General features: G+C 43.4%; 2 protein-coding genes across 2 annotated transcripts; both read right to left on the reverse strand.

Moving 5' to 3' along the window:
* Nucleotides 1–45,124: 45,124 nt before the first annotated feature.
* Nucleotides 45,125–88,738, reverse strand: Efnb2 (ephrin B2). Its single transcript, XM_034520460.2, has 5 exons — nucleotides 87,970–88,738; nucleotides 66,156–66,439; nucleotides 50,286–50,378; nucleotides 49,461–49,574; nucleotides 45,125–48,186 (listed from the first exon to the last, which is right to left on the reverse strand). Exons 1-5 carry the CDS (start codon nucleotides 88,098–88,100, stop codon nucleotides 47,798–47,800), a joined length of 1,011 nt encoding a protein of 336 aa, XP_034376351.1. The 5' UTR covers nucleotides 88,101–88,738; the 3' UTR covers nucleotides 45,125–47,797.
* A 5,568-nt stretch (nucleotides 88,739–94,306) lies between these two features.
* On the reverse strand, nucleotides 94,307–117,442 carry Arglu1 (arginine and glutamate rich 1). The gene is made up of 4 exons (XM_034520225.2): nucleotides 116,893–117,442; nucleotides 110,784–111,009; nucleotides 108,419–108,502; nucleotides 94,307–95,136 (listed from the first exon to the last, which is right to left on the reverse strand). The coding sequence occupies exons 1-4, from the start codon at nucleotides 117,231–117,233 to the stop codon at nucleotides 94,972–94,974; spliced, it is 816 nt and encodes a 271-aa protein (XP_034376116.1). The 5' UTR covers nucleotides 117,234–117,442; the 3' UTR covers nucleotides 94,307–94,971.
* Between the last annotated feature and the right edge of the window lie 21,805 nt (nucleotides 117,443–139,247).

Genomic DNA, 139,247 nt, shown 5'->3' on the forward strand with positions numbered 1-139,247 from the left:
ATTAATCAAATTTTAAAAGAAATAAAGGATATGGGAGATCACACAGTTTGGAGAACAGTAAAATGCTTGCCTAGCAAGCATAAGGACCTGAGCTACAGCAATGAAAGAAGACACTATCTCCAAACATTTAGAGTTGTCCTCTGGCCTGTGTGCGCGCGGGTACACACACATGTGTCTATGCTTGTGCATATGTGTATATGTGTGTGTGTCAATGATATGCAATGTGTGTGCATGCGTTTGTGTATGTGTGATGCCTGCTGTCTTCTTCCTTTGGCTCCAGTTAGGCACTGAGCTACATTACAAACAAGCATTCATGGCCTATTAAGGACTTAACATTCACATTTTAAATACATGTGTTTTTTTTTAATTCACCAGTAAAATTAATATTTATCAAAATCATAAAATCGTGTTTTATATTGTTGTCTTTGATCATTTGCAAATTTTTAAGTTTGGGGACAAGTTAAAATTAACAAGACCTTTGGACGCAAAAGTGAAGCTCTCCAGAAAATTCTGTCGCCTGGCCAGAGTCACAGAGTTTTGCTCCACCCAAAGTTGTGTTCAGAGTCATGGGACTATAACAGAGAGAAAGAGCTGTAAGGCTGTTCGGAAGTAGACAGCGTGTCTACCGTCCAGTGACAGAACACTGTGTGTCCTGATAAATACTAAAGATGGGGGGTTTTACGTCTTTTAGAAGGGACAATTGAATAAAAGGGAATTTGGAATTCTGCCCAAGAAATTTTAACTGAAAACATTGGCTTGCTTTTCCATAAAATATTTATTTCCATTAGAAGTTTGTGGACCACCAGAGGTTGTTCCCTGGGAGACTGCTTTTTCTAGCAGCTGATACTTGTACCATTCAAGTATACAATGCCAACTTTTTGTTTATTTGTTGGGTTTTAATTTCTTCAAATTTCTTCTCTGAATTAAAACAACATTAAGTTTGGAAATGGCATGACATAGGATTTTTTTTAATTTTTATTGTGAAGTAGATAATACCTCTCGCTCTCACCTAAAACAATCTCTGCCATTTAATAAGTGTCTTTGACTGGAGCCTAACTTCTTCTCAGAGTTTTCCAGGTATCAGAATACCTGACTGGAAAGGAGAGGTATCACAGTCTCTGTCTTTTCAAACAGGTTTGTTTTCTGGCTGTTGCCAGTTACAGATCCAAAATCCAGCTCATGACAAACCCACAATAAGTCTGCAGGGGGCTTGCTGGTCTCCTGCACTGAGCCATTGGAGGACCTGGACCCAGGCCTGTCAGCTTGGGGACAAAGCCCTCCAGCAGTCCCTAGCTGATTTCAGACCTCTTAGAAGAAAGGTGGGAAGAAAGGAGCCTGGGTGCTATTGTTTGGTGTCTCAAGATTTGATTCCCGGCTGGAGGCTGGGAACTTAGATGGAGTTGGCAGAAAAGACATAATTAAGACTATTCCTTTTGTCTAGGAAAAATACCCTGCCCTGTCATCCCAGACAGTCCTGAGCACTTTGTTATGCTTTGCTTGGAAAGTTTTTTTTTTTTTTTAATGTCATTCAGGAAGTGTCATTTCAGAGGGAAAAAAAAAAGAAATGATAAAAAAAAAAAACTGAGAGATAATTTTAAAAAGAAATTGCGAAATTTTAAAAGGAGTGGTGTTTATTTTAAAGCATCTTAGTACTTGCTCAATCGATCCTAAAACCTTTTACCTGGATTACATCAGATTATCTATTATAAACAAAGAACGTCTCAGAGAATGACTATCTTTTGATATAAGAGTCCGTGAGCTTTCTTCTACATTCGAGTGTTTGAAAGAAGGTTACATCAGATGACAGGCTGAGAGTTTCCTAAGAGGAAGAGAAGGGTCCCCCAATAAAATAATAATGTCTACAATCAAAATCAGTGTAAACAAACACTGGGTATTTGGTAAGTGTGTTGATGTCTCAGATAAAATAGTTGATGCATTCTCTGATTTGGGGCTTAATGACTCAAACGTCAATACAATTTCTTATTCTAAAGGCCACTTCCTTCTGGGTACCAGGGACATTGAAGGGTGAGTGATTGTCAGGGAGTAACCACTCAGAGCCCATACTTCTTGGAGCAAACTTTTAAAATACATACTCCCAGTAACCTATATTGACATCATATATTTATAGCAAATACTTGAAAAATGAAAGGCAAGTCTAAAAAAGCAATGGTGTGGGAATAAGCTCTGTGTGTAGCTTTTTTTTTTTTTTTTTTAAGTATGATTCCTTTATATTCTCCAAAATCAGATAAACACAAGGCAAAAGCTACCTTGATAATTCCAAGCAATGAGTTTCATTGGTTAATGAGCAGAATGTCTCTGTGTGTCTTCCTTGAGCCCCGTTGAACAGGGAAAGGGCTGTGAAGCAGGGGCCAGCACAGGAAAGACAATGTTTCTATAATGAACTTGGCATTGGCTTTCCAAAGCTCATCTGCCCTCTCTACTCTTGACAAAATATCGATTCAAGTTCAAAAATCAGATTAATAACAGTATAACTCACTCACAGAGTTTTTAATTATAAATAGACACCAAAGTGAATCAAACATCTTGCCTAGAGTTCCTTTGTACTCTACAGAAAGAATAAAATTTCTTTTCTCAGCGAAAGCAATGTTCTGTCATATAATCAATGTATTTAATAACTGAGTGAATTGGGATTATTTCCTTTCCTAGCTAACACTAAGGGATGTGTCACCACATTTGATCTCCTCAACCATTAGAACCAAAACGGGCAATCAAGAAAAGCCAGTTTTTGTTTCTTTACAAAATAAACAGAGGAAGAATTTGAACACAGCAAATTTAGACTATTGTAACTTTTTGCTATTATAAAATACCTAGATTCTTAGATTTTTTTTAAACAGTCAAAGTGTCAGAATTTACATTTAAATGTGAAAAAGTTTCAAATATGCTTATAATCTCCTGGAGTGTGTATGTGTGTGTGTGATATATCTTTCAACTTTATATTTATTAAAGGTATTTATTAAATATAACGGCTTTCTGAGACAACTTCTTCAGTGTAAAATTCTGAGAAACACTGCATGCCTATGTTTAAAGAGGGGAACAGGTTCCCTCTTCCTTGTGGTGAGGGCCCAATGACAGTGATGTGAAATTCTGGCCTTCATCACAAGGACCAGGTAAAGTCTACAATATGCTGCATCGTTGCTGACTGTGGTAATTTAAAAACAACTCTGAGAGAAAAAAAAGTGTCAAGTAAAGTCTAGCATCTTCTTACCTCAAAGGCGCTCTTAATTTATAATCTGAAGGGTTTGGATATAGCAAAAGCCAATTGTATAATCTACACATTGAAACTAAAACTATTCTTCGGGAAAACCAGTAAACCCATGGCATCAAGAACTGATTTTGAGGAAAGTTACTCACCAGAATGAAAAGTGCTATAAGCTTATCTAAAACTAAATTTTACCAAAAGGCATGGGAGCAGAAGTCCCTCTAGTCTGTGGATCCTTTCAAGGGGAGGGTGTCCAGAACCTGAGCACTACCTCCCAGATTCCCAAGATGTGTGCAGTTACCTCTTAGAGAAGAATCAGAGTTGGAAGGTCTCAAGGGCTTAGATAATGACGTGAAATAAATTGCAACGATTACCATGTGCTTTTCCAAGAGTTAGATTATGTAAATCCGTCTGGGGACTTCAAGAATAAAAGACAGAGGAATGTCCACTTTATGAAATTGCTATTAAAATGTGACCTAGAGATGAGGACAAGGTTAATTATTGGTTTTTAACTGAAGTATCATTCCACTTTAATATCACCGCTCAGGTCTTAAATATTGAAGCAAGTCACATTTTTCAGGGACAATTACCTTTGAATGAAGAATGGCAGGGCTCTGGTCTTTGCTGACCCTTGTAACTCCTGCAGGGTAATCCATGGCAACTCTGTTACCACGGCAACCAAGGACCACGCGAAAGAATAGGCTAAGACCGTGAAATCTGATGTCATACTCTCATAAGATATAAATTGCAAATGATATTCTAAAGTAGATTTGTTCAGTGCGTGATCTAAATTCTAAATTAGTTGGAAGTGAGCACACAGCTCCCAGTGGGACAGACAGTTAAGGATCTCATGCTCACAGATCCAAAAAGCTTCTCGGGTTTACTAAATGTAACACAGGGTGGTGGATGCAGTGCCCATGCCTCTGGAGCCTTCCTCCCCCAACCTCAACACCATCCCTAGAAATCACAGTTCACGATCATTCTTGGAAACAAAAGTTGACATTCTAAAGCATATCTATTGGTTAAATCCATTTTTTTAAAAATCCATAACTTGATCTTATTTGTCATAGAAATCACTCAGACATTTACCAAATTTCCAAGTCCAGTTTCATCATAAAGCTTAACACCCAGGTTTACTTTTCCATCTTAGAAACACGACTTCAGTTTGATGGTGGGGACACTGTGGAACTAAGACACACAACTAATTCTGCTAAAGTTAAGTATTTGCAGTGACTTTCATCTAAGTGCCTTTTGCATTCATTATCATCATCATCATCACATTTGAACAGGGGGATACTACCTATGGTGTTAGTTTATCAGAATTTTGCAGTTAGACTATAGAGGGTCCTTTCATGCATGCATATACACATATGTATGCTCAGGTGTGTGTGGGTGCATGTGCACATACATGTGTACATTTGCAAGGGTGGGAGCCAGAAGTTGACAGCCGTTGCTCTCCTCAATGACTCTCCAGTTTACACTTTGAAATATGGTCTCTCTCTGAACTTGGAGCTCACTGACTGTGTAGACCAGCCAGTCAACAAAGATCCACACATCTTCCCGGCACCACCTTCCCAGTGCTGGGATCACACATGCACATTGCCCAGCTTAGCATTTTGTGTAGGTTCTGAGAATCTGAGCACAAGCCCTTGTGCTTGTATGGCAAGCATTTTATCAGTTGACACTGATATATATATATATATATATATATATATATATATATATATATATATACATATAGCCAGTGCTATATAAAATTCTACCTTCCATGGTAAGCTGAGGACCAAACATGGAGCCCAGAACTGTGTTTGCATTAGGGTTCACTTGGAGGGAGACATGAAAATGTGGCAGTCGTCACATCAATGTGATTTGTACTGAATCTCATCTCAGGTAAAAATCCAATGTGTCTAGGATAAGACTCGCCTCAACCTGGGAGTTGATTGTGGTAGTCATTCCTTAAGTTTTAAAATTCTATGACCAGACCTATCCAGATTCACTGGGAAAGGAGAGGAAGTAAATGACTGTTACTCCATCTTCTTTCCCAGGTTAAAGAAGGCCTACCCTTTGTATTTGCTTGGCCTCTGCATCCACAGTTGCGTTGACTGTGAGAGCTTCCTATCCCCACACTGGAGGCAGATCTCAACAAAGACTCTGCTTGCCTGTTTCCCAACAGGTAAATGAGTATTTTTTTTCTCTTCCTTTAAGATCTATTTATAGTGTAGACACCAGTCTCAAGTCACTTCAGAGAACAAAGCAAAGCATGTTTGCTCTTTGTAAGAGTGTGGAATCAATCAGGAAACACCGCCAACTGGGAGCTGCTGTTGTCCCTTCGCGGAAATGACATGCACAGAACACCCATTGGTCAACTGTGAGTTTATGGAGGGGCTCAGGCTTTAGGAGACCTGGTTCTTGAATGAGCTCACAATTTGTGGAGGGAATCACACACCAGACATGCTTCACAGGTGAGTTAGCAGAACTATGAAGAAAGAATGTACAGCCTGCCACACTAGATCTGTGGGGTGCACAGGTAAGCTCTTTAAAAGGGGAACCCAGATCTTGTTAGAGAACACGGGAGAGTTACACACAAAGCATGAGTTTGGAAAGAAGGTTGTCTAGGAGGTAGCATGGATCACAGCAGCAATGGCTACAGTCCTCAAACTCCTTCAAAATGTGGGATGCCTACTACAGCTCTCTCTCCTTCTCCCTCCCCCTCTCCCTCCCTCCCCCCTTTAAAAATTTTATCCCATGGCATGGACCAGTCTGGTCACAATGAGCTCCAGAGAGCTCCAGCAAAAGAGCCAGAGCAGAGCAGCTGTTGACTGCCGACTGCTGACTTAGCCTCGTTCCTGTCCTAACAGCAAACACCTCTAAGTTCAGTTTCAGTAGGCAGGAATCCGGGCGTGGTTTAACTGCTTCCCTTTAGCCTGAGCTTGAAGTCAGTCTGATGACAGACACTAGAAAGGAATGACCAGTGCTTCCAGGTCATTTCCACAGACAGACCTGATAGGTGGAAAGGGCTCTACCTGGCTAACAACCCAAGACAGAAGATGTCCAAGATAGAAGTCACACATTTTCACAGCCCCACTCAAAAATGGCACCCCAGCTGGGTGCGGTAGCATATCACCTTTGCCCCAGCCCTGAGGAGGCAGAGGCAAATGGATCTCTTTGAGTTCGAGGTCAGCCTGGTCTACACAGTGAATTTCAGGGATAGCCAGAGTAAACCTGTCAAAAACAAACAAACAAAAAGGCATTCCGTAACATTGACCATTTTCTGTTAGTTGACGGCTGGCTGTGCCCTAGACGGTCTAGTGCAAAAAATTGCTAGCATTTCCGATGGCGTCACTGGCTGGTGATGTAATGCCTAAGAGCTGAAGGCAATGGCATACCCCATAGTTACATTAATAATTCTAGGTAACCTTTACCAGGCATTTATTAGACGCAAGGTACAGTAGAGTATTAAATTCATTATTTACTTTAGTTCTCGTACTGGCATGTGAGACGGTGTGAATCCTCTCTCCTACAGTAGAGAAAAGGGTAATTAATGTGGGCAAAAATACCTGACTACCTGTGGACCAGGGACTCAGACCTCTGTGACTCTGCCTGAGCCCCATTCATGTCAGCCCCCTGTTTGCTGCCTTCTTCCAGTATCTATCCGCTCCTGTGACTTTATTTAATCATGGTCCTTGCAGGCACTTCAGAATAAGGTACAGAACTCACAATGCTCTACAGAATGAAACAATAAGACAAAGAAAGACTCTCAGCAGGACCTTACAACCTCAGTCCCACATGCGCAGGACCAGCCCTCAGAACACTAAGTGCTGCTATTGCTCGAGAGTAGAGAAAATTGCCCATTCACAAAGTGAATCGCAGACCTGCAGTCCCGACCCTGAGGTGTGTGATCTTATCCAATGCTGAGTACCGGTCCATCGACCTTCTATGTTCTCAGTGTTGCTGCATTGTGAAGCCTGCCAGACACAGTTGACAAGACTGGTTGGGCACAAAAGCCAGCTCTCTGAGGACAATGCCCGGAATTCTCGCTGAAATTCAACACAAAAATATAAATTTGACACCACACTGAGTAAACACAAAAATATAGAAATGCCTTTCAAACATTGCTAAAACTAAGAACTCAAGAGGTTGGGGAGGAAATACGATGCCGACTCTGACTGTGTGATTCAAAGATGAAGTGTGCTTCCCTCTGTTCTATAATGATAGCTTTGTCTTTGTTTACTTCAGGATCACAAAGGCCTTTGTGCAAGTATTTTATGCCCAAGAGGCACTAGGAGACGGGGAGTATTATTATCCATAGTTTGGATGAGCGAGCAGATACTTTGCTTGCACATCCCTGCCTAGTCTTTCCTTCCCTGAGCAGGTGTATGCAGCAGCCTCTCAGTCCTTGGTGCTGGTCTGGGCCAGTAGGGACACACAGAAGACAAGATACTCATTGTCCATGGGAGAGAAGACTCTTGATGCTTTGAAAGGATAGGACATGTGACAAGATGGAGGCTGGAAAGAGAAAGCGCCTTCTCAGGACTGTGAGAAAAGGTTGACATGGTAGAAATGTAAACCAGACCCTGAAGGATGAGAGGAGAGGGCTCACTAAGGTTAGCTCAGTAGGAAATCTATCTGGTCTGGGCATTTACGACAGAGTGCACACTAAAGGTAGGATCCAACCTCAGCTACTCACTGGCCTCCCTGGCCACATTTCATTTCTCTTTAGTTACACATGACATATACATTTTGTTTCTCACTTGGGCTGCACCTATGCCTAAGGGACATACTAGGTAGCCTCTGGGATTGATTAAATCAAAAGCAAGGGCCAAAAAGAACAGAACAGGAGTACACACACACACACACACACACATACACACACTGCATGCACACTATCTATCTATCTATCTATCTATCTATCTATCTATCTATCATCTATCTAAGACAGGGTTTCTCTGTGTAGCAGAACTCTGGATGTCCTGGGCTCACTTTGTAGACCAGGCTGGCCTCAATCCCACAGAGATATACCTACCTCTGCCTCCTGAGTGCTGAGATTAAAGGCTTGCACCACCATGACTGGCTACACACATGTTTTTAAACAGAGATCCCCCTCTTACTCTTTCTGGCCACAAGGATACTGTGGCATGGTGCCATCTATGAACCAGGAAGCTCTACTAGATCCTCAATCTAGGATTCTCAGCTTCCAGAGCAATGGAGAGTGTGTGGCAGCCGTGACTACAGCACTTAGCCGGTGGTGTTTCCTCTCTGGAAGCCCAAATGGACTAAGACTGTCTCCTTAGTGTTGTTCTCTTTGATTTCACATTTGATCCTATAAATCCGAAGCCTTTTAGAGCCACAGGAGGAGAACAGACATGGCTGCACACAACAGGGAAAGTCATGCCATTCCCTCAAAAGCACGTGCCACGGACAGGACTGGGTTCATCATCATGCTTCCTGATGTGAAGGAAGCTCTGCTGTCTCCCACCATGACTTATGACCCATCTGTGGATGCGTTTTCTTCCTGCTGGGTGGGCACTGCACTGCAACCCTGTCCTGGATGGCTGCTATGGTTAGGATGTGAAATGTCCCTCATAGGCCCAAAGGTTAGAACTTTTGGTCCCCAGATGGTGGTTGTTTTAAGTTGTGGAACCTTTAGGCTGGAAGAAGTATTCCCTGGTCTCTTTCTCTATCTGCTTTATCCTTCACCCAAATGCAAGCAAACTAACTTCTGCTGCCTTGCCTACCATGAGAGACCATATCCCTTCAAATTATGGTAGGACACAGAGAAATATCCAATGCCTGTACCCACTGGAGAAAAGCAAATAAAAACTACATTGAGATTCCATCTCACCCCAGACTGAATGACAGCAAGAAAACAACAATGTAAGCATGTAACAGTGTAAGAATGTGGGCAAAAAAGGAGCCCTTATACACCGTTGGTGTGATCACAAACTAGTCCAGCCACCATAGAAGTCAGTATAGACTGGTCTCAACAAACTAAAGCCAGGCCTACTATGTGACCCAGCTATATCACTCCTGGGTGTTGACCAAAAGGACTTGAGGTCAGCACACCCCAGAGGCTTTCCCGTATGGGGATGTGTTACATCACTGTTCATAATGACTAAGTTGCAGAACCAATCTAGATGTCCAATCAGCAGAGGAACTGATAAAGAAAATGGAGTATATAGCACCATGGCATTTGATTCAGCGATAAAGCTGAAAGAAGTTGGAGCTGGAGGGGTGACAGTAAACTGCTTACTGTGCAAGCATGAGGCCCTGAGTTCAGATCCCCAGCATCCAAGTAAAACCCTAGTTGCATGGCATGACTGTGTAATGCACTAGAGGGGCAGACACAAGAAGATATCTGGGGCTTGCTGCCCAACCAGTCTAGCTATCAGTAAGTCCCAGGTTCAGATCTTTTATCTCATAAAAACTAAAGAGCAATTAAGGGAGCTACCCAACATTAACCTCTGGCTCCACATGAGTGAGCATATATATATCCATATGGAGCACATATATGTCCATATGCCCACACATATACATGCACATATACAAGCAGAGACACACAGAGAAAAAAAGAAAGAAGTTGCATCTTGTATATGAAAATGGTTGCAGCTGGAAGTAATCATATAAAACAAATTAAGTCAGTCTCGGAAAAACAAATGCCACCTTTCTCTTGCTTTGGGCCCTAATCTTTATAGACACATAAAATCAAACACATACAGATGACATGAAAGGAGAATCAAGACTCTCTCGGGGAACAAAGGAGATTAATAGGGTGAGAAAAGATGGGATGGAGGGGCAGGACAGGAATTACTCAAAGTACATTTTATACTTCCATGAAACTGGCCTCATGTAATCCAGTATAATAAAATTAAAAGACCAAAAAAAAAAAAAAAAAAAAAAAAAAAAAAGCAAATCATTGGCTTTGGAGACAAAAGTCCAGAACAGCCTTTTGTCAGCTTTTCTCTACCAAATAGTATTTAAGCCTTCAAGACCTGATAATGCTTGTCTTTCTCAGAACTACAAAAATATAAAGTGCAGGGTGCTTCAGCCCTGAACCGTGAGTTTGTTTTGGGCTTAATCTGTTTTGAGCACACTCGTGTGGTTTCACGTAACACAGCAGGGATCCACTGCTGTGTCTCTTCCCAAGCATGGTTGAGAAGAGGCAGCCCAAGGTCCTGGGCAGAATGTCCTGCTGCTTCATATTCCCTCCCAGGACAGAGGAACAAGCAGTACTCTCTGGAGATGTCTGCCTATTAGCTGCTGCGTCTACAGGGTCCTTTTCTCCAAGTGAGCTTTGACCTATTGAAGATGCAGATCAACTTTCACCTTCTTCTCCTGTGATTTTCCCTGATATTCTCCCCAAATATTAAGGCACTGTCTCCACTTTGTCCCCCCAATAAGCTAGCACAGACCTCTTATGACATTTTTTTTCTAGTTTTTGAGCCAAGGTTTTTGCTCTAAAGATATATTTATTTACAATCTTTCCCAACTAAATAAGCAGTCAGATATACTCTTTCTATTTTTGTCATCTCAACAAAGATATGAGTTATTCCAGCACAATGAATTTGAAGGGCCCCCCAATGTTGTGTTTTATAAAAAGATAAAGAGAGAAGGAATATGTTTGGTGGATGTGCAGTCAGGTGTGGGGGAAAGGATGCCTCTGCAGGCCCAAGATGAGGCATCCATTCCCTCTGAGGGACCAGCCAAATGATGGTAATAGTATAAAATAGTTTATTCAGGGCATGAGGGAGAGGGTGGGAGAGAGAGAGAGAGAGAGAGAGAGAGAGAGAGAGAGAGAGAGAGAGAGAGAGAAGAAGAAGAAGAAGAAGAAGAAGAAGAAGAAGAAGAAGAAGAAGAAGAAGAAGAAGAAGAAGAAGAAGAAGAAGAAGAAGAAGAAGAAGAAGAAGAAGAAGAAGAAGAAGAAGAAGAAGAAGAAGAAGAGGAAGAGGAGGAGGAGGAGGAGGAGGAGGAGGAGGAGGAGGAGGAGGAGGAGGAGGAGGAGGAGGAGGAGGAGGAGAGGACCTGTCAGCATTACATCACTGCTGTATGATGAGGAAGGGGGAGTGGACAGAACAAAGAAAGCAAAAGAGCAAGAGGGGGGACAAGCAGCCTCTTTTACTGAGTCAGACATACCTGGCTGTTGCCAGGTAACTGTGAGGCAGAGCTTAGATAAAATGTTAACACCCAAGACATCTGAGCAGACCATAAGTGTCTCCCCACTAACCTATAAGAATGCAGGGAAGTCTTCCCTCTGGCTTGGAAGAGCAGATCAGGAAAAATCCAGGGGGAATACATACATTTTCCTCATGCTTCTCATTGGAGGGAAAAGCCAAGTTTTCTCTGTCTTTGGGCTTTATGAGATTTCTACAGACAGGACTATCATCTACTGCAAGAACTGGCTTGCTACAGGGACACAGTGCCCAGTGCTGCAGATATGGGAAAGGCCCACTACCCACCCACCCATCTACTCAGTCCACGGGTCTGTGTTAGTGTTTTCTGATCATTATATCACATTTTCCAATTTTGCTTCTGGCGGCTGTTATAGCTATGCATTTCCCTCATTGTGTAGAGAGTTCACAGAGACACAATCCTTCTTTTGAAGCCTCTTACATCTCCAGAGATAGATCCAGGAAATACTCTACCTCAGACTGTTGGTAGAGATCAATTGAGTAAGTTGAAGGAATGTTAGGGAAGTTGGCAACGACGAAGGCATTTTGAGTTAGGGGAGACCATGCTCCAGGTGACGTTTGTATGTCTGCAGACAGAAGTGCTCAGGCATGGGGCTGGTCATGCACTCAGCCTGCAAGCCTTTTTACACCCACCCAGAAAGAACAAGAAATCAAAGGAAGCAAAGATACTTTGTCCTGAAGACTCCAGGGAAGCCTCCTGGCCCACCTGCCTGGGTGTTGACTCAGCCCAGTGAGTCTTTCTCCAAACCACACAAGCCACACTGTCTTAATCTCTCTGGAGTCGCTGTAGCACAATCCCACCGACTGGGAATATTGTTAACAATGAGAAAAGATCTCTCCCAATTCTGTAGTCCCAAATATCTAAGATCAAAACACTAGCAGATGAGCCCAGTGAGACTTTTTGGTGCATCTGGTGCATTCTCATATCAGCCTTCAGTTGGAGAAAGGGACAGATCCCATGATGTAATGCTTTGAGAGCACCCCCAGGTGAAGGGACTCTGACCCAGGATCTCAACACTTGCTAAAAGCCTCTCTTTTTACACCAGCAGTCCAGATGAGAATTTCAGCCTCTGGATTTGTAAAGGGACAAGAACTTTCAGTCTACCACAGCCTCATTCTGTGCTCAACCAGCAGGCTTGAAGAAATACATCTTCCCCCTCACCAGTATTTCAGGGTTTTGTCCGCTGTCTCCCAAAAAAGAAGAGTGAAAGGTACTTCAACTGTTGGGGGGACGCTTTTGTGGAAGTCAGTGTGCACATGGAAGTGCACAGGAAGCTTCTTGTCCAAAGTAGCTGGTGAATCCAAGATGAAGCATGCCTTCTCTCTACTCCCAACAGCTCTGAGATACTCTAGGTTGGGTCCTCCCCTTCAAATAACTCCTGGCTGCAAAGCCTTCTTCTCTGCGTGGAGTGGGAAAGCTCAGGCCCCACATATGGTGGAGTTGGCGGAAGCAGCCTCAGCCTTAGAATCACTCTGGAACTCTTGGTAATGCCCTCCGCTTCCAAGAGAGGAAGAAGGCTATCTCAGACCTGTCACCTTTCTCTGGATGTCAGAGCCTGGTCCTATGAGGTCTCTTCTATAACCCAGGTCATTTCTGAACCAAAACTGTTGAGCACACGGGGAAATTCCTTTGTGCTTGATTTTCTCAACTTTTCTACCAAGTGGAAGTCTCTCTCGCTGCCGCAGGGCTGCCAGGGAAGATAATAGGAGGCTATAAAATTCCTCCTAAGTATAAAAACATGTTGTTGTACATAATAATTTCAATGGCCATTAGTTTTTTTTTTTTTTCAGAGTTGCTTGGGAAGTGGTGGTTTACCCAAATTTCTGAGCTTGGGATAATTAAAGAATAATTAAGCTGTCTTGCCCCAGGCACCTGGGCATCAGTGTTAGACACACACGGAGCAAGGTTAAGCTGAAATGCTGGTTTACTCTGGAAAATGACAGGCTTGTTTTGCAAGGTGTAATAATTTCATTGCTGCAGACTCGTGGAGCTGAGCTCTGCCTGCAGTGATGAAACGCCAGTCCACATCGCTCATCGGCCGCAGAGTTTCTCTTTCATGCAGGACCGCTGTTAAAATCAAAGTCTGTAATGGCCCAGGAATGTTTAATTCTTTACAAAATGGGCATTGTTATCTTTACACTCCTGATTATTTTCTTAATCTACTTTCCAGCCTACTTATTTTATCAGCTGAAAAGCTGGAAAGTATTCTTATGACTGGATGCTTTACTGTTTATTATTTTGCTTATTTTTTTTTAGCCAAACCCTACGATAACATTCTAATTTGATAATGTTCCATTAAACACATTAATAGACGACGGGAAAAATCCAACAATTAAGGACTGTTTTAGTAGTTTTTAGTCGAATGCATTCTCTAGCATAAAAGCACTTTTGTTTAGCTTTTCGGGCAGTTGGTACATCTGTGACAAATGATTTATATTCACAAGCTCCAGGGCTATCAAATGTGCACATTTGGAGAAGCATAAAGTGGAAGAGATGTCACATGAATAATATTCAAAAGCAGCATCATTAAACCAAAACTCATATGGGCCTTGCATGGTGGCACTTGTCACCATCCCAGCACTCGAGAGGATGAGGTAAGACGTGGCCGCACGTTCAAGCCTAGCCTGGACTACAAGTCAAGACCTTGAATTGAAATAAAACAAAATCAAGCAGGTAAAGAAAGCAAACAAACACACAACAACAACAACAAACAACAAAAAGCCTCCAATGTCCTGAGTCCAACACTTGTTACATCCACAAATCCGTCAGTTTGCCTTCATTTCTACCGTAAACTGAGAAATACAAGAAACAACGTCAGTTTGCCACACTGGCTTCAATATGATCAACTGTGCCCAGAGACTTTTGAAAATAAGTCAGAACTTGGGCTCTAAGCACACTTCTTCCGCAATGAAACCAACTTATCTGCCATTTCATGTCTAATTAAATTGGATCTTACTATGTATACACGGGTTTTTTTTTGTTGTTGTTGTTGTTGTTGTTGTTCTTAAATTTTGTTACACTTATTTATTTGTATGCATAGCGAGTATTCTCTCTTGTTCTGTTTCTCTCTGTCTCTGTTTCTCTCTCTGTTTCTCTCTCTCTCTCTCTCTCTCTCTCTCTCTCTCTCACACACACACACACACACACACGAGTGCAAGTTCAGAGAAATGTGTGGGAGATGGTTCTATCCTTTTATCATGGAGGTACCTGGTTGTTAGATTTAGCAGCCAGCCCTTACCCACTGAGCAATCTTGCCAGCCCTTATAAATATACAGAACACAATGTACTTCTGTACTGTTAGGGTTTAAGTTACTACTTTTGTAAGGTCAGCATTGCAATCAGAAGACAGAAAACCTAAATCACTATTTGTCTGCTCAGCTAAGGAGACGTTGCTGTGAAGATAATCCCACTAACCCACCCTGAACAACAAGTCTTATATTTGGTTTGCCTAAACGTTGGTATTTATTTTGTACATTTCTATTTCCCCCACATTCTTTATTTAGTAACAAAACTATTCCAAGATTCAAGTTTTAACTTTTGTTTTTAGGAAATATCTATAGAGGTGGTGAACATCTAGGCCGATTCCTAAAAATTAAAAGTGAGAAACCCCCAAATCAGTAAGACTAAGTAATATTGTTGCTGAATCCCTTCCCCGGGAGACATGTAAGCATTATGTACCCCTCTTCCTAAAGACCCAATGGCAAACTAGGGACTATTTTACCAAAGTTCAAGCAGAGAACTGGTAAATACATCAAGCTTACAGAGTGATGGGCGAGAAGCTTTGATCCTGGGAGCCTGGTAGGTTGAAGCAGAGAGTGTGACAATGTTTCCCATCTGATCATCTCTATATCCTAAGTGAAAACTCATTCTTTCAACATTAAATATTGTGATTATTGTAGAAGTTAAACCTTCTACCTAAAGGCCTGTGTTTGTATTTTTCTACAGGACATGTGTACAAACACCATCTAAGACAGATGGGACTCTGTTTTTCTCAGAAAAGCACATCCAGTAACTTTTCTTCCTTAGAATTAGATACCTTGTGGTACTGTATTTCTGAGCCTGCTAACTTCATCTATATATTGGTGCATTTATCTTATCATTTCCTACATGGAAGGATTGTCCCATGTTCACTTGACATGTGTAGCCTTCTTGTACTTTCCTCTCACTGTTTTCAGGCCATAGATACCTACATTCCTAGAAGAGACTGAAGGGGAGAAAATGCCTACTGATAGCTTAGTGCCCAGTGAGGGCTTGTTGAATGAATGAATGAGAATGAATGAATGAAAAATCATGTGACTTATCATTTGACTTTAGCCTGACCCTCAGCAATTCTTTTACATTGACGAAATGAGTAAAGAAGATGGTGTCTTGTCAAAGCCTCTAATATCATCTTGCTTGTAGATGTGTCCCTCTAGTCACTGCCTCTGTGGTCACATGGCTTTCTCTCTCAATGTGGTCATGTGACTTGGTCCTCTGTGGTCACGTGACTTTATCTGTGGTGCCACGATTTTGTGGTTTTGTCTGTGGTCATGTGGCTGTTTCTCTGTGGTCATGTGACTGTGGTCACGTGGCTTTCTCTGTGTATCTTTATCCTCACTTGGTATTTTGCTCTTTGCAAAAGCAACTCAAATTATATTATATTGGCACTCACCTTAATCACCTTGTCTTGACTCCTTGACCTCCACGAGACTGTGTTTCCAGAGCCAAGGAGTGCCAGGAGCAAGGACATAGGATGTCCTACAGGAGGACACAGTTCAAGCTCCCCAACAGGCTTTTCCTTACCAGAACTGAATGTGCTTCCAATCCTTTCCAAATAACATGGCCAGCAGACCTGACAGCAGCAGTGTGTCAAGCACTGAGTGAAGCCAAAACGACCTCCCAGGCTTAGAGAGGCTTACCTTTGAGAAAGTGCTTGTTTCAAACAAGCTGACCACAAAACTTACCAGAAAACCTTAGGAGAAACAGTCTCTGCGCCTTTAAAAAGTTACAGACCAAACTTAGCAGGATTTTAAAAAGATACGAGAAGATGAAAGACGGAGTGCATGATAATTATCTCTCATGATGTAGTTAGACCTCCATGGCCAGAGGCCCTCGGGCTGGCCTGTTATTATGCCATGCTTGAATTATTGTGTGTGAGGAATGCTGGCCCAGCTTCAGTTTGGATGCTCTGGGGTTGCTGTGGATGTAGCCTGATATCTGTGCAATAGTGGGAGGAGCACAAGGGATACACATACACACACACACACACACACACACACACACACAGAGACCACTGGGGTTTGAGTGGAGGGCAAGTAGAGAGAAAACAATGGCAGACACCTCTGTAGTTCAAGAAAATACTGTTATTAGGAAATGTTAGGCATGTAACATGAGAGAAAAATGGTACTAACCACAAACCCACAGACAGAGCAAGTTAGGAGATAGAAAATGTTTGACGACTTTTATTTTGAAGGGAAAATAAGGAAGTGGGAGATAACTCTTGGAGGCTAAAGGAGAAAAGGAAGAAAGAGCTGGGGGTGGGGGTGTCCTTATGTAGCCACAGATCTGAGGGAACTGTCTGAGACAAGTGGTGTCTCTCAGAGTGAGAGAAGTTATTGGGAATTTCTTGACATGCTAACAACTGCAAGATTTAGCCTCTGCTCCATAAGGATCCTGAGAAAAACCTCATGCTGTGGGCAGATGTGTAGATGTTAATTAAATCACCAAGATGACCAGAAAAGCAAGGTTGAGGAGGCAGCCAGGGTCAGCTTCATGAGTAGTCAAGAAGAGAGGGTACCAGAGTGCACAATGTATTTTAGGAAATACAGTTATCAAGTGTGTGCCTGAAGGTGGGAGTGAGGGGTGGGAGAAAACCACTGCTCTGTGAGACTGACCAGAGTCAGAGGAGAGCTTAGTGCCAAGTATGGCTGTTTTTCTTGGCTGCTTCTTGCTAAGGTAGAAAGCTTCTTAAAGCGAGGTTGGGGGCTCTTGGGGATGAAAGTTATCTGTGGGGTTGTGAGGTGGAAATGTTCTGGGGAGTCTGACACAGACGTTTAAAGTTCTGGGCACTTGGCAGAAGTCATCACCTCAAGCCCCATCTCTGGTGCCACAAAGTGAATGATAGAATCCCCAAGAGCCATGTACGGAGACAGACAGCTGTGGAGACTTCCAGAATCCAGAAACACCACGGGTGTTACTTGATTGTTTCCTGGACTTTTCTAACATGGAAAGTGAACCACCCCATTGGAGGGTGCTCCACACACTTGTAGCCACATCGCTTCCTGTGTGTGATCTCTTTCCCCGACTTTTCAAAGCAGGACCTCATGTTGTTCTTCATGATTCTAGCTGGTTTTTTTCTGGATATCATCAGCACATAGAGCTTGTACAAGATACTAGCAAGGTGGAGTGAATGTTGCTAGTGCAGCCAGGCTTCTTGAGTGTCTTAGGGTTTTACTGCTGTGAACAGACATCATGACCAAGGCAAGTCTTATAAATGGCAACATTTAACTGGGGCTGGCTTACAGGGCCAGAGGTTCAGTCCATTATCCTCAAGGCAGAAACATGGCAGCATCCAGGCAGGCATGGTGCAGGAGGAAACTGAGAGTTCTACATCTTCATCTGAAGGCTGCTAGCAGAAGACTGACTTCCAGGCAGCTAGGATGAGAGTCTCAAGGACCACACCCACAGTGACACACCCACTCCAACAAGGCCACACCCCTAAATAGTGTCATTCCCTGGGCCAAGTGTATTCACACCTTGACATTGGGTTACAGGAATGAGAAAGTTAGGGGAAAATTATTCTGAGTGGGTCAACAACACATGCTTGTAATTCTTTTGCCCACAGCTAGTGATGATGGGAGAAGTAACTTCGTATTTACCTCCCGCCTTTGCCTTCTGCCTGTCTAGATCTCTTACAGTAGTAAGCTACTCCCTGTAACGTGAAAGTAGAAGTATTAAAGCCAAAAGGTTGAGAATCTGACCTGATAGGTTGACTGACAGTCTGCAAAGAGTCATCTATCTAATAGGACAAAGAACGCTCTTCAGGTCACACATGCAATGGGACTCAAAGCAAATACCCAGAGACTGATCGAAGACAGACTGCTATTAACAAACCTCAGGAGAAGTAGGAAATATTGAGTTTTGTTAAAGGAGCAAGTGGTACATGGCCTCCTCCTTCCCTCCAACACTACTTGGACTGCCTAAAAAGCTGTTAAGGAGGCTTTGTTGATCAAAGGTTCTTTTTTTTTACCATGTTTCAGAGTCAACCTGGACCAGGAATGGTTAGGAGGTTGGGACAATGGAAACTGTGGAAGTTTACTGTGTGAGAAAGGAATGAAACACATCTTTACTTGACCCATGTCTGACAGTTCTCAATGTCTGTCACCTTCTGGCCCAAAATGTAGAATTACTTGTATTTGTGGCTGAATGCCTGCCATTTGAGATGACACAGAGGACACACCAGTCAAGGGCATGAGATAGCCATGAGGGTCTGGCAGTGCTGACCGTGGGTATAAGCTAAATTTCAGGCAGTGGAAAGGGAAGCGGGTGACCTTCTCTGTGTAATGAGTGTGAGCCAGTTCACTGATGATACCCAGATGAACAGCTGCGATCGTGAAGAAAAACATGGCTGTCTGTTTTGAAAAAATGTCAAGCAAAAGAGAAACACACAGGTAGGTGTTGTGGCGCACGCCTTTAATCCCAGCTCTTGGGAGGCAGAGGCAGGTGGATCTCTGTGAGTTTGAGGCCAGCCTAGTCTACAAAGTGAGTCCAAGAACAACCATGGCTATACAGAGAAACCCTATCTCAGGAAAACCAAACGGGAGAGCGAAAATCTGCTACAAAATCAGTTTACAAATAGGACATGTTGACTTACATGTTGAAAACATCCAGAAAATAACCAATTACAGGTTTGCAAGGTGACTGCTCAAAATAAATACAGTTTTTGTCATTCTTTTAAATTGTGTGTGTGTGTGTGTGTGTGTGTGTGTGTGTGTGTGGTGTGTACAGGTATACAAGTGCTATAGAGGGTAACTTTGGCAAACAGGTTCTTGTTGAGTCTCTCTCTATTTCTGCTGTTGGGCAGCATAGTCCAGGGTAGCTGGCTCAGGTAACTCCACTGTTCTCCTGTCTCCATGTCCCGTCTCACTATTGGGATTTCTGATGTGCACCACATCCAGCTTTCTGTGACAGGGAATGCACTAGAACATTTACTCACTGGACCACCTCTCCAGACCTTCTTTTGATAACATTTAGAAAAGACATACATACATACATACATACATACATACATAGAATAGAACTTGTTCAGTAATGTGGGAAGGCCCTCTTTTCCGGCCTCCAGTCTCATTGCACCTGTCCAGGAGTGAGCATCGTGAGCCCTTCATTCACGTCTTCACTGATCCTGTAACACCGACGACTGCGCATTAGTCCCTCTGAAGTGCACATAGACAGCGTGCACTTGACCACAGAATTCTGAATCTTGCTCTTTGGGGTCCAACAGTACACTTCTTACATCTTAGGGGCTGACACACAACCTCTGACCTTGGTCATTATGGACTCATTCTGCCTTCGCCGTATGCGAACACACCTAGCTCCCTCATTACTGCTACGACACCCTCATTTTAACTGAGCAGTGTCAATGCTTCGTATTTTCAGTCTACTCATGGTGCTGCCATGAAAACCTCTGCTCACATGTCCTCCTGCATCACTGTGAGTTTGTCTGGGATCGATGCCTAGAACCACACGTCTGGCACGTAACAGTGACTACTGGGCTCTCTAATGTTATTTAGCCAATCTATAATTTCAACAAAATACAAGGCTTCCCCCCCCCCAACAAAAGCAAAATTGGTCATTCAGTTGGCTAAATTGTATGGTTGCCTGGCGATTTAGACAAGCAATTTTACGTGTGATGGGTCTAGATAAGAGAAAACTTCACACAAAGCCTGTGGTACTTGAGGCTGATTGTATTACCACAGGCCAATACTCAGAAAAGCCTCTCAGAGGAAGTTACCATGTCATCACGACCACTAGGGAAATGCCAAGTACCGCTTTTGTTTCCTATGTACTCTTGCTGAGGAATGTGACGTGACACTTTGAAAGACAAAGTTTCACCAGCCAAGATGTGGATCTCCATATCTGTTGCTTACCTTGGCCCACTATAGTGCAGCACTCGGTGCAGCACTCGGTGTGAAGGCCAACAAGGACCAGAGAGGCAGCCAACTCCAGGACGACATAAAGTCAAGCCGAAATGCAGAATGACGTTGTTGGCACACACTCAGAAGGTGTGCTCACTTGCTGCTGCAGCACAACCTTGCTTATCCCAACTCGTACACAACTACAAAGAGGAGAGGATATGTATATCTCCAACTGTGTTATACACATGCTCACACTACATGTATCTCCAACCATGTTACACATGTGCATACTCATACTACATATGTCTCCAACCATGTTATGCATGTGTATACTCACACCACATGTGTCTCCGACCATGTTACACGTGTGTATATTCATACTACATGTATCTCCAACTATGTTACACATGTGCATACTCATACTACATGTGTCTCCAACCATGCTACACACATACTCATGCTACATGTTGCTGCAGAATGAAGCAGGGAAAAACCAACCTTCCTATTCAGGGGAAAAGCAAGAAACAATCTGCGTATTTTGCAAAACCATCCTCCTTAAGACTCTAGAATTAGAACCTGTGGTTCCAGGAGAGGCATGAACTTGTTCTCTCTTCTCTAACTATCACACCATATTTGGTTGTGTCCATTTGTTGTTTTCTATTTTTGTAATTAAAGGTAGAATGGAGTTTTATAATTTAGCAACTGTACTGGCTGGTTTTGTGTGTCAACTGGATGAAAGCTGCAGTTATTACAGAGGAAGGAGCCTCGGTTGAGAAGATGCCTCCATGAGATCCAGCAGTAAGGTATTTTCTCAATTAGTGAACAAGGGAGGAGGACCCAGGCCATGGTGGGTGGTGCCATTCCTGGGCTGGTAGTCCTGGGTTCTATAAGAAAGCAAGCTGAGCAAACTATGGGAATCAAGCCAGTAAGTAACATCCCTCCATGGCCTCTGCATCAGCTTCTGCCTCCAGGTTCCTGCCCTGTGTGAGTTCCTGTCCTGACTTCCTTTGGTGATGGACAGCAATGTGGAAGTGTAAGCTGAATTATCCCTTTCCTCCCCAGCTTGATTCTTGGCCATGATGTTTCATTGCAGCAAGAGAAACCCTGACTAAGACAGCACTTATTCACTATGACTTGGGAAAGAGTTAAAGGTCAGTGAGATGGCTCAGTGGGTAAAAGTACTTGGTACCTCAGCTGATGCTATGTGTCCAGTCCCTGGGACCCATATGGTAAAAGGAAAAAACAATCAATCACCACAAATGGTCCTCTGATCACCACATGTACACTGTACACCGCAGCATAATCGAGCTCATGCATGCACCCATGTGCACACGTGTGCATATGCACACACATAGATAAATATAATTTAAATCTGTTTAAAAGGAGAAGAATTAAGATCCTCGAGGGACTTCTAAGCCATTCTGATCCTCAGCACTAACTCACTCTCTCTAGGAACGAACTTTGGAAACTGAGTTGTAATGAAACGTGGGGCAGCTTAGGCACTCCTGAAGTCTGTGACTACAACTGTATTCTTTAGTTGTGGGTTATTTGAAAAGGAGTGTTCTTTCCCCAAAACTATGTCATTCTCACTTTTCATGTTTAATCTTAAATTATCTCTTATTTATAAAATAGCACAAATAGTAATAGTGAAGTTATTTTTGGCAACTTATTTCAGTACTGTATTTGACAAAATAACAGCTGGAAATGCTTTTTAAAAACAGTAAGTATATAAAAAATGACGAGGATGCATGGCTTGGAGCCATTTAAGAAAACAGCTTAATTAGAACATGAGGAATTGGAAACATGGGGAAATTACATTTGTGCACAAATTAGGTGTCTCAGTATTCTCAAGTGGGAGAAGGTAAAATACAAAGACATGAGAATGGATAGCCCAACACTTAAAATTTTACTCCTATGCCTCCAACGATAAATACTTGTTATGCTTGCCTAATATGGAGTCACCAAATTGTGCAAAGGAGACATTCAAAAAACACAGTGCTTGACTCTCCAGCTTGAAAAGCTGGTGTACAGGCAAACTGTACACCAGGTATGAAAAAGTGCCTCCTGGTCCAGCCAGCTGCAGGAGTTGTGCAGAAAAAGAGGCAGAAAGGAGTGGGGTGGGGGTTTAGGGAGGGTTCCCAGCTGACCACAAACCCTTGTTCAAGACTCAGCAACTAGCAGATGGCTAAAAGCAGTCTAGAATTTGAACTGTGTTAACTCTGCTTTTTACTTCAGAAATTACAAACTTGTAGTCAATGGGCCTGTGCACAGAGCACAGACTTACTTATACTGACTTTGCTCCTCTGTGTGTGTGTGTGTGTGTGTGTGTGTGTGTGTGTGTGTGTGTGTGTGTGTTTCCTATGTGTTTTGCTTTGCTTTGTTTCATGAAGTTCACAAAAACACACTTAGAATGTTTCCTCTCTCATGACTGCCCCCCCCACAAGTTCCTTTCTTCAGGCACCTGCAGGCTGGATTGACTTGATGGAGCCAGGCTCTGTCCACCCATGAAGAACCATGTGGCCACTCCGTCCTGCACCAATTCCTCAGGCAGCTTTGTCTCTGAAAGGTTATGATAAAGACGTTTAACAAATGTTCCCTGCCCGCTTTGGCTCCTCTAAGAAGCTAACCTCTCTCAGACCCAGGAGATAAACAATAGTTCAGATTAAAGAAATGCCATTGGATGCTTACAGTTGTGACACTATATTACCACCTGCCAAGTGTCCCTAATCCTGCACCTGGGTCCTTGCTCCATTTTTGCAGCTTTCGGTGCTACTGAACTCCTATTTTAATCTCTGTTTATGCCTCCCCCTGTCACTCTGGCTTGATGCATTAGGTCACCTCTCTTAGAAGACGACCTCGGCTCCTTGTCTGCCTCTCTGGCTTTCATCGCTCACTCTTCTTTGGCTCTTTCATAAAACAAACACCCTCCCAGCAGCCGTAGCCTGGTCTACTAGCCCCATGACCTCCCCTCCCCTCTGCAGGTTCTCAGAGCGGCCACCTAGTAGGAGCTGCAGCAGCATCAGTCCTGTTGCTAAAGTGCAGTGTCTGTCAGTCTGTCAGCTTACCCCTTATGTTGTGTATTGGCTTAGTTTGTGTTGTCCGTCTGAAGCAGATAATTAGGAGAAATACACAGATGTATAACGTGGTTAAAACAAAGGTGAGACAGAACAAAGACAAAAGTGGGAAAGATTGCATATTTTAAAGAGAAGGCTACTGAGGAACGGAACAGAATATTACCTGTGTTCCCTCATATGCGAATCTCAGATTTAAGAGTCCATCTGAGGGACATTCCAGTGTGGTTTAGGGATGAGAAAAAGATTCAAAAGGGGGGAAAGAGTAGGAAGGAGAGAGGATATGGACGAGGTAAAATGACACATATGACACAAATGTGTGAAAATGTCACAATCTAACCCATTACTCTATATGCTAACTTTAAAAAAAAAAACAGTAACAAAAGAGATTAAACCGTAGTTGTTTCAATGCCCCATCACACTTTCCTGAGCACCCTGACAACCGCAGCAAAAGGGTGACTGCAAGTTAGTTCGTTTATGTCTGAGGCAAAACTGCCTCTGCACCCAGCCAAGTAAAAACACAGGCTAAGGGCGAAGAAGAAAGGTTCACTAGGAAATGTCTTCATGGCTAGGCATCTTTTTTTTTTTTTTTTTTTTTTTTTTTTTGAATATTAAGGATAAACAGATCCTTCTCTCAGGGAAGAATTTTGATTGAATATAAAATGAAATTCACTTTTGAAAGTACAAGAGTCCCGTCCCCTCCCCCCCCCCCATGGTATTATCTTCTTGGCTGGAATGTTCTTTCCCTGGGAGTGAGGCTAATCCTGGGTCTCTGTGCTGTCTCTGACACAATCTCATTTTACTGAATGCTACTACTTGACTTGCTGACTTTAATTACCACTTAGCACCTGGAAATGGATACTTTGAAGACCAGTAAGAACGGCTTTCCACTCTTTTCTCTTGACAGGCCTATTGTGTGAAATAGACTCATCTTTTCATTATCCTTGGACATCGGATTGTTAGGAGCTGTGGCTGTCTCCCCTGCAGCGTGTCCGGGCCTGACAGCTCCAGAGCAGAGTGAGTGACATCGCATTATCTCCGGCCACCCTTCTGACCTGCCCTTTGCCTTGCTGCCATCTCCCCTCTGCAGGGGAGGCCACCTTAAGCCCTTTCGCTCAGGGCCTTTGAGAGATGCTCTTTTAGAAGTCCAACATGAGTGCGAGCCAACAAGTGCTCGCAGAGAACTCTTAATGTTCACTGAATGACCTACCCAGAGTCCTGCCTCGATTGCTTGATGGTTTAACGCACTGTGTGAGAGGTCCCTGTGTTTTCCTTGAAGGGCAGCTAGCCCAGTGGATGGTAAAGGAAAATGCCGAGTTTTCAGAAACTATGGGCACATGCTAGTCTGCTGACTTCAAAGCAAATGCCAGGCCTCCCTTCTAATGATTGGCAATCCTATCTCTCATTTTCCATCCTGCCCTACAGCCTTGGCTGATCCTAATTTTAGAAACACCATCCTTCAACTCTGAAGACAGAGCAAGGCAGTGGGCAATGGGATGCTTTTCAATTAGCACATTGATCTGCCAATCTACCTGGACTTGCTAGTTGGCACAGAGACTGCCATTAGCTGCTTCAGATAAAGTCTGAGCTAACTATGTAAAAAAAAGAGACCTCAGTTAACAAAGCCATGGGACAAAAAGCACATCAGATCAGGGAACTGGGAGACAGGTTGGGTGAGGGCTCTGCTGGACCAGCCATCCCCAAAGCTGCTGCCTCCGGGGACAGGTGGAATGTGGCAGGAACCTCTGAGGAGGAGTTCAGACCTGACCTTCCTGAGAGTGACATCTGTGCCTTCCATGCTGCGCCTGGAGCTCCCTTGTCTGTTTAGACTCAGGTCACTGTGTGCAAACCTTTATAGCTTGGAACCCAAGAAGGGCTACATTTCTGGAAAAAAAAAAAATGGTCGAATTGTTCATGAAATTATCCTAACATCTGTGAAATGGTTCACAGGCCTAAGCATTCCGTGGGGATCTGTTGTGGTATCCGGTTGCAGAAGGAGCAAGGACCGTAGCCACTAGTAAGGACATAGCACTCCTGTAAGTAACTTTGCCCATGCTCCTGTGAGAAAGCCTTACTAAACTCACTGGAATACACACACAGTGTGTGGAGGGAGGGGTGGCAAAGGGTAATTGGAGGACAGGAGATGGCTCAGTACATAAAGGTACTTGCTTTGAGAAAGCCTGACTACCTGAATTTGATGCCCAGGACTCATACAAAAATCTGGACTTGAGGTTGAAGACAAAAGGGCTAAAAGGAGGTTAACAGTAAATGAGAGACTTGCCTCAGAAGGCAGAATATGAAAGAGACTGCCAAAGTCGATTTCTGACCTCCACATGCATGCAACAGCACATGCACATACACACATACACATACATACATACAAACACACTTGTACTTATATACATACACACATGCACACATATATACACATACACATGTACACATATACATACATGTATACACATATATACGTATACACGAACACACACATATATATACACATATACACATGTATGTGTATATGTATATACATATACACATATACACACATCTATACACATATCACATCTATACACATATCACATACACACAAACACACACATATGTACACATATACATACACAAATATACATATACACATACATACACAACACACACATATATACACATACACACATGCACACATACACACATCTATGTACATGCATATACATGTACACATATATACAAACACACATGTATACACATATATACATGCACAGACATACACATATCAAAACACAAATGCACATATCAATACACATGCATGCACTAAATAAAATCTTTTTAAAAGAAAAGAAAAAAGATGGGTGAGAATGAGCATGATAAAAGTACATTATATGTATTAAAATGTCATAATGAACCCTGTTACTGTTTATTAATTAATTAACATATAATTAATATACACTAATTAATTAATATATAGCCTATATGCTTTAAAATATTTTCCTGGGCTGGAGAGATGGCTCAGTGGTTAAGAGCACTGACTGCTCTTCCAGAGGTCCTGAGTTCAATTCCCAGCAATCACATGGTGGCTCACAACCATCCATAACGGAATCTGATACCCTCTTTGGTGTGTCACATACATAAAATAAATCTTAAAAATAAATAAATAAATAAATAAATAAATAAAATATTTTCCTAACATACATGATATAACTCTGCATTCTCCAGCTACAGTCTCTGTGGAAACACTTTGCACACTATTCATGTACTCAGGATGAAGAAACAAAAACCTCCCAGATTCCATCCATAGAAAGAGCGTTTCCCACAAGGGTGCAGGCAGCATTCCCAGGTGTCTCTAGGACTCTAATCCAAGCGCCAGGATTTGTCCTTATTGATGCAAGAATGATGCTGCTCTTCACTGAGCCCCACCCACAAGAAGGAGCTGGACGCCACCCATAGATTCTCACAGCCAGGACATGGGAGAAATCACAATTGCTGATCCACAAAGCAGCGTGGGAGCCTGGCCCAAAGACAGCATCTAGACAGATGTCCTGAAGCTGTCTTGTCAGTTCTCCAAGTACCTGCTCACAGGCAAGGCCAGTGGCAGAGTGGAGGTGACGGGTTAAAACTAAATAAATAGCCAGACCATATTCTGTATGGGTTCTGGTTTCATGTTGTATGTGAATTTTATTTTGCTTCTGAACCAGAAAACTGAAATCCAATGAAAGCAAAGAGCCCGTCTCTTTGCAAGCTCTCCAGCATTTCACAGTGGGGTTTTGAGAGACACAGGGAGACCTTGAAAGGAATATTCTGTTGGATGACAGAGGGTGGGGGAGGAAGTTCTGTCTTCAAGGGTCCTTTTTAAGCCATATGTCCTTATTGTTCGATGGCTTGTTCAGTCCAGATAAAAATCCAATCTAAGGCTGATAACGGTGGCACACACCTCTGATCCCAGTACTTGGAAGGCAGAGGCAGGCAGATCTCTGTGAGTTTGAGAGTAGCCTGGTCTACATAGTAAGTTCCAGGCCAAGCAGGGCTATATTTAAAAAAAAAAAAAAATCCTATCTACCACAAAAACAATGTTTTTAAAAAGTGACAACACATCCTTTGGCTCATGGGCCCCAGTGCGACTCCTGGTTTTGGATCAGTTAACCTGGAAGATATCAGGCAGAAAAGCAGGAAGAATAAGGAGGCCAACTTAATTTATCCCCCCACCCCCACCCCCCCACCCCCCGTGTGCACCCGGCCATTTTTAATTTGAAATACGTTTAAAACACTTGGGGACAAACACCTTTGTTTTGTGAGTCTATCGAGGTAAAGAATAAAAAGGTACCTCGTCACCTTCGCAAGCACCCTTGTCCTATTTCAAAGAAAATATTCTCAGAGAACAGCTTTCCTTTTCTGCTGTGCCCATGTTGATGGCTGAAGTCTCCTCTGTTTGACAGCTTTCTGTGTGGGCCCCAAACAACCAGTCACTTTCCCAGGTTGTGTGCCAAAGTAGCTCCTGGTCCTCTGAAATTTAACAAGGAAACCTCTTGGCCTGTCTCCCCATCTAGCTAAAGCCCTTGCTCCCTGTGTTATCCTGTCCTATCTATGAACACGTTAACTACATCGACATAAGCTTCATAGAGGAGTTGATTATCAATCTTGTGGTTTTTGTTCTGGAAATTGAACATAGGGTTTCACACATGCTAGGCAACCATTCTACCACTGACCTACTTCCCAGATTTCTTTTTACAATGTGCTATAAGACAGGATTTGCTAAGTCACCCATGCTGGCCATACCTTTATTTTTATAACCCAAGGATCCTCTTACCACATCCTCCCATACAGCTGCCATGACAAGTTGGCACCACCAGGCCTAGCCACGCAAACATTTAGAAGAAGCCAGTCACAACCCCTAGGGTTTTGTTCAGTTAGCCCTGTGCACAGTGAATGAAATAGTGAAAACTTTCAGGTGTGAAGCTTGAGGTCCACAACAGGCCACAGCCTTAGAGCATGGCTACCTGTGCTGAAGTGACGGAGATCAGTGAGGGACAAAGCACTTAGCTCTACTGGAAGGAGAGGCAGACAGGGCAAGGGGGCCACAGTGGCCAAAGCTTGTGTTCTACCATTTAACACGTTTCCTCATCCCAGAGGGCAATTTGAAAAGCCAACCTCATAGCCTTGATCCATAAGTCAGAGGCATCAAAGAGTATTTTCTTTCACTGAGTCTCTCTCCCACCCTCCAACTGCATGAGCACAGTGCTATTTCCTGCCTGTGTCATGGGAGGTGTACATTTGTTTATAACATAGATACCGCATGGGCACAACAAGTCCAGATTGTTGGCAAAACTTTGAAATTCCCCTATAGGATGGAGCTGTAGGTCTGTGGTATACCACCTGCTTAGCATCCACAAGGCTCTGGGTTCTGCATCTACCAGCACAATAAAAAAGAAAGCCAGCAAGCATAAAACCAGGCCACTGTGTTCACAGCTACTACACTGAGGTTATCTGGTTACTCAGTGTGTGGGAAAGAGGCAAGTGTCTTACGTTATTGCAAATATAACATTTAATAAACATATTTCAGGCTATTTGGTTTCCTTCAAGAGCAGTTTCAACATAGTTGCCCTTGTAATGTGATGTGCACTTTAGTTTTCGGATTTTAAAATACTATCATCAGGAGAGAGGGGTCTATGACTTACCCAAACTGCTAAAAGTGTCCTTGTCCACCAAATGTATCAACAGTTCTTCTTGGCTTGCCTCACTGTAACACACTTTTCATAGAAGTAGCTAGTGCCACTTCCTGAAGGAGAGTTGCTTCACTGAGCAGACAGGAGTTCTTGAGGCTGAGAGGGTGGGGTCCAGCAGTTCCTGGGGCAGCTTGGGTTCACCAGGCAGGCAGTCCTGCCAAGCTTTGAGTCATCTGGGCCCCAGGAACTGGAAGGAGTAGGTGGGGCAGGCAGACTCCACTTTACAAACTCCAGGCTCCCTTGTCTCTGCTTATCTAGTGCACCCTGTGGGCTCCCGGCCTGTCTCACTCTCTCACCCAGGACTTTCATCCTGGCTCTGACTCAGCTTCCTGGGGTAACCACGCACACCCCAGGCTCTTCTGCAGGAGCCACCTGGTTGACCAAACCCACTTGTCCCCACTAACCAGGACTCTGACTTGACAGAATCATATCCTTCCAGAGTCATGTGGACTCAACTGTGGACTCCTTTGAAGCAGCTGAGGCAACCTTGCTTCTATTCACAATGGCAGCAGGGGGTGAGAAGCTGAGTGAGGGGGTGCAGATGAAGAGGGAGCTTCGGAGTTTGCTTGTGTTTCTTGTCTAAGTTCACAGACCTGAATATGAGTCACAAAGCTATCAGATGCCAGGTCCTTGCTGTGTATAAGAGGGGAGGAACATCTCTTTTCCTTTGCCTGCACACTGCTCCCAGGTGAAATTGGCTCCTATGGTTCCTCCAGGAGCTCTGCCTTCCAGGCTCCCCTAACTTGCAGTCTGGGGCTACATATGGCCAATGGAAGACATGAATGCAGCCCACCTAATTTGGCTCACCTATAAGGTTATTATATTGTTTGCAATTTTAAAAAAGTCAACCATGCAGGGTATGGCTCTTGAGTATGAGCTCTATAAATGACAATTTCCTTCTGCAACGGCAAAGGTTTGTCATAAGATTCCCATGCTGGGTAGATCTTATCCAGTGGGATATTCTCAGGACCACAAGGCTGAGTGTCATTCTCTTCTTCTTGGCCACAGGGCCCTGGGACTCAGGTTGCTATGTCTGTGGACTTAAAGGACCAGCTGGGTCCCCACCTGAGACATCCTTATACCTGTGTCATCACTGCGGCTGTTGCCCAGGTTGGCCTAGGTTGCTGCCAATGTTCTTGGCATTGGCAGATAATATGGGTAATAAATTCGAAGTGTTGTCACCTATGACTTGGTGAACATTAAGCTAAAGGCCATAAGGTCTGATAATGCACTTTTGTGTGTTTTAATCATAACTCTTCATCCTACCATGAAAGGGCAGCTGAGAGGGAGCATCCATCTTTAGATGTGGTTCTTAAACTTAAATAATCATGTTTTAAAGCTCTATGCTTATCCACTCACTAGATCAGCTACATGGAAACTACAACAATGGCCGGCACAGAAACCAACCACAGGCAGCCGTGGACTGTACCACACCCAGCCACTGAGACTCCTTGAGACTGCAATACTGTTACTTACCTTACAGACAAGGACACTGGGACACTGGATCAGAAGCTGGAATGTGCTCTAAGTAGAGAGTTATTACATTTACTTATTATTATTATTATTATTATTATTATTATTATTATTATTACTTAGTTATTACATTTATTTTTGTGTTTTTCAGGGCAGGGAAAGTACTGCAGCACGTTTGGAAGTCAGAGGATAACTTACGGAAGTTTACCCTTTACTTCCTCTACATGGGTGGAATCAACAGCAGGGAATCAGGTTTGGAGACAAATGCCTTTTCCCATTGAAACCACCTGCCTGGCCCATGTGATCTGACTTTAATAAGAAAAAGAGATTTTAAGTTAAAAAAAAAAAAAAAGATTTTTCACAAGAGCAAGGTAAAGTGGCACACATCTGTAATCTCAGCACTTGAGGAACTGAGGCTGGAGGATTTCCACAAGTTAGAAGCCACCCTTGGCTTCACAATGAGTCCTAGGTAAGCTTAAAACATGTTACCAAATGGAGGTTACAGTATGTTTTCTACTGCTATGTGACATTTGATAACCTGGCTCCGGTTGAGACTGGTACAGCTGCTCCGCAGGGTCTCAGAGTGTGGGGTTCAACCCACTAAAAAAAGATCATTATGAAATAAATGCAATGAATTACTTAAAACACAGACACATGGTGAAATGAAAATCTACACAAAGTATCAGATTACACCACTCGTACATATAACAATGTTTCATGGAGCTTTGGTTTCAGTTGGTGTGTGTGTGTATGTGTGTGTGTGTGTGAGTGAGCACAAAAATGCATACTATAACACTATAAGACATAATTGGGCTATAATCATAAGAATTTTGTAAACACCTCCCCACCCCAACTGGGCTGGGTTGCTGCATGGCTTTGGGTTTGAGTTAACTGACCCCACCTGAGAATGAGGAACTGATCTCTTAACCTTATCTAGAATAAATCTTATCACTTGGCTTTTGAGCACAAGACAGCCCTCAGCCAGGCTCCCTCTTGGTTCAGTGTTATCTTCCTGGCCAGACTAAAGCACAGACAAGGAAAAATGGAGCCCGCACCTCACTGTCAACAGGAAGGAGGAAGGCAACAGGCCTCCTTGTCCTCCTGCTCCAAAACCCCTCCCACAAGGATCCACAGGCATCTGGCCTGGGGTGACTTACAGTATTTCAGCCAGGAGGAACAGGCTGCTGAATACAGACCCTTCTTCCTCCTCTCTTGGGTTAGAATTCGAACACCTAGAGGACTGACCACCTCCCAGTCTTTGTATCTTTCATGACCAATTGCAGATCAATAGATGTTTGTGACATTTGAGGGACATTGTTTTGGTGGGTGCAGACATTTTCACATGAATTGTATTTTACATAAATGTATTTGGACTGATACATAAACGCATCGAAACTGTGAATGTTTATGAGGCAAGAGGGACATTTAGACATTTAGATACAAGTATACATTGTATATTGTTAACAGGAAACATACTGGGGATATTTTGAATAAAACATAGTTTGAACAGAAACATAAAAAACAAAATTCTGTAACAGTTTCTTCATAGAAATGTGCCAGAAGTTGGTACATCCATACTTTAAGACCCGGCAAACACAAACTCAGTCCTGGGGGAGAGAGACACCTGCTATTCAAGCTTCCTCTCAGTCTCATGTTGCAATGTGACCCTGATAATTTCTCTGGATCCAGAAACTTCCCAGGCTGTGCTGGACCCAGCAGGTGCTTGACTGATCTCCAACCCCAACCCTCTGTGCAAATAGTTTTATGACTGTGTGGTTTTGTTACCTATTTATCATACAGCTTGGAATCATGAATCATTGGCAAAAAATGTTCAAGGAAACGTCCCAGTATTGTGAAGCTGGGAGATACAAGTTTCACTCCTGGCTACAGTACCACTGACTACTTAGAGTTCTCTCTAAAACCAAATGGCTGATGTGACTCAACTGTTCCTGTGGACAATTATCTTCTCTTTACTGTATCACTCACTCTCACCAAAGCTCTGCTTTCAATCTTGCCTTCACATGAATAACCACTCTCATTTAATCAACCACTGCTGTGTGAGTTGTGGGTGCCCCATGGCATGTCCACAGCACAGTTACTCTTGACTTCTACCTCAGGAGGAAGAAACTACTACCAACCTCACTTTGCACAGAAAATATTTAGGCTCCATAGTTGGAGAGAAAGCCCAAGGTCATGTAGCAGGATAGCAGGTCAAAAATGAAAATCAAAAGCTGTTTAATCTGAGGTCCTTCCCTCGAAGCTATCTGTCTGTGTGAGCTTCAAGATCACCCAGAAGTCCAAAACAAAGACACTGGCTGTTTGCCCCACTTCAAAGCAGATTGTCCCCAGCCCCACACATGGGCTTCTGATGTTTTTACATGGCATGCTAGTTGCTGTTTTATTCTGCCCACAGTGTCATTCTTTAGAATGGTGCTAAAGAATCATTTCCCCAAACAGGACAAATTGTGACTGTTGTGTCAATAAAAAAAAAAAAAAAAAAAAAAAAAAAAAAAACCGAACACGTGCTGTAGATTTTACTTAACTTTATTTAGTTTGTGGTCCTGGAGATCAAACCTAGGGCCTTGTGTGCACCCTAGAAAATGGCTCTAGCTCTGAACTCTACCTCCAGCCCTACCTAACTCTTCAATGAAGGAACTAGTTAAATGCAACAACCAGTTTAAAGGGAGATACAACCAGGTAGATGCCTGTAATTCTTACATTAAGGAGGCTGAAGCAGAAGGATTGCCGTTATTTGAGGTCAGCCTGGGCTTCATTTTCAGACACTGTCAGAAGAAAGGGGGGGAGGAAGGAAGGAAGGAAGGAAGGAAGGGAGGGAGGGAGGGAGGGAGGGAGGGAGGAAGGAAGGAAGGAAGGAAGGAAGGAAGGAAGGAAGGAAGGAAGGAAGAGACGAGACGAGACCTGGCAGATTGTTATACTGGGAATCTGGAAATGAAAGTGTGACCACCCAGCTCTATCCACAGCGGGTGCTAAGCCCACCGAATGCTCAATGCTGTCTTCTGACATTGCTCTCAATGGTTTATAGACTTTAGAGTTCTTAATAAAAAAAAAAAATCATAGAATACATGAGTCATATAACCTGGAAGATATGGGTCTGGGTTTAACAACATGGCTCCCAATTTTCTGTCAGGAAAATGTGGGATCCTGGTACAAACCATTTACTTGTGGCTTTTGTCAGCCTGCCCCATCCCCACCCCACTCTGCCCAGTGACACCAAGGCAGAGTGATCACTAGGGACCGGTGGACCACAAAGCTTGGCCCCCATCCCACCTGGTCCTTGATGAAGATCTCTGTCTTCCCTTTACTAGTGTAAATTTTCTATGGAAGCATAGAATTCTCTTTATACCAGGACAACTGCTTGGGGTTTTGTGTGCTGAGCAAGCAGGTGCCAAGCACAAGAGGGATCCCTTTCAGAACACTTAATGGAGCAAGAGCATGAGCTTGCCATGCTCCCAACTATCAGAGTGGCTTAACAACAGGGACTTACCCTCTCACAGGGCACAGCCTTGGAGGACAAAGGTCCAAGGTCAAGGTGTCTTTGGATGGAGTTGAGGGAGTCTCTTCCTGAGTTATACAAGACCTTTTCTGCCATTTTTTTTTTTTTTTTGTGTTTCGTGTTACTGTCCTTTATTTGTACAGGGTCTCACTCTGCAACTCAAGCTAGCTTGGAACTCACTGAATAGCCCCAGAAAGCCCTCAAATTTGTAACAGCCCTCCTGCCTTGGTCTCAACATATTGCCTGAGACATTCTTTTTCATCTAATATGGTCCAGAGGAGCCGAAAGGTTGGATGCCCTTCTTACAGTGCTAGAATTATAAGCAGGAGCCACCTCTTCCCACTTCCTGTCTGCCTTCTTGTGTCCTGAATCGTTCATGCTGTGTTAGAGTCTACGCTAGGAGCTTCATTTCACCTCCTTTCTTTGTAAATACTCTGAATAACAACACTCTGAAAGCACCCAGGGTCTGGATTTGAACATCTTAATCTGGACTACACAGCCTAGCTAATGCTTTGGATACAGGGGGATTTGCACATTCATCAACACTGCATATGTCTGTGAAGGTGCTCCATTCTCTACTCACCTACAGGTCTCTGCTTTTGTGGCTGTAACCAAAACAGATACATTGACATTCACTAGGACTGGAAGCAAGTGGCTGTTGGTAGACAGCTCAAGCTCTACCCTTAGCCCTTACAAACCTTGCAAAAGGCCTGTTCTCTTGCTGACCTAGCTACTGCATTCCCCAGAGGTACATGCATACAGAGGTGTATGTTTTTACATCGTCATAGATACTGTACCTATTGGTTTACTGTACAAACCAGGAAAAACCAGATCTCAGCTTGGGTGTGAGTCAGAGGCATATTAGTGTAAAGGGTATATTGGCACCAGCAGTCAGATGTATAAAACACTTGCCTTTTCCACCCTGGGAAAGAAAATGAGAACAGCTTCCTTGTCATTTAGCGATATCAGAAGATTCTGTGTGAAAATTATAATGTTATTGGTAATGTCTACATGACCGCTAGAGACTTGCAGCTGTAAGAACCCATTGGCAATAACTGGTGGTCAAGAGGAGGTTCTTTGTAAAGCATGGCCTTGGGGTCTGCCTCTGGTCAGTGGTCCTCATGGGGTATGTACTGTTTCGCAGTCTGCACAAGCTGTTTGTATTGACCCAAATCCCACTAGCTCTTCAAGGAGGGTAGACCTATTTTCCCCCATGAAGAAAGCAAAGCTTTGACAGGTAGAATGGCTTTCATGAGATGTTCTAGCTGATGAGTAGCAGGCCAGAGCTTCTCCCTGAATCACCATCAAGAGGAAACCACCTTGAGAGACTGAGGAGGTGGCTCTGTGGGTAAAGGGATGTTGTATTAGACTGAAGGCTTGAGTTTAGATGCCCAGGACCCATGTAAAAGTCACATGTGGCAGAATGTATCTGTAATCCTAGTACTAGGGAGGCCTAGGCAGGCAGATTCCTGGAGCACATTACCTGCCCAGTCTAGCCAATCGGCGAGCTCCAAGTTTAGTGAGAGCCCCTGTCTCAAAAAATAAAGAAAAATGGAAGACAGACGATATATCACCTGAGGAGGCCTGAGGCTTTCAAACACATGTACAGACACATCTAAAGACGTGTGAACACATACACACGTATGCACCACACTATGCTTGCATGTGTATACACACACGCACACAGCCCCCCGTGCGCAAGTACACACACACAAAGACAAACACAGACACAATCATCTTGTATGTCTGTCATGACAGCTGTCTCAGGGTGGCATTGCATTCTTTAAAGAAGCACTTCCTATGTCAGATGCTTTGCCTCAGAGCCGGCTCTGTGATGGATGCCTGAGAGGGGTGGGGATGTGCAGCCCTTCGGGGGCTGCATACCTCTGGATGCCTAACACAGGGGGAGATGGAGCTGGCCAGCCAAGGCTGCTCTTCCTCACAACAGGATTTCTCCTAATGTGTTTGCACAGCACGCTGAGGGAACCTCCTGCAGCTCACACCACAGAGAACCAGCCCTGTTGAGCTATCTCCCCACTGGTGCAAACTGGCAGGAAAGAAAGAAAGAGAATCTAAGAGCAAACAGATGCATTCTGGTCTCTCCTCCCTTATCCTGAGCTGTTGATGGCCTGTGTTTGTCAAAATAATCAAAAGCTGCACTCACTTTCTCAACTCCTATAAAGGAAAGAGAAAGGGTGGGGGATGTTCAAGGTGTGAAAAAGAACAAACAAAAAGGTTGCTTCTACTTTCTGTCCTTGGGACCCATGGCCAAAGCCAGTCTAACATCTGGACAGATGAGGCACAGCTCAAATGTTAGAGATGTTTTTCAGGCCAAAAGGCGTATTTCTGTATTGACTTGCTATAAGCTAGCTAGAGTAGCATTGGAAAGAACAGGAAAGACAGAGAATTGAACTTTCTCAAGTCACGTTTGCAAGACATTCATCCTTTTAGACAATTGAAATTCAGAGACGGAGGACCTGAGATTTCAACTAGAGACTGTGCTCCACAAGAAAGCAAAACATGGTATGGTAATGAGTGGTCAAGGAGGTGGGAGGAATAGAAGTTCCCAGATGCTTAGATGTCCCCAAATGCTTCGAGGCTAGGAGGAAGGAAGCTCCATGCTTCCTCTAGCAGAGCCTCTGCTGGCCTGCCTGTTGAAGTCTTATTTATGTCTTGATCTCTCTTCTCAGGCTGTTTGAAGTCTGAATGCATAAGCCAGACCCAGGAGGACATCGAAGCTCAGAGTGTGTGCTTGTGCAAAGTCGTTTGAGACTAGCCCAGTTTTTCCCTGACAAAGTGTGTGTGTGTGTGTGTGTGTGTGTGTTCTTAGAGCAGTGTCTAAGAAGGGTAAAATTCAAGTTCAGCCCTCACATCTGAATTACTTGGAAAGACTGAAGGAATGTACAAACACATGTATCCTTAGCCCTGCTCATCCTCCTAGCTGCTAAGTGAAATTATGCTAGCTCTTTAATCCTTTAATTGAAGAGATTGAGCCTTATTAAAGAGGGAACTATTCTCACGGGAGAAAAATCTTCAAACTGTTATGGGTGGTTTATATGGTTGCTGGGGGAAAAATGCTGTGCCACTCCCAGAACTACTGAACCAGGACCTGGCTTCAAGTACAGGGCTCTCTCTCTGTCCTGTCTCTCTGTCTCCCTGTCTCTCTATCTCTGTCCCTGTCTCTCTCAAGTTAACAGAACTGCTTTTATAAATCTTAGTTATAATTCTCAGTCAATTATTTTCCTAAAAATTTAATTTTTTCTAATGACAAAAATTTATTGTTAGGTTGATGATTTGCACCTATAATCTCAGGACTCAGGACGCTCCTCCCCACAATTACCTGGCTATTGCCAGGTAGGCATGGCCCACTAAAAAGGGGCTGCTTGCCCCCTCCTCTCTCTCTTGCACTCTTGCTCTCTTGCCTTCTTGCTCCCCTTCTGTTCCTTCGCCCCTTCTCCCTTCCCTTCCCCCTCTCTTCACATGCTCATGGCCAGTCTCTCTCTCTCTCCCTCTACTACCCTCTTAACTCCCCTCCCCAAGCCCCGAATAAACTCTATTCTATTCTATACCGTCCTGGGGTCCTGGGGCTGATCGACATCCCCTTCCCCCATACCTCACCACACACCCATAGAACATAGTCTATATTTCTTTATCTTTTTATAAACACATCAGGGTGGGTTGCACAAGTTCAAGATCAGCCTGGGCTACACATTAAGTTCTAAGTCATCCTGGGCTTCCTTCAGCATGAAGCACTGTTTCTAAATCCAAACAGCAGAACACTTTTTAAGATGCACATTCCTTTTAGAAAATATCCTTCACCCTGTATAGCATGGTTCCCGCTTTACAGTTCAGCTCTGTCTGTGTCCCTGAAACTTTTTTTTTTTTTTTGCCGCTCTCTTGCCTTCTTGCATCCTGAAGTGTGTGGCAGAGAGAGAGAGAGAGAGAGACCCAATGAAGACACAGTAGAACCATATGACCATGTGAGTGTGGCAGAGAGACATAGACACATACAGTGAAGATACAATAGAACCATGTGTGTGCCTCTAAGCTTATGTGTCTAGGCATTAACCTCCTTTTTCTCGTTCCACATGTGGGTCCACAAGGAGTTGCTTGTATATATAGGACTTCAGGACTGACCATTTGATACTAAATAATTCCTGGGAACGACTGGTTCTTCCTCCCTTAGCAGAACTTGGTTGCCTGGAATTCTTTCTCTAGGAGTAGTTCCCAGTGAGATCCTCCTTCCATGTTACCTGTCTATTGGTGTTGTCATTGCTTGGGTCTTATTTAGGAAACCATGTTGGTCCATGTTACCTGTCTACTGATGTTGTCATTTCTCGGGTCTTGTTTAGGAAGCCATGTTGGTGAGGCATATTGGTGTAGCTTCCCTGTCATTTCTAGAAAACACAATCTCACAGCAGATTTTTACTGATTTTTTTTTTTTTTTTTTAACTACAAAGATGAGTTTCATAGACTCGGTAGTTGGTTGTATTATGAAATGCTTTTCGATGTCAGTCAGGTGTAAGTGACTTTGTGGTCATATGGGGACATTTCTCCTTCTGAGATGCTAAGATGAAGGAAGAGTCAAACTTTACATGTAAAATGCATAAGCATATGTGTGCGCACACACACACACACACACATGCACACACCCCTATGTAAGTGTGCTAGAACACAGGCTAAGCATTTGTGATTAAAACACAGTAAATTGATTCTAGACTTTTTTTTTTTTTTACTTTTGTTTTATTTGAAAGGTTTTTTTTGTTTTGTTTTTTTTTTTTTTTTTTTTTTTTTTGTAAAAGACTAGAGAAACAAAGGATAAAAGATCAGAGAATTGGGGATGCAGATAGTGTCTTTCTACCATGTTATGGGGAAAGAGTTTGGAAACAGCCATATTCCAGTGCCAGCATTCAGACATCCACATCTGAAATCCACAAATATCCCAGCATACCCTAGTGACAGGGTTGCTGGAGAGGTCTTTGAAGAGGATGTCTGCTCTTCGATTTAAGAAGGTGGGAGGTGCAACTGGTCAAAGCTCAGAGAATCCTTGTCATCTCAGCCACAAATGGAACATCTGTATCCACAAGTCTCAACCACCATGGGGAAGATGAAGTGGGAAGAGGATAAGAGCCAGAGGTTGGGGAACTGCGGCTAACCAGTGGCTTCTGGTTACCATGACAGGACCTTCTCATCCATGACCTTGAAGCAGCTGTAATTGCCTACACAAGACCTGCACAGGATGAAGCCAGTCAGTAGCACCCTAGCAGGGAAGGGACTCATGTTCCCTGACCCCTTAACTGAGGAGTTGTTGACAGTTAATGACTTTGGGGCAGGAAGCCAACTGCATTCCAATGGATGCTTCCTCCCCTCACCCCACACCCAACAGGTATATCTGGAGCACAAATTGAGCTCAGTAGGTTACTTTAAAAAAGAGAGAGACAAGAAGTTGGGGAAGGGGATAAGAGTGGGTCAGAATATGCTGTAAGGAATTCTCAAAGAACTCATAAAAGTATGAGGAAAGGTAGGTAGGAATCCTGACTGAGCACCATCAGGGCCGGCTTCTCCCATGGTTCCATCTCCACGGTCATCACCATATCTCCATTGTTAGAGATGCCACTTAAACAGTTCTACTGTGGTATCTCAAACATTTATTTTTCTAGAATCTGTTCTTAGAGCTAAAATAAATCTTAGAAGTATTACAACACAACGCCACATGACTTATCCACTCTCTCCAGGCCCTTGAGGAGGTGGGTGACTCAAGGCCCAAATATGTTGCTGCCGGTTGCTCTCCCAGAAGACCCTTCAGGGAACAATGATCACTCCCACTTGACAATGATCAAGGCTGGGGCATTTATGAGCCTGTGTACTGGGTTGTACACAAACTCTTAATGTCTCCCATTCTTTTAGCAAGTCCTTCAGAAAGGCTCTGTCCCTGGAGTATGGCACAAGAGATGGGTAAAACAAAGCACCAGGAAGCTCTGTCTTTCAGAACCTGGTGTTCCTTCCTCTTTGGAGATGATGGTCAGGGCTTCTCTCCCATCCAGGAGACATTCTATACAAATCCACTGTAAATTCACTGTACAATAACTATAATAAACACCTTCAGCCTCTGAGTATGTGCCCCTGGAAAAGGGGTTGAGCTTGTCTTTTCCTTACACTGAGCCAGCAGTATGTGAGTGAAGGTGTGATTAACACAACCATTATTTCATCTGTACTGTTTCTATTTTAGAAATTGGTAGGAAACCCTGGTCTTTCCAGCCCTGTTTACCAGGAGGAGGGTAGCACAGGAGGTGCTCGGTAGGAGGCTCCCAGTCACCAAGCTGAAAGGCTGGGTGGTACAGAGCCAGTGTCACTGGCATACATTCCAGATTCATCTATCTATCTATCTATCTATCTATCTATCTATCTATCTATCTATCTATCTATGCATCTATCCATGTATCTATCTATCTATCTATGCATCTATCTATGTATCTATGTATCAATCAATCTATCTATGCATATATCTATCTATGTATCTATCAATCAATCTATCTATCTATCTATTTTTTTCTCCCCACCCCATTCTTTTTTGAGCTCACTACTATCAGTAGCAGACAGAACACTCTCTGTAGTTCTCTCCCCACAACCAAGGAAACCATCAAGTGTAGCCAAGAAACACTCTTTCAGATACATATCCACATTTAACGTGGGCTGAAAACCAACTGCAAACTTTACTGCAAACTTTCTCATTTGCCCTTTAAGGCCAGAGGCAGGCTCTTAAGGCTTGCTCCTAAGATGTCTGAAAGAACAGAACAGTTGGACTAAATTTAGCATCCTAGCAGCCAGTTGGTATATATGTAATGAAAGATTTAAAAGGAAAGAAACTCAGCCGCAGACAGAGGAGGCAGAGATGGATGACAAGAGGTGTACTAATAGACAAATACATTTTTAAAAGATGCTGAAGGAATGTAAACACCGTGGTTACCAGCCTTATCATTTCCTTCCTTACCAGCATCTGAGAGGCCTGATTGTTATTCATGGAGGTTTCTGAATTGCTGACTGAACTCTGAATTGCCTAATAGGAGGATGCCTCTCTTTCATGTTGCAATAGCCAATATTTTGCACACTGCCTAGCATATAATAAGGAATAATGTATGCATGCTGTATAAGTGAACAGATTGGTGTGTATATGGGTGTGTGTGTGAGAGAGAGAGAGAGAGAGAGAGAGAGAGAGATCACCATACAGAGGCTTCTAGACTTGTAGATAAGCAAAAGTCCACTTACATGGGTGGGTTAATTTCTGTGTCTTGGGCCACTTTAGCAAGTACTCATCTGAGGATGGTCAAAGCTCTGTGCTCTCCGCTAACCAGCGAGTGATTTTACCTGTGAGCTAGAAACTTTGCATTGGCTTGTTTCATCGACTATCCTTCACATTAGGGCCTCCCCCAAGGAGTCTCAGTATGCATAAGAGCTTATGATAGAGGCACCCAGCTGAAGTGTAAGACAGTCCAGGTCCAGGGCAGTGGCTGCAGACATCATTGGTGCTCCAGCCTCAGAAAGTTTTCCCTCAGAGTCAAGCTAGGCTTCATCTAAGCATGACCTGTGTGAATCAGAGGAATGTGGGGTTGTGATCATAGAAATCTCACATCATCGTAAAACATTATTACATTATGACTCTGTGTGTGTGTGTGTGTGTGTGTGTGTGTGTACGTGCTCGCGAGTGCATTGCATATGTGTGTGGAGGTCAGAGACAACTTGTAGGAGTCAGTTCTTTCCTTCCACCACGTCGTGGTTTTGGGGATCATACTTGGGTCTTCGATTTCGTAAGTACCTTTACCCCATGAGCCATCTCATCTCTAGAATCTCAGATTAACAGTTGAAAACTGAAGAGACCAAACATTGCATCTCAGGACCCAGATAGGATGCACACACTCAGAGCTAGAAGATCTTCCTTGGTATCTCTTTCTCCACTCCATGGATCCTAGAGTTACAAATTAATTCCAACTCTTTAACTTCCTTTAATGATGGCTTAATAAAGTCATTTTAAAAAATGGCACAAAAATGACATGCCCGAAGAGAAATTTTGTGACATAAAAAGATTCCAGTTGGTTTGAAGCAATTTTCTTTGAAGACATCTATCTCCTCTACTACTCCTGGACTTAAAAATCAAAATCAGAATTCTTACGCCTCTAACAATAACACACATATTTCCAGACCTTCTAATCTCTTCACTCAGAATGAATGGTACCTAGACAGTAATAGCTCTTTATTAGCAACTAAATTTTCAGTGACACTTTCCTCTTGTAGACCAAAGACCCACAAGTATAAGTAACAAGAGGTAAAAGACATATTTCAGATCCGTCATGAGAAAAAACACAGAGTGAGGAGTTGGGCCACAGGAGCTGGTGGAAACAAACCCACCACCACTTACCGTGAGGCCTGGCTCACAAAGCTCCCATCAAACAATCGGGTTGAAGAATGTCCAAGAGACTGAGATGTAGGTTAAAGGTAGAACATTTCCGAGCTCTCATGAGTTCTCAAGTTTTGTGTCAATAGAGGAAGTTTTATCTCTTGTGAGCCACTCTTTTGCTAACCTAACCAATGAGTAAACCAGTTGTCCATTTTTTACACACACTTGAAACGACAACCCTGGATATCCTCATCATTGTCATCGTCATTTTTCGATGCTAACTCTTCTCCTAGCTTCTCAGCCAGTTTCTCTCAGCTGGTTTGGGAATCTGACAGAGATGACCAGCACTTCCTAAGTGGGCAGCATTTTCTCAAGAACCTTTCTCCTTTCCACTGCAAACCTCACCAGTGTTTGAATGAGACGCTCTCAGGTTAAAAGGAAGAAAAGGAAGTTGATAATAGTGAGAGTTACTCTGAAAGAAGCTGTTGGCTGGAAGGTGGCTGATAAGAGTTAGGGGTTTTCAGATAGGATGAAGAACACTTGCTTATACCACTCTGCAAGGCGCTTCTTAGTGCAATCTCTCTTTCAAGCAGAAAAGAAAAACCATATGGACACACTTTAGTTCTCTCATCACCGGCCCTGGGAAACTCAGTGTGGAGAGCTGTCTCAGAAGAAAGACGGGAAGCAACCAATCATTGTGAAGACTTTTACGTGGACACACAAGCCAGAGTCCAACATTGTCTTTATCTGCCCACATTAAGCCAAACCAAACTTGGTATGCAGGATTGAGGGTCCCAGTTAGTAACTTGGCTATAAGTGGTGCCATGAAACTTGCAACCAACTGCAACTCCGGAGCCACAGGCAAAACACTGGAGATAAAACTTTCAAGAATTGACTAAGACCTTGTGCCTCCCAGGGCTCTCTGCTGGTCTGTAACTGAGAGCATTTACACACCACTCACTGCTGCCTGTACTGGCTAGCCAGAAGCTTCACAGATTTCCACACTGGGGTTTCACTGCTACCTCTTTCAGGGGCTTTCAGAGCTCTGGGCTTTTCCATCTGCTGGGGCACAACAGTCAGGTCTGGGAAATCCTTTGGCTTGGTTATTAACCTCAGGTGTCTTTTTTTTTTTTTTTTTTTTTTTTTTTTTTTTTTTAAATTTCCTACCAAGTTCTATCATTCCTTCGTCGAAGGATTAACTGACCCCAAAGTCCACCATAAGCCCAGAAAATACTCCCAACCCTCAGGGCAGTCAAAGGACTGTGTTAGAAATGTGTTTTATTTTTTCAAGTGTGTCATATGTACTTGTAAGAATAGATGCAGGCATACGCTCTCTGTGCTGATGCCCATACAACCAACGCAGGTTGACATCAACTGTTTCCCTTTCCTGACTCTCCACCAGACATTATTTCAAACTTATTGGCCAGTCTTTCCCCAGGAGGTTACACAGTCATGGGGTACTAGGGTACAGGGTATCAGATCCCATGTTTGCATGGCAGGTACGTCACCAGCTGAGGCGTCTCCCTAGCTTCATGTTTTCAATCTCATTGCTGGCCTCTGGCTTGCCTTAATCCAGTTTTACAACACGTTTTTCCTCAAGGTAAAATTTTATGAAGACCATCTGACTTCCTCCGTTACCTTGGGGTTAACCTGCCAAAGTGGTTGGCTGACACAGAAATGTAATCCAAATACATTATTTCCCTCTTCTTTCAGGGTTCACTGTGTGGCTGACCGATCTCACTGTGCAGTACAGGTGCAACCAGAGGCATTTCCTGCATGGATGTCAGGGCTTTAATCAAACTTTATTTGTAACACATGCACAGCTTGTCTTGTGAGATGGGCATAAAAGGAACAGAGGTCTCTGGGTAATTGTGACTTTGGAAATAACAAAAGGAAGGAAATCATAATACAAAACAGAAAAAGAAAGAAAAATCAAAAGAAAAAATAAAAAGGAGAGGAAAATACTTTGAAGGCGCTTTTTCCATAGGAAAAAAATATTTTATTTTATTTTTTTAAGAACAAATTCATTTTGAAACAGACGTGGAATGTGACTGCTCGGATCTCATTTCTGGGGCTTAACTGTCATGTGGAACTAAAGCAGATTAAAAAACCTATGACAGGCTATTAAAATAAAACAAAGAAAAAAATATTTATAACTCAAGCATAATACTGTGTTACTTACAAATCGGACAACGAAATTAAATAAATATTCATGTACATAATCACGGCGCAAATATGCAGCAGTTTGGCAAACCTTTTATACCTTTTATACCTTTTTTTCCTCATTACAGTGCAAAGGGGATGACACTGCCGTTAAACAAGCTGTAGCTAAATACATTGCAAAATTCAGATTTTATACAAAACATCTTGCTTAGACTTTATAAAAAACCAACATTGCTCTATGTACACAATCTGGGTAAGAAAAGCCATTACTGTCTTGTTTTCATGTGTATTTTTTATTAAAAAGGTGAATAAGGCTACTGTAACACCCGAATCCATAGACGGTAAGATCTGAACCTATTTACAGCGTCTTCACTTAAAACATGATGGTGCAAGCTCCGAAGTCAGGCGACTAGGGATGATAACACAAGCAAGGCATTTACAGTAACTTTCCAAAGCTGAACCAACTCCAAGTAAGGGGACAGTTGGTAGATTGTCATTTTCTGCACCAGACACAAAACAGACGCACAGGACACTTCTCAATGGGTTGCAGTAACTCAACTCTTCATCTGACTCTTCACAGTTTAGCACAGAACCAAAATGTAGCCAACTGGTGACACAGACATTTGATTTCATTAAAATCAGACTGTTTCCCATGTCTCCCCTCCTCATCCCTCTCCCCCTTCCTTAGAAGTAACTTTTGATGGCTTACAAGAAAATCTTGTAGGAATACACAGGAGAGGTTGGGGTGATGGAAAGAATTACATATGTACTGTGGTTGGTCGCCATGGCAACCCTCCGCAGAAATATGATATAGATATATATAATATATATTGGAGATATATATTATACATATATGTACACACATGTACCACACACCCACTCATACACACACACACATCGAACCAACATCATTTTCAGGTTTGGGAAGTAGGGAATAATTTCTGTGACAACTCATTTTTGCAGGTACTCACTAGAGGTCTGAGAACCTTCAAATGCTGTCGTTACAATATTTTTTTCCTCCCAATTCAAAAAGCAAATTGTTACCATAGTAACAGGACTGTGTTAAAGATGTCTATTTTGCATAGCACTTAAAAAAAAAAAAAAAAAAGGAAGGCTTCCTGCTTCCTGTTTATTCTTCTGAAAGGGCAGGGATAGAGGCAGGAGAGGAGGAGGGACCCACAGCTAAACTTTCAACTGTAACCCCCTCAGTGTGACCTGCTAAATTCTAGAGAACACTTCAGCCCATAAGGCAAGGGAAAACCCAACACAGAAGATAAAGGCCAGCACATCTTGTCTAACCCAGGATGGTCACATAGATTTCCTGGTATTTGGGGGCTGGCATTCCTGGTCTACGGTTCTGCAGGATTTCCGCAGGACCTTGTTGTTTTTGCCGTTTGCTCTTATTATTGATACTTTCCTTGTTATTGGTACTTTTGGGGAGTAGCTATCCAATCTTCCACTTTTTGAAGCACTAAGCGTTGAAACCGCTTTAATCACCATCTCCAATGAACTCCACATCTTCTGGTGTGTATTGTGTGTAATCTTAAAAATATATATTAGTAAAAATCTTTCATTTTATATCCCTCGTGTTCTATACACCTATTATAAATACTTCCTATCTTCCCCCTTCCCTACCGCGTCATAACTTACTTCCATCTTAAGGACTCTAAGGGGTGGGCCATGTGTGCTTTGCTTTGACATGGAGGCCGGGTACAGCCTTGGAGCCCGGACAGCACGGCCATAAACCAAAAACCAAAGTGTAAGGCTCAATCAGGGAGGGGGAAGGGGCACTTGTGGGGACTGGGGATCTGACCTACCTTTCCTAATGAGAATTCTCCAATAACCTCAGTGGTGATGGACTTACAGCCTGTTTGACCTTTGGCTTTTCAACTTCTAGGTCAGATTTGGCTCTCTGCTCTCCTAAATGCTTTCCCTGTGTTTAATAAAATGTGGTAATATAGCAGCTGAGTCTGCTTAAAACATCTCCCAAAGCAGACGGACTCTCCCACAGCTCCACGGCTGCGCTTTTTATTGCCAGTACCTCAACAGTCCTGCTCCAGCACCGGAGGCCTGCCCTCTCCCTCTGTGCTCTAGCTGGTCCTCTCACAACAATGGCCCCTTTGTTCCCCTGCAGGAGAGGGACTTTGATTCCCTGCTGCATAGCTGTGTGGTAGTGAGCAGCTCCCCCACCACTCACCACAGTCATCTCCCACCTGTCTCTGTCCTCTCAGAAAAACCAAAGCACTATCTATTGTTTCCTTCTTGTGTCCCTACTATGCTCCAGGGACAGCAGCCTTGACCTGCGGTGGCAGCCAGCACCTTCTCCCTCCTCCACACCTCCATGCTTCCTGGCTGACACAACCTCCAGGCAAGCAGGGTTCTGTACCTAATACCCATCTAATTTGATCTTGGTGTAAAGGGTGGAGAGGGGACTCTGTGCAGAGCATCCCGTAATGATTGATTCAGGACGTGGAGTGAGGGGTCTGGGGAGGTGCTGCAGCGCCCTAGCAAGAGAAGGAGTGAGTGAGGACTAAACACTAGAGATCTTTGAAAACCTTACTGAACCCGAGGTCCGAGTGATAAGTCCAGTGTGCACGGCAGGAAAACGTGGAGGCAGAGGCCGGCCTGGTGCGCAACCTTCTCCTAAGATTCTGCTGCACCATCCAGAACCTACCGTGTCCTCCCCGGGCTCTGCAATGGCCTGAGTGGCTGGGTGAATGGCTTGGAAGTCCGCGTGGGAACGCGGCAGTCCAAGTGGGGATCTCCTAGCAGTCTTCCAGCTTCCGGGGAGGGTCTGTGGTCCCCAGGGTCGAAAAGCTACAGACTACAAAACTGTCCAGATCCAGGCTCTTCCAGGAGGCATCCTGCCCCCGCAGCCAGGCTCAGGCAGTCCCTGCTTGCCCAAGAACAAGGCGTGAGTTCCCTTGGGAGGCGCAGGTCTCAGGCCTCAGACCTTGTAGTAAATGTTGGCGGGACTCTGTGGAGGCATCTCCTGCACGATGTACACCGGGTGCCCATAGTCCCCGCTGACCTTCTCATAGTGCGGGCAGAAGACGCTGTCTGCAGTCCTTAGCGGTATGATAACGTCACTGGGCTCAGAGCCATTGTTGTTGCCACCTCGCTTGGGTGTGGCCAGTGTGCTGAGAGACAGCGTGGTCGTGTGCTGTGGAGAGTGTTTACGGTGTCTCCTGCGGTACTTGAGCAGCAGCACCACCAAGGTGATGATGATGACGATGAAGATAATGCATCCTGATGCAATCCCTGCGAATAAGGCCACTTCAGAACCCAGGAGATTGTTCCCGGAATGCCCCGCACTGTTGCCATCGGTGCTAGAACCTGCACAGGAGCAAGAAGAGGCAGTTACCAGAGTCCTGGGTTTGCCCTGTTGTTTGCAGAACCCTCGAAATGTAATAATTATGCATGTCCAATGCTCAACCCACAGGGCGAACTCCACAGACAGGGAAAAAGGAGCCTCAAGGTCCAATGCTCACACAACCCCCAACCACTTCCTTGTCTGTGCACCAGGCCCGGCTGGAAGAAAGGCACATGCCGCTACTCCAGAACATGGTCCAGCCCTGCCCTGGTCTGCTCTTCCCTCATGCTAGAAACCGGGTGTTGCGTCTTCAAACCCCCGCCTTCCACAGAAAGCCCTGCCTACCAGCAGAGATTTGCCAGAGAGGAAGGAGTGATGGGACCCGGGAAAGGCTTCAACTCGTAACTCGGTTGTATTATTTGATTTACACTTAAAATATATTTGGAAGGCAGCAGACGCTCTGGCACCGAACAGACTGCTAACCCAAATGTTAGCACTAAAGAATTGCCTGGCACCATTACACTATCCATTTATCAATTTGTCACAAGAATTTGACACATCTTGTCATTGAAAGTTAGAAGGGGGGGAGGGGGAGGAACTTCCTTTCTTGACTCTTGGAAAGAGACAGAATATTACCATGAATCCAAATTCTCATCACCTCCAAACCAGCACGAGGACCCCTAGTATAAAAGTGCTGATGCGTGTGTGCGTGTGTGCGTGTGTGTGCGCCAGCTATGCCTGACACCGACATCAGCACACTGAAGCAGGGCTGTTGAGAAAATGAGTCTATTTTACAGAGCATGCTGTACTTAGGTCAGTAGGCCTTTTAATATGTTATCTTTACACACAGAATGTGAAAAACATTAAGAACAGCCACCTGGAAGGTATGCCATTAGGTTTTCTAAGACTCAGAAAAGGATCGTCAAGGCTCTTTGTGGATTAGATGTAATTAGACAGGGATTAGGGCACAAATTATATGTACATTAAATCAGCTTTGGAGTGGTGTCGGCAGGAGCGGGAGACAGTGTCAGCCAATGAAAACCCGTCTGGTGGAGCATCACTGGTAACTGACACATCTGGTGAGCTCTGTGACTCTAATGGTAAGACTTTGATGGAAATAAATTAGTCTGTCTTATTGGCCAAGTTAATTCTGGCTCAGTTAGCATGGAGCACAGGCACCATGGCTGTGGTGAATCCCACCAGTACTGAAGTCCTCTGAGGGTTCTCCACCTCTGGGGGCGGGTGTTTAACAAATGCACCCCACTGACTCTCACACGTATACACCACACCACTGTACCTGGGTTTGGCTTCACAAAGGGACTTGTTGTTGAACTTCTCCCATTTGTACCAGCTTCTAACTCTGGACGTCTTGTTGGATCATGATTCCTGGTTGATCCAGCAGAACTTGCATCTATATGAAGAACAAGTGATTAATCATGGCACAGACATCTGACTATAGCTAGCTTCAGAGCTGCACAGATATCTCAAGAGGCATGAATAGCAACGAACATGAGACTCTTTATGCAAAGCACTGTGAAATACAAGAATATAGTCTTCCTTTTAAATCAGAACGGTTATCCTAGTTATTTCAGAGGTTTAGATTGGGAGGCCATCTGTGGAAACTATAGGGACTCTTGCATTTGGCAGTCAAAGCATTGCAGATGACATTTCAATTTAACCGAGCAAGCTGATTGACTACTATACCGGTTTCTAATTAGAAGAATAATTCTTTCTTTCTGCATAATAGGTTATTCTACATGAAAACATGGCTCTTGGATTGTCCAGATTTAAAAATGAATCAAAGCTGCAGAACCACTGTTTACATACTGGATACTTTGATTTTTTTCAATCAAAGAGGTGTTCTGCATTGTAAAGAGAAACATGTATATCTGTGGTAACGCACAGATACTCTGTCTTGTTGACCTGAACTTTTAGAGAGATCTCCAATAAGAAAAGCTGAGTATATTGCCTTGGCGGGACACTCTGCCTGTGGTTCAAAGTGCAGAGAAGGGTCTGCCTTCAAGACTAAAATGAGGGGTGACAGTGAGCGTCACCTGGTGCCACACTAGCTAGGGAGACACCAGGTCGTAAGTGGCTTCACAAAGAAGCAGATGATCTTTACCTTGTCCAACTTTCATGAGGATCTTCATGGTTCTTGTCAGGCACACCCCTCCCTCCTGGTTATCCAGGCCCTCCAAAGACCCATTTGATGTAGCTGATTAAAAATAAAATGGACAAAACAAAAAAATAAAGAAAAAATCAGGAAATCAATAGGCAAGATTACATGAACATGAAATGTCTGAAAAACCAATTTGAAAAATAAATAATTCACTCTTTGTCACAAGCTCTCTGGATGTATGGGATGCTAAAAGCCAAAAAGAAACAGAAACATAAACAAAGAGAAATGGATCCTGGAAACATCGCTGCATGTAAGCTACCTGCTTCTAAATGTGCTTAAACACTCCCTCCTGTACACATCTGATTTAGTACTGTTCTGCAGGTAAAAGGGACAGCATCCTCCAAACGCCCACAGACTGAGAGGGGGCCACACCAGAAAGCACAAAAGAGTGAACCCGGTAATTTCAAAACTCGGCAATCATCTCCCAACACCTGCTTCCTCCACTCCAGACTTCCTGCTTCAAGAACAATTAACTTGATGCTCTGCTTGTCAGACATCCAAGTTCTGCAAACACTGGCAGGGAAGCCGCCTCACACCCCCTTGCTCCTTTCTCCAGCCTCAAATGTACTGAAGAAGCATCCTAGAACTCAGGTCTTCCGAGTCTGCCTTCTGTTCACTGTGTAAATGCCAGTAAGCACGTGTTAGCAGCAGCCCTCATGAACCTCTTCAGCCAGGCTTTCTGCTGGACAGAGGGTTAGCACACCCTTTCCCTCTCTGGGCCCTTTGACAACTTGGCTACAACCATGTGGGGGAACCACCTTGTCCCACATTCATCAAGGAAAGACATCCCTTCTGCCAATGTCTTTCTGTCTTTTAAAGCAGCCATGTTCTATCTCCACGCATAGCTGTTTGTTCTTAGGCTGGTGAAATCTCTAAATGGCTTTGTAACTAAAGCTGTAAAGAGATGGGCTGTCAATCTGTGTAATGAGGAGCAGGCTTTCAATTACCGTTCAAGTTTGAGTAGGAAGAGAGGATGGAATGTGCTGGACACTGCTTCCCCTCGAGTTCAAGGGGCAAGGAACAGAAGTGTTTCATATACACGTCTGTAACTTCAATCACCTTCCACTTTGGCTATCAAAGTCCTGTCTACAAACACTACGCTCGGAAGAGAATGAAAACCGGACAGGTGTGCTCACAATTCCTCTTGATTTGGCTGTTTCGTTTTTTTTTTTTCAAAAAGTGTATCATCATCACCAAACACTCCTAAATGCCTTCAGAGCAAAAGTTCACACTCACTGGGTAACTGAAAAAATGTACACACAAATTTCCTTCTGTGTTCTAGAATTATCGACTTCTACACTCATGTTTTCCCTAAAAAGCAAAGGATGCCTCTTCTGTGTGTAAGTATCTTGCGCTTAACTGAGAGCGAACCTAAGTCGGCTCTCATAATCACATCTCATTTTGCTGTTGCTGAAACTGAAGTTTTTCCTGGGAAAATACCTAATAGTTGCCATATAAACTTTGTTGGGGAGTTGCAGTAAGCTACATAGTATCCACTCATGGACTGTGGAGAAAACCTTTGCCAGATAAGTCAAAATACAGGTCTAGAGAGACTGCTTCTCAGCATCTCAAAAGGGCCTTTGTTGTTATTGTTACTATTTTCCTTCTCTCTCTTTCCCTTCTGCAAAAACAGTAGCTCATCCTCAGAGCTTCTCTCCTAAGGCTTCTCACAATGTGGGTTCCTCTGAGCGCTGTTTCTAGAGTGATCTAGGGCAATACCGAGTCTTCAATTATTGATTAGAATTCTCTCATGCCATTTCTTGGGAATGTAGGTAAGTCTCCATAGAGGGAAAAAAGTAGAAAAGTGATCTGGTTTGTTAAATCACCTGTCAAATACCTAGTTTGTTTAACTTGAGGAGAATGCCAAGTTTTAGACTCACAAATACATAAGGCAATTCACGCTAAAGTGCATCCTATTAAAAGTTAAATAAACAACTTTTCTTGCTAAAAGTCTCAACACCCATGTGACAAAAGACAGTAGTAACTCAAAGCTTGGGGGGGTGTGTGTGAAGGACTACAGGGAGCACGGAGGACTACAGGGAGCAGGGAGGACTACAGGGGATGGGAAGGACTACAGGGGCAAGGAGGACTACAGGGGGGAAGACTACAGAAAGGGGGGACACTATAAGAGCAGTCAAAAAGGATAGGAGTGGGGTGTGGGGTGTGTGTGTGGGGGTGGACTAGATGGGGAGGATTACAGATCCCTTTGGTTTAATCTTGAAGGGGAAAATCAGCTTCAAATTGAGAAAAAGACTGAATACCAAAAAGAAGGCAGGCAGGGAAGCTACACTAACTGCAAGTGCCTGTACCTGCAGGGCCACTGATGAACTCCAAGCACACAAGGGGAGAATAAATACTTTTTTAAATTTGCAGGTCAGTACCTCTTCTAAATCAGAACATCTGGGCTGAGTTCCCCAGGTTTACCCCAAAAGATGTAGAAATCACCCACCCCCACCTCCAACTGTAAAGATCTCTAAAGAAATTCAAATCAGATTTCAATCTGTGCTTTTGCTCTAGAGACCACAGAACTGTGGGAGGGAGTGAGGTTGTGTAAAATGGGGAACCAATTCACAGCTTTAAAAGCTGAAACTTTTTTTCCACTTGATTAACTAGGAAAAAAAAAAGGAAAAGAAATAAGAAAAAGGAAAAGAAAGAAAGGAAGAAAGAAAAAAAGAGATGGAGGTGGGGGAGGGGTAGTGTGTCATTATGGGGGGAGGGTGGAAAAGACTGTGGCAAAGAAGCATTCTGATCACAAACACCAGACACACAGACACACAGACACACACACACACACACACACACACACACACACACATACACACACTCAGCTGTCCTTTTTAAGTTAACTTGGGACTCATGAAAGTCAGAAGTAGAGCCTGGGAAGAACTCATGACCAACTGTTGTTAAAAATGAGGGAACTGTATGATACTGTTCCACATGCCTCTACAAAAGGTAACAGTTACAGGGAAGTGTGAGGTCTAATTCTGACGTCAACTTCATTAGGTCAAGAACTTTGTAGAGCACTTGTGACTCTTGTGTCTTTGAGTGTGTCAGACTCTCTTCCCAGACAGAGACCACAGAGGTGGTTGGATCTGCACTACATGAGTATGAGTGGTACCATCCAGTGCCTGGGGTGGAGTCCCTGACAGGATGATGGGCAAAATGAGAAATCCAGCCGATGCCAGGCCCTCTCACTGCTTCCTGGCCCTCTAGAGGCGAGCAGTCTCACCCGTCAAATGGCATGGGACTGTCTGCTGAAAGGAGCCCTTTCTCCTCAAAGCCCCCTTTGCCCCTGCAACAGAAGTAACTAATATGGCTAGGACTGCCATCTGACAACTTGTCATGGAAACATCCATGTTCAGATTTTCCTGCCAACAGAAATCTTTCGGATTGAAGCAATAAAAGCCTTACATGAGATATAAGCCTTAGATCTGATATAAATGTGATTTTCTATATGTCTTCGAAAGTTAGAATAATTCTAAGTCTAGTGGACCGGGCCCTACTGGAACAATGGCCTTGTGTTCTGTCTTGATTGTGTCTCCTTCCTGGCCACAAGCTACTGAAACTCGGCACAAGATTAGTATTCTGGTGTCCCTATCTATCCTCACCCCCACCAACCTGGAACCTAGAAGCTTTAAAAGGCTCAACACGGATTTTGAAACATAACAAAAAAAATGTGCTAATACTTGGGAATAAAATCTATTTCCATTTCATTAGATAGCTTTACAACTATTTATAGCTTTCATTTGAATGTCCCTGGGAATTTTTAACTTAAAGAGTAAAAATAAACCTCACTTCATTATGCTGAGTTTCCCTTTGTATCAATCCACCAGCATTATCTAATGTGGCCACAATCATTGTATTACCAAATGGATAAAATTGCATCTAATCACCAAGAGACAGGAAAAATAACACTGTTATACCTAAGCTTTTATTTAGTGTCTGGACATTTTTCTCCCCTGGCCTAGTTGGAAGGAAAATAGATTTTATAAGATTAAAAATTACTTGAAAACATTCTCTATCCAGTTGGGAGTTGGGCTTACCAAAGATCCTTGGGCATTTTATAGCTGGCTTTTAAAAGCTCTTGCTTCTGGGGTCTAACTCAGCATCATTGCACTGTCTGCTCTGGAGGGAACAAAGATCACTTCTCGGTGGTATCCACACCTGCAATCCTAGCCACCGGAAGCCTAGAACACGAGGATTGACGGTCTGAGGCCAGTGCAGGAAACATAAGAAGACTCAGCCTCAAAACACAAAAACACCGCAAACAACAAACCAACCATACAGAGTTTGAGATGCCCGAGTTTCCAGTTATCTGCAGATCTTCTGGGCAGTGGCACTTGCTATAGGAGCACAAAGAGACAGAGAGCTGGGAGCTGGTAAATAGACCACACAGACAACAGACGCCTGAGTCTTGGACCATCCCCACAGAGGTAAGTACAGCATTTCAAAGTGTCTCTGTGTGGATGTGTCTGCTCTGCTCCAAAGCTAAGCTACAACTGCTAGCTGTATCAAGTCCAGTGGAGAAGACTAGGAACATCAGGTGGAGGGTAAAATAGCCCACATGTGGACCTTGTTCCCAAAGAGACATTCTATGATTCAATACGACCCCATCAAAGGACACATCTTTGGGTCCTATGGGGAAAATAGTATATGAATGTGTGGTCACACTATGGAGGACTGGTCATTCTATTTCAAGTGGCCGTGAGGGACTTGTAGATTGGCAGACATATGAAAGTAAATATGTCACCTAATCAAAGCAAGTTCATCAAAGAGATACATCAGGAAAACCATGGAAGCTGTGTCCTTACATAGGGCCGACCTTGATGGAGTATCTTTGATTAGCTAACGGTCAGCATTTTTTTTTAATTATTTATTAATTATATGTATGAGTACACCATCCTTGTCTTCAGACACACCAGAAGAGGGCATCAGATCCCATTACAGATGGTTGTGAGCCATCATGTGGTTGCTGGGAATTGAACTCAGGACCTTGGGAAGAGTAACCAGTGCTCTTAACCGCTGAGCCATCTTTCCAGCCCGAGCATTTTATAAGAATCTCTGTCAACACCAAGTCTACCTGTACTGCCCTTGCTCACTTCCTGCCACACAGTGGCCATGCTAACTCCACTTTCTTGAATGAGACTTTCTACACACCCCTCCCCCAAGCTCAGTACAGGTATCTGAAAAAAAATCTAGCAGGGCCTGACAAACTAAAAAAGCATCATCCAGAGAGACATGTGACTTTAACGTCACCCCAACACACAGAACCAGACTGCTGTGTCCTCCCACCAGGGCCGCATCTCCGATGTCAACAAAATAAAACAAAAAGCATGAGACATATAAGTCAAGAAACAAGGACGCTGGTCAAAATGCAGTTATTTAATGTCGACATACAAACTGGGGAGCTAAGATCTTTCTACTTAGTCTAGTATCCATTTAAATTCCAAAAAATACAATACAGATTCAGAGTATATACCACAGAGACAGGACTCAGTCTCTAGAGCCCAAGTTAATGTGTTTTCATGGCTCGGTTAGCAAGGTCATTCTCCAAGATAACTGACACAGAAGGAGAAAACGTCCTAAACACAGAAATAATAATGTCCAGGGGAAGCCAAAAATCAATGCCTGCTCTTAAAAAGGACAATGAGACAATGTCTGAAACAAACATCAGTTCAAAGCACTGAGAAGAAGAAATTTCTCCCCCCCCCTCTATCTCTCTCTATCTCTATCTCCTCCTTGCTATGTGTTCCACCGTGGCTGCTGAGAGAAAGAGTGAAATGCATCTCCTTGATTTCCAAAGAGAGAACAGGAATCTGGCTAAACCGCAGGAGTTCAGCCTTCCTTGTCTCAGAGAACCCCATTCCACTCTTGTACCCCATTCCATAATACCAAGCTTGTCTTGACCTTGCGCTAAACCACCAGGGCACAGTCCCTCAAAGTGTCGTCCCGTGAAGAAACAAGAAAATAAAGCAAGACATTTTCAAAGAGAAACACTCATACAACAAAACATAAAACAGGTACACAACAAGAACATCCATTCAACAAAACACGTACACAAGAAAGTACCCAGTGTGGCTCCTTGCTGGGCTCTCACTCTCAACTTTCTTTGCAGGTAGGAGACTGTCCAGATTTAAGCATCACAAACCAGGAGGGACCGAGGACATGTGTGTTTCTCATCCAAGGGAACACGGGCCCAACTCATGGGAAAAACCAATCACTCCCATTAAAACTGTGTCACCGTTACTGTATTTCAAAATCACCAACCAGCCAATCACACATAGAGAATAACTGGCCCAGCAGTGTCCACATAACACAACCTCTTGTCTTGTGCACTGGGCAAAATGACTTTGGAAAAAGCCAATCTAAAAAGTAAAAACTTAGACATCCCCTCTTCTCTTCCAGCATTAAGGAATGACTGAAGCCGTGGATTAAGCGCCAATAGGTAGGTTTTCCTGTGTTTGGAGGGCTGTCTTAATTTTATTTTCTGAGCTCAAACACTCCATATGAACTACGATGGGATGGTTCATTGACATCTCAGTAACGGAAGTCTTTAAAAATGTACCCACTTGGACATGTCTTGTAGCAAGCGGTTCTTATATGGATGTTACACTGGGAAGACTAACAGCATCAGTTACCTGGCCACTCTCAGGAGCTGAGGACACGACATAGCCGTGTATGCAAGAGTCATCATAGTAAACAAGGTTTGGACCCCAAGGGGTGGCAGTCAGTTGGGAGAAGAGCTGCAATATCTAATTATAACTGCCATGATGCTGTCGCTGAAACTAAGATTTATCATGGGTTACTCCTAAAACCTTTCAACCACGGAGAACTACATGAAGATTAAGTATGTGCCTCTCTTGGATGAGTCAGTTACCTTTGATAAGTAGTCCTCCAAAGAGAACGGCTCACAAAAGAGGGAAACAGAAATACACGGCAGACATGTGTCTACATAGTTTGTGTGATAATGTGTGTGTATACGCACACGTGTGTGTGCATGTATACCTATATGAGAGTATACATCCAGAAACAGGTTGAGGGCCAGGTATGGTGGGGCATGCCTTTAATCCCAGCACTTGGGAGGCAGAAACTGTTGGATCTCTGTGAGTTAGCCTGGTCTACATAGTGACTTTTAGGCTAGTCTGTGCTACAAGCTGAGAAAGAAGTCTAAATGCTCAGTACCCAAAACCTTCCAGACTGTTGAATCTTTTGGAATTTTGGACATTTGTACAGAGTTGTCCGTACCAAAAGTTTTGGGTTTTGGACTTTGGGTTTCAGGTCAGGGCTGTTCAGCCTGTACCCTCTGGGCTCAGTCCAGACCCCGACACTACCCTGAGAAAAATGAAAGCAGAGCTTAAGCATGGAAAATCATTTATAAAGCTATGTATTCTTCTTCAAAACATTGCTCCCACTATTCAGTCTCTTGATTTTTAATAAATTCTGTTGAAAAAAAATGTTGCTTTCTAGTGTAAAATTTTACTTGCTAACTCTGTGGTGACTTGTGCAGGCAGGACTTCTCATTAGGCAAAATTTAATAATAATTAGCAATAATAATAAAAAATGTTTAAAGTAACAATTTAAAAAGCGCTCCTCTCATTTACATACTGTAGGGCATTTGTTATTGCTACAATCCAGGGACAGTGAGGATAGTGTAGCCAACAGTAAAGTGACAGTTACCTCTACAGAGGCGTCACCATCAGCCTGAACTAAAACTACTAAGAGAATTGTGTTTTAAAAATAGGTCGCCAGATGACCATTTCAATAGTAATGACTAAAGTCACATTTAAAAAAAAAAAAAAAAGAATGATATAATAGTTCTAAAGATAAGACATAATTCTCTATTGTCCATTAAAACCCCAGGTTTTTAAAATGCAAACTTCCTGTTCAAGACAGTGATAACATCTCATGAAAATACCCTGAACCATGAGCCATATGCAGCTGAGTGGACTATTTGTAGCACATAACCCATTCTCTCCCCTCTGTTTTTTTTTTTTTTTTTTTTTTAAATTTTATTTTTTTAAACATTCTTGATTTTTAAAAATATCTTTGTGGCAATATGGAAATATCTAACTAGGAATGGCTTAGCGTGAAATGTCCATGGGCAGTGGGGATGAGGAAGGACATCCCACAATCCTCTTGCTTGCCCGACTGTCACTAATTGCAGGCAATGATATTAATGACCCAGTAATTACAGAAAGAGCAGCAGTGAAGTAGAAAACATCCATCCGAGGAGAGTTCGTGGCTAGATGGTAGCAACCTCTGCAGTGGCTGAACTGATCCCTGCTGACAGCTTAGGATGGGACGCTTCAGAAGAGGCAGCAGTGCTCTTGTGGTATAAAGAGCTTAGATGGTCATGACATTATTCACTTTGACCATTGAGAGGCCAGCAGTAACCCTGATAATGGACCCCTGTTTAAATCTGGCGTATGTGTGAGCCTTCCTCGTACGTGCAGGACACCTGTTCTCTCTTCAAAGAGTCTGGGGCAGTTTCTCAGACATTTATTTCAATGAAAGAATTAACTTCATTCCACAGTTTAATAGAAGGAAGGGTTGATTCACTAATGCAGAGACTTTTAAGCAGAGTTAGCATTCAGCAACACATACTCTGGTTTCTCTATATGAGATCGAGTATGCTCTTGCCCAAGACCGGGCTGATCTATCAGTCCACCCTGCTATCCACCTACCCATCCACATGTACATCCACTACCCATATACCCATCCATTGACTCACTCCCTGTCTAACACACACACACACACACACACACACACACACACCACTTGCATTTAGCCAAGAGAGCTTAACATCTCTTAATGTCTCTATCCCTATCCTGAACTAACTTGATTTTAATTACATTATTATTTAGCAACTTCTATTGATGGGCTCAAAGTAGTTGCTAATGCCATAAAATCAATCTAGTATAATAACCTTAACAGGGGGTGGGGGAAGGTAGAGCTGAAAAGATTTTAGATCTATTAGTAAGTTTAAAAATAAAGAGAAAAATTTGAAGTGTGAACAAGGGTGTTTCTCCCATCTTTCTACCCTGTAGGTATTGCTATGTTGCCCAGTTAATTTTCAACTCCTGGACTTGGTCTTCTGGGTCGCTGGGACTAAGCACATGCCATTGTAGTCAGCTTATCTATACTCTTGTAAGATTTTCTTAGTTCAGCTCCAGACATATGCCTGAGCTAGTTGTATGTTATATAATGTATAACAGGGCATCACTACCAACATGTTTGATAGAAGCGGAGTTTGTTATTTCAATTGTAGGAGCTTAACACAGTTCCACATGTATTGTGCCTATCTCTTGTCTTTACTCTCTCTATGTTTGTGTAAGTATGCATGCATGATCCAGTGTGTCTGACCTGCTGCGCTGTCATGTGTGTGCTTTGCATGAGTAGACATTATTTTCTATGCATACTTTCTTTGCTAACCCTGCACCTATATCATACATGTCTCCGTGTTCTCATTACGGTGCAATCATGGCCCAGGAGCCATGGTTACACACTTACAATGGAGACCTAAGGGTTTGAAGGCCCCGAATTGGGTTTTGGTTCTGATGTTTCATGGCATGTAAAGTGTTCTAAGCCACTAACACTGTTTGGGGTTTCTTCACAGCAGTAAAAATTTCCTATCTCCTGTGCTGCTAGACTTGAAAGCCAGGCAGGCATGAAGGCCACAGCACTCCCCCAAGGATCAAACACATCAAGACTCAGAGTTAGCGCTTTAGGAATAAATTTGAGCCTCTTAAGAACTATATAAATCATTTTTCTCAAAGTAATCTTTTCCCCCACCTCCAAAATGTCTGTCTATGCCTCTTGGCTATTTTTTTAAGTGTTTTATTTTGCTTGAAAATTTTATCTTCGTGATGAATATTTAAGGGCTGTTAAGAAAGAAATGTGTCCTCTTTTATGCACTGGGTCTCTAGCATTGTTCAATTATTTATAAATCTATGTGAACCGTTAACAAGCTATAAATACAAGGGTAGAGGTATAAAGATGAGTTTTATGAAATAATAAAGACAGTTTTATTCTGAATAATTCCCGAATAACTTCTTGGCCATGTTAAGTCATTTATTTCTCATCTTACTTAGTTTGCATTCATGGTGTTTATTCTTCCTCGATTTTTGCTCCTCACACTGGGATTAGTTGTCGAATCTGTCATCGGTTACTTTCAGAGCAGGGGGTGGTGATGACAGGCCTGTATCTGTCTGGTTTACACGAGTCTGTTGTCCCTGTTTTTCAGGATATACCAATGACTGTGCACCGAATCCTACCCATGGCAGCCTTGTCCTTATTGGATCCTCTGTACCACCCAGGCTAGCATCCAGGTGGCCACGACTCTGCTAGACTTGGGAGCCCTGAGTGTCTTGGTGCAGTCTCAAGATAGGTAGATGCAAAACTTAGCTTTCTTTATATATTAAATTCAACATGGACCTTCCTGATCCTTGGGAGAGGCTTCCTACAGATGGAACCCACAGGACTACCCTGGCATGACGACTGATATTTCCTGTGTCCTAGGGAACTGAACATGTGAGAGGCTGGTGAACTGGAAAGTAAGAGCCCCAACAGTAGGTGTGTCAACACTCCTCCCTGTCTGAGCCTCCAGGGTCTGTCAAAGAACCTGCTAGCAAGCTCAGGCGATTCCAGAACAAACCACACACAAATGTGTGCTTCTTGGTCAACGGGGAAAAAAAAAGGACTTTAATGACAGTCAAAGAAGACAAAGTGGGAATTGCTAATGACTAGAGATACCCAGAGTGACTGAGGCTGGGCAATATTCTGTGGTTTTGTTTATGACCAGACTACAAACCAAGGATGCTTTCTGTACCCATCCTTCCCAGGTGCCCCCTCTCGCAATGAAGCCCACTTTTGCCTTCAGCCTCCAGCCCTTTACTGCCTCTCAGTTCCACTGTTAACTTGCTGTTGGTTGGTAGCCACACACGGACACCAGCAATCTGACATATCTATCCTCATGGGAAGTGTTTTCACCCCATGAGCAAGGGTGCTCATGATGATTTTTAAGGAAGAGAAGACATGTTGGCACATAAAGCCCAGGGTGGCCAGACTCGAACTCACAGCTCCTGGACCAACCATGTTTTTAGGCGTGGCATGTACCCTTCTTCTGTTCTTTCTATTGTATGGTCTCTGGCAAAGTTCCATTACAAGAAGACCAGCCATGGAGGAAACTGGAAATGTGCTTAAATTCCTCCACTCAGCAACTAGGTGCAATGACATTATCAAATATAAAATTTCACCCCTAAACCAGGGGACAGGAAGACAGGATGTAGTTCTGTGTCACTAAAGCTGTCCAAGAAAGGAGCATGGCTGCTGGACATCTTCCATACATAAATAACCCACTGAATAAACTCTGTAATCTCTTTACGGCTGCCATGTGCTCTTAAATGTTCTAAAAGCTATCTTTATGACAAGGGGCATCTGAAAGCTGCTCTCAGATTTAGTATTTTTCCAGAGAGACAGTACAGGACACTCAGTATGTTAGTGTAACTTACCACAGTCATCACCCAAAATGAGCAAATCAAAGCAAAAAAAAAAAAAAAAAAAAAAAAAAAAGATATGCAACATATGTTCCACCAAAATGAGGAGCAAACTATTATGTTGGCTCTTTAATATTGTTATTTGCTTTTACTTGTGCAAACATTTCTCTTTATTTTGTGATTTTTTCCCCCCTCTAAAGTGGAATGTATGCTTTAAAAAATTCCAACAGTGCATGTGGAGCCTTCCAGTTTTTCACTCTCTCATTACAGAGGCCTAAGAAATGGAGGCTCCTCCAGACTTGATGGCTCAGCAAGGCAGGTGGACATGGAGAGCTGACTTCCAAAAGGCACTCAGTGACTTATTTCAGTAAGTCAGAAATAGTGACTTCTAGATAATGCTAAGAGACTATGATCTGCCTATGGGTATACATTAAAACAAAATACAAACCACATAAAAATAAAAAGCAAGGAGCAGTATGAAGTCAGTCAATGGCCCTGTGGTGGTCCCTGTGCATCTGAAGTCTGAGTGTGAGTCACTAGCTTCCACCCTCACTCATTGACCACTCTATGTAGAATCTGTAAGGGTTTGTCTCAGGCTGGGCCCTAGCACACAGCACCTGCCTCAGGACAGGCTTTCAAGGCCAACAGAAGAAGCTCGCTGACTCAGTTAGCTAGCTCTGAAGAAGCTTGGACAGTTTCTCTATGAAAACTTCAGTGGTGAAGGCTGGGCATTCAGAGAGTAGATCTGCTTTCCCAGTAAAGGCCGGAAGAATTTTTTAAAATAATATATCCAACCGTGAAAGTCTATTACAAGTGGGTAATATCAGAAGATGCAGTTACTTCATAAACAATGAAGTGAAAGACATGATAAAAATAACTACAGGTTCTATAGCCCGCAGCTCTGTCTTTCAGGCCATTAAGGGTCTAAATATAAAAAAGAGCAGGGGGGGATTTTCAGACTGTACAGTCATACATCCCCATCTTTGGCTCATGTATGATTAGAAGAGTTTATTATGTAAATGAAGCCCAAGGCTGATTACTGAAATAGGTCGTTTGAGAAGTCAATTCCAAACACGAAGGAACTCCATATATGTCACTTTGCCACTTGTCAAAGCAAACAATTGTGTGCAGGAAGGTTAATGAGGGGGCTTAGGTTTCTATCATGTCACTTCTTAAGGGAACCCAGTGGAGAGACGGTGGGTATGGCATACATTCCAATTACACACTCATGTGTATTATAAAACCCAAAGATGCAGCGACTTTAAGTTGGGTAACACTACGAGTCAAATGAAAAGTTTTTATTAAAAAACTGTGACCAGATCCTATCACCTATAACTGGGGAGTATTGGTAACCGGGCAGATGGTCTGTAGGTCTGACCATCACAGTTCGAACAACAGTGATAAAAGAATGTTCTAGAGAAGGAAACAGAAATGACTTCCATCAAGCTCAGGCAACAGACATGAGTCACTGCACTCCTGGGAAACAGCGCAATACCAGCAGAGCTGTGTGTACTTCCCCACCAGGGCACACCACATCGTCCTCCAACCACAGCGGCTTTCAAGCCTCCAACCCCCAATAGAAACCACCATATGATCTTCCTGACACTGCCTGGGGTCAAAGTGCCAACCAGCAGAATGCTGAGACTTGAAGTCAGAAACTCAAACACGGACATTACTTCCTATCTCCAAGTGAACCAATCCTTTGCAGTATTAAAAATATTCTTGTGAATCTGAGCTTTTCCTGTTGTGCTACCCAGAATCCTTTATGAATGTCCTGGTATTAAAGATTATTGCCTGCATACACTTTCCTTCTGAAAAAAAAAAATGTGATTGTGTGTGTGTGTGTGTGTGTGTCTGTGTGTCTGTGTCTGTGTGTCTGTATGCATCCTGTATACATCTGTTTGATAGGAAATCTGGGGTCTTTTTCAAGTCCCTTTTGGTACTATTTTAAAATCTGATCTTATCATTTCCCTCCTTTCAAGGGAACTTGTACGACAATGGACGCTTCCATGGTGTGGGTGAGAAACTGTGGCTTCTACATGTTGCTAAGTATTTGAATACTCTCTTCTGCCTGTGACGTAGGGGAAGCCTTTCAACTTTGCTGCAAGCAGCAGTGGGCTTCCTGAAAAAGTCCTGAGCCACTCACAGGCCTGGGAATATCTTGTTATAAGAAACGTTCCCACAGTGCTTTCTTGCTTGCCACAAGACAGCCAAAATGTTTTTAAAGATGGCTTCTAGCTGTCAAATGTACAGAGGAATCCTGTGTGTAGAGTAGGCGGGCTTTCCGGTTGAGATTCTCTTGCTTCAGCCTCTTGAATTACAAGCCTCTCCAGGCTTCGACATGGAAAATCCTAACTCTAAGGACAGTTCTGAGGGCCAGAGTAGTGAGAAGCATATTAAAAACTTGTTAATGTGGCATAATGAGTTCTCCAAAAGCCAACAAACAAAACCGATAGGTGCCAGTGTTGGGTAGATGGCTGTTTTAACTACAAATTAAACTGTATGCCTAAGTCTAAACCTCCTGAGCATTGATGAAGAGCAGTTAGGACAGGCTCAGGCACACGGTGGTGCACTACGAGGTGCGGCTAAACTGCTCATTTAGCCGCATTTTGTGTATATTATTTCAAATGGAAGGTTAAACCTTTAATGTTTACCAAGCTTCCACTTGCCCTAGGTAGGAAGCTGGGATTTTCAACACCATCGTTCTGAATGTGGGAGCCCTTGGAGTTTTTTTGGGCAGCATTCAGCTTCAGGGTCAGGCATTCCCCATCTTGGGAAGTGCTGGTCTCTTTAGGCCTTTCTCCACTCACCCAGAGCAGGTAAGATTCAAAGATTCCAAAGGGGGCCGTTTCATTCTCTATACAAGTCATGCTAGATCATGGCACCCATTAAAAGTCTACAGTCGTGTGTGTGTGTGTGTGTGTGTGTGTGTTTCCAGAAGTTTACCTACTTCATATCTTCAAAGACGGCCCTATTATCTTACCACCCCATCTGCCTCGTTCATCTCAGAATGCTTTTATTTTCATTTTATGGTAATTATTCCATTAAAGATCTAACTTGCTACCTTCTCCTTTTTTCTTTCTTTCTTTTCTTTTTTTGCTATCCTTAGAAATCTATTCTCTATGTATCATTTTAGCTTCAAAAATTGTTTCTTCGTCTATGTGGCATTTGAAGCAACAGACAAGATAATTACTGCCCATGACCACCCTCACTTTAATCACTAATCACACCAAGGAACACTAGATGAATATACAGTGGACTGCTGCTTCTGCGAGGTAAAGAGCGGATCGTAACAGGAGAAAGGCAGACTTCCAACCTAATGACACAGGCAAGGCCGCCAACCTGGGGCCAACTGTACCTCAAGAAACTGAAGGCCGGGGGAAGAGCAAAGAGTGTAACTCGAAGGCTATGGTTGTAGCTCAGTGGTCAAGTACGTGCCAACCTGCATCAGGAGTTTCATCCTAAACACTGCAATTTAAAACAACAACAAAAAGCCCACAAAGAATAATCCAAACAATTAACCAGAATCCATGAATTTAGATCCTGTGAGCAGCTGTCTCCATGTATTCCACTGTATCAAGATCACCACCACCGGGAACAAGCCTGCTTGGCGCTAACTGTAATAATGTACACACAGTAGGCATGTGTCGCAATGGGCACAGCTCACACATGCACTCCAGATATACCTCCATTGATACCTATCCTCTACTCCTGAAATAATGCCAGTGTTGTAACGGACACGGAGGTCTTATTCAGGCAGCACATCCATGCTTCATTCCTCCTTCATCAGGACTCAACGTGGCCCACGTGTGTAAGATCCATGCTTCTAAGCGCTGAGCTCTGCCTGTCTGGACTGACACTGTCATGGCAAATTATCCAACAATCACTCTTTGCTCTCTGGAGTCCTGGCTCTGAAACACAGTTCTTAGTACAGAATGCACAGTAATGAATGAGTGGATGGATGGATGGACAGATGGATGGATGGCGAGAAAAGGCATTACACAGATTTACCTATCAAAACCTTACCCAAGGTCCTTAAAGATGGTTTTAAAAGTTAGTGGAGATGCTGAGTCCCTTCATGTAATTTACTTATTTTAACACTGTGAGAATCCTGGCAGGTTTGCCCCTGCTGAGTAGTTATATTTAATTAATACTGTTACTACAGGGTCCCAAATTTCAATTATTTAAAAGAAAAATAAATGAAAAAAAAAGCTTCAACAAATTATTTACCGTGGCAATTTAAAAGAAACAGAAATGAATACAAACCTACTTAGCTTATCCTAATTTCTACAAAATAAAGAGAGAGAACTATACTTACATATAATGTAGTAATCTTTGTTCTTCTGAAATTCTAGACCCCACAGGTTAGGGCTGAATTCTTGAAACTTGATCGTGAACTTCACATCTTGGTCTGGTCTGGCACAGTTGAGCAGTGGGGTATTCTCTTTCTTAATAGTGCATCTGTCTGCTTGGTCTTTATCAACCATATAAACTTTATAATATTCATACTGGCCAACAGTTTTAGAGTCCACTTTGGGGCAAATAATATCCAATTTGTCTCCTATCTGTGGGTATAGTACCAGGCCTTGTCCGGGTAGAAATCTAAAAAGCATAAAAGAAAAGCCACTGAGTTGATAAAAGTGAACAGTCATCAAAGAGCCAGGTGTTACCAGTCACCCCAACCAGGACAGCTCAGCATTGTGCTCTGATTCACCAAAGGTGTCTTCCTTGGGCAGAGAGCTTTCCTGGGGCTTTTAGGATTAACCCCCAAAACAAAAGGATTAACTCTTCTTCCTTTGAGGCATCAGGACCTGCGGTGGCCTGATGACACTTGGTTCCACCCTGCCCTTATAATATTCCAATATTCTTTTGTGTAACTTTACAACAACTCTTCCCCCGGTGGTGAGTCAGACCTTCCCACCTGTTTGTTATTTTTTAACCATTGGCATCTCTGTTTATTGGGCATGCCAGAGAGATCCCATCAATTCCAGGAACAGAGCATGCACGGAGCCTTTGTTGTCCTGGTAGTTTCCATGTGCTGTTGATGTTAATTAACAGACAAGTTTCATCAAGAATGTTTCAAATTACTTATCATAATTAGTCAGTCACTGATCAAACAATGGGTTTTTTATTACATAGAACAAAAGAAATGTCTTACAAACCCATAAAAGATAACCAGAAATAATTAGTGTCGTATTGATTCAGCTGCAAGATGAAGAGCCCTCTCCTTGTGAGGACAACAAGTACCCTCCTTGCTCTACAAATCTTCCCTTTTCCCCTCCCTTGAGATGTATTTGCTCCAATTAATTCTTCGAAGGATATCTTTAGAACTAAGACTACTGATACAAAATCCCTTGGATGTTCCCAGCTAAAAGCTCTCCTCCTTTCCTCTCTGGCTGGCCATGTTGCTGAAAGATCTTCCCTAATGGGGAATTTCTCTGAGCCGCTGAAACAAGAGCTTCCTAATGAACATCCTTCTGCAAGTGCTAACACTAACAACACACTCAGAGAGAACCGCCAAGCCTGCAGGCTCATTAAAATATTAAAGCTCCGGAACAAAGCATAGCCTTCCAGAGCTTCCAGCCTGGGCTATGGCTTTATTTAGCCAGAGAGGCCCACCAGCCATGATGACCCTTGAGGCCAGGATGCAGGAACAGATGAGAAAAGGATGATGGGGCTCCCAAAGTTCAAATCCACACCAACTAAGGTGATTTATGTAACCAGCCACCAGTTCTCAGCCAGTGTATTATGTGGTTACAAAGTAGCAGATAGCCCAGCTCACACTGTAGACTCATATTCAAAACTGATACTTTAAATTTTGTTTTTAATTTTGTACATGTATACAATGTATCTTGGTCTTACTCATGTTCTACTCCCTCCCTCCAGGTCCCAGTGTACGCCTCTTCCCTCCATATATGTTCCCTTTCCCTCCCATCTTCATATCTTAAAAGCAAAGTAAGCAAACACAAAATACAGTGGTGGGACACCCAGGACTACGCAGAGAAACTGTCTCCAAAAACCACTACTATGACTACTGAGGATGATGATGAAGATGAATATGATGATGACAACTCTCTGAAACTTTTTAAAGGTGAACACACACACACAAATGCATGCACACAAAATTGCTTGTTACTTCCTTGGGTGTTATTGTACAACAACAGAAAGAGTGATCTAATGACATCAGTGTTTTATTGTTGTTTGTTCAACTAAATTAGTCCCTTTAGCGAGAACATGATATTTATTGTTCACTCACTTAAAAACAACAGTGGAACAGGCAAGATGGCTCAGTGGGTAGAGAATCTTGCGACCAAGCCTGGGGACCTGAGTTTAATCCCAGGGGCCCACATAGTAGAAGGAGAGAGGGAACCCCTCCAAGTCATCCTCTGATTTTAGAGTACGCTGCCATGTGTACTAGCCCTCCCCTAGAAATAGGAAGAAAACCTTTTTCTGAGTTTCTGAGGAATGGGATCCTTCTATAATGAACTCTTTCTGTTAAGCAGAACTCAAAATGAATTTATAGAATTGTGACAAATTTAAAACATCCGTGTGTATATTGCTGAAGAATTCCCTAGGACTTTTGACAAACTGAGGTGATTACTGAGGGCCTGCCTGGTATGTTCCACAATTCTCAGGAGACTTTGTAGAAATACAATCCTAGGGTCTCAAGAGCTTCTCCATGGAACTTCTAAAGGACATTCTCTCTAGGTAGGTTCTTCTTGCTAGATAAAATTCAACTCATTTCTGCCAGGCCTGAACATTACCCACTCCTCCTTCTCCCCAAAGTGATTCTGAAGTGTCCTGTGGCTTTAGCAGGACAAAAGGAGGGCAGTAAGTATTACATTAATTCCAGGAACATTAAACTGCTCACTTTCCTTATTCTTATGCCTATTCCTCGACCTTTAGAGGAAAACCTTAAGACTTACACAAACTAACAGGCAAACCCAAGGTCCGATTCCTACCTGAGGTTTACCATCCTGTGTCACATGTTCCCTTCTGAAACTGCTCCTTTTTGTAGTTGGTGTAGCTGACACAGTGGGAAACTATATAAGTGCTAGCTAGGCTTGGTACATGTCTCTAGATAAAAACAGAAGTCTGATCTACAGGCTGGTCCTTTTACCATCTTACAGTGAGAGGGAATAGTTTCTAGGCTTCCAAAATCAGGGGTCTTTCTAACAGAGGTGTATCTCACCAACCCATTCAGTTCTTTGCGAGGGGTATGCCATGCCCATCTGACCAGTGTATCTGTGTGAGAGTCTTGGGGATACTCCCCCACCCCTGCCACAGCATTCCTTATGTCTGAAGTCTGGCTCAGTAAGCCCTCCATTCAAATTTCTCCTTGGTCTCTAGGAGGATTGTCCACCCCGCAAAACACACACACTCACTGCTTAACCAAGGCATCACAGGTGGCTGGCTCCCCCTACTCAGATAAGTCTCTTTAATCACCAGGTCACCAGGCCCGAGACCCAACACTAGTCTTGATGAGCTAAGGACAAGAGCACAGGGCACATCAATCCCTGTGGCTTCACAAATAGCTGAGCTTTTGACGATGTTTTCAGCAGGAACAAATCACATAAATAATTTAATGAGTTTTTGATTCATCTTGCAAATCAGCCTTGATGTTTAGTTTTGATTCAGTGTGCACAGTTTGATGATGGAGCATCATGGTAACCTGTGGATGGACAGAACCTTACAGTTTTAGTACACGTGTATGATGTGGTTCTGGCCAATGTTACTCTTCCTAGAGCTTCAAGAAAGATACAATACAGTAACACTGAAACAGAATTTAATCTTTTGCCTCTAACAAGTTGCTGCATTCTTTGGGGGAGGGGATTATGCATAGCAATCCACAAGAAAGGACCCAAAACTGAAGTGCAGGACAGCTGTATCTGAAGTCTATCTGTGGAGGGTCAGCACACCATCACTTTAATTGGTAAGACAGGGAGCACAGCTGGGTAGAAAAAAAGCCATCACAGATCTCCCAGCACAGACCTCTTGGAGAACCCTCACCTTCCCAGAGCTAGAGAGCTACAACTTAAATGACCAAACTGGGGCTTTGGTGTGAGACAGGGTGGTATAGAGTGTGGTCCTCCAAGCATGACCAGGTTTTCATCAGGACGGCTATGACTACTTGCAAGAGTCCCTGGATCAGGCCGGTTGCCTGTTGATATTCCCCTTATGCAAAGAAAAGATGGGGAGGGTCAACGCATCTTTGGACTCTCACCTGCCAGCTAGCCACATGTAACTCTGTCCCATGACCTTGTACTCGCTAGAGGTACAAGTTAGTGTTTATAAACTGTGAATGGTATGGTTACTAAAAGCAAATGCCATTAATGCAGCCACGGAGAAGTAGTCATCCATGCTGGGGTGAGACTGTTCAGTGGTGTGGCTACTTTGGGGTCATCCATCCTTATGGTAACCATCCTTTACCCCGGTCTGTAAATGAGCTTAAAAAAAAAAAAAAAAACCATTGGTTCCCCAAGTTGGGCTTTGAGAAAATGGTACTTTTGTTTGTTGGTGTCCTATGAGAAGTGGGTAGGCATTTGCTTACATCTTCCCAAGGAAAGAATCCACCCAGGCTGGCCTGGAACTTACTATGTACATGAGGCTAGCCTGATAGTCCTGCCTTGACTGCCCAAGTGCTGGGATTATAAAATGTGCATCTGTATGCCCACCAAGCTGCATATTGTTCCAGATGCTCTGAGGGACTTTAACAGATGATGATTGAGTTTTTAGGGGCTCAGCTCCCTGAAGCTGGGCTGCTCCCATGTGTGTGATTCCACAGTGTGGGCCCAATGCTCAATGGTTATTGTACCATCATGCTCAATAAAATGACGTCCTAGTGGAAAAACATGAGTGAACAAATAGAAGCTAACAGCGATCCGTGCTGAAGTCAAAGTGCCTCGAACTGAAGGTAGGTCACAGGTAAGACTGGAGCTCTGAAGCCAGGCCATCTCACCAGGGCCAACACACAGAGGAGCCAAGCCAAGATGCAGATTCACTGGCTGCCCTCAGACAGTTCCTTGCCCTAGCTCTCCGGGTCTCCATAGCTTCCAACAACCCTGCTTTGTCTAAAGTACCATTAAGGCAGTTACCATTTGTAAATCACAAAACCATAGCCAGTCTGAAGCAGATCTGAGTCTTGCTTCCTGTGCCTCTCACCCCAGAGTCTAAGCCCCAAGTGTATACCTTATATAAGAGGTAAATCCCTCAGGGGAGAGTGAAGAAATCCAACAGGAAAAGCCCCTTCCCTGCCTGTTGTTTCAGTTCCCATTTTGTTCGAAGTAGCGTCTAAGTCTGGTTTTGTGAATTGCATGTTTTCCTGAATCAAGCTTTTCATCGATAAGCTATGAATTTAAGGGGGAATGGAGGGAAAGTCAATACAATATGAAAGAAGCCCACAGAGAACTACGGATGGACGGCCAGCTGCCTGTCCTACGAACAACGACTGTGGCACACAGTGCTTTCTGAGGTGGTCACGCGGGACGCATCCCTTGTCAAGAACTGAAATGTAAAGAAGAAATGAGTTAACCATGTAGAATCTGTGTTTTAGATGTAAAGTTACAACAGACTTCAATCAGCTCAGGCAGATACTATTCATTTCTCAATCACAAACACGTGGCCATAAAGCCCATTAAACACCAAGTCAGTCACCCGAACTCTACCTTCTCCACAGCCAGAGTCACACTCTAACTTGTTTTGACAAAACTGGGGTAAAGATCACCTTGCAACCAAAACCAGTCATCACCTACACCACTTGTACCCACTTGGGGTGTGGGTTCAAGGACGGGGCAGTGGTTCTGGCCTAGCTAGAGAACAGAGCCAGGCTTTCCCTCTCTGTATTGGCCACTGAACATAAGCACTGAGTTGCCAGCCTACCGGGAGCACACACCACCCCCAGGGAAACCTCCACACCAATCCTATTCACTTTCCCTGGGGAGTCCCTTGGGGTTCATCGGGAACCCTGAGCAGAAACAGGTCACTCCTATGGTTTTCCCCAGTGAATCATTTCCAGTCAGACAATAGATTCCATGACTTTGTCTCCAACAGGGAGAGAAGGGAACCAGGATAAAACAGGCAACTCCGAAGTAGGGTTTCCAAAGTCAGAGGCCTGGTATAAGATGATATGATGCCAGAATCTATTTTTACCTGTGGCTTGCCTATTGATTTAGCTCAAGTTTGAAAAAGTGCTTTGCCAAACTAGACTCTGACAAAGTGTCCTACACAGAATACTTTGAGTAACTCTAACAATCTACATTAAACATTAATATTTAGTAATCTAAATTAGATCTCTAATAATTTAAATTAGACATCTCAACTTCATACTCTTCATTGTAAAAAAAGATACCTCGATTAACATCACACAACTTAATATTCCTTAATGTTCGTGGCAGAGAAGGTAGTAGAATTAATGAGGAGTAGAGGAGAAAGCGCAAGCCTTAGTGTGAACCAGGCTGGTTTCAAATGCTGGAATAACGCATGGTAAACCGTCAGGGATGGAGATGGAAAGCTGAAGCATGTGCCTTCTGTGGGCATAACAAATCACGTCACCAGGAGGACCCTGGGGTCAGATGGAGGCATCTAGTGCCAGCTTTGCCTCTGACCTTGACCCTGTGCCACAGGAGATGAGATACTTCAGGGCACCTGAGCTGAGGACCTGAAGTTTTTCTCTGTCTCTCTCTCAGCAGAGAAACCCTAATTTCCTTATTCCTCTTTTAGTGTCCACATTAGGAACCTCAGTGCAGGCCCCTCATGACTTCATCTGTGTTTCCTCACATCACAAAGGCTAACGTAGAAGCTACCACACAAGTGCTCAACGGTGACGGTGTCCGTGGCTGCACAGGTGAAACAACGTTATAAAGAAATGGATAGTCTCCTGTCTGGTGAATCAGGCCAGGTGAAACTCCTCCAGACTAGGCAGTGTGTCTTAGAAATGGTAAGCAGGTGATGAGAGAGAGAAAGAGGGGGGGGGGGGGGGGGACGACGACATGGAGGCAGATGTTCACGAGTCTCCACCAGTCAAAGATAGTTGATATATCTAGGTTGGGTATTGGGTTACACTTCTGATTGAGCATTACCAAACTTATAAAGCTTTTGATTAACATTTTTAAAAAATTATATAAAAGCACAAAGGAAAAGGGGGCATGGAATAGGGGTTTTCTAGGGAGGGGAAATGGGGATGGCATCTGAAGTGTAAATAAAATATAAAATAAAAATAAAAAAAAGAAATGTTAAGCAACAGCTTCTGATGACAAAATGTCAGTCGGTACGTAACACAATTCACCAGAAAAAATTGATTTAAGTGTTTCCTATTTCTGCACCATTAAGCTAGATACAAGCATCTGAAGTTTGGCCCCAGAGTTCACGGAGCAGATGAAGCAGTTAGGTTCTAGCCAGAGAAAACTAAGCTTTCCTGTGTGTAGGACACTGCAAAGTCAGATTCATAAGCCATATATAGCACCTCCTACTAAAAAATTCTAGCCTTCTTTCCATTTGAAATGATATCTAGCATAACCACACACTTTGCAACATCATTTTTTGGTCAATCATAGACTGCATATGGAAAGGTTCGGACCAAAATTATCTTAGTCTGAACATCGAGCTGTAGTATCAGATCCACCTAAAGAGATATTCCTTGAAGATGCCCCACTGTTAGGCAACCCAGGACTGTGTAGGATCACTGCACACAGATGACTTACTCCAGCTGCAGATAGACACATCTGTAAACCATGTGGCCTGCACTGGACTGTGTATGCAGAGACCAACATACACAGACAGCTGCACCACTGACAGTTACCTGTAACCATTTGGGGCTGTGGTGATTTTTAGGTTTCTGTGGGTTTCAAAATTCTCCTCAGTAAACAGTGATTTCATGAGCAGACTGAACTGAACATTACTTTTGAATGTTCAGCTTCAAAAACTAAATGTGCTGGGCCTAGAGACACAGGTCTGTAATCCTAGCTACCTCTCAAGGGGCTAGGGCAAGAGGCCTACACTTGCCCTACAAGTCCTGAGGTCTGCCTACACTATAGAGTGTGTACAGGGCAACTCAGTGAGACCATGACTCAAAAGAAAAAGCAGAGAAAGAGCTGAGAAGATAGCTTAGTGTCTTAGCACTTGTCTATCGTGTACATAGATAGTTTTAACCCCTAGGACCCCAAAACTTCAAATAATAAACAAACGTAAAAATCTGAAGTATATTTTTGAACTAGCTTTCTTAGCTCTGATTTTGGAAAGCATTTAAAAATTTTAAGGCCTATAGATATTTTAACTTTCTGAGGCAATGCCTTAGAAAGCACAACGTGACACTATGGCCCATGTGTTCATTAGACAGCCCTCTAGCCCACAAATTTACAACGGACATTTATCCAAACAACTAAAAAATAAGAGATTAATGCAATTAGATTTCATCACTGATAAAATCGGGAATTGGGCTGAAATTTTTAAGGAATCAGTTTTATAAACTGGGTCATCCTAGAAGGAAGAAAACCCAAAATCACATTAATACACTTGATTATTCCTAAGCCAGCATTGTGTATCAAGGATATTTGGAATTTGTCACATTTTGGCAAACATACTTTTCTTTATAAAACGCTTATGTTGGTTTTTTTTTTTTCCCCTCTCAGTGGTAAAGGCTACAGGAAAGAGAAGCCAGCAGTGTGTAAGCTGGCTCATCCTCCACTAAGTATGGAAGCTTGAGCCTTTCAGAATCAGGCCAGTCTCTTGCCTCAACTCTGCAATGCCTGTGATGTCCATATGCAGTTAGGCTAGCATGACACAGCAGACGAAGACTCCTCTCTGGAATGATCTGTGCAGCTGAGAATATAAATACTCCCCAGGAATGGCTGCTTCGAGTCGTGAGTGTGTGAACTTGATACAAACAGGCAGAATATTCAGTCGTGTGTTAGTCCCATTTACCGCTAGAGTGCTGCCTGTAGATTAATCAGCTGTTCTAGAAATGCCCTGAACAGAAGGGTTTGTTATAAGATGAATAAGTAAAAAAGTAGCGCCCAAGATAGACACTGAAATAGCTTCCAGAAGAAAGTCCTGGGAAATGTTTTTTTTCCCCCCTTTTTAGTGAATAGCACTTTACTGCCCCCTTTGGCACTTTAACATCAGAACAAGTTTCTACACAGACTTATTCTGAAACCAGAGAAATAGTGGGGTGTAGCTAGCTCTAGGGTGTCAGGTTCACACAGAACTAGGTTACCAGATACCTTGCTTAGAGTAACAAGTAATTACCCTGAAACTTCCAGCAAGCACACCCCAATGTTCTCAGTGGCTCCAAACCTTCAAGAAGCAGGTAGTAATTGGAAGCTTTAACTGACATTTTCTGCTTTAATTCGAATGTGCATGTGTGTTGGAACAGTGGCCTGTTTTCACAGGTGCCCCTTTTCTTTCGGGTTTTCTAAAACAAATGCTCTGTGCAACTTGAGCCCGATTTATTCAAGGATAAGAACGTGTAGGGGGGGGGGTAGGGGAGAGAGGCCTGAAAGCAGGCTGTACAATTGGGGACCATTAGCGTGTTCCAAATGGGAGACGGCGAGGGGTGGGGTGTGCATTTCAAACTTCACACCAACCACAAGCCAAACCTTTTCAGGAGGCGAAAGATGAGAAGAGAAGAAATCCAAGCACACAGCCCCAGAACCAGTTCAGCAGCTCCAGCAGGTGGGGAGCACTGAAGGAAGGGACCAAGCTAGTTATCAAGCACTAAGAGAAGGCTTTCTTTCTCCTGGCCTGACGGGAGATACTTTCCTCCAAACTTACACCAATGAGTCACAGTAACATTAAATTCCACAGCTTACACCGCTGTAACACCTGCATGAAAACTTACGTTGATCTTCTATTTGTGATGATACGATGATAAACAAAATACTAATTACTAAAGTAAATTTTATCTTGAAATGCTCAAAGATAGTATCCTCACCGTTTAAAGTTTCTTTTCCTCTCCCAGGAAAATAGTGCAGGTATTTGCTTCAGTTCTACCTATGTGGCGATTTTTACTGTCTAAACACCTTCATTCCATAGAGGGGTACACCTGTACCAGGCTGAGAGGTTGAAAATGTATTTTTCTGCGAATCATCTCCAAGTCAGACTTCAGCTATGTGATGCAGATACCACAGTTGTTTTTTTTTTTTTTTTCCCTTCTCCCTTTCACAAGTTAACAGATACTATTTAAATCTGCTATGGGATTAAGAACAAAACCAGGTCTTCATTTATGTAATTGACCAAAGGATATTCCCTGCCTATTCTACACCACCTCCCTTCAATTAGACAAAGAGAAGAAATATTCACAAATTCTGTGGCCAGCCAAGGCAAGACTTGAGGTTCAAAGCATGAAGCTGGAGTGCCGGGGCTGTGCACTGAAAAGGCAAGAGGGGTAATGGTACGTGCCAGACTGCCCTGCTGGCAAGCCAACCAGGCCGGCTCCAAGATTGAAACTGAGATTTCATAACCCCAGTGACAAGAGGCATTGCAGCCTTCTTTCCCAACCCTAATTTGTTAGCACCTGTACGGTCATGTTTCCAGCCGTGCTTTTAGCAAGAGTCTATAAAGGAAGGTGGACCCCATGTTATTTATAGGCCAGGCCCTAGAGGGAAAGATGGCTCTCACAGAGGAAAGGTCCAAAGGGCACCTCCAGCTGGTTCTCTGTTGTTTCAGAGCCATTTGCTCATTTACCTCAGTGGTGAAGTCACAGGGATGAAAGCCACGTGTAAATTTAACAAGGAGTGAGTGGTTAGCCACTCCAAGAGTAGGCATCCAGACATAGTGCTGGCTGTCCCTCCAACCCTCCACACCCCTCATCTCCACCAGCATACATTTCTTTCTTCATTTTGAAGCGTTCTGCCTTTGTGGAAATCAATTCACTCTCATCTAAGGAAACCCTTCCCTACCGTGTGCTTGCCCCCTCATGTCTCCCCCAACAGTGCCTTCTGAAACAGAAGGAGTAAGTCCACGAAAGACAGAAGGGACCATGGTATGCAGATTTGTGGGTCTGAGAAGGAATCTCCTTGACAGGCAAGCTTAACAAGCCAAGCAACAACAGTTTACAAGATTGTGTGCAATGGCTTTACAAGCCCCTAAATGGGAGCTTCACAGTACTTCCTCCTTCCCAGGCTCCAGGAGAGGGGTCAGGCACAGGTCCCCTTGGGTGTGGCAGGAGTTATCTTCTTCCTGTCACATCCAGTGGAGAAAGGGAAGAAGAGAGGGGAAGAGAAACCCAGTACGTAACAGAAATGAGGAGTGAAATTGGTTACTGACTGATACAGATTACACAGCACTGTCACATGGTGGAAACATGAACAAATGGGGCTTTTTGGTAACTCTCTTCCCTGGCCCAAACACAGGACACTCCAGAGTCACTCCAGCAGTCTCCCATCCGAACAAGAGAACTGGGCAGGGAGGAGCTGAGAGAGAGCTGGGCCAGGAGGAGCTGAGAGGAAGCCATGCCAGGAGCTTCAGAACCTTAGAAGTGAAGATTCGGTTGCTTTGTCAGGCGGGCAGTTTGTTCTGGTAGTAGGCAGATTCAGAGTGAAGAAAATGCAAATCCAGAGGCACCACCGTGGAGTCCAGAGAACCCCAGGCCCACCAATATTCACCGCCTGGCTTCCTTAAACAAACTGCTCCAAACTTGCAGAACATCAAAAGCCAGATGGGCTGAACTGAATGAATCCACAGGCAAGAAGCCAGACTCCCCGTTTGCTGTAGAAATAGGCCTGGACTTGATTTGAGTCTTCTCGGCTCTGACAAGCTGGAAGCTGGCACAGTTCCCAAAATCCAAAATAAAATGGCATTTAATTGTGACTAGACTCGAAAAAAGATGTCATACTATCTCCTTAGTTTGACACACACTCAGCAGCAAACTGGAGATGACTCTGGAAGCCAGACTTTCTCCCAGGGGGGAACTGACCAATCACTTAAATTCTTACAAGGAAAATGTTGATAGTCAAAGGAGTCATACGCAATAGATGCATTAAATTGATATGTCATGAAAATTGCCTGGTCATCCTTTAGTTGGGCTGCAATAACTCTGCTTGCAGCATTATGACCCCGTTAGATGTGAGCTTCTAAGGGTCCCTTTGGAAGTGTACACCAGGATAAAGGAGAGTTCCTCGGTGTTCTCTACCTTGTGTGGACTACTTTGAGCAAATACACACTCAACTTACTCATAGCCAACTTGTTGTGTCAGTGTGAGACCTGAACAGTCGGACACCGGAGCACTTCAGCCAGATCTACATCTTAGTTTCCTATGACCTTGGAAAACCCGGTTAACCAATTTGGCCCCAGTTTCTCCCACTAATATTAAGAGGATAATAAGACTATTTCCCATTGGTGGCTACAAGAAAGTTTAGTGAGTACGTATCCAGCACCTGGAGCAGCAGCTGGTTAGAATGTAGAAAGTGCTATATACAATTGCTGTTGTATAAAACAGGGGTTAACAGGAAGCAAGGGTTCTAAATGGGGGGGGAGGGGGAGCCACACTGCCCATCCCCAAACCCAGGTTGGATTCATGTGTTCACTCAAGGATAGACGTCTGTTATCAGAATATGCAAAATGGTTTTATACAAAGAACCTACTCCCAGTGCACAGCTGAAAGACTGAACAAGAGTGTCCAGGGCTCGTTCATGTACTTGAGTTCTAAGACAGCACCGGTGGGGGAAAGCAGAGAAAAAGGGTTCAGCCTGGTAATGGATGAGGGAATTAAAAGGTGGTTTGTAGAACAAAAAGTCTTACAGAATCAGTAAGAATGACAGACAAACAAAACTAGATATTATTAGAGAGCTTAAAATACTAGTGTTAGTCTTCATTAACAAAGTGTTTTTATTTATTTTTTTTTCCTTGCATGTGGATGGTATTCAGTGGACATCAGTAAATGTGATAAACAGTACATAGCCGGTGCTTTCTGGTTTCATGTGCCAAGCTCAGAGCTAGGCCCTTCACATATTTAATCCTGACCACTGTTTTATTACTCTCTCTCTCACCCTACTATGTGATTGTCTCTAATTTAAAGGTAGATGAATGAACAACACAGAGCACATTGTTCTAAACTGCACAGCCAGTAAATGGCTAAGCAAGGATTGGCTCACACAGGTGAACTCCAAAGACCTCGCTCTTGCTCACCACTGTCCTGGTGAAATCAATTGCCTGACTTGTCCACGATGACACTCACTTTTAAAACAATGGGTATTGATAATCCCCGCATCAAAAAGACTGCTGAAATCAATGAGTTGCTGTCTCACAGGATCTGTTTTTCCACTCATGGGATTTGACTCTGTGCTATGGATATTCAGAGGCACTAAACACTACAGATGCTACTCTAGGCTGAGATTGTCCTAGCTTGCCCACTACTGTTTTCCAGCAATCTGCTCTGACTTTGCTTTGAGATACTGTTCTCATTAAAAACTCAAGTTTCTTCTCACCTGGACGGCTCCCGTACCAAGGACTGGCCACCTTTTTCTCCCCTCCTGTCCCCTCTCTGTACATATAACACTATGGTATCCCAGCATGGAATGTTTGTTTCTACTTGACTTTCAAATCTCAGGGAGTGAGCCAGGTGATGGTGGTACCTGACTTAATCCCAGCACCAGGGAGGCAGAGGCAGGCAGATCTCTGAGTTCAAGGCCATCCTGGTCTACAGACTGAATTCTAGGACAGCCAGGGCTACACAGAAAAAAAAAAATAAAAAAAATCTTGTCTCGGAAAACCAAAAACCAAACAAAACAAAAATATCAAACAAAGAGATTTTTCTGCCTTGACTTTATTCTCAGTATAGCCTTATTGAATTAATTAACCAAGTTACCATTGCCAATTGTCTTGGGCCCTTGAAACCTCTAAAAGGAAGAAGAGAGGCCAGGGCAAAGGCCAGATTTCCTCCTGGGTCCTAAACAGTCTTTGAAAGTAGCAAGACTGCTAGATTCTCTTCCAGAAAAGTCTGACCCAAGGCCTTTCTCCATATGGTCTACCACCACCACCAGTAGTTGGTAGCATCTGGGAGCTTGCAATAAAAATGTGTATCTCCCAGACCCACCTTAGCCCTCAGGAATTAGAAATTCTAGGTGGGTCCAGAAACCAGCTTTCATGATTCTTGAAGGCAACTGACTTTGGTACCCTTGAGTTCAGGAGCCTTGGATCTGGAGGGTGGATCTTGGATCTCTGACAGCAGGTGATAAAAAACACAGGCAGCAACATAAATCTGAGTTATGCCAGTCCGTCCCACAAATACTTATGGATGCCCACAAGGGTCAGAAGTGAATGAACTGTTGAAATGAGGCAGAGTCCACCCTTGCCGTACAAATTTGGCAGGTGGTAAGCACCTGAGTATGCCTGGAAGCTGCCCTGTACATAGAGACCTGGGGTTAAACTACCAAGCCTACAGGATTACAAAGGAAGGCCGGAAAGAGATTGTTTGATGTAGATCATACAGATGAGGTGCTTCTGGGGGAACCGTGGTCTTCCTTCATGACCTGTTTTCTCCCAGAAAGAAGAGATTCAAGGCCTACAAGAGCTTGTTTGAAACCTAAAAGTATCCAAATGATAGTTATATGGAAAACAACATTTTCTGACTTCTTCAGTTAGATACATTGTGAGTTGGAGGTTTATTTAATTTATCCTGTTCCATTCAATCATTAGACAATTCTGAGGATGAGTGTGCCAGGGACCCAGTAAGGTAACACAAGCTAGGGAAGTAAGGTAACACAAGCTAGGGAAAACTGAAGGGTTTTATCAGCTGGTGTGACCAACCATGCTGTGCCTCAGGCCCATCTGCTATCCCAGGAGTGGATGGAAGAGGTCATCTCAAAGGCAACTTTGTCTCTGAAGGACAGAAACTCCATGGAATACAGAGGCAAGGGAACTGCCCAGCCAGCAAGCTGCCCCACAAGACACATTCCTCATCATTCCCCGAACATACAAGCATGTAACTTAGGAGCCTCACTCACACACATTTTAGGGAGATTCAAGATGAGTGTCCATGAAAAGTGCAGGTGAATGTCTTGCTTGGTGCTGATATGGACTCCACCATTACAGAAGTGCTATAAATACTGTAATTAAAATTTCACACAACTGAATTTCAACAGAGAAAATGAGCTGGATTTTTTTTTTTTAAACCAGTCTGTGTAGAATCTAGTTACAACGCCGATGAAAAGGATGAAGCTGGCCAGCGGCTCAGCCACAGCCCTTAGAAAGCGTACCACGTGGGCATTTCCAACTCTTCCCCACGCTGCCTGAGGAGGACGCACTCTACCTCCCCCACTACAGCCCATTTGTTCTTCCCGTTCTGTTCAGAGAACTACTCTGGGCGGAAAGATACTGCTTTCTCTAAGCGAGCTTTTTTCCCCACTATGGTTTTAAAATTTGAAACCAGCCAAGTATGTATCACAGACCCAGAATGCTCTGCACCAGAATTATATGTTTGACTTTGTACATGGAAAATATTTGAATGAGCCCCTGCTGATTCCATGCTGCAACCCTTGGAATGCTGCTGCTCTGGGAACCCAGCACCGCTTCCTCTCGACTTGTCTGGGCCCTCCGTTCTGATAGAGAACACTTCTAAATAGATCACGCAGGTACGCTCCATAGAATGGAGGGCCCGGAGAAGTAGTCAAGAGCTTACCCGAGATGGTTAGTAAACAGATGCAGGGCTTTCTTACATAGCTCTTCAATCACTTTAACCCTGTCCTAACAGAAAGCTGGAGGCCAAGGCGATTCAGCTTCTCCCTTTGTCGGGTTGCCCGCCATAAATATGCACCAGTCTGTGTGTGAAAAGCTGAAGGAGGCGGCAAGCTTGCTGGACATTTATCATTCTCTGTTCCCCGCTAACAAGCAAATACTTTAGTTGAATGGGCCATTAGCAATCATTGTCAAATGGAGAATGAGAGGTACTGGGGATGTGACCAGCTTGTAAATGAGGGGTGTCCCTCCTCTTTGACGGATCTCAGCAAACCCAATGGATCGATTAGGTATAGATTCAGAATTAAGATAGAAAGGGAGGCGCAAAAGTGGCGGGCGTTTGGGTCCTTGAGGTGGCATATAACAGTAATGTCTCCCATAATTCTCAGAGTAGTGAGAAAAACAGATCACGACAGCACCTATCTACAGCCCCAAACTAAGATCCAGCGTGAGAACCAGGGAGAAAGTTAGAATGATCGTTATTATCTGCATGGAAGTAGGTTTAGAAGAGGCTTTCAACCCTCAAGCTCCTGTTAAACAGCTCCCAGGTTCCATGTGCAAATCACCAACAAGACCCACGCCAGGAAGAAAGCCCTTGTCCTGAAGAAATAGTGACACTTTCTTAAAATGCCAAAAGATGATGATAAAGCAAATATTTCCTTTCTGGTGGCTTGAACCAGTTCTGGGTGTCACTCTGTACCTAACCCAGCAAGGAGTCAATGGCTCACTTTGTCTATTGACTAAAATGGGTAGTGTGGAAGACCAGAGTTAAGTCTAGTTCCCTTACAAGCTGTTGGGGACAGAGGGCAGTGACAGTCAACACCACCAAGAGCTCCTGTTTTTGCCTTTAGTGTGGGTCACCGCCATCATTTTATAATTGTGCCATTCCCACCAGGGAGAATGTCCCAGCCAACTCACAGATAACCAGTCAACAGTGGGTCACTTTTAAAAGCCCGGGACCTCTGGAATTGCAGTTTTGACATACTGGTTAGATTATTTGAATTAAACTAAAATTTCACCCTTTTCAACATTGTAACCTGTTATTTTTCTTTTTTTTTTTAAATTTCCCCAGGGAAGAAAAGACCAACCTTACAGAAGAGCTAGAGGCCCAGGTAAGTACCCAAGCTTCTCTTTGCCTTGACACTGCAGAGATACAACACCCCCCCAGGGGGCGGGGGGGATGGTGGCTAAAATCAAAAGCCCTCTGTTTTCTTTTCAGATAATTCAGGGCCTACCTATCCTCCTTCTGGTCTCTGTTGCTGCCCAGCAGGTCTCTGCCTGAAGCCCAAATAGATGAAGGCAAGGGCGGCTAAGGGAAGTTAATCCTACAGAATGGCTGGCTCTGTCAGGCCAAGAGTTAAGCAGGAAAAGCTTCCAGGCCCTAAGGACTGCAGCGAGCTGTGAGTTTTAATCAGCCTCCATCTCAGTCTATAAAAAGGCCGTCAATGAAAGCTACCTTGGCCATATTATCTTCCACCAATGAGCAAGAACTGTACAGCTCCCCTTCTCGGCTTCAGCCATCCAGACCACAAGTGGAGCTTTCATGATTCTTAATCCCGGTTCCCAAGTCTGTGTGGCTCTCACATAATACCAAACAGCCTGGAGCAAGGGCCTTCTCCCCACACCCTTTTCAGGGACGTGTCATTTCTAACATCTAACATCAAGCTAATCTATATGTTGCCATGGCTTCCCCTTTATCTGCCTTTACATCTTATGAACTGCATGGATTTACCACATTATTTTTATCTGAAAGACAGAAAATGGTGGTTTTATTGCCACACAATCAGATTACTGCCGCTAGCTTCTCTATGCCTTTTTACCATACTTCAATCAAAAGGGATCAGTTTCTTTATGCTCTGCCCTTGATTTACTTTACATCTGTAAAGACGTAGTCTGGGTTGTAATCCCCTTATTAACTATGACCAGGGTTGATTTGCCTAAAAATAAAAGCAAATTGTGTCAGACCCTTTCACTTTGTTTTTGATTCCAAACTACAAAATGGATTACTAAAGAAATCTTCAGAGTTCACACGGCTGGTATAGTGCTGAATTTAAAATGAGAATTAAACAAGTTAAACAGGGGAGCCATGTCAACGGTTTGCATCTCCCATCATGGGAGAAGGGCTGACTGCTTGCTTTTGTATTCTTCGGCTTTACAGAGACAATGAAGCCACAGGAGTTTTCTCCAAGCTGTTCGGAACATGTCTCATTTGCTATCCTTCCTTTTGGGCTGTTCTTATTCCTTGCCTGGCCCCCTTCTAATCCACCCCTTTATGGGGGGAGGGGACCTACCTAGAGAGAGAGAGCTCACTCCTCTCCAGCTTATAGTTCTTCGGGATCTGCATATTTTAATCAAAATATTTTAAACAGCCCAACACTTCTGTCTATGCAGAAGCATAAGTGACCTGAAAAACATGTTCTTTATGCCGGCAGCAAAGACTGGCAGTAACTAGAGACATTTTAATGATCTTAATGTCCAATCTGTAATCATATATTTTAAGAATAAAGTTTTCATTAGAATGCCAAAGAAATATTGTTCCTTAAAACAATTCTTTTCCCAGGGTCTACAATCTATACATGCTGCTCCCTGCCACTCCCACGTCTATGACGATGCCCTGCGATCATGCTTGGGTCTGGAATAGTCTCCCATTCCTTGAATGTCTTCTGAAATGCTGCTTCAAGTCAGGTGTCAGATTAAGCTCCTGAGAGCAACCCGAAATATTTTTAGACAACAAGGATTTAGTTACTCCAGTGCCCACAATGCTAGTCTGAAAGGAGGTTATCCTGTGGACCCACCAACAAGATTTGTCTTAGTAAGTGGGAAGAGGTTCTAGGAAAGCTAATAAACCTGCCGGTTCTCCAGCAGGTGACTGAAAACCATTCCAACACACGTTCTTAGGTGGTCCCTGGGGGTGGTTAATTCACCTGCCTTCAAGCTCCAGCTACCAAGTCAAGAACCACTGGGGTCATTTGCATTTCTTTGCATTAGTAGGACAAGTGTCAAGAGCTAAGCTTTGTCAAAGATTTAAAACCAAGTGCCCAGCAAATCATCTTAGCTTCAACCCTCCTTGTGGGGCTGGAGTGTGTAATTGCAGGAGGTTAAGAAGTTCAGCCTGACTCTCAGATTCTCATCTGAAAAGGCATCCACGTTTGTCTTTGTGCTCTGCCCGGCTCTGCTGTGGAACAAGGACAACGAACGCATAACCTATAGTTTATCATCCTGACAAAACATGTGAAGAGTGTGGATGTGAGACAGTACCAATTCCAACCCCTAGCGCTTTGTGGTTTGCTATTTTTTCCCCCCTCTCTATATTAAAACCAACAAGATTGGCCCAAATGCAAACTGTGGGGCATAGTTCAAGGGGCTATTCAATCAAGGCTGAATCTGCATTTGTTTATCTACAAAAATAGGAATTTCAGACACAATAGAAGGTAGGCTGGCATATATGTGTTATTGACTGGTTATTTAAACAGTGCTATCCATTGTAGTTTAGTTTATCAATCTGACAGGCCTGTATTTATTCAGAGCCCGACCAGGGAGAGGCCTGTGTTGCAGGTTATCTGGATATTATCCAGCCATTCTTTTGTATCAACTCAATCCATTTCAGGAATTCAGTATTATGTGTGGAAAAACATTGCATGGGAAAAGCACAGTGCTTTGTAAGTTAACCAGTATGTAATACTTATAGCATAAAAACCCCAGACATAAATTAATACTGGAAGGAAATATTCAAGGGTGTAATTTATTTTAGAATACGATGCCAGTGTAGAGTTGTTAATCCTAAGTGAAATTATTATTCATCAAAACAACAACAAACTTTATTATGGCTAAAACCCTATACTGGGGAGGGGGAATTCTACTGAAATGTTAATTAAAGAGAGGGTTGCCAGGCTTTGCTCCTCCTTCCAGGACTTAAAAATAGTTGAAAAATGACCTAAACAGCACCAGCATCTTCAGATACAATGTGACTAATCTGACAGGGCAGCCATATAATCTTTGAGTACACAGAACTTCTGATTATTACATAAACTCTCCAGGATGGGATGGCAGGCAATGTGATTAAAGTAGTTATGGAGACTTTAGTTTACAAAGGGTTTTCTGGGCTCTACATGCACACAGCTGCTGCATGCTCCCTGTGTCGACCACCTGCTAAAAAGGCTGACCCCAGAATGAAACAAATCTAATTACCAATGCCTGTTTCGTGACAAGTGACTTGTCCCACAATTCATGCAAAGTGAAGTGAAGCTTCCAAGCATCTGATTACCTACCTGCCACATTTTATCTACAGAAACTTTTCTCTGGAAAAGTGAACAAGGGAGGCGATGCCAGGCATTTAAAAACTAAAAAAGATTTTTCTGTGTGTGTTACTCTTCCTAGGAAGAAATCTTTCTGATCTCACAGACAGCATTCAGTCACAGGCTTTCCAAAGACTTCCAGGCATCCTCAGGAAAAATTCTAAGGCATTTCATTGTGGAGGCCAGGGAGTAATCACACCAACTGCACCGTACAGGGAGGCCTGCTCCTCCAAAACCCAGCGCCCTAGCAGCTCTCTATACATCTGTGGCCACAGCTTGGGAAAACTATACAGTTGAAGATCAAATAGTGAATAAATGGAAATTAAGTCACCGCTCCCTCACCTAACACGTTTCAAATCGAAGACATTATTCTCCAGGTGCTAGGTGAGTTTGGTGGTGGTGGTGTTTAAACAAATCGGTATTTCTAATCCTTCCGAACAAAAGACAGTTACGTTGCCCAGAAGGGGTTCAGGAGAATTTCCTTAAATTAGATTTAAATATAAATATTAAATCCGGACTGGGGGGTGGGGGGAAAGACAACCTCCCAAAGAGAGGTTGTGAGTGAAAGTGCAAAGTGGAGAGAGGCAGGCAGCCCGGGAAAGGGAGGGGGATGGGCACGCCCATAGCTAGCATTCGGCAGGGAAGGGTGACCTCTGTAGGCACCTCGAGCCTCAGCAGCAGCAGCCACCACCAGGGCCCTAGTCTGGGTGGCGAAGGCTGCGGCGCTCAGATTCCAGCCAGGCGCCTTCTGGCATCACCAGGTGCCTGTAGATCCCGTGTGGCTGCAAAGATACCACGCCAAGAGAGATACCACGCCAAGAGAGCAAATGCAACACCTTGCTTTAAAAACAAACAAACAAACAAACAACAACAAAAATTCTTTAACAGATCAAGACTACACTAGAGGGGACCTCAGTAACTTTGAAACAAGGGCCTACGAGCATCAGGCAAAAAATGTTTTGGGTCATTTACAACTGTAGATTTTTTTTGTCCTTTCGTAGGGAAACGTGTTTGGTCAATTATGTTGATGACTTTGAAATTTACCACTTTCAAGAGAGTAGGCACAATTCTTTGCGTATGGGGTAATTCATAAACAATTCGTTCCCCTCTACTCTGAAGCCATGCACCACACGCTCAACTCCAATTAGGCCATTGATTTTGTTTCTAATCTGAAAGGTCTGACTCCAGCCCGGAGGAAGCCGCGTCTCCACGCTCTCCTAGGGCTGAGTCCAGAATTCCGCACAGCACTTTCTGGCGGCGGTTGGAAAATGAGGTAAGAGGCAGCACCCAGGCGCGGTTACTGGGGCCATAGCTGCGTATACCAAGGGATAGCTAACATTTTCGAAACGCGGAGCGCACCCTGGGAGCCCAGACCTGAAAGTTAGTCTCAGGCCTGGTTTTCTCCCGACTGTGCGCTTTGCTAAAGCAAGTCTGATCAAGGGACTCCCGATTCCCCAAGTGCAAAGGCTGCAGCGTTGACTGGATAGGGCCCTGAAGGCGTCGTTAAAATGAAGCCACTTAAGCGGACCGAGCGGCACGGGAGCTAAACCACCAGTTCCGACGCGAAGGGAGAGGCCGACATGCAGAGAGCTCGCCGCCCGAGTTCTCTGGCCGAGCCATCGAGCTCCCCGCGCACATTCGGGCTAACGAGGGTGCTAAGGCACCCCGGCTCAGGAACGCCCCGGGCCCAGCGTCCTTTCCTCAAAGGGACGCTCCACTACCTAAGACCTTCCATTCTTGTCGCCTTCTCGCTGGGCCCCGACCCGTGGCTCCCGCGCTCCTCCCAAGCGCAGCATCTCTGCCTGTCCCCGGAGCCCGCCAGTGTGCATCTGTAGCCCCGTTAGTGGCAACGTCCTCCGTCCTCGAAAAAGAAGAGAGGGCCGGGTAGCGCCACCAGGAATCGTTCCTGACATGCCACCGAGTCGCCAGGGCTTTGGGACCCCTAGAGCACTTGAGGTTGGAGCCCCAAGAAGAGTACCCTTGGAACCCGCGCTCTCAAGCTCAGCCGGTCCCCACCTAGAGAAATATGGAAGGGTGGGGGGTGGGGGACAGGAGCCCCAGGTTCTAGAAACAGGCTCCAAGGCCTCGTCCCGCCCGGACTATACGGCGTACCCCCCGGCGCCGGCCGAGGGCACCGCGGAAGAGGGAAGGATCGTGGACGCCACTTACTTGGAGTTCGAGGAATTCCAGTAGATAGGCTCTAAAACTATCGATCTGGAGATCGCAGTTCTGCACAAAACCATCAAAAGTCCCCAACAGTACTTCCACACGGAGTCCCTCCTGGACCGGGCCATGGCCATGGCCAAGCCGCTCCCAGTTCTGCGCACTCCGGGACGCGATGGGGCCGGCCGCGGGCCGCGACCCCCAATCCTCCGGGGCGGACGCGCCGCGCCGCTCCCGCGGTCGCCGAGGCCAGGTGCGCTCACCCTGCGGGGCCCTCAACGCGCGGGGTGGGGTCGAACGCGCGGAGCGCGGCGGCTCGGCGGACTCGGGGCTCCGGGGCGCCGCGCCGGACGCAGCTGGGACAGCCGGCTCCCGTGCGGCTCCAGGGTGCCGGGCCAGCCGCGGAGGGCGGGCGCGGCGAGGGCACTGGGCCGGGACAAAGGCCCGCAGCGGAGAGACGAGACGGTGTGAGGTGGCGGGTGCTGCTCCCCGAGAGAGTTCTCCTGATTATAGATCCAGGACAGCGGGCAGTGGCCCGGGCAAGCGAGCGCCGTGTCGGCGCGGTTCCATGTCCTGGAGCGCAGAAAGGGCGCCTCCTGAATCCTCACAACTCGCGGCCGCTAAGCAGTCAGAAGAGCACTGGGACCCCCGCAGGCGTCTGACGCGCGCGGGCCTTTGTGTGCGGGGAGGGCGCCAGGACCCGCTCTGCGCGCAGCTCCGCGATCCGACCGGTGCCTCTGTCCCCGCCGCGGAGAGTCAGCGCGCCGAACGCGCTGTCAGAGCACTATAAACGCGGGGCCCCGCCCAGTCGCACACAGCTCATTGGCTCGCCGCGCCCCGAGCGCGCGCTGATTGGGCAGCAATCCCGTCCGTCTGCCAACCCTACCCGACACTGGGCACCCAGAGGTAGCGCGCCCCTGACAGGTGAGCCCCGCCTATGGGATGAGCCCGGTTGGGCGCCGGGGACCGCGCGCTAGTGTGGCCCCGCGAGGCGCAGTGCACAGGGCTGGCTGCCTCTTAGCAACTCGTGCCGGCAGGGTCGCTTTGGCCGGCAAGCGCCTGAGCTGGCGAGTGACCTCGCTAGGATAGGACGAGACTTGGTGAACGGAGCGTTCCGGCGTGTGGCGCTCGCTCCCCGCCGCCCCCCGCGCCTTCCGCGCCCTGGTCCTTCGCGGATTCCTTTGAGCCTCTAATTGAGGGCCTTCTAGCTTGATTCTGGCACCAAGTGATCCCGTCCGGTCCGACACAAGTCAAAAGAGACTCCCGCGAGGCTGCGAGCCTTGGCATCCCACAGGCAGTGCGAGTCCGCCTGAAGCCCATCCCAACCCCGAGCCACAACTCCGTGCGCCTGCTCCCTTTCCAGTCCTTTCCCCGCAAGAACATCGCCTTCAAAGCTCCACTGCCAACGTCTGAGTGCACTTTTCTTCACTAGCTCCTGGGAGACCCCGCGACCCCACAGTGGCCAGGAAGTTAGGGGTGACCCGGACGACTATCAGTCAGAGAAGTGGCAGTTGTGATTCTTGGTTTCTTGCCCAAGACCGATTTTGAGAAGCTGCACTATGGCTGTGACTTCTACGGATCCACAGCGCCCACTAGCGCCCACTTTTGCCCCTCCGTACTTCAGAACAAGCCTAAAAGCTACCGATTAGACCTTAAGGATCCAGATACTCCCAAGTCACAAACACAAGATGCCCGGTAGCAGGAGAGCACAGTAGGTGGAAGGCACAGTCCCATGTACAGCCCAAGGTCAAACAAAAATTAACCACGTCTGTTCTTAAAACGCTGTCCATCAATACCAGAACTTCTTCAAATGGAACTAAGCAGTTTCCACACCGATATCTATAAACACAAGTCCCACGTAGCTGTATGAACACCCGATTTAGTTACTAACTAGGTCCCCACCCCACCTCCATCCTTTAAAACAAATTTCGAGCTTTAAAAGTGTTGACTTTCAAAAACTTTAATGTAAGTTAATGTGTACTGCAACTAAGAGTTAGTTTGGAAAAACGCATCTAAGACCAAAACACTAGAATACAATCGCCAAAATACAGCTTTGAGAAAACCTTTTCTGTATTTTTAAGTATGCCTTCAATGATTGGGGGAGGGGTACTGAGATGGGATTCACACTAGGCTAAACAAGGGCTAGACACACACACACACACACACACACACACACACACACACGGAATGTTTTTTTGAATTTCCTGACTGAAAAACTGACAGGCGCTGCTATTTGACCTTTACAGAAAGAGGAAAAGGGGGCACTTGTTTTTGAAAGATCTCACTTAAGAAATTCATAGAAATTTAGTGTGAAGTTAGAAGGTTTTTAAGTCATGGTCTGAAAGGTGGCTCAGTATGTGTTTAATTTAAGTTGTGACCTCTTAGCTCCCCATACATCGTCTCTCTGGTAAACTAAAGGAGGAAATTTGTAATGTCTGAAAATAACCCAGCTTCTAAAAATACCATTTTTAGTAAGCCAGATATTGTAACATCCAAAGCATTTTACCTTGGGGTAAAAAGTATATGTAAATATATCTTTTTTAAAAAAAATCACATACATAATATTCCTACTTTTAAATGTGACTTTTAAAGAGGACATGGAGTTAACCTCAGATACCTGTGGTAAGCAGATACCTCTGAGCACAAACGTCCAGTAACTACACACTTAACATTCTGGTCCTCAATTGTTTATCCAGTCATTTGGAGAATTAAAACATAACCTCAAGCCATTCATATTTAATATTACATGTCATTATCCCAGGCAAAAATGTCAGTGTTTTAAACGAAAGGCAATCACAGAAGAAATTCTAAAGCATGGCCACACCAATCACACTGTAATGTCTCTGATTACTACTTCAAATTCTTGGGTTTGTTTTGAAAACAGGACACAACTCTATGCCAAAGGACAACAAAGTACTTCAGCAGAGGAAGTCACCGATTTCTAAAGCTAAGGATGTTTCTCAGTCAATAGACTTGGGAATTTTAAAAGTACAATCTATTACAAAATATGATTTTTTTACCCAGCAGAGCTGAGTTTCAGAAAGAACAATCCATTAGCCACCAAAATTGTACCATACGCCATGCCTTAAAGCCAACACTAACCAGTCTGGTCCTCAGACTGTTCTGCAAGTCCTTGATTTTGAGGGGAAAGTGTGACCACATTCCTTAGAATCGGTTGCAGTCAACTGGCTCTAGTTCAACCTTTTCCTGTGTGTTTTAATGGAGAAAACTTCGAATGCAGTAATGGCACTGTATTTGTATACTGTAACCAGTGCAGGTAGTAGGAAATGAAGCCTGTTTCCTAATGTGAACTGAGAGATCTAGAGGCCCATGAAGGCCCACCTAGCAAACTGGGTTAGGTATTCTGGTGGACAAAGTCCAAGTGGACAACTGCCTTACTCTAAACAAGGTCTGTTTTATGAACAGATTAGGTATTTGGTTAGCAACATGCAAAGTCAAATGCCACTGCTTGTAACCTACAAATGGAACCACTGAGGGCAATACCTCAGTAATAGGGAAAGCTCCATGTTAAAAAAAGGCCCAAGAGAACCTAGAATCATCCAGTCTCATGCTTAATTCCCCATCTGCCAAATGATCCAACGTGGCAGCCATTTGCCCTAGGAGAACCAAGGACCACCCATATGTATAGTGAAGAAACAACTTTCATTCTAATCCTGCAGGTACTGAGATATTTAACAGAATATGATTGTATGAAACTGCTAGGTCATCAAATTGCATTGCTCTTTAATTTACTGGGTTCAAATGAAGTTAAAGTATGAAAAAATACAATCATTCCCACATTCTCCAGGAGGAGCCATGTTCTTTTCAAATAGTGCTTGTCAATCCAATGATGACTGGAGTATAAAAGCTTTATCTCTACATTTTTCAGAGAACTTTAGTACAAAGAAAACAAGCACTTGGGATTTGCTTTAACAGATGGGGCTGAGGGGCTCTCACCACACTGAAATCCTCTGAACTCTGACCTGCTCTGCTGCTGTCTCAAAGTATCACTTTCTCCAGTAACTTCACTGTACACCATACAAGGAGAGCGACTCAATCATGCCAAACAAACGGTAACTGGCTACAAACGTGTGGTGCTATGCGTCAGCCAGTGCAAACCTACATTAGTGTGACAGTGTCCTGCACCAGGACAACTCAATTCTAAAACCATCAGCATACACTTCACAGATGGCAAGGGAATCAAGACCAGTTAAGTGGCGGTCCAACAAGGCTTACTACTAGAGAACACCCATCTGAAGTCTCCCTTTTAAACCTAATAGCAAGTATTTACAATAATTTTGAGCAGGTGATTAGTTCAGCATCTCGAATGGCCAGTAATGCAAAGTGCACCAAAGGCTCTAGATGGAAAGCAACTGAACTGAAGTCAACTGTAATACAAGAAGCTTGAGCTAAGAGCAGCATGGGGAATGTTCAATAACAAACTGAGGATCCTAAATAAAGCATGATTCACAGACACTAAGTGAAATGATGGTACTAGACTCCATTTATTTTACTTAAACTTATAAGAAGATATTAAAGTATTACTATATTGGAAAGTGGCCACATGCAGGCAGGCGCACACGCACACACGCGCACGCACACACGCACGCACGCGCGCGCGCACACGCACACACACACACACACACACACACACACACACACACACACACACACACACAGCTAGAGACATATACCAGTACAATGAACTGACAGGTCATTATTCAGACAGCAGCAGTGAGCTCATTTACTAGATCCTAAAGTGAACTAAAGGAGTCCTCATGTAGGTTCATGTAGGTTCCCTTCCCCTATTTGAAGCATTAAAGAGTCCTCACACCAAGCTAATTTAAAGGTTTAGTTTATACCGTTGAGATTTCTGCAAACTCCACAATATTAATGGCAATGAACTACAAATTTTAAATACTATAATAAAAATAAACAGTCAATAATTCTATAATGCATCAGGAATTTCAAGTAACTCAAGAAAACAAAACTGAAGTAAAAGCATATTTATATTTAGTAAGTTAGGGAACATCTGAACTGCTGAGAGCGGGAAAGATTAGCTTTTATAGTATGTATACAAAAGCAATGGAACAAATGAAGACACAAACTACTACATTGTTGTAGCACTGTAAAAGCTGGGTGCATTTTATTGACAATGACATCCTCTTTCCTATAGCCTGGCACACAACAGTAATCAGTTACTAAGCACAGGAACAACCTAGTATATCTCAGAGTCTCCAACAGCAGACACTCCATCACTTAGCAACTGTGATTTCTTGTCACATGTGGCAGAAAAAAACTGAGTGACAGGGTAAAGGCACGAAAAGGCTGATCTCAGTATCTGGAGCCCAGGCTACTCTTCAGATAGTGCTTAGAACAAACACTAGCAGAGCAAAAGCAGCTTTTAAATAACATGTCCAAAACTTGAAGATGCGACTGAGAGCAACAATGACTCTGAATTGAGCTAAGCTATGTTAAGAGACTTAGTTTTATAATCTATTCAGATAAATGAAGCAGACGTGTGGTTAAGAGTACTAAGGTATCCTGTTCACTAAGACCTTCACACTATATACCTCATGCCTACTTAAAATTTTATCTTTAAAGATATTAAAATGATTTCACTCTTCTTTACCACAGTGAAGAGTTGAAACTAAAGCAACAGCAGTTTCCAAAGCATGCAAACACAAAATAATCACCAATTATTCATCCCAAGCAGCATTTTCAGTGAAAAGAATGATGTCTCCAGGATCCTTTTCTCCACTATGCCATGCCTACACACCTCAGATAGCCTTTCCTTGAGTGTTTTAATGCTAGCCAACTTCAACTAATAAAAGATGAAATGAGACACATTCTACTGGGTTATATGTAAGTTTCCAAGTGCAAAAATACTCAAAGCCCAAGCTCCACCCCATTAGTGAATTTAAATGGTTTTATCACCCCCACCCCAACCCCTGCCAACATGCTAGGGTTAAGACTATTTTAGTCATTTTGAACATAGAAAGCCAGGTTCTAGCTGACAGTCCACCCTCACTAAAAGTAACAATATTCTGTAGTTTTAAAACATACCTTTTGTGTTTATTAAGCATAATTTGTTTAATTTCTATAACAGAGGCACAGGTTTAGTGTTTTCGAAAGATAATACTTGATGTTATAATTCTTTATCAGCATAAAGTAGTGTCTGTAAAAATAGCCAGAAAGTACTAATTCACAAGTATATGTGGTGTACATAGAAACCCTGTGAAAGGTATAAACCGGAGGAAATATAGTACAGCTCTAAGGCTTCTAAAAGTAAACCACCCTTCAGACTTAACAGAACTTAAAAAAAAAAAATTGCTTAAACATATGAATTTAAGACTTTACTTTATTCAGCAAAATCATTTATTTACAGTGGGGAATGCTGGTTTGATTTTGTCAATGAAAGAAACAAAGTCCGACAGAGACAACACTGCACTGCAACTTATTTCTGTAGCAGGTGACCAACTGTTTCCTTACCTGTTGTCAGGAACTTCAAGAGCCACAGCATCACAAGGACACTGCTCTAACAACACACCACAGGTCCAGTAAAACCCTGGGAATTTTGCAATGCAATTACCAACTTTTTCTTTTTTTATAAATGCATAAAAAAACAAAAAGTCAGCAAAACCAGCATTATGACATAGTAAACAGAGTATAACTCCGAAGTCAGTGGTCAGTGAACACCTTACCAGACCAGCTAGTCACCAAGTGACCCGCTTTTCAGCAGACCCAACCAGTACAGAATCTCAACAGGTGCAAAATACACCACTTCTAGAAGACAGCAATGATCTGATAAGGACTTGACTTAATGGAGGAAAAGAGGGAAAAATAAAGGGATTGCAGAGCATAGCCCCTATTAGAACAAGCTAACTTTCCAGATTTTCCAAATTAAAAAAAAGAAAAGAAAACAAAAAACAAAAAAAACCACTTCAACATGAAGCTACAATACGAAGTTTTTTCATTTTTCTTTGCAAAAAGTTCAGAGTTTGCCATTCAATCCTGGGTTTTTAGTGAGAAGGACAGTTTTGGCCTGGACTTCCCCTTGCCCAGGATAATTTTTTGTTCTTCTTTTTGTTGACGCTGTCGTTCTTGTTCTAGTTTCATCCTTTCCTCATGAATCTTTCTTTGTTCTTCAACAATTCTCAACTGTTCTTCAGCCTGAAAGTTAAAGTAAAAATAAGATCCATCAGTCCTGTCTCTCAGTATCTTCCGGCTACCAGGTAATAACTTACAAATCTAAACATACAGAGACCAGTAGAGAATAACAGTTAAGAAAGGAATTATTTAATTAATCCTACATATTTTCTCTATTTAATTTATTTAAAAAATGTGTTTTATGGACTTCATGCCTTGATCACACACTTGATTCTGTCTTGATATACCATCAAGATTAACCCATTATCTAAAGCCATCACACAGACTTAGTCCCAGATATGGTATCTACTCAATTACTGTATTTATAATTAGACATATACAAGAATTGTAGTTAAAAATTCCCACTATGTTTCTATATTATTAAGTCAACAGTAACCAAGAATTTAGCCAGGCAGTGGTAGATCTCTGAGTTCAAGGCCAGCTGGTCTACAGAGTATTCCAGGACAGCCAAGGGCTACACAGAAAAACCCCATTTGGAAGAATAAAATTAATTGTTCTAAGACACAGTTTCTTGTAGAAGAAAAAATTAGCAAAGGTTTTGACCTAGCTGATTATAAAATGCTATCTAATTTCCAATCAGCTGCAGAGTTAACAGCACCTTTGATCTCAAGCAGCTGACCTGCCACCTGCACAGCTCTTTACAGAATTTCCTTCATCGCCATGCAAAGTCAAGCTACTCTCCCAACTATCCTACTAACACCTTCTCTTAAAGGACATTAGGAATCACTTGGCTGGTAATTCTGGATATTATGGTGGGAATGACACCCAAAGGGTAAAAGACAGGGACAGTGCCATGATAGCCTGCACAACAAAGAATCAGCACCTTTAATTTCAACAGTGTCATTAGATAGGTTGTTTTAGCCCTTGAATATTTCCATCAGTTACCAGCACATTCTCCCATTTTTTTTTCTCATCTGACTTTGACCTAAAACATGCACTGTCCTTTGAGCCCCTCCATTTCCTTCCAAAGTTACATTCGCAGTCACTGCTTCTGCCTCATTTTACTTAAAGCTGTTTTTAAGCTGGTAACCAACAATAAATCCAGTGATTTCCCATTATTTGATTACAACTTTCTGTCCCCTCAAGTCTATCTTCATCCACACAGTGTCTTGTATACAAATCAGTAACATTCTCTGCTCATCACCACTCCTCTGGCCTCACAGTACTATTTTTTCAAGTAAAATGCAATGTAGCTAGAGGCCTTTGGCACAGGATGGAAATGACTATTACTGTTATGGAACACAAAACATGAAATTGTGTCCTGTGGGCATCAAAATGGCAGTAGTGTTGTAGTGTAGGCCTGTAAGCATAGCTACAAGAGGAAAATGGGAGGAACTTAGCAGCATTCAAGGTGGGCCAGATAAAAACTCCAGAGCCATGATGGCCACTGCATTCTCTGTCCTCCTTAGGCAACTGGTAAACCACCAACTGAAGCGATCCAACAGCCTCCAAACTCTACAGACTCAGTATGTAAAATACTCCACCCTTTCTTAAAATAAGCCCATCCTTTGAGAGTTAAGTTCTTTTTTCCCCTTTCCTAACTAATTGTTAAGATCACATTTATTTAGTCAGAAGACAACTTACAGGAGTCACTTTTATTCTTTCCGTCACAAGGATTCTGAACAGACAAACTCAGATCACTGGGCATGATAGCAAGCACCTTTACCCATCTTCTGGCCACTTTTTTTCATTTACTTGAGAAAGGGTCTCAAACCATAGCCCAGGCTGACCTCAAACTCATGGTAATCTGATGGGAGCACTGTGATAACTCCTAGGCTTTGTCCTGCCCTGCTGTCCCCTGAAACAATCCATCAGCTGGCTCATGACCAAGCTGTCCACTCTTCTGCTCTCTTTGGCTTTAGGTGTATTTTCATCTCCACTGACATCACACTAGTTAATTGGTACACATTCTCTGTGCACCTAAAATGCTGAGACTGTTCCCCTGTACACAGTACTGAGGGACCCCTTTGCCTTCAAATTCCCAGTGATCTCTATGAAGAAAAAAAAATACTGCTTAACTTCCAAAATTACCATGTCCTGTAAGTGGTAAGACAGCCACTAAAAAATTACCTTCAATTCACTATCTTCCCTAGATTTATCAATGATCACAACACAAAAAGAATGATGTATCTGGGGCTGAGGAGATGAATCTGTGAATGAAACCATTGATGAGGACTACAATTCAGATTCTCAGAAACCACATATAAATGCCAAACAGGTGTTGCAGAAATATCTGCAACAAGCTGCCTAGTTCATCAGGTTAAGTAGAAGACACCCATGTTAACTTCCGACCTAAAACCTTCATGCTAACTATCCATGTCAAATAAACCACCTATCTGGGATGCCAGCGCTAGAGACTGAGCCAAGGTGTATCTAGTAAAAGCTTTCTTCCCATGTGTGTATGCACTTGTGAAGCCTTTGGCTATTTAAACACTCAGACTCAATCCTACCTCAGTTGAGCCTATGAAAGCATTAGGATCTTGTGAATGAGTAGAAAAGAACAGCATTATTCCACGGAAACCCTTTAACATCACAGATATAATTTCCGATCCCATCAGTGTATGACTGACACGCTGAAGAGCCGCTAGGTTCAAAGTTACTTTATTAAAATTTACTCAACTATTTCAGTTTCTGGAATTTTTCATAAATATCTATAAATGTGCAAAATTTATAAATATTGAATGTATACAAGGCAGGTCAGGCTTGATGCTATCCTCGATGACTTCTTTGCTTTGCTTTTGGGACCCCCTCTCAATGAGCCTGGTTAGGCCTAGAAGGCTGGACTACCACGTCAAGCTAACAGGCCCAAGGATATTCCTTGTCCCCACCTACCCAGGCTGAGATTACAAGCTTGTGCTGAAGGACACGTGTGCTGGGGACCACTTTCAGATCTTCACGCTCACACAGCAAGCTCTTTTCTAACTGAGCCATGTTTCTAGGACCCCAGATTCATAATTTTACAAAAGTATTTACTGTATAGTTTGGAATGATGGCTAAATAACGAAAAAAAAAACAAAACAGGGATGGTAGTGGTGGCTGGAGAGATGGCTCAGCAGTTAAGAACGGTGACTACTTTTCTAGAGACCTAGGCTCAATTCCCAGTAATCTATATGATAGCCCACAACCACATAACTCTATTCCCAGAGAATCTAATGCCCTCTTCTGTTCTCCTTGGACACCGAACCTATGTGGTGCATAGACACACATTCAGGTAACCACTAACAGATGTAAATAGAATATTATTTAAAAACAACAAAAAACAGAACTAGGGAGACTGTTCTGGGGGTAAAGTGCTTGCTATGCAAAAATGAGAATCTGAGCTCAGATCTCCAGCACTTGTGTAAGATACTGGATTCACTGGCTGGTCCACATCCAGTGCCATAGGAGTGGAGCTAGGAAGATCTCTGAGGCCCACTGGGCAGTCATAGTCTACCTGAAATGGTTAGTACCAGGTTCTTAAGAGAGTTTATCTCAAGATGATTGGAAAGGCTTACATAAGACACTTAATATCTACTTCTGGTCTCCTCGTGTGTGCCCATAGATGTGCACTCATGCATGCACACTTAAAATAAAACCATGACATATTTATATATGCTTGAACATGCAGTCTAAGCACTCTGGAAAAACAAAATCACAACTTGAATGTCTCCTTTGAAGGTGGACAAATTAAGGTTTAGACAGAGGAACTTAATAACAAAGCAAAAAACAAGACTTTAAATGTGATCACATTTAAGGCAAAAATTTTGCTTTAGCAACTCATACTGTACTGAGCTCAAGTGTCAGCTTCAACAGTCCACGGTACAAGGCACCTTGTGAACTGCTATACTACAAGAGGACTGCCATATCTCAGGATAACCTAGCAATAGGATTAATCTCCAGCAGCAGACACAGACAATTAGAAGCCTTTCTTTTTCAGTGAATTAACACAGAAGCTGAGCAGGCAAATGCCCTGCCCATGCATTCACATTTCTTAATGTTAGTGCCGCTAGCTTCACATTTCTTGACGAACGGAATCCTCAAACACAAACTCGATGAGCTCACCTTCTTTATTATCAGGCTCCCCAGTGATGGAAAGTTAGTTTGCTATCTAGTCTATCTGTGAGCCTTGCCAATACCTTACTGCTATGTATTTTCCTAAGCCCCAACTTCCTTTAATGAACTTCCCAGCCCAGCCACACAACGTGTCTTCTCCCCTGCTTGCTCCCCGTGTAACCAAAAGGAGTATCAGAATGTGGAAGAAAAGAGCACAATACCCACCTTACCCACAACAGTGGACACCTCTGAGGCCAAGGTTAGTGTCCCCTACACTGCAGTCATTAAGACCGCTGTTTCTAGCCAGTATGCCTAGAACCCTGCATCTCACTGCCTTCAAGTGACTAGTGAAAAGAAGTCACAAAACTAAAAGAATCTGAGTGTAAGGCCAGGTTGTTCCTCCCAGCACCTCCTGCAGCATCTTGTTTATCAGAGCCTACCTACACAACATAATCTGCATTCTTTTTCTTGGACTGTCTAAACTCTGTAACAATCTAAAAGAATGCTTTTTATTCCTAGTGATTAAATTCTGTAACAATCTAAAGAAGAAATACTTTTCATCCATAGTGATGAAAGGGACAAGAGGAAAGAATTGAAGATTGCACCAACAGGCCCCATGCCTTCCAGATTTTAAACCCCCTAAGGTGTAAAATTTGATTGGCTCTCAATTACTTCTAATTCCTGTGTTTATTTTCCTCCCTGGAATATATACACTAATATAAATCTCATTTTTGATATGGGAATGTTTTTTAAAAAATTAGTACCATGCATGGAAAAGCACATCCAGCCTTTAGGCAGTCAAGACAAGTGGTCTTGGATTCAAGGTAACCTTCAGCCACAAGACCCTTCCTTAAGCAAACACACTAAAACTGTTTAAATGCGACATGCTGGTGAAACTTTTATACACTTTTCTCCACGTTTTCATCTACAAGCTTAGAAAAGTAAACAAAACAAACACAGGTGAGTATGGGGTACCAAGCCTGTACACAGGCTAAGACACAAACAAGCCCCTCAGTTATGCTGATCCTGATCTTCCTAAGGAAAATGCTGCCATCTCCTTTAGAGCATTACTCATACCATCTAAAGGAGAACACATGCTCACTGCTTCTGAAACCTTTTCTCCTCAAATTACTTATAAACTCCTAAATCAGTTTGAAACTTCGATTCTAGATACTCCAGGAGATTTTGCATTGCCTAAAATGAGGGTCAGGTGTGAGATTTGAGGAATATTCTCACAGCCTCAAAGGCCCTGCTCTGTAACACTGACAAGAAAAATGTCTTTATGTGCTAACATTTCACATTAAGGGCTGGAGAGACAGCTCAGCAGTGAAAAGTACTTTTGTGTTACTCTTGCAGAGGACCCAGGTTCAAATTCCAGTGACCACAGGGTGGTTCACAACCCTTTATCAATTCAGTTCCTGGGATCTAAATAAAACCCTCTTCAACCAGAGGCACCAAGCATACATGTGATGTACACATATACATGCATATAGAACAAAGTGAATAAATGAAATAAACATTAAAATTAAAAAAAATACAATTTCACATTTTAAAAGAAAACACTCTCTATATAGATATCTCTTTTCATCTATGCCCCACATTCTTTGTCTTGGGGAAACTTTTTCATGTACACTGTTATTTCCTTCTAAATGTCTGCAGCTTCCTTCAAGGCCTAGAGCTCTAGAGCTCCCTGGCACACTCATGTTCAGGTTCCCCCATCTTGTTCCCTCTAGGTCCCACTTGGCAATTTGACCAATTTATCAGTTCTCTCTAAAGCATCTAACTGCTACTCTGTGGACATAAGATCATCTTCTCACTTTGTTTCTCTTCTAGTCACTCCATGCAATGCCAACACATTCGCAAAGATCCAAACATCTGCTTTTATACTGTTTCCAAATACATTAACAGAAGATTAATCAGTGTTTTCTTCCCTGACTTCTCATAGAGAAAACCCACCCCCCCCCATCCTGATTTCTTAGTCACTTCATTTCATATTAAATTACACATCTGGTACCATCTCCTGAGAGGAGTATGCAAAGCACTATTATCTAAACTAGTGCCTACTCTAAAATGTCTAAAGTGAATTTTGGCCTATGTGTGTGTACACACACACACAGACACACTTATACCTTAAAGGTGCTTTCTTTCCAGTTGTGTGATTTCCTGTGTCTACTGTATAAAAAAAATTGTTTAAAAAAAATCATCACAGTCTGCACTGTTTAAAGCAGCACAGGATGAGAGCAGCAGGTCCTCAGTGGCATCTTTGGAGCACAGTCAACTCTCCAGCCTCTGACTAAAGTAAGACTCTGTCCCATTCCAACACTAACCTTTAAGGCCACTATCATCAAATCTCTGTTCACCTTCCCATGAACATTCCCCCTGGACAGACTTCTGTGCGTTTTCAATCTCACCTAGCTGACTTTGCTGTTAATGTAATGCCCTCAAAAACTAAGTATCCTAAACCTCTCTTGCAGCTGTACTAGAACAATAAAGATTGGGGAAATGTAAAAAAGAATTTTATTTCTCAGTTCCAGGTCAGTATTCAACTCAAGATGCTGGTTATCTAGTGAGGAGCCTGTGACTACATCACACTACATGACAAATCAGCATTAAGAGAGAGTAAGATGGACTCACAACCTCAAGACCTAAGTACTTCAATAAAGGTTCTACCCTCAAGATCAAAGTAAATTGCACTTTATAAAGTCTTTCAGTGAAAACAAGCATTCAAACAGCCATCTCCAATTAAGTCACCTGCTACACTGGGACTCTCTCTCCCCACCATTCCTTTCTAGATAATATTCCTTCCTGAGTATCGCTGAGATGGCCTGAGACCTATGCAACAACACATGCAAAAAGCTGTCTAGATGCAAAATCTTCTTGCTAGAGCAAGTTCATCTGTGTCCTTACAAAATGCAAAGGTTTTTGTGTTTGGCTTACAGGCATATGTGTACACCAAAAGTATTTGGTGCCCATAGAGGTCTGAAAAGGTAGTGGATGCCCAGGGCTGCAGTTACAAAGAACTTTAAATGGCCAGGAATTGAACCTATATTCTTTTCAAGTGTAAAAACTGTTCTTGCCTACTGAGTCAACTACCCAGCCCTTCACCTTCTGTGATTATCTTTTGCAATCGGTAGCCTGAGACTCTCCTAAATAACCAAGTGTGCTAATTCCTTTTAAAGGTATTTTATTCTTCAGCCTTCTTTTGCTATTTCCTATGGGAACTTAGCCTTACCTTCTGCACTTGGTTTAGAATCCCTGTGAGTTCTAACTTTCGCATAGCTGTAGGACACAACTTAGCTAGCTAGCTAAGGACCAGAGTCTTCCCTCCAGTTTCAAATAACACATTTTTAACACTCCTGAACACTAAAGCAGCACCTGTAAATAATCTACATTCCTACAGTCTTAAAAAACAGCAACATCTATGTATTTCCTATTACGTGCATCAAAATCTTCCAGTTTCTGCACGATTTCAAGGGAAGCTCAAAGCAAAGCTTTATTCTGGAGTCTAAGTGCATGTGTCTTAGTTAGGGTTTTACTGCTATGAAACGACACCATGACCAAGGACAGCATTTATAGGAGGAGTTGAGAGTTCTATATCTTTTTCAAGGGCAAACAGAAGAGGTCTTCCAGGAAGATAGGATAAAAAGCATTAATGCCCACACCAACAGTGACACACCTACTCCAAGAAGGCTATACCTCCTACTAGTGCCACTCCCTGGCCCCTATGAGTCTATGGAGGCCATATCTACCCATAGCATAATAAAAATAGATTTAGCCCAACTTCCAAAGCCCCCATAGTCTACAACAGTCTCAACAATGTTAAAAATCCAAAGTTCAAGGTCTCTTCTGAGTCATCCAAACACTTAACTGTAATCCCCAAAGCAAGACAGGAGGAAACCAGTTAGGCAAACTCTTTAAACTCTGCATCTCCATGGCTGCTGTCAAAGTGGTACTCAGATCTTCAACTCCTTTTTTAATCTTTGTTGACCACAACAAACTTCTTTCTCCTGGGCTGGTCCCACTCCCTGTTAGCAGCTTCTCCAAGCAGAAAGCCCATGGCTCTGGCATCTCGAAATTCTTGGGGTCTCCAAGGAAACTTCAGTGTTACAGCTTCTCCAATATCTGGGATCCACACATGATCTTCTGGGCTCCTCCAAAGGGCTGGCATCACTTCTCCAGCCCTGCCCTCTGTAACAAGCTCTAAACTCAGGTTGATCCACTCCACTGCTGTTACTATTCTTGGTGATCATCCTATGGTACTGGCATCTCCAATACACTGGGGTCTTCTGCTGCAACTAGGCTTCACCAATACCCTCTTCACCACCTCTCTTCATGGTGCCATGCCAAAAATACTTTGCATGACCCCGTCCTAGGCCATCAGATGCTGTACCTTCACCAAAAGCCTACTCTGGCCTCTTAGAGTACCAAGCCTCAGCTGCTCTCCATGACCACTTCATACCTTCAAAACCAGCACCACCTGCATGACTCTTACACATTCTCAAGTTCACCTGCAGCATGAGGTACAACCTTGGCTATCTCTGGAACATAGCTTTTTTGTGCTCTCAGAAAACACTCCCCAGAAGATTTCACCTCAGTGATGCTCTTCTTAATCACCACTAATTTCTTAAGCTCCAGCTAACCAGCATCAATTGTCCCAGTAGTTAGTCCCTTCTACTTTTGACTCTAAAGCCAGAGTCACATGGCCAAAGCTGCTGAGTTCTGTTGTTTGCTGGGGCTGGAACACGGCCCCTTGTTCTACTCCATTATCAGCAGCTTTCTGTTTTCCAGCTCCTTCACTGCCTAAGCTTGGCTGTCTTGAGACTTGCTCTATAGACAGAACTCCATTCCTGTCTCCTAAACACTGGGATTAAAGGTGTGGCCCACCCAGCCTGTACTTGAACTCATAGATCTGCTTGGCTTTCTCTCCTGAGATTAAAAGCTTGTACTACCATACCTGGAACTAAATTTAGCTGGGTGGGATCTTGCCCCGAGGTCACCAATCCCTTAATTCAATGTAATATCCTTGAACACAGGATTTAGCTCCATGTCACTTCCTGGTGCCCCTTTAATACTCAAACCATATTTTAAATATTTTTCCTTTCTAAGTTTGCTACGCTTGTTCAAAAAATTCTCTTCATGAGACTTAACCAAAGAACAAAATCTGTTAGGCTTTTTTGAGACTTTCTTTGGTAATACATATAAATCTCTTTACTTTAGCCTCAGGTAGACTCTTCAGACAAGGACAAAAAGCAGCCACATTCTTCACCAAAATATTACAAGAACAGTCTCTGGGCCACGTATTAAAATTTTTCTCCTCTGAAACCTCTAGAACCAGGCTTCCACAGTTCAAATTGCCCTCAGCAACAAAGTCTCTTCCATATTCCTACTAGGATGTCACATTAAGCCCTATTTAATGCATTCCATGGCTTTCCAAAGCCAAAGCCTCAAAGCCCACATTCTTCCAAACAAAAGCATGGATGGTCAGGCCTATCACAGCAATACCCCAGTCCCTGGTACCAGCTTCTGTCTTAGTGTTTCACTGCTGTGAACAGACACCATGACCAAGACAACTCTTATAAAGACAACGTTTAATTGGGGGCTGGCTTACAGGTTCAGAGGTTCAGTCCATTATCATCAAGGTGGGAGCATGGAAACATCCAGGCAGGAGGGTATGGTGCAGGAGCTCAGAGTTCTACATCTTCATCTGAAGGCTGCTAGGAGAAGACTGGCTCCCAGGCAGCTAGGATGAGTCTTAAAAGCCCATGCCCACAGTGACACACCTACTCCAACAAGGTCTCCTGACAGTGCGCTAGGCCAAGCACACACAAGCCATCACAACGTTTTTCAGAAAGCACTCCCTTCGAAGTGTCAGGAGGCCCTTGAATGCTTTGGCTTCTGTTGCCTCCAGGGGCGACATCTTCTAACCACATAAATCCACTCCTTTTTATTTTTAATGGAGGTAAGATCCCCCCTAATACACAGCCCCGAATGTCCTGGAATTGCTATGCACTACCATGCACAGGTAAAGACAACATTTTTTTGGAAATCTCACTCTGCTCTGTCCTCACTTCAGTTTCTCTGATTTATGTCATGAAGTTAAAGAAAAATCTCCCTCTACCTTACTCTTAAAAAAACACATATGATAATATACAAGAAATATTGAGAATAATCTTATTCTCATAACTCAATCACACCAGCAAAAAGCACTCCACTTTTTGACCATATAAAGCAAAATCCAAACATTCTCAGGACTAGGTATGGGGGAAGTATGAATTTCTGAGTCTACTATCCCATGCATTCAGAAATAAAATAGAAGTCTTTTCAGAGCAAAGTGAGCAATAATTTATAGTTAAGTATGTACATCTTTTAGACTTTCAAACATGGAATTTTTAACCTCTTACACAGTGATAAACTCAAAAGGGTAAGAATTAACCTGTTTCAGTATTAAATATCTGTCAACATGTACTTTGCACTGATTTCAAACCTTGAAGAACACCCACCTACTGAAAATTCATTATCCTAATGACTGCTAGCTTCAGTGATACAGAGATGGCTCAGATCAATCTCTACACTGCATGGGCACTAGACAGGCATAGGTGGATGCTGTGTTGCTTCCTGGTAACCAGTCAGAATACATCCCTCCACAGTAACATCTAAACTCTGCTGGTAACATGCCTGTAACACTGCACACAGGAGTTTGAGTCCAGCCTGGGATACAGAACTGAGATCTAGCTCAAAAAGAGCAAAACTAGAACACAAAATTCTGCTTCCTTTTAACACAATACCTTACATCTTTACAGGCACAGCAGGCAAAACCTGGAGAAGACATCGAATAAAAAAAAATTGTTTTAAATGCTTCTTTAAAAAACAAACTGGGCTGGAGAAAATGCTCAGTGTGGCTGCACAGCACTAGGGTTGGAGTCCATCTCTCTATCTTCATGGGAAAGTAGGTCCTGGGAGTATACATTCATCTGAAACTGAGGAGGAGGGTGGAGGCAGGCAGATCCCAAGAGCTTTACCCAGCCAGTCTGCTAAAACGATTAAGCTCCAGGTTCTGTAAAACCCCATCCCAATCAAATAAAAAACAAAAAACTACAAGTGACTGAGGGCTGGGCGGTGGTGGCGCACGCCTTTAATCCCAGCACTTGGGAGGCAGAGGCAGGTGGATTTCTGAGTTCGAGGCCAGCCTGGTCTACAGAGTGAGTTCCAGGACAGCCAGGGCTACACGGAGAAACAAAAAATAAAAGTGACTGAGGGAAACAAGCAGCACAACCTCTGGTCTCCACCGGCGCATGCATATTCAAACACACACAGAACAAACTAAAATTCTGCATTAATAACTCTAACTATTTTAAGATAGTTGCTTGTCAATTCAAAGTCAAAAACTAGGAGTGTACCTGCTCAATGAAGCCAGCTCACATTTGGATTTTGTGATTTTCATAATCAGATATGTATGTTAGTTACTTGTTTTTTTAATTAAAAAAATCTCGTGAGAAAGCAATGCATAGACTAGAGTTAACAGTGGCTTTCACAAATTTCATCTGACTAAATCTAAAATATCCCTTTTTACCCCATATTTAACTGTTACCACAGGGGTGCAGACTATAAAGTTAACTGAAAGGATGACTTAAATGCATTTTCCTTGCTAACTATCTTTATTCAGCTGCAAAAATAAAATGCATTACTTATATAAAAACACAAAACAAAACGTATAAACTGAAGAAAAGGTGTAAAGTTATACTTAGAAACACCAACTAAAGCAACACATTGGCTTATCTTTCTGTGTCTTAAAAGGTATGCATATGCTTTTTGTGAGCTAATGACCAATTATAATAGCAGATTTGCATCTGGCTACGTTGTACATTATGTCTCTCCTGTTCAGAAAAACTGTCTGGAAAAAAATAAAACCTCATTTGACTGGACAGATTTCACTCTTAAGAGAAAAGTACTGTGTGCAACTGCAGTTTCACATGTAAAATACATTTTATTTTATTTTGTAAAATACATTTCTGGAAGCAGAATTTAAGGTTTGTGGTATATACCTATGTATTTAAGCATTTTCTGAACCTTGCACATTCCCGTCTAAATCTGCAGGATCACCATGTAAGTGCTTCCTTCCGTTACTCTATATCTTAGTCAACACAGAGTATCTCCTAAAGAGTAAAAAACTCCTAATTTAGTCAGGTGGTGGGTAATAGTACCTGACTTTAATAGTCTTTAATACCAGCATTCTGGAGGCAGAGAGGGCAGAGAATCTGAGTTCAAAGCCAGCCTGGTCTACAGATCAGGCTCAGGGACAGTCAGAGCCACACAGAGAATCCCTGTCTGAAAAGGGACTGTAGACACACAGAACCTCCCCAGCTACATCAACTATGGTACTTGCCTGGCTGAAAAAGCAGCTGTACTTGCTGGAATTTATAATAAATATGCATGTTTATACACTGTAGAAAACTAGAAATAGGAAGCATTCTAGCTGAGGAGGTACCATTCACTAAAATTAAACTCACAAAAGTTGCTTGGAAAGAAGATAAGTAATTATGTTCTTGTAAGTAATTTAACATACTTATTGAGGAGACTGCTGATTGTAAAAGTTAACAACACTGGAATGTTTAAATGGTGTGATTAACAGGATATAATTGACCTAATTGTGGTGGGATGGTGTTCAGAAGCCTTCCAAGAGATATCTTTTCTGAGTTAGACCTTTGATAGAAGGCACATAAGGTAAAAAAGTAAGATAGTCAAGGCACTGAGTTAAGTTAGAAAATAGCATGTGTACTTCGAGACTATAAATTCAAAAGAAGTAAAATACGCAAATTGGCATATAGCACACCTGGAACTCCAGCACATAAGAAATAGAGGCAGAAGGATCAGGAATTCAAGTCTAGCCTGAGATAGGAGACTAAGGCTGGGGGTGGGTAGGCTAAAATGTACAATCTTTCTTCTGTCTAGTGATGGTGTGCTTCTGTGTCAGCTATCTAAAGAACCTGGGTGTTTTGCTTTTTTTTCTCGATGGCTGGTTTCCAGGCCTAAGAAATGTTAATGTTAGTTAGGACTGAGATACTAGGAACAGAGAGTAGTATATTTCCTCCAGGAAATGTTTTAAAGCACTGAAAATGTTATAATCCTCTCCAAAACTCAACTTCAAGTTCTTTAAAGTAGCCTTCAGACCCTCCTCAAGTCCGTCTAATGACTCAGCACAAATCCACTCATCTGGAGGACCCCACACGCCGCCACTCAGATGCACAGCACTCACCAGCTTGGCCTGTGCTTCTGCGATTTTCCGGTTATTTTCTTCTAATATCCGCTCCAGTTCCTCACGCTTTGCTCTCTCTTCCTCCTAAAGGGGAGGACATGTTACGATGTTAGAAAAATAAAGTGTTTACCTCTACAACAAATATTTACTAATCTTCCTCTCAACTCTGTTGATCTGACTTACAGGGTAGCTTTACAGCTACCTTTCTGTCTGACATATGATAAACTGTGCAGCCACTAAAAAATTGGTTTCTAACACTAGATTTAAATCATCCCTCCCAGTCCAAAACAGCAACCGACTAAACCCTCCCTAGTAGTCTCCGGGCAATTATTACTAGTACTTTAATATCACACAAATCAACAAGGACAACTACAAAACTGGATAGTATTTACCAAATTAAAAATATATATAAAATATAAATAAAGTGAATATTTGTCTCACCAATTATGGATACCTACGTATTCTTTACCTATACTCCTTTAATCAGCATTAAAAGTTGAGTATTTACTGTCTTGTCCAGTGTCCTGCAGAGTGTGCTCCTCGGCTGCCATACGCGCCAGCTTCCTCTTTAAAATGATTTGTACTGTTAGCTTGGCAATACCTGCATCAGCAGCTCAACCATTTATAAAGAAACAACATACAAGGAAGGCTGAGCTGAGGAATGCAGATGTTTATGGTAAGAAGGAACAAAAAATGTAATTCATCATTCCTAAGGCAAACAATTAATAAGAAAAATACATTTACTGTTAGTGAAAAATACAAATGGTAATCCATACTAAGGACTGTTTCCATGGGGCATGGACTTAACATCAGATGTTGACAATCACTAAAGGCAGCTTATATTGTTCATCTACAATCTGCACTGAAATTCAGGAATCCGGGGGATGCACAGTCAGGAAATAAAATTCTGTCATTTTTTTTTTTTTCTTGGAGAATTTAATGAAGTTTTATAATGCAAACTATATGAAGATTGCTTGATGGTTTGGGCAGTGTTCAGATCACAGCAGACATACTCAAATGATTTTAGTATTTGGAAAGACTGTCAGAGGATTGTGTCCGTGTTAAAAAAAAATGTTAATATGAAACAAAAAGCAAATGAAGAGAAAAAAATCTTGCTATGATTAATAACTCGCTACAAGATAGCACAATTACTCCAAAAATATCTCCATTATTAAGGGCATTGATACAAATAAAAATACCATACACTGAATTTTAGTCTGTGAAACCAACTACAGACAGGTCTATGTAGTTAAGACAGGACAAGGGAAATGCACTGTACAAGCAAAGCTTACTAGAAAGCAGAGATTTAACACAATGTCAACTTGTCCACAGTAACGCCAGGATGGAAAATGACAGTAAGTCATGTGCTCAGGCCGAATATTCACAGATTTATGTTCAAGAAAACATTAACTACAGATTCCCCGTGCCACACAAATGGAATCTGTGCGTTTATTAACAAACTGTGAATGGACACTCAGGGCTGGGAAGCGATTAGCCCTGAGTGCTTCTGTGACTTTCGCCACACTTTACGATCCTGGAGTAATCAGTGCAAACAAGCCATAAAGCTTCAGTAGCAAATTACTGTCTCACAGAAAGACATTTTCAACTTCTGCTCCAGCTGCTGATAAAACAAATCATGTGTTTAGCTTGACTCCAGACAAGGACAACCTGTTCCTTCAAAACTCTCTAGAGAAAAAAAGGAGTTGTTAGTAGGTACTTTAAAAAAATAAAAAATAAATCAAAAAGATGAACAATCTGGACATTTTTCCTTAAAAGATTCCTTGAAACACATTAGGAGAATGGAGGGCCTTATAACCAGAATGCTAGAATTAGTCCACTGTGTTGAAAGGATTTAGGGAAGGGATGAAGGATAACAGAAGGAAAAAAAGAATAGTGAGAAACCCTATGTATCAAAAGCAGGTGCTGTCACTCAATGTCAGGCCCTGCTCTCTGTAATCTGACTGAAGGCAAAAGCCTCTCACAGTCTAGGTAGCAGAGTGATAACAGAGAAGAAAATGCAACCGCGGGTGGATCTTTAGCCTTTTCCCTTTCCCACTCCCTGGTTCCCCCACCCTCCCAAAAAAGAATGTAGTCCTGCAGCCATGGCAAAAGTTTCAAACACTTCTCAAATACGTAAGCCAGTTCCATTGGATCAAAAATATCCTTGAATAAGTTTTAAGAAAGTAACTTTTAAGCACCAGTCAGCACTTCTGGCTAAAAAATTATCTTTCGCAGCCATGTAAGTTTAGATGAGAAAGGAATTAGATAGTCGCATTCCATCTCGTTCTGGACTGAGCAGGAGGCACACCTGACACTGAAAGTTTTGCCATGGACTGTCTCTACTTTCCAAACGACCGAGCGTTACCTCTCTAGCTTTTTGTGCTGCAAGCTCAGCTTGTCTCTGTCGCTCGAGTTCTTCGAGCAACTGCTTTTCCATGATGCGTTTGGCTTCTTCAACCCTTCGGAGAACTTCTCGCTCAATTTCATCCTTCCTTTTCTCCAATTCTTCTTCCACCCTTTTTGCTACCAATTCTTCCACTCTTCGTGCTGTTTCTTCCTCAATGAGTTTTTCTTCTATTTCCTGCTGCCGACTAGCAAATAAAAATAGAAGACAACTTAATATTTTAAAGAGCCTAAGAATTAGAAAACTAATTTTAAGCCCACTACTAAATCAATGAGTCTCATGTCCTTAATTGTATAGCTTATTTTCAAATCACATTAAAAAAAAAAAAAAAAAAAAAACAGCAGCCAGGATAAGTGATAGAGAAATTCAAATGAAGATAAAAATCTTGGGGTTCACACATTCTAAGTATAGAAAAGCTAGTTAGCATAAACAACAATCTAAATCACGATTTATTTAGGAACGGTAAATCTAAAACAGCAATCTGCTTCTGATGATACACTTAAGTCATTCTATCCAAGGTTGAGCTGCAGAAAGATGCATTCACTTTCCCTGCTCCTTAAGTAAAGAGCAGACAACAGGGAGACTACTCAGTTAACAGCTGTGGCCTTTACTCTGGGTTCTGAACTTCTAATTTTCTTATGCCTTTTCCTTCTTGGATATTTTATTTTATTTAAAAGTTGTTCTAGAGGCCAGAATAGAAAGGTAAAAATCTAGTGTATTATCAAAGCTAATAAAGTTTATCACTATTCTCATAATTTAAATCCCGCTGACACAGTATGCTTACTGACTGGAAATAAAATTTTCTCTAAAAACATCTATCAAAGGATTAATTGTACATTTTGACAGTCACTGGTCCCATATATCTATTTTGAGGTTGGTAGGAGGAAAAAACCTGCAATGATCTTCCATGTCTATTGGGTTAGATGTTAAATGATAGTATCTGGATAGACTGGAAGCATATAAATACTACACTGATCTTTTAACTATAGCTTCTAGAAAGTATTAAGATACATACACATCTTGATCACATTGTTTCTACCTAGCAGAGGGCTAAGCAATATTATATGCAGAATGAACAAATTCAAATGATGCATCTAAAGCCAAAAGAGGCCAATTTATTTTTTTCCCCCAAATTATCAAACTAACAAAAAAATTAACTTACAACTTTTACCTTTAAATCTATTTGACATATGAGAGTCATTCAACTGATATAAGACTTTGTATAGTCTGCTGTGACCCTTTAGCACTCTCATACACTTCAACTAAATTCCTACCCAAGGGCTTTTCAGCTCTACCCATATTTCAGTTTCTACACTTATCCTCTCCCTCCTTAAGACAGAGACAGAAGATAGGACAGTAAGTCAGGTTTTCCTCAAGGTCCTAGTTATTTCCAACACTGTGAGGGTGTATCTGTATCTTTATTATTTCCTTCCCAACTCCAATTTTCCAACAGTATATGAAAGCCTAAGGTTTTTAACTTCCTATCAAATAAATTAGAATAAGCCTTTTGTCAAGCCACTTGGTAACAGCAGATACCCTCTAAAATGATGACCTAGCCATGAGAAACAAAGACAATGAATAGATATCTCAATTCAATGGCAATCATACATAGAATGGTTTTTCTGTCTACTGAAAGGGAAAAAGAAAGATGGAATAAACTAGCAATTTTAGACTGTATTATGGGCTACATAAGGATAGTAACAAAGATAAACTACTGCATACATGTAAACTTTTCAGTTACTTCTATAAAATCAGTTAAATGTAGTAAAGTCTAAGGAACTCAGCTTTCTGTCTTCAGTAACTCAACTCTTAGTTATCAGGGTGAGGTAGAGCTGACTGCTGAATACAAAGGGAATAATGCAGCTCCCATCAAGACTTGACTGACAGAGACAGGCTGGAGGAGGGAGGAAGGCCCTAGGAGAGCTCATCAACAGGACACAAAATTCTCACTCACTTTAACAGGAATTTGGTAAAAATCCAAAAGACCCTTTTTTGGGTCAGGCAGTCAAGCTACCCCTAAGCAATACAGCAAGGTACACCCACAGATTTGGCTGGTATGACGAGCCAAAGCCATTCAACTTCTTCCAGCATAAGCCAAAGCAGCTTTACCTGTCAGCTCTGGCATTCCCAGTGATCACACCAACCAGGCAGGTGACAGGTAATGAACTGCTGAACTGAGGTGTCAAGTCTCCTAACTGTACCCAGAGGTTTGATAGTCTAAAGCAGAGCAGGAAGAGAACTGTCTGCCCCTTTTCGAACAGGTCTCCCTTTGTTTCTGGGAGAACTGTAAGGCACCCCAGCATGCTTCCAATAGCCTTATTTATGCTCCATAAATGAGGAGTGGGCAAGGTCAGGGCTTCTCAGCACTGCTACAAGCCTCACAAAACATAATTTTGGTTGTTATTTTCAATAAGATTAAAAAGGCATCTTCAGAAGCCAGAGATAATATTGAATCTATTTCTAGAGTCTATGGCAAAAAAAAAAAAAAAGTTAAAGTCCATATATATTATCTTATTCCCTTTCTACATAAAATTCAGAAAACCAAAAAGCACATACACAACACAACCAATTTAAGCACTAGTGCATTTTCACTGATGGCCAAAGTTAACAGGAAACCAACAATAACACCATTTAGGCCAGCCCTTCCTTAACAAACTTTCTCCAAAAGAGAGCTAAAGCAATTCTGGTTGTGATCTTACAGAAAGACTCATACAAATTCTCTGAAGCCTTTCCTCAAGAGCTGCTGCTCTCAGTCCCAGAATGCCCTGCTCACAGGTTCCTTGGGAAGGGGGAGGGGAGGTAGCTCAATCTTGTCTTTATTTGTTTTATCTCATCTGCAGAGCCCAGTGCTTTGCTAAGAATCTCCTAGGACAAGTTATTGAATCAAGATCAAGGTTCTATCAGGTGGCACCAGGTCCTCATTTTTCTCATGTATTTTAAAGATGGTAACTGATTAAATAAACCAAACCAGGGGTGGCACAATTCTTTGGTAACGTTAGGCGACGGCACTGCTTGCTATATAGAACTGACGCTGTATTTTAAGATCCTTAAAACAAGGAAACACAGTTCTTGGAATCTCTAGGAATTGCTCAGTAAGTACTAGTAAATACTAATTACTTCATACCTAACAAGGTACTAAACACTGGACTACTTAGTGTTTATGTAGCACCCCATTATTTTAAGCTCCTGTTTCTGAGGTAAGTTATAGTGACTTTAATGCACAAGATCAATGTTGCAGTGACATAAAGAACCTTAACAGACCCCAAAGCCAATGGGCTTAAATCTTTGGCTACTGAGCAGTTTCTCCAGGACAAAAGTGAGGCAAGGATGGGAGAGAACCAGCACCAAAGTGACTGAGACACGTCTCTGTGCTTGCTCCACCATTGTCTTAAAAGCGCTCAACTCCAAAAATATATAGATTCCCAGAGTAAATTCACTCAAAGTTCTTTACCCTCAAAAATGAGCTCTGCTTATTTGTCTAAGAATCATGAATTCCAGTTCATCTGGGATACTCTCAGGCTCCTGATTTGCAATTCAGATACACTAAGAACTGAAAACTGAGACTTCACTGGCTGGAGGAAGTTACTAGGCTAATGATACGATTTGCTAGAGGTTGTTCACTATCTTATTTTTTTCAGCAGTTAGTACAACTTAAAAGAATACATGAGAAATGTTAATACTGGTATAGTGCATGGATGAGGAATCATGATACTTGGCTGAGACTCGAGGGCAAGAGGAAGATCTGATTCCATTTTGAGCCATGTGAATTAGATCCTCAAAAATGTGAATAAATGTAAAGGCCCACCTTTTAATTATGTTATTGAATTATTTTAATGAACTAAGATTATAATTTCCTCTTGAATTATTCAGCAGGCTGTGCATGGACGCATGGTCAGTTATACTCAGTAGCACTGACTGACTCACTCTCACGCTAAGTACTAAATACTTGATAGCATCTCCAATCTTCACAAGAAAACGGGACTCCATTTCACAAATAAACTCAGATGATTTATTTAAGGTCTTGGAATTATACTGGTCTCCAATTATCAAGACATTTAACTTTGTCTTCATCTGACTCCAGACTCCATGAAAACATCCCAGGCACTCAAAGAGATTTTTAGTGTCACCTTGACCCATCCTGGGCTTTATACTGAAAATATACATTCCCTGAGGTTTTCTTCAATCCTTGGAACTAACTGCTCTTCTCTCTTTATATAAAGTCCCCATGGTATTCTATCTATTCCCCAGGTTTTATAAACACAAGTAAAGCCCTGTCACTACATTAGTCAGCTTTTTTATATATATACAGAACCAGAACCTAGGTGTGCCAAGGGCAGACTTCTGCTTTTCCCTCTCAACTACACTGCTTGGCAGTCTGGTCTCATTTTAGGCAACAGAAAGCAAATAGTAAGTTGCAGTAATAACACTATAAACATGACAGCTAACTCCAAAGCTTTGCCTGTAACCCACAATCAACTGTATGGACCCTAAATACTTTTTCAGTGTGTTCCTTTCCCATTCTAACAACTGCCCTTGACCACTTCCTCTACTTACCTTCCTTCTTCTGTTCTCTCAGGGATTCAGGAAGACAGCTTACTCTTTTGGTCCATATATACCCTACAGGCCTGACAGCCTGACCATCTCCTACCCTCCACTCCTGGTGAGATATTTCCAACTGATTTACTATTATATTATTACCTATCATCTGTCTGAGCTAGATCATAATATCAGAAAGAGCAAATCGATTATCTTTCTATAAACTGCACCTATCATTGCTTCTGGCAATTATTAAAGGCTCAGTAAACACTAGCAACTAGCTGAACGAACAAGCCAACAAGCATCTGTAAGCAGACAAACTTCACTTCCCTCACTCCCAAGGCACCACCTCCATTGTCTTTTCAGTGTATTCTAAGCAAGATATTAGATCACATTGGAGTAGTGTCTAATGGATATGCAGAATTTAGTATTAACACTGGCTGCCAGGCCTGTCCCTTTCCCTTCTCAATGCTAATGGCACGGTTGAACACAGACAGCTCTATGTCCCATCATTTCATCCTATGCTGCCCATGTGCAGAGTGATAATTCTAATTAGCACATCAAGTTTCCTTTGGTTTCACATGGAGAACTGTCTCAACTGCCACACAAAACTTTTTCTATGTTCTGCTAGGCTTTAGGCTTGTTCCAGACCCTGACAGGATTCTATGTGGCCAAGGTGTACTGAGAAACAATCTGGTAACAGTACATACAAGCCAAGACTCCAGTTCCACCTACAGTATTAGCTGTATTCAATCCCTTACCACCCTCCTAAGAACTTCTGAAAACCTGCCTACCACAAAATCTGCCTTCTATCTTTTTGTTGTTGTTTTTGCAGAAAATAGGAATCCCTACACAATCATATACACAAACTACCAAGTTCCCGCTTCATTCAAGACTTCTTCAAGTCTTCAGTTAAGAACTCCGGAAGCGATGGCTGGCTTAACTGGGAACACATATGCTTAGTATTATTGCTCCACGTGGCTGGAGGGAATGAGCACCTTTTCGAAAAGAAAACGTACTTCACAACGTACAAGTTCACTTTGGTTGGGTCATCAACACCTACTTTTACATAGAAAAGACTCCTCACTCAAAACCACGTGATCTTCACCCAAATTTCAAGTTAAGTCCCCTGACGGTAACCGGTTTTTGCCCAAAGTGAAAATCCGGTTAAGAGTATTCCGAAACTAGAAGCATTTAGGCGATCAACAGCAGGATCGAGCATGTTCACTAGAGGGACTGGGGCCAAGACAAAAAGGAGAGGGGGCGAAGGCACCCCGGGTGCCCGCTGGAAGTTTGTGCATCTGTCTTGGTACGACCGTAGAAAAGGAGGTTCCGAAAGGGCCCACACTAGGAAGCTAGGCGCGCACGGGGGTTGGACCCCTTCACAGGTGCCCTCCGCTCCAACGCCCCAGGCCCTGAGATGCGCGGCCCCACCAACCTCCCGCCTCGCGCCCTCAACTCCGACTTCCGGGCCGGAGCTCCCACCCCACTGGTCCCAAGCGCGCCCCCGCGCCTCCAGTCGCGCGCCCCTCACATTTTTCGCTGTCGCTCGAACTCCGCCTTCTTCTCCTCCTCCTCCCGTTTCTGCTTCTCGTCCAGGCTGCTGCGCTTGCTCACCGTGCGCCCGAAGATGTCGATGCGGTCGGGCGGGGACGAGGCGCGCTCCCGCTCGCGCCGGGATGCCGCCGCGTTGGTGGAGCGCGAGCGGGAGCGCGACTCCCGCCGCCGGTTCCGTTTGCTCTCCCGGGACTTGGAGCGCTTCCGCACCCGCTCCTTGTCCCGCGAGCGCGAGCGCGAGCGGCTGCGCTTCTTGTTGTGCTTGGAGCTCTTGGTGTGCTTAGAGCGGGACGAGCTCCGGCTCCGCGACCGGCCCATCCTCGCGCCGCGCGGCGCCCGCCGCCTGTCGCCCGCTGCCCGCCGCAGGCCGCCCTTCGCCGCTGGGAAGCGCGGCCCCCCGCCCGCGGACCCTCCGCCTCGCCCCAAGCGCACCCGCCACGCACACGGCCGCCTTCGCCGCGAAGGCCCAGCAGGCCTGACCCGGAGTCCCTAAGATGGCAGCTGTGGCAGCACCGGCCGCCCTTCCCACAATGCCCCGCGCCGAGCGTGCCGGCACGAGCCCCGCCCCCTGGCGACGTCGCCTAGGCGGGCCGGCGAATGCGGCCGAGCGCGCTCGGCTCTTTCCGCCACCTCTTGGAAACTAAAATGAAGAACCCTGTCCTGCCTTCGGGTCTTTCACTACTACCTCAACGAGACCCACAAAAACCTTAGGAGTTAGAAAATATTTATGATGAACCTTGACTGAAAGACAGAATAAGGCCCGAGTAATTGGGAAAGTCCTGTTGTTTCCTTAGCCAGCATTGAGAATATATCAATTGTGAGACGGATGTGGTGGTGGTACACGCCCATAATCCTAGCCCTTAGGAGATGGAGACAGAAGATCAGTTGTTCAAGGTCAGCCTTGGCTATGTAGTAAGTTGGAGGCCAGCTGAGGATACATAGATACATACATATATACCAACCACTAAATTAGAACAATTCCCATAGGAGTCCCAAGTTATCTTAGGAATGTATATGTTAGAGCCGGTTAAATACTTTTAATAAAGTTTTATTTAAAAGGTTACATCATTGTGGATTTTTTTCAAGAAATTCAAGGACAGCCTGGAATACATAATGAGCTCAAGGCCTAGTCCCAGAGAGCAATGGCTCTCTTTAAAGACATTGAAAAGAAAAATGGGTAATGACCTATCTCATTGAGTCCTTTAGCTTTTGCGCTGCTATAACAAAATACCAACAACTCATTATTTTATACCCAAGAGAAAGTTGTTTCTGGGGGCTGAGAACTCTATCAAGTAGTGGGTCTGTTGGTGCTAAGGGTTCTGTCTGAGCGTTCAGCAGGAGACCTTAGGAGGGGAGAAAGACTGTTTAAGATAAGGGTTCCCTTTTAAACACCTTAAGAACACTAGGTAAAAACAAACAAACAAACAAAAAACAACAAAACAACAACAACAAAACCCCACCAACCAACCAAAAGCCACACACACAAAACCCTGCTAGTCCCATTTTTTAAACCAAGGCCCCAGGGCTTACTCTCTTCCCAAAAGGGACCCACCTTTTAATGCTGACACATTGCATATTAGGTTCAATTCATGAATTTTAGAAGAAGGGTTCTTCTGGAGGTTCCAAGGAAGCATGATTCCATACTGCCTCTGTGTGTGTGTGTGTGTGTGTGTGTGTGTGTGTGTAGTTTTGTAGTTTTTCAAGACAGAGTTTCTCTCTGAAGCCCTGGACAGCTCTGTGGTTGTCATGAAACTAGCTCTGTAGTCCAGTCTGGGCTGGAACTCAGAGATCTGCCTGCCCCTGCCTTCCAAATGCTGGGATTAAAGGCCTGCACCATCACCACCCTGGCGGCTGCTGCTGCTGCTGCTGCTTCTTCTTCTTCTTCTTCTTCTTCTTCTTCTTCTTCTTCTTCTTCTTCTTCTTCTTCTTCTTCTTCTTCTTCTTCCCCTTCCCCTTCTTCCCCTTTCCCTTCCCCTTCCCCTTCCCCTTCTTTTCTTTCTCCTTCTCCTTCTCCTTCTCCTTCTCCTTCTCCTTCTCCTTCTCCTTCTCCTTCTCCTTCTCCTTCTCCTTCTCCTTCCCCTTCCCCTTCCCCTCCTCCTCCTCTTTCCCCTTCCCCTCTTCCTCCTCCTCCTCCTCCTCCTCCTCCTCCTCCTCCTCCTCCTCCTCCTCCTTCTCCTTCTCCTTCTTCTTCTTATGTGTGTGTGGCGCTGGGGATATAACCCAAGGTCTTGAGCACTATGGGCAAGTGCCCTGCCTCTGTACCACATCCCAGCCACAGGTGACCTTCTTATGAGAATTGGGTATAGTTTTCCTCCATGCTCCAGTGCGCCCTCGTCTCCATGACACCTGTAGACATTCCATCCTGTGTTTCAAGCTAGACAGGAATTTGAGGGTAACACCCCTATCAGAGTTTCAGTACCTTAGCAGACTGTCAGTCACTTTATCAATATTCTGTCTTGTTGGGAATTACTCCTTGAGAGAGGCACAGCCTCCTGATCTACCTTTCAGCTAGTGAACCCATGTCAGGCCCTGCACCTGGTACACGGGGAGCATTTGGCTAACATCATGAATCAGTAAATAAGTACAACAATCTTATCTGGCCTCCATAACAACATAAAACAGCTTTCTAGAGGACTTAAAGTGACAGAATTTTGCACACCTTCAACCCAGAGTGAACCACTTTCATCACAGATCTGGCCGCCAATTCTGAAGAACTTTAACTTCCACAAACCACCGTTTGATTCAGTCTAAAACTGTTCTTTTCTGAAGAACACAAACAGCCTTTCCCTTAAAGAAAAATGACCATCTAATTCTTCATCTAAAACTAAGGTTGGGAGGTCCAATACTATCAGAGGTTAATTATAAATGTATTCAAAACAAAAGAAAGCTCCCCTGTGCCTGTGGGAAGAAACTAACAGAGACTCTTTTACTAAGGAAAAGGCTCTTCTGTGTGCAAAAAGCACACACAGGTATGAGTTGTAGAGATCTGAGACCATCCTGTTCAAATGGCAAAGAAAAGAGGCCAGCAAAAGCTGTTGATACTACCAGGTTGAAAGGCATGGGACTTCCTTCCCAGAAACTTGTTTGAATTGCATGGGATCACAGGACAGTGACAAGGGCTGATCTCTGAGAGCTGGGACAAGTAATCAATCAGTCCAAAGTCAAGGCCAAATCTAGAGCATCAGAAAATATAAGCTTAATAAGAGAGGGCTTTTGTTTGTTTGTTTAGTGGATTATTTTCAGCAGCTGCCTGGGGGTAGAAAGGGGATACAGGGAAACACAACTACGGCACAGAGAAGCCCTGGCCAGGTCACCTGCATCAATTCCACGAGTTAGGGAGGAGATGGTGGTCCTTCCCAAGACAGTATGTCTCAAAGCCCTAGGTGCTTCGAAGGAGAGCTGGGAGAGCAAATATGAGAGGTTTAAGTAGGAAGCTGGCCAGAGCTAGACACCAGGAAGAGAGGTGAACTTAACTAACGGTTGGAGAGCAAACACATTCTCACTCTGCCCTGTAGACAAACGAGCTCAGCTCATGGATGAGGCGGGGAAAAGATCACAAAGGGCCCGTATGTAGCCTCATCACGGGAAACAAGAGTGCTTCAGAGAACCTTGTTTGAAGCACATAAGGAAGGAGCTGTCTTTGTAAGCATCCGTATACTAAACACAAAAGGCGCCGGGCGGTGGTGGCGCACGCCTTTAATCCCAGCACTTGGGAGGCAGAGGCAGGCGGATTTCTGAGTTCGAGGCCAGCCTGGCCTACAGAGTGAGTTCCAGGACAGCCAGGGCTACACAGAGAAAACCCTGTCTCGAAAAACCAAAAAAAAAAAAAAAAAAAAAAAAAAAAAAAAAAACACAAAAGGCAGGACATTTCTTGACCCTTCCCTGTGGTTCGGGGGCACCTGGCTTGAGTATAAGTCTACTGTGCCAACAGGAAGCTACTCGGAGGATGTAGCTAATCGAGGATGGCTCGATTGCCTTCATCTCTCCCTTCTCCGACCCTCTTTATAGAGATATTTTCCTTCTCTCTGGAGACATGCTTTCACAATTCCTCACAAAGTTGCTTCCTCAGAAACTTTCCCCTGTGCTGGTTTGCTAAGGGAGTCTTGATTTCTCCAGCACTTTTGGACAGTCACGTTGCTGGATGCAAAATTCTAGATTAGGGAGTTTTCCTGTTTCAAAACTTTGAATGTTTCCCTTCAGCCCTCTTGGTGTCTGGCTGATGACTTCTCGGCAGTCCCCTGTGCTGCCTTAACTTCTTGCTCAATGGGCAAAGTGTCCCCACCCTCAGCTCCTCCAAGCCTGTCTCTTTTTGCTCTTCTGCAGTTTAGAATATGCCCACTAGGGCTGGAGAGACGGCTCAGCAGTCAAGAGCACTAACTGCTCTTGCAGAGGTCCTGAGTTCAATTCCCAGCAACCACATGTTTGGCTCACAACCGTCTGTAGTGTGATCTCATGCTCTCTTCTGGTGTGTCTGAAGACAGCTACAGTGTACTCACATACATAAAATAAATACATAAATCTTTAAAAAATAAAGAATATACCCACTGATTCGTGTTAGATGAATGCCTCCCATGTACCAGGTGGTAGGTCTTACCGGGTTCCCAGTGAAGGGCAGATCCGGGGACTGTCCCTCTTTCAAGTTCTCCACCAGAGAGGGGGATATTACTGAACTGATTGACAAACAGCTATGGTTCTGGGGAGTCTGATGCGAATACCACCCTCATATTTCTGTTTTTTTTTTTTTTTAATTTTAAATTCTCACTCTTCTTTTTAAGACAGTCTCACTCTGTAGCCCAGTCAGATCTTGAACTTCCAGAGATCCACAGACTTCTCTCCTTTAGAACCAGGGTTAAAGGTGGGTATCTCCACACTGTTCTGACTAGCTTGCACTAGCCTTCTTTCTTGTTCCTCCTGCATCTTAAAAAAAAAAAAAAAAAAAAAATCTCGTTTCCTGTGAGTTTTTTTCTTAGCAGCTTCTCTGCTCTGCTTTCGAGGCCCGTCCGACTGTCTGTCTGTCTGCCTGCCTGCCTGCCTGCTCACCTTTTCCCTCAGAGTCATGCACATACGAATCACAGGTACTTGGATTTCTGGAAACTCTGAAGTCTCTGCTCTAGTGAGCCTGATTCTGAGACTTGCTTTGTCTCTTTAGATATTTTCTCGTCCGATCACATGGCTTGTAATTTCTTGTTGGAAGTCAGATGTAAGGAATCTGGCAACACAAGCTCAGGAAGCTCAGTCTTTGGCATAATTGTTCAGGCTTAGCAAAGAGATGTCAGGCTGCATTTAAAGCCGGCTGTACCTGGTGGTCAGCAGCTGCAATGTCCTTTCCAAGGGATGGAGGCACAACACCACGCCCACAGCAGGCTGAGGAGTCCTTTTGATTCTTTAGGAAACTCTGCTAGGACCAGAGCAGGCTTAGCAGGACTTGTAGCTTTTGTGCAGTAAAGAGTTTAAGAACAAACCAGTGGAGAGTAAAGATGGGCTTTTACTATTAAAACGTGGAAAGAACAGTGCTTAGGAAAGAATAAAGCAAGGCTCAGAGCAGAGATGGGGGCTTCTGGAAGAAGAGTTCGTGAAGATATATTAAATTTACATTAAACATTTAAGTAAACATTATAGTTTACTTAAAGACATTTTTTTGCCATAGATTTTTAAGTTCAGGGGAATAAAGGAGAGAAGCTCTGGGAAAGAATAAGACATGCCTCAATGCAGGTTTGGGTATCATAAGAGAGAGTCACAGTTACTTATCCTAGCATTAGCCATATATATATATGTGTGTGTGTGTGTGTGTGTGTGTACACATATGTATATATGTATCATATATGTATAATATATGTATATATGTGTCTATGTGTATATATAAGTGTATGCACATATATAACTATATAAGTATACATATACACGTATACACTCCTACCAGCCAACAGCTCATCATGTATATTTATGTATATAAACATATATACACATATACATATATAATATATATACATATATGATATATATACATATATATTATACATATATATTATCTATTTATACCCTTTGGGTGGCTCTCGAGTTACATTTCAAAAGGTTACTAAGAAGCTTTTTCCCCTCTTTTCTCTTTGGTAAGTGAGACAGACTATCAGGTGGCAGTAGAAGTACCTTGGATGGGATTGCAATCTGATAAGATAAAGGGAGCGCCTCAATGAAGGGTTTAGAATGTGTCTTACTGTACATGGTTTCCTAGGAAACTATGGGTTTGTAGCTGGAAAAGGGGCCTCATGAAAATGTCAACTTCACCGGAATTCTTTCTTATACTACTTTTATTTGGCATGTACACAGACTCATGTGTGCCATGGTACATGTATAGAAGTCAGAGGACAGCCTGTGGGAATCACTTTTCTTGTTCTGCAGTGTGAAATCGAGCCCAGGTTACAGGGCTTGAGGACGAGCACCTTTGCCCACTGAGCCGTCTTGCCAGCACGGCCCATGTTGGAATTCAGTTTCTCAGCCTCAACCAGGCTCCCTCACCAATCTCCACTGATTTTCCTTCCCACCCTGCCTTCCTTCTGGACTCTGTCTTAGTCTCTCTCCGGATCTAGGTTTTCCTGGAAACTCCTCCTTCCGTAGCTTCTGGCCCTGGCATGTCTTTTGCCTGTAGCCCCATTATTTTAAGGAATCTCACTGGGATGATGTGGAAGTGGTGCTCTAGTCAAGCTCTCCTTGCATGAGCCTGTGCCCCTGGGCTGTGTCCTTCATAAGTGCTTCTCTGGATGAGACGACCATGAGAGAACTTTTCTTCTGTCGTTACAGTGAGAAACTGGAGTCCTGGAAGGAAAAAAAACAGGCACATGTGCTCCCCACCAACAGGGGCCCAGGAGTTTTTAAGTCAATTTAGTCTGTGCCTAACCTCCAGTGACTCATCAAAGTCTTTTCACCTATCACTGTCTTCGGCCTCAAGTAAAGTAATCTGCATTCTCTACCTAATTCCAACATCCATCGCTTCAGCTATCTCAAGGCCCACCATAGTCTAAGCACATTACACAAGAAATTCAGAAGCAAACGGTTCTCACGTTCTAACCAGCACAGTGCTTTGAGTAGCAGGATGCGGTCTTGTGCTTTACCCTACCTGGGATGCAAATCATTCTTTTTTGTTCAGGGTATCCATATAGCCTAAGCTGCCTACCCCTTAACTACTTAGTAGCCATCTTGGCTAAACCCTCTCAGAGGTATGTGCTATGTATAGGAAAGTGTATTATGTATAGGAGCGTTTTGTGGTTTGGTGAATTCATTGGAGCATTTGACATCAGTTCGTGCAGATATGAAGTGGCTGCTGTATTGAAGGACCCTTTTCATTTTGAAGATGTTGGTTCATCCAGTGACCACAGTCCTGTGATAGATCTAAGTAAAGTAATTGATTTTCTGTGTCTTCAGCTGTTTCATATTGTATGGAGGAGAGACAGCACAAGGTCTGTGTGAGTTTTGTTGTTTGCTTTACATTTAAACAAACGAGGAAATACACCCTTTCCTCCCAGAGAAGTTGCTTTTGTGCATGGTTTTTCTTCACCGCAAATAGTCACAGGACAGTAACTAGGACAGTGAGCTATTCATTACTCTAGAGAGTACCTGAGATAATCAGTTTACAAAGAAAATGCTTCTGTTAGAGGTTGTAGCCATGATTCATTAGCCCATTTATTTGGGTAAGATGGGATTGGCACACATATCAATGAGGGCACATGACGGTAAACAGCTCAGTGTAGGATCACGAAGTAAAGGTGAAGAAAAGTAGGTGTAGGAATCTGCCCCACCCCGAGGGTACACCCCCATAGCCTTAAGGCTTCTCCTAGACTCCATGTCTTAACTCTTCCACCATCTTTCAGGTGCATCAATCTGGGGAGCAAGCCATCAACACAAGGAACCTTAGCAGACATTCTATATCATTCTATATCTACACTATGAGGCAGGGGTGAGTCAGCCACATTGGTCTTTAGTTCAGAGAAACACTTTACTTACTTTTATTTAAAAAGAAACACTTTAGAATATTTGGATTTTTGTACATTACATTTCTTGTCATATTTGTATTTTTAACAACACCAAAAAAAAAAGCCCCCTTTTGGGAAAGTGTACATGAGGCAGAGAGAAGGGACGGGTGTGATTAATTACCTAGATTTTCACTGGGCAACTGCATTACTACACAACTGCTTATTGTCCTTTGAAATCATATGGCATTTAACAAGTCCTCCTGAGATTGCCAAGTGATCGATCCTCAAAAAGTCTGTCCTGCAGCCATTTAAAACTCAGAACCAGGTTTTATTTCATTTCTCTTTTCAAATCAAACAGAGTATTTTGGCGCTCATCAACCTTGAGTGAAGATAAAATAGACTGGGAATGGATTTTTTTTTCTTCCTAGCTCACCATCCAAAAGTCTGTAATAGGAAGAAATACAATCCATTTCCTGTTCCAACTTCTGAACTGAAAAGTCACCACGAAGCTGACTGGCAGAGAGCAGTCATTCCCTTACCCATGAAGTGGACCAGGTATTCAGGCAGGTCACAGATCGAGGGGCTGGCCTCTGCCCTACAGTGTCTGGGATTCAGCTGAGACCAGATGGCAGATGGCAGAAGCTAGAAGAGGCAGTGTGCCTACATGGCCAGCTGCTAATGCTATCTGAAGGGTTCTTTAGTCATTTGTTTGGCAATCCACACTGTCTACACTCTCAGCTGTGTCTACCAACTGTACCTGCATGTGGCCTCTAACTTGTTACTGACTAGTTTATTTTTATTTTATGGGTATAAGTGTCTCCTTTCGTGTATGTGTGTACATCATATGCTCTCAGAGGCCAATGGTGTTGGATCCTTTGGGACCATAGTTAGGGTTGTGAGCTACCATGTAGGCTCTGACAATCAAACCCAGGTCTCTAGAAGAGTAGCCAGTGCTCTTAACAACTCAACTGCCTATCTATCTATCTATCTATCTATCTATCTATCTATCATCTATTTTTTTGAGACGTGATGTCACTGTGGAGCCCTGGATGGCACCCAGACTCGACTCAAACTTGCTCTGCAGGCTGCCCTCAAAAGTGAGATTGTCCTGCATTTGCCTCCCAGGCACATGACAGGTAGGTACTTTAGATGACAGGCAAGCACTGCGGTGTCCGTTCTGTGATTCTGAGTGAGATGTTACACCTCGGTAGCCTTTAATTTCCTCAACTGCAAGATGAAGGGTTGTTGTGCTGGGTCAGATTCCCAAGTCTTTCCCAGAACTATGATTTAGTTTCTTCCTGCAAGTATGCCAATCAAAACATTAGGGATTCTAGATTGGATTTACCATGAACATTTATTTGAGAAGACGTCTTTGTGGCACACACAGCTGTCTCGGACAGAGTGAAATAGAAACACATGCAGTCTCAATCCTTCGATTCTGTTCCCTCTCATTAGTATTAAAACTGTCACTTACCAGAGCACCGTTGCCGTTCTAGGTCTCCTTTGCTGGACACTCACAGTGTCCACCTCGCATGGTGGTGGTATTCTGATGACATCTTGCTATTGTGACCCTAGCTGGTCATGAACAACCTTTAGTTAGGGTTTCTATTGCTATGACAAAACACCATAATCAAAAAGGAAGTTGGGAAGAAAATGCTTTATTTGCCTTACATTTCCATACTGCTGTTCCTTATGGAAAGAAGACAGGACAAGAACTCAGACAAGGTGAGAACCTAGAAGCAGGAGGAGATGCAGAGGCCATAGAGAGGTGCTGCATACTGACCTGCTTCACAGAGCTTGCTGAGCCTGCTTTCTTATAAAACCCAGGGCTACCAGCCCAGGGGCAGCACCACCCACAATGGGCTGGGCCCTCACCCATTGATTGATAATTGAGAAAATGCCTTATACCTGGATCTCATGAAGGCATTTCCTCAACTGAGGCTCCTTCCTCAGAGTCTGATGGCTCTAGCTTGTGTCAAGTTGACACAAAACCAGCCAGTACAGAGACATTGACATGAGCTCATTTAGCCCTCTGTGAAATAGGTCTCCTTCTGTACCCACTAGAATACCACAGAGTCAAGCATGATGGTTCATATATGTAATCCTGGCATTTGGTAGGCTGAGTTAAGGGGATGAAGTATTTAAGTCCAGCATGAGCTGTAATAAAATCTTTTCTCAAAACAAACACTCTGCAAAGGAGAAGAGCTGCATACTTTGAGTCCCAGCACTTGGGAGGCTACGATAGTTTGAATAGTTTTGGCCCAGGGAGTGGCACTATTAGGAGTTATGGCCTTGGTGGAGTAGGTGTGACCTTGTTGGAAGAAGTGTGTCACTGTGGAGTGAGCTTTGAGACCCTCCTCCTGGCCAAGTGGGAGACATCTTTTGTTTGCTCTTGGAACAAGATACAGGACTCTCAGCTTCTCCTGTGCCATGCTTGCCTAGAACCTGCCATGCTCCTACCTTGATGATAATGGACTGAATCTCTGAACGTGTAAGCCAGCTCATATTAAATGTTGTCCTTTATAAGACTTGCCTTCGTTGCCGGGCGGTGGTGGCTCACGCCTTTAATCCCAGCACTTGAGAGGCAGGCGGATTTCTGAGTTTGAGGCCAGCCTGGTCTACAGAGTGAGTTCCAGGACAGCCAGGGCTACACAGAGAAACCCTGTCTCGAAAAACAAAAAAAAAAACAAAACAAAAAAAAGACTTGCCTTGGTCATGGTGTCTCTTCACAGCAATGGAAATCCTAACTAAGACACAGGCCAACCTGATCTATATAAGGAGATCCCGTCTCAATTTAAAAAACAAAACAAAACAAAACAAAACCAAAAAGCAAAATTGGTGTGGTGATCAAAACTGAATGTGGTTGGGGTTGAAGGGTGGTCATGTCTTATCCAGACTTTTCTATAAAGAATATTTCGAGAAGAGTCTAACCAGGCTCCTTTGGACCCTTGAACAAAAAGGCTGTGTCTCCAGTTGCAATGGTTATCTTCAGTGTAGCCCATGACACCACCAGTCTGCCACCTGGTAAACACAAAGCTCAGCATTTCCCCCCAGTCCTCATATCAAATACCTAACAGGTAGCACTGACCTATGTGTCTCCTTTACAGGGCAAAGACAGGAAGCCAGTAGCGTTGGGTCTCTTGTCTAGGAGGGTCCACTGCTAAGTTACAGAATGGTTGTGCTTGAAGTCAAGACACTGATCCATCCACTAGCTATAAACACATCATATTTTCATTTTCTTTCTAGCCATTCAGCACAGAAGCCTTGGTGCCATCTGTGTTTGTAACACTGCCCCTTGCTTTAGTGACCACTGCTGCCCTGGGCCAGCCACACTGTATACAGAGCCCACTGCAAAATGGAAATGTGGGGTTCTTGTTGCAAAAGCAGAAGTCCTGTTGGAGACACTAGCATTTAAGCTTTTTGTTTCTTCAGTGGGTGCTCCCTTAGCCGGAAGTGAGAGTTGGTTTGCTACTGAATACTGTAAGGGGTCAGTGATTCACCGAAGAGTGATACCTCGGACTCAAATAGTATGTAAACACAAACAGTGTTTTATTCTGCAGAAGTCCAGCATGCTGGGTTCTTCCGATTACCAAGACAGAGAGACAACCAAATGAACTCCCAGGCTTGATTTAAAGCAATTAGAGGATTCTGGGGTAGGTGACCTTTATCTTATTCCATCTTTAAGGACATTCCATTACCAGGGCGTGAGGGCTGGGAATTGTTACTGAAGAAATCCAGGGTAAGTGGCCTTTATCTTACTTCATCTCTAGGGACATTCCATTACCAAGGCATGAGGGCTGGAACCTGTTATCCAGGAGGTCTGGAAACTTGCTGACCCACTGTCCTTGCTTCAGGCTAGGTGGCTGGGCACTTTCTAGTTTCCCACTCACTGCCTGAAGCCTGAGGGTTTTTAACTGACTTGCCTGGACTTGCCCAGTTCTTAGGTCTAGACTCCTAGACTGCCAATTTGAAACCTGCTGTGGAGTCAGTCTGTCTCAATACTACTACACTTCTTCTGTCAGCAGGTACTTCCAGGCAAGTGTAGACACTCGGAGGCACTAGGGGCTCCCTGCTGGGGACTCTGAACTTGGCTGAGGGGAGGAGGCATAGTCAGGCAGTGATCTAGGTGTAGCTTCTTCCTGGGATCCAGCTAGTTATCTGGAAGTGGGTATTGACTACTACTGTAGATACATGCTTCGCTAAGATGAAGGGGCCAGGGGAGTAGGTGAAGGTGCAGCTCTGTTGGGAGCTGAGGTCCAAGTTATCATACACCCCTAACAAGACACACATTCACGGATTAGAAACAATGTCAGAGTGTGGTGACACACGCCTTTAATTGCAGAAGGCGGGGATGGCATCTGAGTTCAACGGCGGCATGTTCTACAAAAGAAATTCCAGAAAAGCCAGGGCTACACAGAGAAACCCTTTTTTGAGTCTCCCTTCTCTGACACCCAATCTCTCCCCCGCCTCACTTGTGAGAAAAGAACAATGTCAGGAGGGGAGCACATGCAGTGTGTGTGTGTGTGTGTGTGTGTGTGTGTGTGTGTGTGTGTGTGTTTGCTTGCTTGAGACACAGTCTCACTATGAAGCCTTCACTGGCCTGGAACTCACTATGTTGAATTTACAGGGATCCACCTGACTCTGCCTCCTGAGTGCTGTAAATAAAGGAGTGTGCCACTAAACCTGCATGAGAACACGTTAAGACAAGTGCTGGCCATATAGACACTGAGTTCCATGGGCCTGCCCTGACCCCATTCATCTCACCCCGGCCCCACCCCACCCCTGAGTCTTTGATGACAATGCAGAGCCACTGATTCAGCCACTGTGTGAACACAAGTGCTGCCATAACTCTGAGATATGATTACAAGTGCAAGTGCATATAGTCATGTCATATGAGGTGTTTTGAGCTGTTTGTGGTACCTTCACCCAAAATCTGTACTCACTGGTGGCACTTTTTAAAAAAAATTTATTGATTTAGTATACAATGTTCTGCATGAATAGATGCTTGCACACCATAAGAGGGCACCAGATTTCATTATAAATGGTTGAGAGCCACCATGCGGTTGCTGGGAATTGAACTTTGGTAGAGCATCTCTGAGCCATCCCTCCAGCCCCCATTTGATCTTTCTTAAAACTGTTTTTTTTTTTTTCCCCTCATTGATATCTCCCCATGATCTTGCTTTCCATCCTAGCTCAGGATATTATTCCTTATTTGTGAAACCCTCAGTAGTGAACAGCCCTGTTTTTTTTTTTTTTCATCCAAGGTTTTCCCAGTGGTCTCTATATTCAGAATCTGCATCCCTGTTCACACTTCACTATCCTGCCAGAATGACCACCTTACCTTAGGAAGAGCCCTGTCTTATAAGCGTGCTAAGCACCAGGCTTGTTGCCCAGGAGAGGCAATGCCCAGGTAAGTTTTTTTACTTCCTAGTTTCTCTTGCAGTATGAGGGCTCAGCCACCCACAGAGGTACTGGTTTGGTAATTTGCCTTTATTGCCTGTACTGTCTCCATTACAACGTTCTATTCCCTACCAGACTCCTAAACAGTTTACCATTGAACCCGAGTCTTCTGGCCTTTTTTTTTTTTGTGTGTGTGTGTGTGTGTGTGTGTGTGTGTATTTATGCACTTTCGTGACTAAGTTCAAATGTGCTCCTACACAGCGGAGATGTGTGTAGCACAATCTCGACATAGATACACCTTATAGTGAGTTGGGAGAATGGCAAGTTAGAAGTCAGTCGGGGCTACATAAGGAGCTGCTGCCTCAGGCAATCAAACACTAAACACCAGGAAGACCTGCCTTTGTAAGCACTTGTTAATAGGATCCATGTGTCAGCATTGGACAAGTCAACTTAGTCCCAGTAACCCTATCCTTCATTATCTGATCACCTTGCTGGAATAGTTGTGGCCTTGTTGGAGTAGGTGTGGCCTTGTTGGAGTGGGTGTGGCCTTGTTGGGGTAGGTGTGGCCTTGTTGGAGTAGGTGTGGCCTTGTTGGAGTAGGTGTGGCCTTGTTGGAGTGGGTGTGGCCTTGTTGGAGTAGGTGTGGCCTTGTTGGAGTAGGTGTGGCCTTGTTGGAGTGAGTGTGACCTTGTTGGAGTAGGTGTGACCTTGTTGGAGTAGGTGGGGCCTTGGTGGAATAGGTGTGGCCTTGTTGGAGGAAGTGTGTCACTGGAGGTGGGTTTTGAAGTTTCAGATGCTCAAACCAGGCCCAGTGTCACTCTCTCTTCCTGCTGCCAGTGGATTCAGATGTAGAACTCTCAGCCACCTGCCCAGCACCATTTCTCCCTGCCACCATGCTACCTGCCATGAAGATAATGGAATAAACCATTCTTAACCGTAAGCCAGCCCTGTAGTGTGAAATATTAAAAAAGCAATCCACGCTACCACAGGCAAGGCACCAGTGGGGCCTTGTTTTAATCTTTGGTGAACTTTCTGACCTGAAGCTTCAAAATCTCGCCACCTGACTCACTAAGTTCCCACTGGCGAGTTATTACCATGCCAGCTCCATGCTTCCAAATTTCCACAGCCTTTTGGGGTGCACTTCTTGCAAACCCATACTTTGTCACCGTACCTTTCTCTCTCGAATACAGTTGAGCTGCCACATGAAGGAAAACACCACACAGACTTAGTTCAGAATCAATGGTAACTCAAACGTTGGGCGCAACAACTAACATCCTAATTTATAAGCTATTCTAAGTTAAATCCTCTGGTAGTGGATCCAAATGGATCTGCCACCTGAACGGGGGTCTCCTAAATTTTTACCTCCATGCTCCCATCCTCCAGTCCCCTCTCCTTTACTCTCCTTTCCTCTTCTGCAGTCCCTCTATCTGACCTGGAAGTCCCACCTTCTTGCCCAGTGATTGGTTTCTTTATTCATTAGAAAGGTCACATGAAGTCCTGAGTACATGATTCATTCCTAGGCAACCCCTCTTGGGGAAGCTGAATCAGTATCGAAATACAAACAGCACCAGGGGGATCCACAACACAGCCCAATTAAACGTGTTTTCTTCATAAGACTTGCCATAGTCATGGTGTTTCTTCACAGCAATAGAAACCCTAAGACAGTATCTAAGGAGATATGATCCTCCTGTGGACAATAGCCCAGGTAGTATCAGCCTGGTGTGCAGCAAGAATCCTGCTATCTACCTGCAATCCAATCGCCCTGCCTCTCAGGCCTCCTCCCTACTCACCTCTACTCTGTTTCTTAGCCATAGGTCTCTTCACTTTCCCTGAAACATATCTGCCAAATGTGGTGGTTTACATCTTTAGTCCAGAAACTTGGGAGGTGAAGGCAGACAGATCTCTACGAGTTTGAGGCAGATGAGGTCTCTACAGTGAGATCTAGGCTAGCCAGGGCTACACAGTGAGACCCTGCCTCAAAAAAAGGATTATCTGCACTCTAAGTGGTTTGCTTCACTGTCCTGGGGGCTGGGAAGTCCAAGGTCAAAGGACCAACAGATGCAGTGAGTGTTGAGAACACCTCCGTGCATCGAAAGTTTTGATTTAGCTGGGCGGTGGTGGCGCACGCCTTTAATCCCAGCACTTGGGAGGCAGAGACAGGTGGATTTCTGAGTTCGAGGCTAGCCTGGTCTACAGAGTGAGTTCCATGACACCCAGGGCTACACAGAGAAACCCTGTCTTGAAAAACAAACAAACAAACAAAAAACAAAACAAAAAAAAAAAAAAGAAAAAAAGAAAAAAAGAAAGGTTTGATTTCAGGCTGTGTCCTCATGTGGCAAAAGGACGTTCCTTATGTATCTTGCTCATACTGCCCTCCATGTTTAGAAAGTTTTGCCACAGAGTCTTCTACATTCTCCCCATTCCATCTTCTTTACTCAAGGTTCCCACTTTTCCTTGCTGCCTTTGAAGTTGAGCTTCACCTCTCTCCCTGTTGCAAACCCCACTGCCCAGAGTCCCTACATCCGTCACAATACTATCAGGATGCCTGCCTTTCTCTTCTTCTTCTTCTTCTTCTTCTTTTTTTTTTTTTTTGTTTGTTTGTTTGTTTTTTGTTTTTTGTTTTTTCGAGACAGGGTTTCTCTGTGTAGCCCTGGCTGTCCTGGAACTCACTCTGTAGACCAGGCTGGCCTCGAATTTAGAAATCCGCCTGCCTCTGCCTCCTAAGTTCTGGGATTAAAGGTGTGCGCCATCACTGCCCAGCTGCCTTCCTCTTCTTGAGCAAGTAAACAGTATTTTTTCCTTTCAATAGATGTATAATGTATTAGAGCCCAACACAGAACAGACGGGTTGTGCTCAGTGTTCACTGCAGCTCCTGAGCATATGAGCCAGGGTCGAGACTCGTCTGTGTTACATGTGACCAGATAGACAAAGGAAAAGAAGGGAACTACAAAGACAGAGCCTACTTTTGGCTGAAAGCCACACCGTTCACCACAAGTGAGACTTCTCAACACACAATTTAAAAACCTAAGTAAAACAACCTGTTCCGTTGGGTTTAGAGGGAGCTGAGGGAAGGGCTTGGGGATTCTTGATCTTACCAACGCTCTTTCTTTCTGTATGCTGGGGATCGTGAGCAAGGATCTCACCAGCCAGAACAAACAATGTCTGTTATTCCTCTGGCTTTTGCTGACCTGGGACTTGGTTATAAGGAAGTTACCCGGTCCACTGCACTCACAGAAGATAAACCATCTGGGAACCTGTGAGTGCAGACACACCCACTCGTCAGGAAGGAAAATATCTACCATTTGTTCTCCACAAACAGCTGGACTTTCCAGGTGGGGTGCATAGTGTCATATTAAACACACACACACACACACACACACACACACACACTCACACACAAGCATGCAGTTGCTAAGTGATAGGGTTCCTGACATCAAGCAGCAGGGGACGGGAAAGCTCTGCTGCGTGACTTCATGCTTCTTGGCAATTCTGAGCATTTACAAACTTCTCAGGTAAGCTACAGAACACTCGGTTAATTCCAACTCCAGATTAACAATCATTTATTTCCAGAGTAAGCATGTCACAAACTGTGCATATACACAGTTTATGAGACTTATTTATACCAAGACATTGTGCTGTTTACCTGAAATTCACACAAACTAGCAATCCTGCACTTTTCTTTAACAAATCCCCCAATGTTAACTTTCTTGTTTTCTTCTGTCAAAGCAGTTCTTGCAGAGCTCATGAGTGGCTCCGACCTGTTGACAGTGCCTCACAGACCGTGTGGCTTCGGAGGATCTCGTAGATGCACAATATGGTAACTTCTCTTTGGAACAGCGTTGGATTCTCTGATCGCCCCAAGACCATACATACCCACCTTCCCTGCCACTAATCTGAGCAGCAGAAGGCTAACCAACTTGATTTTTTTTCTCTCTAGCAGATGAATCAGACACTGTATGTCTCAACCTAGTTTTATATATATATATAATTTTGCTGAGGGTCAAGTTGAAAATTTTGAAAAATCTGTTTGAGGGCTTATGGTAGTTTAAGTAAGATAGTCTTGCGCATGTGAACACTTGGTCCATAGTTAGTGGTCTTGCTTGGGAAGTCTTAGGAGGTGTGGCTTTGTTGGAGGAAGTGTGTCAATGCTTGAGGGTTTAAAGACTTGTGCCTTTCCCAGTTCACTCTCTGCTTTGTGCCCTCAGCTTCCTGTTCTGCTGATGTGTCTTTGTTCCACCATCATAGACACCAATCCTCTGCAACTATCCCAAATAATTCCTTCTATATGGTGACGTATGTTTTTAATCCTGGGAACAGGAAGTAACTAATACAGAAGTGGGTAGCAAGAGTTGTACCATTATGGTCACAGATCTGACTGTGTTGCTTTTGGTTGAGGAATGTGGGCGATTTTTGGTAGCCAGGGTAGAAAAACAGGGGTTAATGGGACATCTGGAAGTCTGGAAGATAGTACCCACAACAATTAAGACTATGGAGACTCATCTCAAGAGGTTTCAGAGAGGAATAATATCACCTGCATTAGGGACCCTTCCTATGATATTTTTGACAAAGATTGTGGCTACTTTCTACTAATGTGCTAAGACCTTGCCTGAAGCTAAATTTAAACAGAATGTACCATGGACTAGGGAGATGGCTCAGCACTTAACAGCACCTGTTCCTGCAGAGATTCTAAACTGCATTCAGTTCCCAGCACCTACATGGTGGCCACGGCCATCTGTAATTCCAGATCTAAGGGACTCAGCCATCCTCCTCTGACCTCCACTGGCACCACACACACACGGTGCACGTATATACATGCAGACAAAACACCCACACACGTAGAATAAAATAAACAAAATTTTAAAAATAAATTAAAAGTTATAAAAGTAAATTAAAATTAAGATCTTTGGCAGAAGAGATTTTAAGATGCCCTAACAGTGATCCTGTCACATGTTTATTAGTAATCATTCTTATTCAGGTCTACAATGAAAAAAGAACAAATAGGGCATATTAACACACACACACACACACACACACACACATACACACATACACACACACACACACACGAGTTTCTAGAGAAAAGAACACTGACCAGCTTAGTGTTTCAGGGAATCTTGCACTGGATGAGAGACTGTTACTGCAAAACTATTATCACAAAAAGAAATAAACAAAAACAAAGAACTGATCTACACTGTTTTACAAAAAGAAGGAGCCATGGGGAAGATTCCACCCAGCTACCTTCTAACACCTGAAAGAGAGCATGAGGCATTCACTGCTCCCGAAAGGCGGTTACAGTCAAAAGCTAGTGCTGGTGAGATTCAAATGGGCCAGGGTTCATCCCAAGCTGGTAGCTGAACTCAGCAGTGTCATCCACAGGGTGCTGGCTTTAGAATCATAAAAGATAAGGGGCCATGGAGTCTTTCCCCTCGGCTTCAGAGAGAGCGCGAGAGCAGAGAATATGTGGCCAGAAGCCCTTGTGTGAAGACCAAGAGAGCAAGAGGCCCTGCGAGGCCAGAGCGTGAAGCTGTGCAAGTGAAACCCCTGCTGCATTTGCTGTGGGATATTTGTCAAGGAGAGCGGCAAAAATGCAGAGAATGGAACTAGGCCCGGGGAGAAAAGTACGTTGTAGTCAACAAAGTTGGAATGGCAGAGCCATCTAAGCCTTTGACATCACACATGGAGCTAAAGGATTTGGCATTTGCCTGTTGGGTTTCAGTCTTGCTTTGGTCCAGTATTTCCTCATTACGCCCCAGGTCTTCCTTTTTGGGATGATAATATATATTCTGGGCCATTTTATGTTGGAAGTATGTAATTTGCTTTTTTATTTCATAGAGTGTGACAATTACCAGATCAACAGATTGCTTTGAGTTTCAGAGACTTTGGATTTAAAACCGGTGTTGTGACTGTGAAAAACTGGTGGCTGTAGTTTTAATTGTTTTTGAAACCTACTTTTAATATGGGTTCTTAAATGCTTTAACCTCCCTTCTACCCACCAACCCCCAGAGGTAGTAGAAAAGAAAGGTTATTAGGATACCGGGTTTTGGGGGGGGGTGGGGGGTGGAGTGGACCTGTTTAGAAATTTTTCTTTGGAGCAAATTCCATCTGTGTTGTCAGGAAATCAGCTTTCAGTTCACAGGTCAGCAGCGGCAGCTCAATCCACTGGAAAACTCTTCTCAGATACACCACCAGTCCAGTTCAGTAGTGTCTGGATAACAAACATGAATCTGCAGCAGTAGCAGAACCTAGCAGATATAGCCAGGCCCCAGGGGAAGTGGCAGGAGTCAGCAGCAGTGACCAAGACCACCAGGGATGCCAGGAGAAGTTCTCTGCCTATTAGCAAAGACAGGAGACCAAGAAGCATTGCAAAGCAAGGTATGCAAGCAAGCCCCTGTCAGGCTCTGTTACGTCCTATTTATACTCCCTCCAGACATCACGTGTCCTTCACTGGTCTTGGTTCACCATGTGTTTTGCCTCAGCAAATGAGTTTGTCTTAGCAAACTCCACATGAGCCTGTATCAGCTGACTTCACTCTGCCAGTCAGCCCTAGTTCTGGGAAGCAGCAGCCAGAAGCCGCAGGAACCTCTCCAGAAGTTTTTAGGTGCATTTCTCTATATGGAGTCATGCCCAGTGGAGCTCAACAACACATGTAAGGGAAACCAATACATGCACGTTAGAGATTGTCCTTTCACACGCTCGCTTTAGCAAAACATCCTTTCACCTGTGTCTGCTTCAGGAAAACACCATGCGACACAACTGACTTTCTGAAGAAACCTTACGTTCCACTTCAGGTGGCTTCGAAGTTGGACTGTGTATTGTACACTGTGATATGGCCACAAGCCACGAGAGGACAGGGAGTGGAATGTGGTGGTTTGAATGAGATGTCTCATAGTTCAGGCATTTGAACACTAGGCTCCCAGTTGACAGATCTATTTTAAGAAGGATAAGGAAGGGTGGTCCTGCTGTGGGGGAGAGAATGTCACTGGAGATGGAAATGCCATCATTTCCAGTTCACTGTCTCTGCTCTGTGTTTGTGGCTCAGAGGCGAGTCCTCAGCCTCCTGCTCCTATTGCTATGCCGATGCACAACCATCATGAACTCTCAACCTTTGAAACCATATGCCCCAATAAATCCTCCTTTCTATGAGTTACCTTGGCCATGGTGCTTTTTCACAGTTTTGTATCTTATTACATTTTATTTTGTCATATTTGTGATATACATGTCAAAATAAAATATAAGATGAAAACCATCACATTGAGGCTGGACAAGGCAACCCAACAGAAGAGAGCCCCAAGAGAGGGCACAAGGATCGAAGACTCACTTGTTCAGTGAGTCCCATAAAAATGCTCAGCTGTAAGATAATACACACACACACACACACACACTCACACACACACATACACACACACATACACACACACATACACACACACATACACACACACATACACACACACACATACACACATACACACACACATACACACACACATACACACACACATACACACACACATGCACACACACATACATACACACACACACACACACACAGAGACAGAAAGAGAGTGAGAGAGAGAGAGAGAGAGAGAGAGAGAGAGAGACCTGGTGCAGACCCCTGAGGGCCTTATGCTTGCTGGTTCAGTCTCTGTGAATTCATATGAGCCTTGCTCAGTTGAGTCAACCGTCTCTACTCTCCTGATACCCTTCTTCCCCTCTGACTCTTTATACTCTTTCTGCCTTCTCTTCTACATCACACTCCCATTTTTATTTAACAACAAATACATTGTCATACCACTTTATGTCAATGTCCACTCGGTGTTTTTTTTTTTTTTTTCATTACATAATTGGGTTTTGTTGCATTTGATGCCTGTAATATGGTTAAGGTCATTATTTCTACCATCTATAAAATAACAATGCACATACTTCTCTTTGTGACCCTACCTGGCCCTGGGGATCATCAGCCAATATCTGTCCACAAGGGCAAGTGGAGCAGAGATGACAGACGGGGGAACGGAAGCCCTGTGAGTACATACAGTAATGATAACATACTGGGACTAGCTTCAGGGAGATAGATCAACTTTACTCTGGGTGAATCAGGGTTATATAGTTTTGGGTTGGGGGTAGGAATATCCAGGGCAAGCAAAGGCCAGTGGCTGAAGGCTTAAGGGGCTGAGAAGCCTCATTAGCGTGTGAAGTCACTCCAGGAATCTTAGGTGCTAGCTGAATGAGTTCTTATCAGGAGAAAGGAAGTTGACCCTGTAATATTAACCAAGGCTATGTGACATTCTGCAGGTAGAAGTTGTGTGGGGGTTTCGAGCTCCCCAGACAAAGAGAAGCCCCACCAATGAAGGAAGTCCGACATGACACTTTGCACTAAGCCCAGAAGGCTAGCTAGATGATGGTAGACTTCAACTTTAATTAGCAAGGCAACACTTATTTATTTATTTATTGGTTTTTCGAGACAGGGTTTCTCTGTGTAGCCCTGGCTGTCCTGGAACTCACTCTGTAGACCAGGCTGGCCTCGAACTCAGAAATCCGCCTGCCTCTGCCGCCCATATCTATTTATTTAAAAAAACCCTTTTTCATTATATGTTTGCATACATGTTTTATTTTATTGTCAGTGTCACTAAGAATATGACAGGAAGGGACATATAACCATGTGGACATTCTTTCCCAAATTGTTGGATGTTTTTTCACCTCTTTTCTATTTAATTATTTAAATGTAAATCTTCAAACTTTATATGTTTATTTTGAGACATGGTGCCTCTATGTATCCCTAGCTGGCCTGAAAATTGATATGCAGATCAGTCTAGCTTTAAAATGATAGATATCCACTTGTCTCTACTTCTAGAGCACTGAAATTGAAGGTATGCAACGCCATGGCCAACCGTTTAAAACATTTGATTTCTGGTTCAGTGATCTATTTCCTCAGTTCTGTTTTTTGCTGTTTTTTTTTTTTTCTGTACCT

Source organism: Arvicanthis niloticus, chromosome 16, assembly GCF_011762505.2.
Source record: "Arvicanthis niloticus isolate mArvNil1 chromosome 16, mArvNil1.pat.X, whole genome shotgun sequence".
NCBI classification, from domain to species: domain Eukaryota; kingdom Metazoa; phylum Chordata; class Mammalia; order Rodentia; family Muridae; genus Arvicanthis; species Arvicanthis niloticus.

Coding starts and splice junctions, on each gene's coding strand:
- Arglu1 (XM_034520225.2), bottom strand. CDS start 117,233: ATGGGCCGGTCGCGGAGCCGGAGCTCGTCCCGCTCTAAGCACACCAAG. Junction 111,010..116,892: donor TTCGAGCGACAGCGAAAAAT/GTGAGGGGCGCG, acceptor TTTATTTGCTAG/TCGGCAGCAGGAAATAGAAG. Junction 95,137..108,418: donor CAGAAGCACAGGCCAAGCTG/GTGAGTGCTGTG, acceptor TTTAACTTTCAG/GCTGAAGAACAGTTGAGAAT.
- Efnb2 (XM_034520460.2), bottom strand. CDS start 88,100: ATGGCCATGGCCCGGTCCAGGAGGGACTCCGTGTGGAAGTACTGTTGG. Junction 66,440..87,969: donor TGGAATTCCTCGAACTCCAA/GTAAGTGGCGTC, acceptor TATGCTTTTTAG/ATTTCTACCCGGACAAGGCC. Junction 48,187..49,460: donor CTTTGTGAAGCCAAACCCAG/GTACAGTGGTGT, acceptor GCTCCTGTGCAG/GTTCTAGCACCGATGGCAAC.